At 40.6% G+C, this 104,187-nt stretch overlaps 2 protein-coding genes and 1 pseudogene across 2 annotated transcripts; 2 read left to right on the top strand and 1 right to left on the bottom strand.

The window, feature by feature from the left end:
- LOC102187258 (zinc finger protein 28) lies at positions 5,086-44,804 on the bottom strand. The gene is given in 8 exon segments (XM_018063215.1): positions 5,086-6,695; positions 12,633-12,759; positions 22,320-22,498; positions 22,782-22,977; positions 31,403-32,874; positions 39,018-39,144; positions 42,714-42,791; positions 44,748-44,804. Coding segments are annotated over 7 exon segments (3,726 nt in total). The 5' UTR covers positions 42,729-42,791; positions 44,748-44,804.
- Positions 54,658-98,385, top strand: LOC102186716 (zinc finger protein 160-like). The gene is given in 9 exon segments (XM_018063214.1): positions 54,658-54,779; positions 56,020-56,078; positions 58,068-59,488; positions 61,017-61,078; positions 64,189-64,784; positions 79,053-79,293; positions 79,455-79,781; positions 79,783-79,884; positions 97,345-98,385. Coding segments are annotated over 9 exon segments (3,825 nt in total). The 5' UTR covers positions 54,658-54,705; the 3' UTR covers positions 98,288-98,385.
- On the top strand, positions 64,267-64,851 carry LOC102185303 (annotated as a pseudogene).

Below are 104,187 nucleotides of genomic sequence, written 5' to 3'. Positions count from 1 at the left end.
AGGTTTGTCATAGCTTTTCTTCCAAGGAGCTAGAGCCATTTAATTTCATGACAGCAGTCACCATCTGCAGTGATTTTGGAGCCCAAGAAAATAAAGACAGGGTTACATGAAGCAAATAAAAGCTTTGAAAGCTTCCATTTAAACTTGAAACATGCCTCTCCACTCATACCAAATTGCCCAGGAACTCAAGAAAAACAAGCTTGCATGAAATGGGAAAAAAAAGTGCAAATCCTTTCAAGTGAAAGGGAGGGTTGCCTTAGTCTAGTGACCAAACTTGGTATCAAAGGGCAGACATATATGATCTTACAGGTTGATAAATGGCTGTACATAATATTACTATATATGAATAACTGCAGCATCTATCAGAAGTGACTTTTCCCTTCATTTACACTAAATAAAATTACTGATATTAGATAAAATAGGGACTATCACTACAGACCATGCAGACATGAATAGAAAGGAACTCTTACAAAAACTCTACAAGATTATAAGATGAAATGTACTAATTCCATGAAACCCATAACCTACAACAAATCACCAATATTAAACATTATTTGAATAACTGCCTTGAACTGCAATGCAAATTTATAATTTCAAAATGCCCACCACCTAAGAAAGAAACTCAAAAGCAGAGATAGTGACTGTGAGAGCTTAATTAAACTTGTCCATCATGCTCTGCACAGACCCTGCCTGGACTTTCTACATGTTCCCTCCAGATGTACCTTGTAGCTCCTCAAGAGTCTGTGTAATAAACGTCTCCACTTCACTCTCCCTTGCAGTGTTTGGCAGGACTGTTGCTTAACATTCAACATTCAGGGGCTCTATAAAAGGTAATTTAACAAAGTTGCAACAATGGTGTTTTACAATTCTATCAAATTTAAAAAGAATGGTTGTGATTTATTTTCAAGAAACAGAGGAAACACCTGTCAACCCAATTTATGAGGCCAGAATTACTAGGAAACAAAACTAGACAAATAGAAAAAGAGAAAGTAAATAAATTAAATCCCCCATGAAGATTCAAATCCCCCATGAAGATTCAAAAGTCCATCATAAAATATTAGCAATAGAAATGTAACATAAAGATTTCATATTAAAGATAACATAAATCAAGGAATTCCCTGGTGGTCCAGGGTTAGCACTCATTGCTTTTGCTTGTGGGGTCCAGGTTCAATCCCTGGTCAAGAAGCTAAGATCCTGCAAGCTATGCAGCTCACCAAAAATGATAACATAAATAAAAATCAAGATTACTTAGCAAAGATAAATACATTATTCTTGGTTGTGAACAAATTCTATGTGGAGGATATTCGGTGTCCCACAAAAAAGATTTCCTGTCACCCTTTTGCCATCTCAGTTCTTTCACTGAATTAAAGCTCCAAACTAATTGTTTTTATGTTTATACTGCATCTACTTTGTACCCGTCATTGCCTTTTGAGCATCGTTGCATCCTGAGTCCCAAAACAACCCAGTAACCCCCTGCTATAAAACAGAACACACACATCTGTCAGGAAAAAAATTCTGCTAAAGAAATGATTGAAAGTATTTTTTATTACAGCATAAAAGTAAACAACAAAACATGTCAGGTAATAGCCTAATTTGAAACTGAAATTTAACAGCATTTGGAAAATCGAGTAAATTGTTTCATTATATTATCTAGTTAACATTTCCAAAAAATTAATTAAAACTAGAGTAAAAATGGCACCCCACCCCAGTACTCTTGCCTGGGAAATCCCATGGACGGAGGAGCCTGGTAGGCTACAGTCCATGGGGTCGCAAAGAGTCGGACACGACTGAGTGACTTCACTTTCCTGCATTGGAGAAGGAAATGGCAACCTACTCCAGTGTTCTTGCCTGGAGAATCCCAGAGACGGCGGAGCCTGGTGGGCTGCAGTCTAGGGGGTCGCACAGAGTCGGACACGACTGACGCGACTTAGCAGCAGCAGCAGCAGAGTAAAAATATCCCCAGTTTATTTAAATAGTATCTTACAAGTATTTTCCAGAATCATATTGAACGTGTGCTGTGGAAAACAAATGTAATAAATTATTAGCAAGACAAAAAGTGTAATTTTCCAAGCCAATTAAGTCAGGAGGTTCAGGAGTAAGCAAATCGGTGTTTTGCTTCCCCTCCCCCGGCCCCCACCCCCCCACGCAAAGTAGAGAAGTTTAGCTTTATTGCTTTGCCAAGCAAAGGGGCCACAGTGGGCTAATGCCTTCAATGCTGTGTCTTTCAAATAAGAGGAAGTAGGGAGGAGTTTTATAGCAATGGCTCAAAATGGGTGTGGTCAGCTAGCGCACACTTCTTTGATTGGCTGGGGCTGAGGTAAGCGGGAGTCAGCATTATTAACCTTCTGGCTTCAACTGCTCTGGGTTCTACACGCTGGTTGGGCAGCAGGCTTAGTGTCTCCCACCTGGTGGGGGGTTCAGTGGCTGGAGCCTGGACTTACTGAGGCTCAGGTTCTTTGTGTCTCAGCGCAGAAGGAACTGAGCAAAGTGACAGGCAAGGAAGGAATAGACTAATATAGGATACTTGTGAGGCACACTAGTTGGCAGTTGAGAGGGGTCTGCTCCAGTGAAGTTTTATGAAGTCTAATCCCATTAAAAAATTTTTTTTCGGCTTATGGCCTCTTAGTTTCCTAACCATGGATTGAACCTGTCAGCTTGGCAGTGCGAGAAGAGTCCTAACCACTGGACTGCCAGGGAATTTCCCTTGATTTCATTTTTGATGTTTGCCTATTGACACTTTTTAATGTTCAGGAAGAACTTTTTCAGCCTTTCGGAACAAACTAATTAAAGGGAAAAAAAAGCCTGAGTGCTCCTTTGAGACCAACTGGAAGTTCAAACTGTAAGCTTGCCCTCCATGAAGGCTCATCCCAGTAATTAAATTTTCCTCTCATCCTAACTGCTTTCCCTACAATTCCCAAGATTAAGACTCGTGTCTCATTAAACACAGAGGCAGGGACTTCCCTGGCAGTCCAGGGGTTAAGACTCTGTGCTTCCACTGTAGTGGGCACAGGTTTGATCCTTGGTTAACTAAGATCACATATGACACATGGTACAGCAAAAAAAAAACATCACACAGATGTAAACACCACCTATTCCCGTGCAATGGAGAAAGTAACCAACATTTTCTGGGCACTGTTCCTACCACTTAATCCGTCCCTAGTAACCTGTCCCTCTCCTCTCATGAATAGTCCAATCCCGTAATGTCCTTACTGCTCTGCTCACAGTCACCTAGCAGAGGATTATGTTCTGTAACTCACTGTGATCTATCCATGGATTCTGAACATAACAAGCACAATGGGCAACAGCAATTTTACACTATTCTCTGCCCCTCCCTGACGCTGATTAATACACTACTGAATTTGGTTAATTCAGTGTCCTTGTTTTACCAGGGAATGTGGATGTGAATCAACCAAATCTAATGAAGTCAGCTCCTTCATTGACTCCTGACTGACTCCTTCCCAGAGACCATCATCAAAGACCTGTAGCAAAGATTAAGGTCAACAGACTTCAAACTTCAGGTTGAATGGCATAAATTGTAATGTGGCCTCTTCAAGAAAATACAATTAATAGAACATTTACAGAGTGAAGACAATTGCCAATTTATACATGTTTTCATGTCATATACAAATCATTCCAAAAGTTTTAACTTATTGTGACTTGTAATGATTCTGAAGAACATAATGATCTCCCATTAATCTTAAGAGAACTGCAGACTTACTTATTCCTTTTATGGATTGGCTGACACACAGGCTAATTTAAGAATTGTGCAGAAACTTTACCTACTTCGTTACATTTGTAAGGATCATCCCCAATATGAGGCGTTTTGTGATGAAACCTCAGGAAGCACTGTTTCATCAAATCCTTTCCACATTTAGTAAATCTCTTTAGTTTCTGACCTGTATGAATTGAACCATTACACCAAGGTTGGAGATACCTGATGAAAACTTTTATAACATTATATGTGAAACACTGTTCTCCAGATTAAATCTATTTCAGTGATTTTATCTTCAGGTACAAGCCTTAGCACACGGACTAGTTTGTGTGGTTTCTTTCAAAGGTATGTATTGAGAAGTCTGGTGAATTGTGCAGCCTGGATAAAACCTCCGCTAGTAACTCAGTAGGGTTTCTCTTAAATGGACTCTCCCCTGTTGCCTCATACTTGAACTCAAGGTAAAGATTTTGCCACACTTGTTACATTTGTAAGGGATAATTCCAGTAACTCTCCCATCTTATGATCTTTGGGTAAAATCCTTGCCACACATATTATATTTGTGTGGTTTCTCCCCAGGATATATATTCCAATATTGAGTGATGAGTGAGCATTAATTTGGAACCTGGCCCCATTCATTACATATGTAATGTTCTGTCCAGCACAGATTATTTGATGACTGGTAGAATGTGAGGCCCAAGTAAAGGTTTTGCCCATTCCTAGCATTTGTGAGGTAATATCTCCAGAAAGAAATCTTTGGTGAATGAATTCTTTGTCTAAAGGGCTGGTCAGACTAAACATACCTGATTTCTCTCCAGAATATTTTCAATGAAGCCTAAGATGGCAACACTTGCTAAAAACACTTCCTTAAAGTTTGTCATCAATGTGGGTTATCTGACAGTAAGGTAGGCTTAACAATACACTGACAAATTTATCAGTCATTGTATTTGTCAGGTTTCTCTCCAACATGACACATCGGTTTACCTTAAGGTTTGAATTTTGTCTCAAAATTCATTGAGCCTCTAGCTCAATACATGCCTAGAGCTTCTGTCCAGTTCGAGTAGGTGAAATCACCCCTGAATATTCATTGGAAGGACTGATGTTGAAGCTGAAGCTCCAGTACTCTGGCTACCTGATGCGAAGAGCTGACTGATTAGAAAAGCCGTGATGCTGGGAAAGACTGAAGGTAAAAGCAGAAGAGGGAAACAGAGGATGAGATAGTTAGACAGCATCCCTGACTCAATGGACATGAGCTTGTGCAAACCCCAGAAGACAGTGAAGGACAGGGAAGCCTGGTGTGCTGCAGCCCATGGATTTGCAAGGAGTCAGACATGACTTAGCAACTGAACAACAACAAATGTAGTGACAGCTGAGATTTAAGTAAAGGCTTTTCAACAGTCTTTACTTTTGTAAGGTTTCCCTTTCGTATGAACACTCTGATGCTTTGCCAGGTACACCTTTCGACTAAAGCAGCTGCCACACTCATTACATTTGTAAGGTTTCTCTCCAGTATGAATTCTCTGATGAATTGCAAGATTTGAATTCCGATTGAAGACCTTGCCACACTCGTTACATTTGAAAGGTTTCTCTCCAGTATGAGTTCTCCGGTGAATTTCAAGGTATGAATTAAAACTGAAGACTCTACCACATATATCACATTTACATAATTTCTGTCCTGTATGGATTATCTGATGTCTCTTGAGGTTTGAGCTGTGATTAAAGATTTTGCCACAGTCTTTACATTTGTAAGGTTTTTCCCCAGTATGAATTCTCCGATGAACTGCAAGGTATGAATTTTGACCAAACACTTTCCCACAGATGTCACATTTATATGGCTTATCTCCTGAATGGATGATTTGATGTTGTATAAGGTGTGAGCCAAAATAAAAAGTTTTGCCACACTCATTACATTTGTAATGTTTCTCTCCAGTATGAATGATCTGATGACTGACAAGGGTTGATCTAATACTGAACATCTTACCACATTCGTTACATTTATAAGGTTTCTCTCCGGTATGAATTCTCTGATGACTTGCAAGGTTTCCTTTTTGACTGAAAGCTTTGCCACACTCATTACATTTATAAGGTTTCTCTCCAGTATGAATTCTGCGATGTTTTGCAAGGTATGAATTCTGACTAAACACCTTGCCACATTCATTACATTTGTATGGTTTCTCTCCAGTATGTATTCTCTGATGAACTGTAAGGTATGAACTTTGAGTAAACACTTTTTCACATATATCACATTTATATAAGTTCTCTTTTGTATGGATTATCTGATGTCCGGTGAGGTATAATCCATAGTTAAGGGTTTTGTCACACTCATTCTCTGAAGTATGAATTGTTCTATGAATAACAAGGTCTGAATGTTGACTAAAGACTTTGCAACATATATCACAATTAAATATTTTCTCTTCTGTATGGATCAACTGATGTTGAGTGAGGTTTAAGCACTGATGAAAGGTTTGACCACTCTGATTACAATTGTAAGGGCTGTCCTTGTGTGCCCTCGGGTCTTGTGTCAGTACTGAAGGATGCATAAAATCATTCACACATGGATTACCAAGGTTAGACTGGATAGTAGAAGAAATTCCTTGAAGTGGTAAAAATGAGGCATTAATGTTGATACTCCTGTGAGCTTCATCAAATTCATCAATTTTCTCTTCACTTTTATAAAGCTTCAGTTCATTCCCAAAGCTTAATGGAAGTCTGTTTTCAATAGGGTGAATTCCTGTAATGCTTCTACCATGTCGCTGTCTCTTACAGGGGAGATTTTTGCCATGGGATACAGGCTTTCCTTTGTAATTTATTTCCTCATCTCTTGGCTGAAACTCAAAGTTACATACATTTTCCTGGATTTTCCTGAGGTAAAAATCTTCAATTTTATTCCTTTTGTGTCTTCCCAGTATAACTATTTGGAATCCTTCTCCTCCATAAATGTTTGCATTTAGTTGTAATTTCTTGATCACATGCATATGAGAGATATCTATAAGATATAAAGAACCATAAGTAATCCTATTCATTATAATTCATAAGTAAATACTTCATGTTAAATACATATTACACCAAACTAGTACTGACATGAAAAGGAGTTATGAAAATTCCCAGTCATGATATTAAAACCTTTGCAAACACAAAATGAATGATTCTTTAGTAAAGTGATCTGAGGTAATTCCACTTAATTTTACGGCATGCAATTTTCAAACAACCTACATAAAAACACTCATTGTAAAAACTTCTGTTGACTATCAAAAGTGTATATTTCAACCATGACACCAAAGCGCATACCAATTAGCAGTAAATATACTTACTGGTGCCTCATAACTGAGGAGAAAATAATATTATTATACTATACATATATTATACATACTTGGTAAATAGAAATGAATGCTAAAAAATCTGACAAAATATATTACAACAATAAATAATCCAAAATGAACTTATTTAATGAATAATCGCAATGAGTGGCAGTTTCAAATTCGGAAACAAATATAACAGAGAAAAAATAGCAAATATGATAAAAGTTTTTTAAAAAACAAAATGTTCTTTGAAATACCTCCTGTAGAACTATGTACCCATGAAGCAGCATAAAAATTCTAAAAGACCACCTTCTATAAATAAAATTTAAATATTAATAAATGAAATAGTCTCCATTTACATCAACAGCTATTACACAGAGCAACTCCCTACCTGTGCAGTGCCCTAAAATATCCAGGTCATTGCCTCCAAAATACATATTGCGAATTTATTTATTTAACTATGGTCATAGACAATATGGTTGAGAACAAATTGCAAGAAAAAGGAATACAATATATAATAAACAAAATGGATATAATAAACATACCTGAATATTATCTTTTTATCCAAAAGCTACTTTTGATTTGTTAGTATAAAAATGCACTATTTCTGGAGTAGGAAACAGCAACCCACTCCAGTATTCTTGCCTGGAAAATTTCATGAGCAGAGGAGACTGGTGGGCTACAGTCCAAGGGGTCACAAAAGAGTTGGACATGACTTAATGACTGAGCCTGCACACACACAATGTATAATATATAATTTTTACTGTTGTAAAAATGTACTGCTGTAAAAATTTTAAAGCAAATAAAGATCTTTCTCAAAAGAAAAAAAAGCACTATTTCTGAGAATTCCCTGGCAGTTCAGTGGTTAAAACTCAGCACTTTCACTGCCCTGGGTCCAGGTTCCATTCCTGGTTGGGAAACTTAAGATCCCATAGGCAGCATGGTGTGCCAAAAAACAAAGGACATTTCATGCCATCTAACATTACCAATTTCTTTTGAAAGTCTTGAGGAAAATAATCACAATTTTTCAAGTAAGGAAAGTGGAATCACAGATTTATGTACATGACCCCAACTGACCCAGAACATAAAGTGAGAACCACAATATGAATTTTGATCTACAGTCTGAGACAACATATACTTAAACATGACTGCCCACCCAAGCAGTCTAGATTACAAAATACTATGACAAATATCAGGAGTTAAGAAAGAAAACGTCAAGGAAAACACAAGAAGTGAGCAGTGTAACTACCAAGGGGATTCAGCCACCCCTTTTGAAACTGGTTTCTGAGTTATCATAGCTGCACACAGTGATTTAGGTTGTGTCAGGAGAAAGCTGTTCAATACACAGAGGTGTTGTTTTTACAGTGTAAGTAAAGTGGAAGGTGGAGGGATGGTGAAAGAGTGCTGCGGAAATTAAGTTTAGGATAATAATTTAAATATACTAGAAAAATAAGAATCTTTCATCCACATCATGGTATCATGTAAAGAAAGATCAGAACTGAGAAATGGCTTGGGTGGAGCATAGAATACCTATACCTACATAGCTTTCGACTGTGAATACCACTGTACAAGGGCAACTAAAATACTGACCTTAAAAGAAGAATTGGTTTAGCAATACAATAGTTCTATACCATTTTTAACTAGGGGAATTATACTATGAGTATGGGAAAGAACCAAATGAGATTTAAACACTGTAGAAAGAAATTAACTCTCAATCTATTACACTATTTGCTATGCAATGTATCCAACTGAGTAATTTAGTGACTGTATTTCCACATATATGCTCAATATAAACATACACAGTAATCCAGGAGACTGTGCAATAATGTACTCAGCAAAAAGCAGAAGAGAAAACCAGGAGAAGACCATCACAAGGAGTCTAATCTGTATACACAAATGCAGAGCAAATAATAGGATCAACAGTATTGTAAAGGAGGGAGATCATGATTTCAGAATGAAGGTCTCCTAGTTGGGTAAGCAGAGTTTATATGAGGAAACAAACAGAAAGTGCTTGACAAAGCCTGAAGAGATATTCAGGATATAATATATTCCAGGATATAATCAAAACAGTTAAGTAAGTTATAAACAAAAAAAGTAACTAAAATATTAATTACCTAATATTCTCTTGCATACAAAATTTTTATGCTAGCTCTCATTATTAAACATAACTGTTTTTTTAGCTGGCCTCTCTAAAAACTGGAAATCATATTGAATTCTTAACACAAACTCTCAAAGAAAAAATCATGAGTTATGTCAGCAGGCCAGTAAACCACAGGCATTCATTACCCATGAGGGAACCAAGTTAAAACAAAGCAGGAGAAAAAAAAAAAAAGGCAGAAAACAATTTGGGAAAATTCACCCAACTGGTAAAGAGGCAGCAGCACTCAAACAGATGCCTGTCCAGAAAACACTAAACCGAAAAATGTAGGAAAGTTCATGACAATTTCCTGGCCTTTGACTCCCCTCCTCCTCCTTACACTGCATTGAGAATGAACTGGCACAAGCCTCCCCATTCCCAGAGGTTCCCTCAGGTGAAAATGCTAAAAATATGACAGAAACATTCAGTAAAAGAGAAATAGAAAAAATGACCTCAACACAACAAAGGACATGTATTAATAGCCCATAGTTAACATCATATTCAATGTGTAATGACTTAAAACTTTTCCCCTAACATCAGGAACTAGACAAGGATACTTGCACTATTGCTAAAAAAAGAAATTACTAGAACTTCTAGCAAGAACACAAACATAGCAAAAACACATAAAACAATCCCAATAGAAAAAACAAGAAAAACATCTCTGTTGACAAATGAAATATAAGAAACCCTGGAGAATTCCCTGGCAGTCCAGATATGGTTAGGACTCCAGGCTTCCACTGCCAGGATCGATCCCTGGTGGGGAATCTAGAATCCCACATGGTGCATGTTGTGGCAAAAATAAAATAAATAAAAAGCTCTGAAGGTTCTGGAAAAAAAAAACTGATAAAAATAATGAACTCAGAAAATGACAATATACAAAAATCAATACTATTTCCCTACATTAACAATAAAAAAAATCAAGAATTAAATTCAGAAAATTCCATTTACGATACCATCAAAAAAATAAAGTGTTCAGCAAAACCATACAGAAGAACGGAAAGATATATGCACTATGAACTGAAAACACAGCTGAAAAACATCTGAAAAGTCAAATTAATGCAGACATCCCAAGTTCAATGGATTAGAAGTAAATATGATCACGGTGTAAATACTACCCTGAAGTGATCAAGAGTCAACCCAATCCCCAATAAAATCCCAACGGTGTGTCTTGAAGAAACAGATACATCCTAAGAGTCAAATGCAATCTCAAAAAACACTCAATAGCAAAACCAAGATTGAAAAGAAGAAAGTTGGAAGTTTCACAATTATTTCAAAATTCTTAGAAACCTAAACTAATCCAAGCAGTGTGGTATGAGCATAAAGAGAGAGAGACCAGTAGTACATAACACAGAGACATGAGAAATAAACTCTAGTGTATGTGGTCCAATGACGTTCCACAGGCGGTGAGGACCACTCAATGGGGACCAGACAGTCTATTAAACAAAAAACAAATTACAGTTCAGATCGAAAGTATCACTCCACTTTATAAGTTCTCTGATTTATATGTTTCAAAATTAGTTATTGATGTACAAAGAACAATGGCGCACAGGTGAATAACAGATGGTATTAACAACAGTTTACATAGTAGCCTCAAAATATAAGCATGTGAACTTGGACAATGTTGTCCTGATAAAAAATTCCTATACCATTTACTGAGAATGAAAGGGGATGGTCACAGCACATGTGAACATCACTGTCACAATGCCACTGAGACAGGCTTTTGTGACATTGCTCAAAACCAGAAAAACACCCAGAAAGATTTCAGTCAGGTTCTGGTGATATTTCCTATTTTGTATCATAGAATATGCAGACCACTTTACTACAGGGTGGTGAATTTCTATATAGCACAAAAATATTACAATGCACGAGGGATAGTATTTTCCATCAAATTTATCTGTTACCCAGTAACAGAGAGTCCACCAGAAAGTATTGATTAACTGTGGGTGGATTATCACAGCAGAATCTGAATATAATTTCACAGCGTAGGACTATGTATTTCACAAACAAATTTCAGAGGCAAAATCACACACAAAGTTACAAGAGTATGATATGAGGAAGAGAATACATTCCCAGACTACATAGAACACTACAGGAGTGAAAAATATATGAGACATGTGTGTCATACATCACAGGATCTTCAGACGGAACAATATGCTCCTGCCACCAACACCAAACTAAGAGCCCAAAAGATACACAAACGCTCATTAGGACTGGGGATCAAAGAGAGCATGACTGTGTCTACTGTCTTTAGTTTTCCTGCAAAATAATTACAGGAAACAGAATGTATCACCCTGTTACACAAGCCTGAAGAGTGTGGCCAAGGCAGAAGAGAAGGAATAGAAGAGGGATCCAAACAAGCAGACAGGATGAGAGACAGCTGCATGCAGATTCTGGGGTGCCAAATGCAATCAGAGAGCAGCCAGTGCTTTCCCCCTTCTGATGAAGTCTTCTAAAAACATCAAATGGAGATGGAATGAGCAAGGGTTCAGGGACTGTTGTCTGCAGGTATCAGCTCTTATCTCTATGGACTGGCACTGGACTCCCAATGGAGTGAAGTTGAGGAGAGATGAGGGACTAAGATGTCCCTTTAAAAGTCCACCTCATGCTCCTCTAAGGCAAGCAACAGGAGTTCACAGGAGTCAGATGGCAGAGCACTGCAGATCATGACAGAAGCTCTGCCTTTGTCCCTGGTGGGGATGTGGCACCACTAGAGGTAAAAGAATACATTTTACATGTGGAAAGACAAGAGGGATAGGTTACAGAAAAGAAAAATTTCCTCTGAGCTCACATAGTAAGTAAATGTTTGTACTTCCTATAGAATTCTCTGACAAGGGGAAAGTCTGTAAACACTATTAATAGTGAGGCTCCCCTGGACCCTTCTGAGATCTGAACTGTGTTCACCCTTTGATACACTGCCAAAGGCATTCACCTCACTCTCCATTGACCAGGGCTCTTTGTCTTGTTACAAAATGGGTAAAATATTCAGGTAAGAAACAGAAATACCTCCACCTAAGAGGAAAGACACATGACTTGCTGTGGCTTTGCCAGAATCCTAGTCCCTTGCTCAACTGAGGATTGATGGGAATACAGAGAGGAATAGAAAAATATTTTCAAAATTCACCTGCTGTTTACCTCCTTCTGAATATAGAGGTAACAGAATAATGTGAAGAAACATAGCTCTTTTCCTAAAACTCCTGAATCAAAAGCACATGGGTAGGAAACAGGAAAATGGGTATGTTAAAAGTCTTCCATTGAGCTTTACAACTACAAAAGCTCTGGAACAACTCCTGATGTATCATGAAGTGGGCAGATCGTCAGAGGAAAAGGTAGATTTAAACTCCTGAGGCTGCGTCCTAAAGCTCTTCATGTCTGAATCAACAGGGATTTCAGATCAGTCAAGTAAAACCGGGGCTCCCAAGAGGCACACAGTGGGAAATGCAGAGATACCCCAGGGCAGATCCCAACTTCAAAGGGAAGTGATCCTCACCCAAGGAGACTAGGTTCCTGAGGGTCTCCACCATCACGTCCCTGTACAAGGCCCTCTGAGCAGGGTCCAGGCATTCCCACTCCTCCTGAGTGAACTCTATGGCCACATCCTTGAAGGTCAACTGTGCCTGAAATGAAAACACATTTCACCAAGGGGCCATGAGGAGAATTCTTATTTTCACACAATAGGAGAAGAGAAGGGAAAGGATCAAGTTTAAGTATGTTTTCTGACAGATCCATGGAAAGCTATTTGAAGGAAATTATGGGTCTCTTAATTTTAATTCCTTTTGCTTTTACACAGAGATTATGATAACCTGTAATCAACATGGATTTTTCATTTTTGTGGACAATACATGAAATACATGTAAGGAAGATTCAACAATGTGTTGTTCGTCCAGAAGTGTTAGACTATGTTTTACGCACTGACTGCTATTCAAATCTAGATGAGCTACACTATGAGTGGTGGCATCAGAAATGACAAAGTCAACAGTACCATAAAAAAAGGTCAAAATCTTAAATTATGATCATAAGAACAACAGCAATGACCAAAAGTGTTCAAATCCTTTAAAGATGCTATCCAATATTCTAAATGCTTTACAGCTATGAAATTTTTTAATCAACATCATAGTGCAGTAGAGAAAGACACATGCTGTTCTACAGAGACAAGTATCAGAGACATTTGGAGAAACTCAATTTAGTTTAAGAAGCTAAGAAATGATACAGCAAGAACCTTAATTAAAGAGAATGCAGTCTTAAAGAAGCAAAAACTGAAGTAATGGAAGAGCTGCTACTGCTAATTCACTTTAGTCGTGTCCGACTCTGTGCGACCCCATAGACGGCAGCCCACCAGGCTCCCCAGTCCCTGGGATTCTCCAGGCAAGAACACTGGAGTGGGTTGCCATTTCCTTCTCCAATGAATTAAAGTGAAAAGTGAAAGTGAAGTCACTCAGTTGTGTGCAACCCTCAGCGACTCCATGGACTGCAGCCTTCCAGGCTCCTCCGTCCATGGGATTTTCCAGGCAAGAGTACTGGAGTGGGGTGCCATTGCCTTCTCCGAAGAGCATTAAGGCTAAAAAAAAACAACAGCATTAGAAGCACACTGACAGAGGGTTCCCTGAGACTACCTGAAATAAGTTCAAAGTGAACAACACAGAAGGCAATAAAGATCATTACAGATATGGGCACACAAACACATACACATAACATGTTAGTAATCTTACTACTATTTGAACCATGAACAAGAAAGTGTAGAAAAAATGCAGGGTCACGGAGTATATTTATACTTTCAACTATAATACAGTACACAGTTATAAAATCATGATGTTTTTTATGAAAACCATGGACTTCTAGATTTATGAACTCATGGACACACATGTAAATGTAGAAATAACTGAAATGACAGAAGGTGTCTCTGGACATATTAGTGCATGATTTTTTTCATCATTGTTTTCACTCATTTAAATTTCAGGATTTTTGGAAGAATGAAATAGCATCAATTGTACCAAATGGTAGTAACATGAAAAAAAAACAGGATCCCTTGACTGCAATCTCTATGGAACACCTATATATAAAGACAATGAAAACCCTAACATTGACAAAGATATGTATTAACAAATGCAGAGTTTATATCTGCATTCCACTCATAAAACACTGAGTCAAACTTAGAAAAGCTGTTACTATTATACATTAAGAGATGAAGAAAAAAATGATCACAAAGCAAAGTTAAAAACTACTTAAAGAATTAAATATCACAACTATAAAGAAAATGAAAAAAAATACATTGTAATTAAGAAAAAAGACTATTTCACCAAATCTCATGATCAAAAGGAAACTGAATGCATTCCCTCTGAAGTTACAGTGGACTGTACAGGGGATGACAGAGGATGAGATGGTTGGATGGCATCACCAACTGGATGGACATGAGTTTGAGCAAGCTCTGGGAGTTGGTGATGGACAGGGAAGCCTGGTGTGCTGCAGTCCATGGGGTCACAAAGAGTCCGACATGACTGAGCCACAGAACTGAACTGAACTGAAAGCATGAGAGACAGGAGAGGAAAAAAACTGCCCAAGGAAGTAAAAGATTTGCTCACTGAAAATTACTAAAGTTTACTAAGAGAAATCTGAGGACATAAGTAAATAAAAAGACACTCTGTACTCATGAATTGGAAGATTTAATATTCTTAAAATGACTTTATTACTGACAGTGTTAAATTCTAATGGAATCCCTGTCAAAATTTCAAAGGCAATTTTTGCCGTTAAAAAAAAAATTACAATTCACACGGAACCTCAAGGGACCCCCAAACAGCCAAAATATTCTTGAAACAGAAGATGGAGGGTGTCATTTTCAAAATTTAAAACATATTACAAAGTAATCAAGATGATGTTGTAATGGCATAAGCCCAGATACATAACCCACTGGAACAGATTCAGTTCAGTTCAGTTACTCAGTAGTGTCCGACTCTTTGCGACCCATGAATCGTAGCACATCAGGCCTCCCTGTCCATCACCAACTCCCGGAGTCCACCCAAACTCATGTCCATCGAGTCGGTGATGCCATCCAGCCATCTCATCCTCTGTCGTCCCCTTCTCCTCCTGCCCCCAATCCCTCCCAGCATCAGGGTCTTTTTCAATGAGTCAACTCTTCACATGAGGTGACCAAAGTACTAGAGTTTCAGCTTCAGCATCAGTCCTTCCAATGAACACCCAGGACTGATCTCCTTTAGGATAGACTGGTTGGATCTCCTTGCAGCCCAAGGGACTATCAAGAGTTTTCTCTAACACCACAGTTCAAAAGCATCAATTCTTCGGCACTCAGCGTTCTTCATAGTCCAACTCTCACATCCATATATGACCACTGGAAAAACCATAGACTTTATTAGCTTTTTGTGTAAAGCAAAGAATACAGCCTCCTCTCCTCTATTTTTTTCACTACATTATTCTTCTCTAATCTCTCTTTAAATCTCTAATTAATCTCTCTTTAATCACTGACTCTGTCCCCACTTCAAATTCCCTGGATCCACCGGGGCTGGACCCCAGGACCACAGTTCAAAAGCATCAATTCTTCAGCACTCAGCTTTCTTCACAGTCCAACTCTCACACCCATACATGACCACTGGAATAACCATAGCCTTGACTAGATGGACCTTTGTTGGCAAAGTAATGTCTCTGCTTTTCAATATGCTATCTAGGTTGGTCATAACTCTTCTTCCAAGGAGTAAGCATCTTTTAATTTCATGGCTGCAGTCACCATCTGCAGTGATTATGGAGCCCAGAAAAATAAAGTCTGACACTGTTTCCACTGTTTCCCATCTATTTCCCATGAAGTGATAGGACCAGATGCCATGATCTTCATTTTCTGAATGTTAAGCTTTAAGCCAACTTTTTCACTCTCCACTTTCACTTTCATCAAGAGGCTTTTTAGTTCCTCTTCACTTTCTGCCATAAGGGTGGTGTCATCTGCATATCTGAGGTTATTGATAGTTCTTCCGGCAATCTTGATTCCAGCTTGTGCTTCTTTCAGCCCCGCGTTTCTCATGATGTACTCTGCATATAAGTTAAATAAGCAAGGTGACAATATACAGCCTTGACATACTCCTTTTCCTATTTGGAACCAGTCTGTTGTTCCATGTCCAGTGGAACAGATTAGAGTACCAGAAATAATTCAGTGAATATGATATACAATGTACAGACAAAGGTGCAAAGACTGCACAAAGGCAAAGGACAGTCTTGATAATAAATGATACAGAGCAACTATATACAACCCAGCAAAAGAATGAAGATGGAACCTTACTTGTAACAAAGGTAAAATCTTCTATATCACAAGATACAATCCACCAAGTGCAGAGACAACCTCTGAGGAATAGAGGTGACAAAGTGATTTAAAGAATGTCCAGTTGTCAGAGATTTTGATTGATTTCATAGGTCAAATTCAAAAATGGAATAAAATATTCCCTGGCAGTCCAGTGGTTATGACTTGTGCTTTCACTGTCATGGATTTAGGTTCAAACCCTGGTTGGGGAACTAAGATAGTACAAGCCAACATGTGGCACAGTCAAAAAAAAAAAAAAGGAATCAATCTCTTTATATCACTGATGTCTTTCTCTGAACTTTCCCTTCCATTTGCAACTATTAAGATTTGAAGTCAATAGAGAACAAACATATGGTTCCCAAGGGGGAAGAATGGGGAAGGGATAGTCAGGGAGTTTGGGATGGACATGCACACACTGCTGTATTTAAAATAAATAAACAACAAGGTCCTCATATAGCACATGGAACTCTGCCCAGTATTATATGAGTCTGGATGGGAGGGGAGTTTGGGGGAGAATGGATACATGTGTATATATGGTTGAGTCCCTTTTCCTTCCACCTAAAACTATCAAAACCCTGTTAATCAGCTCTACTCCAATATAAAATGGCTAAAAAAAAAAAAGACGACTTGAAGTCAATGACTCATTCATTTAGCTTCAAATGTCTTAGAAAAAGAATGAATTACCCCTCATTGGTCAGTTTTCCAGATTTTATCAGATACCATGCATACTAATGTTCAACTTCTTTATCCTGGTTGACAGAGATCAGATAGTACATCCAGATGGGCCCTAAGCAATCCCTGCTGCCCAAGAGCACTGAGACCCCATCTCCAACCCGTGGGTGAGAAATCCTGCCCAGGATGATGCCCAGGGGAGCTTCCTCACAAGGACCAGATCACCGGGTCATGGGGAGACGGGATCTAAGTGGAGATGACAGGCCCTGAGGGAAGGTCCTGGGTGAGTGTGCGTATATAGGAGTCAGACAGGATACTCCAGAGTCTCACACGATTAGTGAGTCCAGAGAAGAGCATTTCCGGGAGGACAGACTGAGAATCCACCAAGGATATGACTTTACCTGAGAAAGAGCCATGGCTGACTTCAGTTCTTTCCTCTTCCTCTTCTATGCTCTTCCTTGGGCAAAGTAAGTCTTTTGAAGTCAACCTTGAAAGTTGCAAAACTGCTGTTAGAATCCATATCTTCTCTCTCTGTGCCCCAACCACACACATACACAAAGATCTCATCAGGTGGAAAAGTGTCTTTGGCTGCCCATTGTCACAGGAGAGACCAGAGACCAACATGGGACTTTCCCACACTTGCCCTCGGATCACACTCCCCTCCTGGTGAGGCCTCATGTACACAGCAGCAGGGGTACCTCCGCTGACCCCACGATCCCCTTCAGGTCACAGAGCAGGCCCTGGTCCAGCCCCACTCAGAACAGAGCCCCTCCTCTGAGCCCAGATCTCAGCCCTCAGGACTGGGAGGATCGAGAGTCCTGATGCTCAATGCTAGATGCACCAGGGCCCCTTAAACACTACTGAGGTTGGACCCCACACTGACAATATAAAAAGGAATATCTGGTCAGGGGGTACAAAACATGCATACCCAGAAGTCTTCATTGATCTAAGGCAAGCCTGAGTTGACCGGCACCCAGAGGAGGCAAGTCCGGCCCACCCCTCACATTCTATTTTCCAGCTTGACTGAGATTAACAGATGAAGAACAAGTATGTACATATAAGGCACCCAGTGTGATTATCTGATGAAGTAATTTACACTTCTGTCAACTCACAACTAGCATTTTCCTTCTGTGTGGCGAGAATATTGAAGTGTTACTCTCTCAGCAAATACCAAGTATATAGAAACACAGTATGATTAACCACAGTCAACATTAGATGCACACGCTGCAAATATTGACCTAAATATAGTGATTTAATTTCCTCTGGATAGCTAGACAGGGGAATCTCTAAGTCATTTTCTGTAATAGCCATACCATTTACATTTCCACTAAGAGTACACGGAGTTCCCTATTCTGTGTGTGTGTGTATGTGTGTGTGCATGCATGTTTTGGGACAGGGTGGGAGAGGACAGGAGAGAAACTAGCAATGGCTTGGCAGCAAGAAAGTAGCAGCTACACCTTATCAAGGATGTCCCCCTGTACTACCGTTCACTTGGTGTTGCCAGTCCTCTTGATTCCTGGAACAATCTCTCCCTACATGGAAGAACTTAATGGCCGCTCTCAAGTTCTGTCCACAGAAGCATGCCTAGCAAAACCTCTCTAATGAAAACTTTCTGCCATTTGAAGCTTAGTACTCATTATTTCCTTCCCTTTTCAACTCAGATGAACTTATAAACTCTCATGGGGTCCAACACAGTCTCTATAAAACCCATAATGATCCACTTATTCTGCCATAAAAAACCACACACACACACACAAACTCCCAAACTCTAATAAATCATGCCAGAGAGAAAAGTACTTATGAAGACACCCAAGGATCCACTGGATGCAAAACACCATGTTTTCATTCACTGTAACCTCAGCCCAAAGATTGTCATCTTTGAAAACTACATATAAAAGATGTTTTCAGCAATGCACAAGCCCCAGCGAGACCCAAACATCTCCCAAAGAAACACCCCCAATCCCCCTGTTGTAGCTTTCACAGTGCAACTGAAAATTTGTGACACAAAATACTGAAGAGTACTAAAGGTAAACAACAAAATGACCTCTGAAACTTTTCTTATATTACTCTAAAAACTGTAGAAAGATTCCTTTCTCTCTCTCTCTTTTCCCCTGGAGCAGGAAGGATTTACTACTTGCAAGAAGTAATGGAGATCTTTCTCAAAGCAGTGTCCATACACAATGATTCTTGACACCTCCCCAAAGACCCAACACAAGTCACTTGTAGAGCACAAAGCACCCATCCTCCTGCACCCAAGGATCCCTGTGTGCTCAGCTCAGGCTGTACTTCTAACATTGGAGGAAAATAATTTTCTGTGCCTGAAACCACTGCCTTCATGGAAGCCAAACCATGGGAGCAACCCAAATCTCCATTAACAGAGGAATGGATAAAGAAAATGCAGTACTTTTATATATAATGAAATACTACTCAGCCATTAAACAAAATGAAAAAAAAAAAAAAAAGCCATTTGCAGCAACACGGATGGATCCAGAAATCGCCATATGAAGTGAAGTTAAGTAAGATAAGGAGAAATATCTTATGACATCCCTTAGATGTGGAGCCTAAAAAGAAATTATACAAATGAACTTACAAAACAGAAAGAGACTCACAGACTTAGAGAACGATTGTGGTAGGGGGTGGGAGGCAAGGGATAAATAGGGAGTTTGGGATGGACATGTATACACTGCTGTATTTTAAATGGATAACCAACAAGGACCTACTGTATAGCACATGGAACTCAATGTTATGCGGTAGCCTGGATGGGAGGGGAGTTTAGGAGAGAATGGATACAGGTATATGGATGCCTGAGTCCCCTCACAGGTCACCTGAAACTATCACAGCATTGTCAATCAGCTAGACCCCTATACAAAACTAAAAGTTAAAACAAAGAAATCCACAAATTTACATTTAATGCTGAGAAATATTTCTACTATGGTCACTTCTCCTCAGAGCCTGTGTTCCTGTCTCCAAGCCAGCATTTTTGTTTTTCATTCTGGGAAGACAGGGACCCATATACAATTCTACAAAAACTAGATACTCTCTCCAAAAAGAACTGCCACGCAGAGAAACACCCAGTTTGGCCAATAATCTCAGGGTCAGGGTTGCTCTGACTGAGTTTCTGGTCTAGTCTCTCATCTGCATGTTATAAGCAGGCTCCCTGAGGCCCAGAAGGGAGACATTTTTTGAAAAAGTCTTGGTGGAGTGAACAGAATAGCAGTGTTTCCCAAATGAGATCCCGCAAAGTCAGTGGGCAGTTTGTCCTTATCACCTGTTCCATTTAAAACACCATCTATCAGGTACCTGATCAAAGGAAACTTCTCTTTCAAGGTCTGATCACACAGACACCAAACAGGTAATTCTTCTTTTCCAGAAAAATCAAAGTAAAATAATTTAAACAGTCGCAGCAGCACAGCTGCTGGTGCAGAAAACATTGTAAGGGTTTAGCTTAGAAATAAGCTCTGAGCAAACTTCATCGTGAACAGAGGAATAAAAGAGGCAAAAAAAATAAGGGATTCAAATCCCTTATATAAACTGGCATAGTATTTGCATATAACCTACACACACCTTCCTATATGCTGTAAATCATCTCGAGGTTATTTATAATACCAAATAAAATGTGAATGCTATGTAAAAAAAAAAAAAAAAAAATTAGACTAAACCAGGTTAAACCAGGTTTTGACCATTAATATAAAAGACATTTCTACCAAGTACTCATCAAAAGAATCTAAATGTATTTACTAGTTATGAAAGAATTTTTCCAATATATTAAGATAAAGCAGGGAAAGCACTTTGGTGTTAAGAATATCTGAATCAATAAAAGGAAATAATCTTGCTGTCAATGCTTTTAAAAAATTAAGGATATATCATATTTAGAAAAGAACCACATGAGTAGAATACATATTACCCCAAACTTCACAAGTTAGTAATTATTTGCAGGGAATTATTCATTTAATGCAGTAGTATATATATAAAGTTAACAACAAAAGAAATGTAAAGGAAACAGAGAAAAAAGTAAATCTATTATGGAAAAAAGCACTTTTAATGTTTCTTTAAAGAGGTACTATGTGGTGACAGAACCAGTCCTTTCTTGTCCCACTAGTGCCCCCTCCATCCCATGCCAGGAAATGGAAAGGAGTGACCCACACCTGTCTTGAGTCAAGTTCCTTGGCTCAATAGGGACGTTATCTTGTCATCATACAATTACCAAATGTACAAACTTTCCAGCTTTGCAATATGAATCTTCATTTGTATAATTTAAGCAAACAAAATTTAAATTTATTAGATTTAAAAGCCAGAAAACAGTGCATCATAACTTGGTCCAAATTCAATTAACTTACCTCTCCCATCTGGACCGTTTCCCCTCTACCTGCACAATTTTTTTTTTTACCTGCACTATTATGCGTTTCCATTTAATTGTCTATCTCCATTTCCTCCCTGCCCGCCCCACCCCACCCCCCACGACCCCGTTTCTATCTCCTTTTTAATATTTTCTATTCTGCTGCTGCCTCTGCTGGTCTATTTCTCTCTGCTCTCCCGCCACACTTTGCAACTCGTTTCTCCTCTTGTTGCCCTTTCCCCTTCATATCTTTACATTTCTGCCTCTTTCTTCCCCCAGCTCAACTCCCTCTGCCCTCCGGTTACAAACCTTCTCTGCCTCTTACAGTCCCTTCCTCCCCACTCTCAGGCACCCCAAGTGGCTAGGCTTCCTTTCTGCTCTGCTAGTCACACGCTGTCATCTGTTCCTCTCCCAGGACCACGATGTTCTGCAGTCCACGGCTCCACCTTTTATCCTCTCGCAGAATCTCTGTGAAGTGCCTCACCGCTGCTGCTCCCCTTACTACCAGTGATCGAGGCCCCCCTCTCCCCATGTTGCTGCCCAATTCCTGGAAATCCGGCTTTATAAATTTCTCAATTTTATTCACCTGCCATTTTCAAGGCTAAATCTATTTCATCTTACGATCTCTTTACAAGCCCCTCAGCCATCCTCTGTCTCCATCCGTTTTCCGTTATTCTTTGCACCTCATCAGTTTTCCTCTCAGGTTTCTTTTATCTGCGGCTGCCGATCCCATCGCCCACTTATTTATGGCAAAGGAGACGCAGTAAGAGGGCCGCCTACGGGAAGAGACCGTTTTCCAACAGAGGGAAGAATTGGGGGCTGAAGAACGTTGGCCGGGGTCACCAGCCCCTACACGGGGTGAGGGGACGGACTGACAGGGAGGGAAGGCCCGCGGGGCGGAAGAGCGGCCTGAGGAGACGCGAGGCCAGGGGGGCCGGGGTCTCAGGAGCGGGGCGGGCTCTCCCGAATCCCGGGACCGGGGAAAGGACGCGGCCTCCGGGGGCCGAGAAGGCGAGGCTGAGGGGCGCGAATCCACCTCGCGAAACGAGGGCTTTACATGAAGCGAGGGGCAGAGGTAGGAAAGGGTTTTAAGCAGGAAAATGTGCAAAAGGCGGTGTCTACTGAGGCCAAAGGCAGGGACCGACCGGCCTCTGAGATTTCAACCCAGAGAAAAATATACCCAGTCCGTAACAGCTACGACTGGATTGACTGGGGGCGGAGAGGCGGGTGCTGGGATTTTATGCCCGTGCCAACCCCCACGTCGTGAGGATGGAGTTGGAAGGGGGACCCCCGCCGCCACCGCCGCAGAGTTACACTACCGACAAGCAACTTACTCTCAGCCGGGTGACCGTCTCTCCTCGGACTCCGCTTCCGGTTCCGTAAAGAACGGCGCCTGAGGGGCCAGAGAGGGGCTTCCGGGGGCGGGGCCTTGGCGGAGCGCGAGGTGCCTGGAGAGACCCCCGGAGCCCGCAGGGAGTGCTGGGAGGCAGGGCAGGCGCAGAGCGGGGGGCGGGGAGTGGGAGGCTGATCCTATTCATTTGAAATTGCTTTTTTGACATGTATTGTCCCACTTTGGGGGGGGGGGGTGCGGTGCTGGGTGCTCCTTGCTGCCTGGGCACTTCTCTAACTGCAGTAAGCAGAGGACTACTCTAGTCGTGTGTGGGCTTCTCATTGCCGTGGCGTCTCTTGCCAAGAGCACATGCTCTGGGGCACACAGGCTTCAGTAGTTGCAGCTCCTTGGCTCCAGAGCACGGGCAGTAGTTGTGGCCCACGGACTTCGTTGTCCCAAGGCACGTGGGATCTTCCCCGACCAGGGATGAACCCATGTCTCCCGCAGTGGCCGGCGGATTCTTTACCACTGAGCCACCAGGGAAGGCCCACTGTCACAGTTTCAAGGTTAAAGCTGGGCCAGTTGCCTGGGCCAGTTATACTGAAACTAAGATGTATCCTAACACGTTGAAAACGGTTACAGTAAAAAGTTGTTTTTTCCAGCAGTTTGCTTACATGTCCAATTAACTGTGTATGAGATAAAAGGTTCCAGGTAAACTTTTTTTTTTTTTCCAGGTAAACTTTTTAAATATCTTTCCCCAACTCGTTGTCAACAGGAAACCTTACATGTTTGACAAATTATATGTAGTTTATAAATATCTAGATCATTCCCAAATAAGATAAACGGCTAAAATACTACTAAAAATAGTATTTTGCCTTACAACTCCATAACTATTTGTTTTTGTCTTTGAAATTTTTGGGACTCGGGACAGTAAACTACACAGAGAACAACACAGCATTTTCCCACACTTTCCATCAGATCTTACTCCCTTCCTGGTGAGGCCCTCACATACACAGCAGCAGTGGGCACCTCAGAAAATGCAACAATCCCCTTCAGGTCACAGACCAGGCCCTGGTCCATCTCTACTTAGAGCAGAACGCTCCCACTCAGCCCAGATCTCAGCCCTCAGGAATAGGAGGACTCAGAGTCCTGAAGTTCAAGGAAGGATTCAGATTGGAATCACCTGGGGAACCTTAAATATAATTAACCTTGGGTCTCACCCCATTTATTTGAAAAGGACTGGTCAGGGCACAAACATGTATTTACAAAGTGCTTCTTTGATCTAATGTGAAGACCGGGTTGAGCATCAAGGATGAATGAATGGATAGTGAAAATGTGGTGTGTGTATAGAATGGACTATCACTCAGGCATAAAGTCTTTTTTTTTTTTTTTTTGGCTGCACTGTGCAGCCTGGGGCATCTTAGTTCCCTGACCAGGGATTGAACCCAGGCCCTGGCAGTGCAAGCACTGAGTATCAGCCACTGGACTGCCACGGAATTCCCTAAAATAAAGAAATATTTCCATTTGCAACAACATGGAAGGTACTAAGCTAAGTGAAAAAAGAGTCAAAGACAAATACCACATGGTTTTACTTCTCTATAGAATCTAAAAGAGAAAAAATTGCAAAATACAGTGAAAACAGACACAGAAAAATATGTGATTTCCAGAGTGAGGTAGAGGAGTGAATTATGTGAAGGAGTTTAAAACGGGCACATTGACAGTTACACAGTAAGTCAGTCAGGAGCATGTATAATATACAGCATGAATAATAGGGTCAATAATATGGTAAGAATTTTGTTTGGGCACAGATGGCTACTAGACTTACTGTGGTAGGTCATTTCATAATGTTTGCAAAAATTAAACATTAAACATTACACCTGAAACAAAAATTGTACAGCAATATGTTTCAACTAAAATTAAAAAGATGTTCCACTGGAGAGACACCATACTAAACTAATTAATACAGGTGGCAAGGCCCATAACCAGGGCAGTCACCTCACTTGATATCAGAAGAAAGACTTTTGAGGAAAACCACACAAATGCATGAGAAAGCTGATCCAAATTTTAAGCCTGGTAGAACATAACACACTTCTTTCTAGGGAGAAACTTGACAAATGTACTGAATGTGATCAACTTTATAAAAATATATATGCCTTTGTGGTCTTGAAAGAATTAATATAATATAGAAACCATACAAGAATGTTAAGACTTTGCAGCAATTACTCAGGATACTTCACAAGGAATTCACACTAGACAGAAACATGACAAATGTAATGGGGAGATAAATCTTCAAACAATCCTCTCAATGGACTTAAAAATAAGAAAACTTACAGTGGGAGGAAACTCAGTCTATTAGGTTTGAAATAACCAATCTCAGATGTTAAATTCTACAGAGAATTAAAAGTTAAAATTTCTTAAAATTCATGAGTTGATACCTGTCAAAGGATCAGACATCTGTGGAAAGATTTAATTATCTGCAGATGGTACATTGTTTATTCAATTATCTGAGGTCTCCTGAAAAGGGTCCATTAATGACCTACAACCTGAAGTTTGGAATCTGTTGATGTTATTGTTCCATTATCTGCCTTTCATTTGTCACCATGATAGTCTCAGGGAAAAGATGGGTAAGATGAAACCCTACCTATTGCATTAGGTGGGGTTTATTCATATCCATGAGACCAGGAAAAACTAGGACACTGATTTTAAGAAGCTGCTGCTCCTGCTGCTGCTAAGTCGCTTCAGTCGTGTCCGATTCTGTGCGACCCCACAGAACGGCAGCCTGCCAGGCTCTCCTGTCCCTGGGATTCTCCAGGCAAGAATACTGGAGTGAGTTGCCATTTCCTTCTCCAATGCATGAAAGTGAAAAGTGAAAGTGAAGTCGCTCAGTCATGTCCGACTCTTAACGACCCCATGGACTGCAGCCCACCAGGGTCCTCCATCCATGGGATTTTCCAGGCAAGAGTACTGGAGCGGGGTGCCATGGCCTTCTCCGGATTTTAAGAAGCAAGATGGTATTAATTTGAGAGCATGGGGACAGCCAGAGTAGAGATGTAAAAATATTATCTAAAATATGCTTTGGGAAAAAATAAATAAATAAATAAAATATGCTTTGGGGACCTCCCTGGTGTGCTTCCCTGGCTCAAATGGTAAAGAATCTGCCTGTAATGTGGGAGACCTGGGTTTGATCCCTGGGTTGGGAAGATCCTCTGGAGAAGGGAATGGCAATCCACTCCAGTATTCTTGCCTGGAGAATCCCATGGACAGAGAAGCCTGGTGGGCTGCAATCCATGGGGTTGCAAAGATTCAGATACAACTGAACGACTAACACACAACACACACACCTGGTGGTACAGTGGCTAAGACTCCACTCTTAGTGTAGGAGGCCAGAGATCAATCCCTGGTCAGGGCACTAGATCCTAAATGCCAAAACGAAAAGATCCCATGTGCTGCAACTAAGACCCGCTGTGGACAAATTAATTTAAAAATAAAATATCATGTTTTGGGTGGCCATGACACCTTCTCTAGATATGTTGTTATGAATGAGGGCCATCATTGATGATTATATGAAAGATTATTCTAGCAGATGGTCAAGAAATAGAGTAGAACTTGACACTGTGAAAGTCAGGTTTTCATATGTGTTTCATGATGGGCTACATGTGGGAGGAAAAAAAAAAAGCAGGGGAACATGGGTTTTTTTTGTTGTTTGTCTGGTTTTTAGCTGCACCTCATGGCATGTGGGATCTTAATTCCCTGACCAGGAATTGAGCCTGTACCACTGGCATTCGAAGGCACAGTCTGAACCACTGGCCCACAGGGGAAGATCCTCTCTCCTTTTTAAAAGGGAATAGCTGTTATCTACCATGGTGGTGGTGATGGTGGTTTAGTCATTAAGTCATGTCCTACTCCTGTGACCCCACAGACTGAGGCCCACCAGGCTCCTTTGTCCTTGGGATTTCTCAGGCAAGAACTAGAGTGAGTTGCCATTTTCTTCTCCAGGGAATCCTTCCGACTCAGGGATTGAACTCGCATCTCGTGCACTGGCAGGTGGAGTCTTTACCACTGAGCCACCAAGGAAGCCCTTTGTTGTTACCATAGATTATGGAAAATTCGTTCTATGTCAGAACGCTGCAGACAGAGCATTACTGAAGTTAATTCAACAAAAAGAACGAGAGTAGAGAGTGCTTGACAGGGATTCAAATAGGCACACTGTTTTTACATTTTCATACTATTTTGTTTAGAATGTATCACCTTCCATATCTAAATGAATGAATGAATGAAACTTCCCTGGTGGTCCAGTGGCTAAAACACTACATTCTCAATGCAGGTGGCACAGATTCAGTCCCTGTTCAGGGAACTAGGCCCCACAAACCACAACTAAGACCCACCAGAGCCAAATAAATAAATAAAAATAAATATTAAAATAATTAATACCTGCCTGCAATGCATTAGACCCAGTTCTCCTGTGTTTCCTGCATTGGCAGGCAAATCCTTTGCCACTGAGACACCTGGGAAGCCCCATAGCAGTTACATTACTATATAATTAATATGAGTCTAATCTTAAAATATATTTGGAAGTGATGTTAGAATATTTCCCAATTACAAGCCTCCTGTATATTTCTCACATTCAGGTAGAATGACACGGTTAAAAAGCATTTCAAAAAAACAAACAAACAAAAAAAAAGCATTTCAAAATGGATTCTTTGATTCCTTGCCCTGATACTGGAATCAGAATAACTATATCAAAATTGGTAGTCCAGTGGTTAGGAATTGGCACTTTAACTGCTGAGAGTGCAGGTTCAATCCCAGGTCAGGGAACTAGGATCCTGCAAGCCACATAGAATAGCAACCCCCCCGCCCCGCCCCCGCCAAAAAGATGGTGAATTATTTAAGTGTAGTTAGTATCAGATAGAGCAGAAAGGAAATAAATCTATGACTCATAAAACATAAGGGCTCTAAAAAGTTTTGCTTGGCATTTCAAACATGAGGCAAAGTTACCGTATGTTATGTGGAATATTATACTCTCGGTATAAAGAACAAAGTCTTTTGATATAATCTCTCTCTAACACTTTTTCCCCCTTTGTTTTTCTTTGTTCAAGAGAAAAATATTAAATTAGAAATTTCACATCTATTATTAAAATTATGGTGCCCATTTAATGCAAATGGCTAATAATATCAGCAAATAATGACTAGGATTATCGTTTCATGAAAATTAGACCAAATCTATAATCGAAAAGTGTTCTGCCTCTCAACCTTCACTCTTCTTGGTCATTCAGCAGCCATCTTGCTGTGAGGACACTGAAGACTAAGTGCTCATGGAGGCTGAAGGGGCAGAGCACTCATCACATCCCACAGAGCATCTTCTGGAGCTTCCTGTTTGGTGAGAATGATAAGCCTAATTCTTTCAGTTACTATTTGCCAAGTGGCCTCTCACCCACGAATAAAAACTATCCTACCCGAGAAACAGAATTACTATTTTGTCATGGGTGTAGAATGGAGCATTACTGAAAGAATCCTAAATTGAAAATGTGCATTATAGCAGGGGAAGGAGAGAGTGGAATGAATTGAGAGAGTAGCATTGAAACATATACATTAACATGTGTAAAACAGACAGTTAATGGGAAGTTGCTGTATAACACAGGGAGCTCAAACCCAGTGCTCTGTGACAACCTAGAGGGGTGGATGGGGTGGGGGGTAGGAGGGACGTTCAAGAAGGAGGGGGCACATGTAGACTTATGGCCGATTCACGTTGTTGTATGGGAGAAACCAACACACCACTGTAACGCAATTATCCTCCAAATAAAAATAAATTTAAAAAAAAAGAAAATGTTGTAGATTAAAAAAACTTCATGAAGACATTTCTTATGAGTTAGATCTGTTTAGCACATGTTGGAGAAAATTCACAATGTGTGAATAAATCACACTGTGAGAATTTATGAGAAACATTCAAAATGTTTGGGTGTAATAGAGTAAGGAATTTGGTGCCACAAATACAATATGATTACATGTTTAATATTAGACTATTTGACTTACTGCTCTATGAGCCTACCTATTACAGAACCCTTTGCACTGATAAAGTGCATTCACACACCTGTCAGTTGAAAATGGTTTCAATCACTGGATATCAAGCAGGAAATAAAATCAATACCCTGCCTTCAAGGAGCATATTCTATAGGGGAAAGTCACCAATAATTAAATCATATATGATGGTGTTAAGTACTATTAAGGTGTACATGTACAAAGATGAAGGGACAGGGTGCCCTAAATTAAACAATGTGTTCAGAAAATGCTCATGTAACAAGAAGACATCTGAATAAAATCATTCATTAATTCAAAGTGTGCGCCATCCAGATACAAATGGGGACACATGAAACAAAGGATCTAAGTGGCTTCTGGATCCTGGAACATAAGGCTTTGGCTCCTTTTCCAGTTCTGACCTCCAGAACCATAAGAGAATAAACTTGTGTTCCTTCAAGTCTCTCAGTTTGTGATAACTTGTTAAAAGTAGAAACAGGAAATTTAAGGAAATAACGCACGTAGAGAATCAAAAGAATCTATACAAATTTCTAGAAAAAAGTATAATTTGCAAGGTGTCAGGACATAACGTGCAAAAATCTATTGTAATTTTATATGCATGCAATTTACAAATGGAAACTGAAATTAAATATAGAATACGATGTTTGCTCAAAAAGAAGAAAAATGTGTAAATCTAACAAAATAAAGACTTTTATGCTTAAAACCTACAATGGGAAAGAATGAAATCAAAGACGATCTATTTAGGTCATCTGAGAGAAACATGATATTCACTGAACTATTAATAATACATACATATGTTGACTGAAAGATACAACATAAGAAGTGATATTAAAATATCCCAAATTGACATACAAGTTTAATGCATTTTCCATCAAGATTTTTGTACATTCAAATAAGATTATTCTAAAAATAACAGAGAGAGGCGAAAAAACTAGAAGAGCTAAAATACCTGAAAAATACTGCAGTGGTTGGAATCGCCCCACATGATCTCAAGACTTCTAATACAGTGACAGGAATCAAGACTGTGTGGGATTTGTGGAATAACAGACGCAAAGACCGATGGAACAGAATGAGGAAACAAGAAATAGCCCTCCATCACTACAGTTTTTCCCAGATGGCACAGGGGTAAAGAATCCACCCGCCAATGCAGGAGATGCAAGAGACGCAGTTTCAATCCCTGGGTGGGGAAGATGCCCTGGAGGAGGAAACGGCAACCCACTGCAGTATTCTTGCCTGGGAAACCCCATGGACAGAGGAGCCTGGTGGGCTACAGTCCATGGGGTCACGAAGAGTTAGACATGACTGAGAACACCGCACAGGACATTAACTCTGAACAGCACAGGTTTCAGCTGTGTGGATTCGATTATATGGGCATTTTTTCCTAATAAACACTACTACAGTACTACAGGATATGAGGTCAGTTGAATCTGAGGATGCAGAACCACGGATATAGCAAGATAGCATTAAATTATACATGGATTTAGAACTGCTCAGGAGACTAAACCCTAACTCCCTGCCTTGTTCAAGGGTCAAGTGTACTTCCCATTACTTTTTCACAAAGGTACCCAGGCAACTCAATGAAGGAAGGCTGGTCCCACACATGTCAATGAAATATTCATAGTACAAAAGAAAATTTCTCCATTTAAACTTTACATCTGTCAAACATCAGCAAAAAGTTAATCAATGCTCTAAAACAAATTATGGAACTTTACACTATAAGAGATTTAAGAAAAATGCTATAGAACAAAAACTTCAGAATCTGGAACTTGATGCAGAGTCCTTAGACATGTCACAAGAGCATGACCCAGGGAGAATATACAAAAACCTGAGAGTGAAAAGCGTTTTTGCCCTCAACCTTCAGCCTTCTCAGTCATAGAGCAGTCATGTTACTATCAGGTGAAGATTAAGTACTCATGGAGGTTACAGAGGCAGAGGACCCCATCACAACCCACACGGCAGCCTCCAGACTTCCTGTTAGATGAGAATGATAAACCTCCTACTACTTTCAGTCCCTGTTCTCCAGGTGGTCTGTCACTCACAAATAAAAACTGTCCTACCTGAGCAGTAAGATTACTATTTCACATCCATGGCCATTTGTGAGATAATCTTGAGAATGAGTTAATTAATAAATTACTCCTCTTAAGGCCTGACCACAATAAAATACATTTATCTGGTTTCTATGCAGAATGAATTTTCCAATGAAGCCTAAGATGTGGATACCTGCTAAAAGCCTTGTCGTATCACTGTATTATTAAAGTCTCTCATCAGAATGGGTCACCTGATGGTAACTCGGGCTTGACACTGAAGGATTTGCCACACTCATTTTATTTGAAAGGTTTCTCTCCAGTATAAATTATCTGGCAGATCTCAAGGTATGAACTTGGGCTGAAGACTTTGAGATACTTAGTACATTTATAAAGTTTCTCTCCACTATAGATTATCTGATAGAAAATGAGGCTTGCAGGCACAAAATCTTTGGCATATTCATGACATTTGCTTAGCTTCTCCCTACTATGAAATCTCCAGTGTAAATTTTGAATGAAGACTTCCCACATATGTCACACTTACTTAGTTTCTTTCATGTATAAATTATCTGATACTTAGTGAGGGTTGAGAACTCAGTAAAGGCATTTCAAGTTCATTACAGCTGAAAGCCTTCTCTACGTTATGTATTCTCTGATGAACTGCAAAAAGTGAATTTCGACTGAAGACCTCCCCACACTCATGACATTTGTAAGGTTTCTCTCCCGCGTGAATTCTCTGATGCTTTCCAAGGTTTGGCTTTTGAGAAAACAACCTGCCACACTCATTACATTTGAAAGGTTTCTCTCCAGTATGAATTCTTTGATGACTTTCAAGATTTGAATTTCGACTGAAGACCTTCCCACACTCATTACATTTGTAAGACTTTTCTTCAAAATGAACTCTCTGATGCTTTGTAAGGTATGCTCTTTGATTAAAAAATTTGCCACACTTATTACATTTGTAAGGTTTTTCACCAGAATGAATTCTCTGATGACTTACAAGATTTGAATTTTGACTGAAGACCTTGCCACACACATTACAGTTATAAGGTTTCTCTCCAGTATGAATTCTTTGATGACTTGCAAGATTTGAATACTGATTAAAGACCTTGCCACAATCATCACATTTGTAAGGTTTCTCCCCAGTATGAATTCTCTGATGTCTTCCAAGATGTGAATTTTGACGGAAGACCTTACCACACTCATTACATTTGTAAGGTTTCTCTCCGTTGTGAATTCTCCGATGAATTCTAAGGCATGAATTTTGACTAAAGACTTTGCCACATACATCACACTTACATAATTTCATGCCTGTATGGATTACCTCATGTGTGGAGAGTTGAGAGCCACGAATAAAGGTTTTGCCACACTCATTGCATCGGTAAGGTCTCTCTCCGGTATGAATTCTTTGATGACGTTTAAGGGAGGAATTTTGACTACAGACTTTGCTACATACATCACATTTATACACTTTCTCTCCTGTATGCCTTATCTGATGTCTACGGAGGGATGAGCTGTGATTAAAGGTTTTACCACACTCGTCACATTTGTAAGTTTTCGCACGAGTGTGAGTTGTCCAATGACTTACAAGGTGTGACTTTAGACGAAAAACATTGCCACATATACCACACTTATATAATTTCTCTCCTGTATGGATTAGAAGGTGTCTACTGAGGGAGGAGCCATAATTAAAGGATTTACCACACTCGTGACATTTGTAAATATTTTTCTTAAATATATGCAGTTCATCCTGAAAGCTTAACACAAATCTATTTTTAATTGGCTTCTTTCCTGCATTCCACCTACCTTGTCGATCTCTTCTGTGAGTTACATTTTCCTTATATATTACAGGCATTCCTTTGTAATTTCTTTCATCATTCTTCCACTGACACCCAAAGTCATCTTCCTGGATTTCCGTGAAGCAAAAATATTTCATTTCAGGGCTTTCTTGTCTTTCCAATGTCATTGTTTGGAATGCATCTCCTCTATCACTACGTGCTATTGGTTGTAATTTCTTGACCACATGTATATGAGAGATATCTACAAGATACAAAGAACCATAAAGTGTATTACTCAGTACAACTCATGAATAAAAGTGTAATGTTGAATATATGACATTAAACCAAAGGTAGGGAACTGCCTGGCAGTCCAATGGTTAGGGCTCTGTGCTCCCACTGCAAGGGTGATGGGTTCGATCCCCAGTCAGGGATCGAAGATGTTGCACAGCCTGGTCAAAATAAAATAAAACAAACCAAAAGTACTACTTATGCCCAATAAGGTTATGAAACTTCCGAATCATGACCTTAAAAATTTTAGGAACACTAAAGGAATAGACTCTTTACTAAAGAAAGAGTGATTATATGTCAGGTGAGTATGACATGGCTGGATACCATCACTGATTCAATGGACATGACCTTGGGCAAACTCCAAGAGATAGTGAGGGACAGGAAGGCCTGGCATGCTGCAGTCCATAGGGTTGCAAAGAGTCAGAGCACAACTTAGAGACAGAACAATAACAACGACAGCTGAGTTCTAACACCCTGTGACAAAAACATTCACACTAGACAAATGTAGGTTAACTCTCAAAGAAAGAATATTTTGTCACTATGACACTAAAGTATATACCAATTAACAATACATATACTGTGGTCTCGCTATTAAGGAGACAAAAAATATACTGTACATATATTCTGTATTCTATGTCATACAAATAAATGCTAAAGACCACACAATCCACTGTAATGTACATGCTGCTGCTGCTGCTAAGTCACTTCAGTCGTGTCTGACTCTGTGCGACCCCACAGACGGCAGCCCATCCCAGGCTCTGCCATCCCTGGGATTCTCCAGGTAAGAACACTGGAGTGGGTTGCCATTTCCTTCTCCAATGCATGAAAGTGAAAAGTGAAAGTGAAATTGCTCAGTCGCGTCTGACCCTCAGCAACCCCGTGGACTGCAGTCTTCCAGGCGCCTCCGTCCATGGGATTTTCCAGGCAAGAGTACTGGAGTGGGGTGCCATGTACGTAACCCAAAACACACTTATCTAATGAACAACTAACAGGTACTATGGAATTACAAAATTACAGCATATAAAAATGGAAGAATTTGTTAACACAATTTTTCACAAAAAAATTTTCTGAATATCTGCTATAGAGCTATGTACCCATAAAGAATATGCATTTTACAACATTAACAAATGGTACATGTCAGTTGTACTCTATAATAAAAGCTGAAAAACCATCATATATTAATCACAATTAAGAGTTAACCAATAAAATATTCTAGAGTTATGTAACCTAACAGCAAATAAACAAAGTCATTCCCAGCCTTCACAGAACACTTAAAATTCTCCAGTTCATTGGCTCTAAAAAGATATGTAATAAAGAGCAAATATCAACTAGGGTCAGACACAATGTTGATTAGCACAAACTGGAGATGAAAAGCATACAAGATGTGATGCAAAATAGTATAATAATAAACATGACAGAATATTAATATAACTATTTATAAAAAGTAACTTTTCAGGCTTCCGTGGTGGCTCAGTGGTGAACAATCCACCTGCCAATGCAGGAGATGTGGGTTTCACCCCTGATCCAGGAAGACTCCACATTCCTCAGAGCAACTAGTCCGTGTGCCACAGCTATTGAACCTGTGCTCTAGAGCCTGGAAGCTGCAACTACCAAAGCTTGCACACCCTAGAGCCCTGCTCCACAACAAGAGAAGCCACAACATGAGAAGGCCACACACAGCAGCTAGAGTGGCCCCTGCCCTCCACAACTAGAGAACAAGCACAGGAGGCAATGAACAGTCAGCACAGCCAAAAATACATACATAATTTTTTTTAAAGCAACTTTTCAATCATGATTATAAAACATGCAAGAGTCTAAGCCATCAAAGAACACTAATTTTTTCAAAAGGCTTGTTTTTAAAGGTTTAAAAAGCGTGAGGTAAATCAACACAAGTTTTCAAATCACAGGTCTGACTCACAGATTTCTATGCATGACCACAATTGATACAGAAAGTACTGAGAGACACAGGATTTGAACCGGAACTTCCAAATAACAACATATTCTAAAGGATGACTGCTCACCCCAGCAGTATAGATTACAAAATATTAAAACAAATACCAGGAGTTTAAAAAGAGTATTCCAAGGGAGACACAAAAGAAGTCAGCCATGTAACTAATAATGTTATTCAGCCACCCTTCCTGAAAATGGTTTTTCTAAGTCTTCACAGCTGCACATAGTGATTTTGGTCATCTCATGAGAAAGTCGTACAACAGAAAAAGAGGGACCATTTTTACACTGAGTGATGCGGAAGGTGGAGCGATGAGTGAAGGAGTGCTGGAGAAACTGGGATGAAAATAATGATTTAAATATGCAAGCAAATGACAGTCTTCCCATCCACATAAAAGTACCATGTGAAGAAAGGTCCAGAATGAGAAATGGCATGAGTGGAGCACAAGGCATATGCATATGTGGGAGCACAGCTAGTGACTGTATATCTAGATGAATATAACTGTACCAGAGAGCAGCCAAGATGGCGGAGCAGACGTGTCCTATGCTCACTTCCTCTCATGAGCACAATCATCTCACTTTCTTTCCCGAGCACCAAAATCACAATAATCTGCATTATGACCATCACTGACAAAGACTAAAATCTACCAGAAAATACCTGCTACAACTAAAGCCATAAAGAAAGAACCCCAACAACACAGGAGGGACGGGGCGGACCCATGATACAATCTAATCTCATACTTCGTGTGGATGACAGACAAACTGGAGAATGATTACATACGCAGTTTCTCCCTCAGAAGCCCCGCATCAGACCCGCCAAACCAGGGGTCCGACATCAGGAAGAGGAGAATGTGAGTAAAGTTTTCCTGGAATAAACTCCTACATCATTTCCTCTGGCTCAGAGAGGATGGTCAGTAGTATCTGGAAACAAGATTGACACCATGTCCTTGAGATGGGCTTTCATGACAGTCCTCAAAGCCAAGAAAAGAAAAAAAAAAAAAAAACAGTGGGGAAAGACTCATCAGTGAGGCTCTCATGGTACTTTCTATCTCGTATCCTACAACATGCTGACCAATCTACTAAGTAGCTTCAAGTGGTGACTTAGTACATAGCAGGAAAATATTTAAAAATTTAAGGAAAAACATTCTCCATCAAAACCTTTCTGTTAGTAAATTCAACCCACAGAGAGTCCATCTGGAGCTGTCTACTACAAGTGGATTATCATAGTAACGAAACTGGATAAAATTATAGACTCTAGGAATATCTATTTCAAAAGCAAGTTTCACACTCAAGATTATAAACTTTTCTACTTGAAGGCAAGAATGTGCTAGTTATTTTTATATTTCTCCCAGAGCCTAATGAAAGCCAATAAAATAATTAATCTATTTATTTATTGTTTATTTAATCACCCATACACACAAAATCCCTCAAGTTTCAAAAGGTAAAATTCACGCAAAGGTAGAAGAATATGGAATCAGGAAAGTATACTGATTAGGTACAGCCACAGAAGAGCCATGAAAGAGTGGAAAAATACAAAATTTGGTGACGAGATGAAACCATGCACTCAACTCAAGATGCCAAACCAATAGCTTGAAATATACACATATTTCCCCCATGAGGAACTATCTCTTTGTCCACTGTCTTTGTAGTTTTGCCATGTCAAAATTAAGCGAGACCCAACCTACCTCCCTGTTTCACACATCCCTGAAGTGTGTGGCAAAAATCAGAACAAAAGAAATGGCTGCGAATCTAAACAGGGGAGGGGGCTTGAGACAACAGCTCCCTGAAGGTGCCACTTGGAATCAAAAAGCATGTGCTTTTGATTTTGATCAAATGCCTTCCCATCTTCTGATTAGATCTTTTGAAGAACACAAATCGGGATGAAGGGGAGAAAAGCCCAGGGAGTGAGTCTGGAAGCATCAACTCTTATTTATATAGACTGAGAACTGAGCATCCAATGAAATTGAGTCCAGAGAGAAGTCAAAGGGGGTAAAAGACCCTTTTAAAGCAACCCTCTTACATAGGCAAAACACTCTCCGACATAAATCACAGCAGGATCCTCTATGATCCACCTCCCAGAATTCTGGAAATAAAAGCAAAAATAAACGAATGGGATCTAATTAAAATTAAAAGCTTCTGCACAACAAAGGAAAATATAAGCAAGGTGAAAAGACAGCCTTCTGAATGGGAGAAAATAATAGCAAATGAAGCAACTGACAAACAACTAATCTCAAAAATATACAAGCAACTTATGCAGCTCAATTCCAGAAAAATAAACGACCCAATCAAAAAATGGGCCAAAGAACTAAATAGACATTTCTCCAAAGAAGACATACGGATGGCTAACAAACACACGAAAAGATGCTCAACATCACTCATTATTAGAGAAATGCAAATCAAAACCACAATGAGGTACCACTTCACACCAGTCAGAATGTCTGTGATCCAAAAATCTGCAAGCAATAAATGCTGGAGAGGGTGTGGAGAAAAGGGAGCCCTCCTACACTGTTGGTGGGAATGCAAACTAGTACAGCCACTATGGAGAACAGTGTGGAGATTCCTTTAAAAATTGCAAATAGAACTGCCTTATGACCCACCAATCCCACTGCTGGGCATACACACAGAGGAAACCAGAATTGAAACAGACACATGTACCCCAATGTTCATCGCAGCACTGTTTATAATAGCCAGGACATGGAAACAACCTAGATGTCCATCAGCAGATGAATGGATAAGAAAGCTGTGGTACATATATACAATAGAGTATTACTCAGCCATTAAAAAGAATACATTTGAATCAGTTCTGATGAGACGGATGAAACTGGAGCCGATTATACAGAGTGAAGTAAGCCAGAAAGAAAAACACCAATACAGTATACTAACACATATATATGGAATTTAGAAAGATGGCAATGATGACCCTGTATGCAAGACAGCAAAAAAGACACAGATGTGTATAGCGGACTTTTGGACTCAGAGGGAGAGGGAGAGGGTGGGATGATTTGGGAGAATGGCATTGAAACATGTATACTATCATGTAAGAATCGAATCGCCAGTCTATGTCCGATGCAGGATACAGCATGCTTGGGGCTGGTGCATGGGGATGACCCAGAGAGATGTTCTGGGGAGGGAGGTGGGAAGGTGGTTCATGTTTGGGAACGCATGTACACCTGTGGTGGATTCATGTCAATGTATGGCAAAACCAATACAGTATTGTAAAGTAAAATAAAAATAAAAATTTAATTTTAAAAGTAAATAAATATATAAATAAAGCAACCCTCTTCATGGTGCTCAAAGTCAACCAACAACTAGTTCACAGGGACCAGATGGCAGGGTGTAGATCATGATGAAGACTTTGCTTTTGTTTCTGGTGGGGCTCCTCCAGAGGGTGAAAGAATACATTCTACATGTTGAAGAACAAAATGATAACCCAGGAGTAAGAAAAATGTGCTCTCAGCATTCACAATAAATAAACTCCTGTTTTCTGAAAAGAAATCTCCCACGTGGGTAGAGTTACCCAAAGACCTGTAATACTGCCACTTCCTCTCTGCCCTTCTGAGATCTAAGCTATGTTCAGACTTTTGATACATTTCTATCATCGGTGGTTTGCTCTTTTCATGTCACTCTTCACAGGCTAGGGCTGTTCCTCTTGTTCCAAGATGGAAATAATATTTTGATCAGAAATAGAAATTTCTGCTTCTCAAAAGAATGAAATGTGAAGGGCTGGGGCTTTTCTAGCTCTTTGTTCAGGTGAGGAGTGAGGACATTGAATGTGGGTCTGAAAAACTCTATCATAGGTTGGTCCATCACCTGCCTCCTACTGAATACAGAGGAAACAGTATAATATTCAGATAATGAGCTCTCTTCCAAGAAGTAGTGGAGCAAAAGCACAGGGGCAGAAAAAAAAAGAGAATTTGATATTTTAAAAGTTTGCCCTCAGCCTTATAAATACTTTAGCGTGGAACAATGCCTGATGTATCACGAAATGGATTAATCATTTGCAGAAAAGCTAAGCTTAAACTCATGATACCACATCATGAAATTTTTCATGTCTGAATCAACAGGGATTTCAGATCAATCAAGCAAAACAGGGGCTCCCAAGGGGCACAGAAGGGAAATGCAATGATACCCAAGGACAGATTCCAATTTCTGAAGCGAAGTGATCCTCACCCACAGAGATCAGGTTCCTGAGGGTCTCCACCATCACATCCATGTAAAAGGCCCTCTGAGCAGGGTCCAGGCATTCCCACTCCTCCTGAGAGAATTCTACAGCAACATCCTTGAAGGTCAACTGTTCCTGAAACAAAAACATCTCATCAAAGGGCCATGAAGAGAGTTATTTTTGAACAAAATGAGAAGACGAGAGAGGAGTAAGGATCCGTTTAATCGAAGTATGTATTCTGACAGATCCAGGTAAAGGTCTCTGCAGCAAATTATGCATCCATAATTTTAATTTCTTATCCCTTTTCATAGACATTATGATATCCTCCATACAACGTAGGTTTTTCACTTTTTCTGGACAACACACAAACAACCTAGAAATAAAATTCAGTAACAGGTGGTCTATGCAGAAATGTTACCTATTATGTTTTATACACCATGTGATATTCAATCTCTAGATGAGCTACAACACCAGTGGGATCTTCAGAGATGACAAAGTCCACAGTGGCTTTACAGAAAGGTCAAAATCTGCAATTATGACGATTACAAGAGCAATGACTCAGAGTGTTTGAACACTTCCTATATACCAAATTTCATTCTTAATATATTTCTTACATGTATGAAATTGCTATAAACATAACAGCTCATTAGAGATGATCTCTTTCCATCTTACAGAGGAGAATACTGTGCCAGACACACTTGGAGACACTTGACTCGGGTCATGAAACTAAACAGCAATATCAGAACTCAGAGGGTTGGCCTCTGGAATTGAAGCTAAAGAATCAAACAGTTGAATAAGAGAAAAAACAGTATTAAAGGCACACTGCCAGAGGATTCACTGAGAAAATCTGAAAGAAGTTCATGGTGAACAACATGGAAGAGCATAAAAGATCATCATATAAGTGGACTCACACACAGACACAGAAGATGTTAGTAATCTTATTGCTATTTAAACCATTAACATGATGCTCCAAAAATATTTTTTGAGGTCAAGGACTATATTTAAGATATAATTTCAAGTGTAAAGATAGATTTGAAATATGATGTTTTTATCAAAACCATGGACTTGTACTTCCATGTACTCACACACACACATGTAAACACACAATTACTTGAAAAGACAGGAGCTCCCTGATGGCCCAGTGGTTAGGATTCAGTGATTTCACTGCCGTGGCCCTGGGTTCAATCTTTTGTCGGGAAACTAAAATCCCACAAGTGGCTTGGCTTGGTCAAAAATTTAAAAAAAAAAAAAAAAAGAAAGATATAAACATTCAACTAGAAGGCTTTACTTCTCAGATCAGGAAGAAGGCAAGGATACATACTTCTACACTACTGTCCACCGAAGTACAGAAAGCCCTTATCAGACAAATTAGACAAGAAAAAAAAATCAAACTTATCCAAACAGCAAAAAGTAAAATGATCTTTTTTTGTAGATGACAACCTTTATGTGTAAAAATAGTACAGATTTCACAAGGATATTGCTACATCAAAAAATAACTCTAGAAAAGTTTCAGGATACAAAAGTCCATGTGCAAAAATCAGGTAAATTTCTATACATAATGGTAGTGCTGGTTTAGATTTCTGTGTGCTCAGCCCCTCAGTTGTGTCTGAGTCTTGTGAGCCCATGGACTATAGCCCACCAGGTTTCTCTGTCCATGAGATTTCCCAGGCTAGAATACTGGAGTCAGTTGCCATTTCCTTCTCCAGGGGATCTTCCCAATCCAAGGATAAAATCCAAGTCTTCCACATTGCAGCAAGATTCTTTACCGACTGCAGTACCAGGGAAGCATATACACAGTGAACAATGTCAAAAGAAAATTTTAAAAGAATCCTATTTCTAAAGCACCATAAGGATACAACACTTCATAAGAAATCCAACAAAGAGGTGAAAAACTTGTATACTGAAAACTATTAAACATTGCTGTAAGTTATACAAGGAGATACAAATAAACTGACATCCTATACTCTTGGATTGAAAGACTAAATATTCTTAAAATGAACTTATTACCCCAAGTGTTTTATAGATTCAGTCTAATCCCTATCAAAAGTCAAATGGCAATTTTGGTAGAAAATGTAAGTTATGACACTAAAATTCACAGGGAATCTCCAAGAATCCCTAATTGCCAAAGAAGAAAGTAAGGAACCCTTACAGATTTCAAAACATATTACAAAGTAATCAAGATGGTGCGGTACTGGCATAAACACAGATACATAAAGCAGTGCAAGAGAACAGAATGCTCAGAATTGCAATATATCTGACACACAGCATCTCTTAATGTTGTAAAATGCTTTCTCTCAGTGGGTACATGTGGATATATAATCTGTATTAAGATAAATATTTTGTTTTCTTATAAGTTGTTTTATTTTCTCAGTTCTACAATGGTTTTGCAATTCTAAACTACAAGCTATTTAGATTATTTATTAGATAAGCTTGTTTTGGATTATTTAGCATTACAATAGGAGAAGGCAATGGCAACCCACTCCAGTACTCTTGCCTGGAAAATCCCATGGACAGAGGAGCCTGGTAGGTGCAGTTCATGGGGTCGCTGTGATTTCACTTTCACTTTTCAGTTTCATGCATTGGAGAAGGAAACGGCAACCCACTCCAGTATTCTTGCCTGGAGAATCCCAGGGACAGAGGAACCTAGCGTGCTGCCGTCTGTGGGGTCGCACAGAGTCAGACACGACTGAAGCGACTTAGCAGCAAAATGCATTTTCAGTGGTGCCAGGACCACAGAATAGAAGGAAGACAGTCTCAGTAATAAATGGTGCTGGGAAGCTGGATATCTACCAATAAAAGTGTAAAGCTGGAACCTCACCTGTATCAAAATGAGAAACTTCTATGTGTCAAAGGAGGCAATCAGCACAGTGAAAAGGTAACCTCCAAGGAATGGAGATGATGAAAATGGATTAAGAATCTCCAAGTTTCAGAGATTGATTTCATAGTTTAAAATCAAAGGAATGAAACACTCTGTATCACTGATATCTCTGAACTTTTCATTCCATTCCCAATCATTATTATTTTTAAATCATCAATATAGCCATTTAGCTTCTGCCCAGTCACTTCAGTTGTGTCTGACTCTTTGCAATCCTATGGACTGTAGCATGCCAGGCTCCTCTGTCCATGGGATTCTCCAGCCAAGAATACTGGAGTGGGTTGCCATTTCCTTCTTCAGGGGATCTTCCTAACCCAGAGATCAAACTTGCGTCTGCCTGCATCTGCTGCATTGCAGGCAGATTCTTTACCCACTGAGCCACCTGCATTAGCTTCTAATGCAGTATAAAAAGCCAGAACATATTTGCCATAATTAGTCTGTTTTCAAAAATGCACCAGGCGAAAATGCATATTAACACCTGACTTCCATGTGCAGCTTCTTTACCCTGGTTAACAGAGAGCAAACAGCACATCCAGATGGGCCCTAAGCAATCCTTGCTGCCCAACAGCACTGAGACCCAGTCTCCAACCCGTGGGTGAGAAGCCCTGCCCAGGATGGTGCCCAGGGGAGCCTCCTCACAAGGGGCAAGTCACCGGGTCATAGGGAGACGGGATCTAAGTGGAGAGGACAGGCCCTGAGGGAAGGCCCCGGGTGAGTGTGCATGTACAGGAGACAGACAGGACACTTCAGAGTCGGACACGATTAACAAGTCCAGAGAAGGGCATTTCAGGAAGGACAGATTGAGAATCCACTGAGAATATGACCTTACCTGAGAAATGGCCATTCCTGACTCTTCTTTGCTCTTCCAGGCTTCTTCCTCAGTCTAATTGAGTCTTTAGAAGTCAATCTTGAAAGGTGAAAATAGGCAGTTTAATGCTTAAAATCAACACACCCCCTTCCTATGCCCCAAACATACACATACACACACACACACACACACACACAAAGACCCCATCATGTGGAACAGCCAGCCTTCTGCTGCACACTGTCTCAGGAGGGACTCAGAACAGTCAGCTCCTACAGAGAGATCAACAAGTCAGTTCCTATACTTTTTTTCAGTGCTTGATAGATCTTTGAAGATCAAATAGTGTAGGGTATCCTTTTTTTTCACTAAATATATATTTTTTCAGATTATTTTCCACTAGAGGTTATTATAAGATATTGAATATAGTTTCCTGCACTATACAGTAGGTCTTAATTATTCTATATATAGTAGTGTGTATCTGTTCATCCCAAACTTCTAATTTATCCCTCCTCCTCCTTCCATGTTTGGGAACCACAAGTTTGTTTTCAGTGTCTGTGAATCTAGTTCTGCTTTGTAAATAAATTCATTTGTACCATTTTTTTTTTTAGATTTCACATAGGAATGAACTCCGGGCATTGGTGATGGTCAGGGAGGCCTGGCGTGCTGTGATTCATGGGGTAGCAAAGAGTCAGACACAACTGAGCGACTGAACTGAACTGATAAGTAATATCATGTGTGTCTGTCTGATTTCCTTCACTTAGTGTAACAATCGTGTCTACCTACACCATGTGTTTCCACATATTATTACCCTGTCTCCCTATTTCTATATCTTTTTCTGTTCCCCTCTACTTTCCTGCTGTTCCTACCCCCTATTTTCTCACACCTGTCTCACTCCACTCTGCAAATCATTCCCTCTCTTGATGCTCCTTGTCTGTAACCTTTCTGACTGCCCTACATCTCTATGTATTTCTGCCTCTTTCTTCCCCGTTCTCTGCTTCCTTTGTGCCCTTCAGTTACACCCCTTCTCTGTTACACTCCCTTCCTCCCCACTATCGGGCACCCAAGGTGGTGATGCTTCCTTCCTGCCCTCCCCCTTCGCTCTTGCAGTCAATAATTTTCCTCTCCTCTCCCAATCACCATGATGCTCTAAAGGCTGTGGTTTCACCTTTTATCCTCTCCCGAACTCTGTGCGAAGGGCCTCATCATTGTTGCCACCCTCCTACCAGTAGATCCAGAGCCCCTCTCCCTCTGTTGCTATCCAATTCCTGGAGATCTGGCTGGCATTTTTAACTTAGTTCTCTATTTTATTCACTTTCTACCTTCAAGCCGTAATCACTTTCACTTTACTATTTACAAGTCCCTGTCTGTTCCCGTTGGTTCTCCTTCATTCTTTATCCTTCTCAATTTTTCTGTCTCAGTCGCTCTCTCTGTCTGCTTCTCCTGATCCTCCTCGCCCCTGTATTTACGAGGATGGCGACTAAGACACCCGCGGACTGAAAAAGACCGTTTGGAACTCTGGACCGAAGAACACTGGGCGTCACAGAGATGGCCCATGTCACCACCTCTACTCTGGGTTAGGGCTGACCAAGAGGGGGCCTTGACGAGCAGAAGGACGGGTCTGACGAGACGTGAGGACTGAGGGGCTGCGAGCAAGGGGGTCTTAGGAACGGGGCTGACTCTCCAGAATCCCGGGAGCGGGGTGGCCGGCGCGGTCTCCAGGGGCCGAGAGGGAGAGGCTAGAGGGGCCGCGAATCCACCTCGCGGACGAAAACTTTACAGGAGGCGGAAGGCAGAGATAGTAAAGGGTTTTAAGCAGGAAAATGTGGCGAAAGGCGGTGTTTACAAGACCGAAGGCAGAAAAGCCAAGGGCTTCGGTACTGGCCCCAGAGAAATTGAAAACGCAAAGGGAAACGGTCTGCGAACTCTTAACACACGTCTCGGTTTACATGGCGAGTAGGGGCGTGAGAGGGAATTTAAAGACCGCAGTGACTCCAAGACCCTGAAGATGGAGTCAAGGAACCGCAAAGCACAGATTTAAGCTAGAGAAGAGAAACTTACGCTCTGCAGAGTGACCTTCGTCCCCAGCATTCCGTTTCCGGGTCTGCAGAGAACTGCGCGTGCGCGAGGCGAGAAGGCGGGGCCTCCTGGGCGGGGCCTGGGCGGAGCCCTAGCGACGGGTCGGTGGGCGGGGAGTCCAGGTCTGGACCACCCGAGGGCGGGAAAGGGGGTGGGTCTCAAGGTCCCTCCCTGTCCTTGACCGGCTTATTTGAAGTTGCAGAGAGTAACAACTTTGAGGTAAAGTTTGCATTTCTGTGGGCCAGTTATGTCCAAAAGTAACATAAGTTTCAACAAGTTGAAAACGGTTTAAATAAAAGGCATTGTTTTTGCCAGCAAGCTGCTCTCCTGCTCTGCCAGTGAGGCCTAAAGACAATTCAGGATTCTGGAAATGTGGGTCTCCCGGAGAAGGCAATGGCAAGCCACTCCAGTACTCCTGTCTAGAAAATCCCATGGACAGAGGAGCCTGGTAGGCTGCAGTCCATGGGATCGCTACGAGTCGGACACGACTGGGCGACTTCGCTTTCACTTTTCACTTTCATGCATTGGAGGAGGAAATGGCAACCCACTCCAGTGTTCTTGCTTGGAGAATCCCAGGGACGGGGGAGCCTGGTGGGCTGCCGTCTATGGGGTCGCACACGACTGAAGCGACTTAGAAGCAGCAGAGTAGTTGACATAGGACAGTAGCTGGATGCGGGAGCATTTTGCGCAATTAGAATTTAAGCAGTTTAAGGAAACAAGAACTGAATTTGTCTCTATTACACAGTAGAATGAGAAATACAAAACTTTCCCTACCTTGTATGGTCTATTTCATAATGCAGAACAGCTTCTCTACTCCTCTCTCTTTCACTGCAGAAGCCAAACTAAACATTGTTCAGTTCCAGAGACAAGGACAAGATCTGGGATCTGATACTGGAGTACTAAGGGAAGTGATAATTTAGATTATTAACCATGGCTTTAAAAAGAGCAATATTCTTTTAAAATTGTTTTAAATTTTATTGTTTCTCTTTTTTGCTAATGTGTTTTAATTATTTCCCTCTTTAAAACCAACTCTACAGTGACATACAAGAGCTACATAAACAGCTCTTCATGAAATCACATGTATGACTATAAGTTTAAGGTATACAGCAAAATAGTCTGATTTCCCTATATTGTGAAATGATTACCACAATATGTTTAACTAGCATCCATCATTTAATCTGGATAAGATAAACAGAGAAATGGAAATAAGGGAAATCTTTTTTCTTTTGATGAGAAGCGCTTTATTTGGTAAAATAATTATTCTGTTCCACACTCAAATGCTTTTGAGAAAAGCTTGTTTACATCATAATATAATTAAGTCAATCATAAGTAAATATAATGCAATATCAAGTTCATTATATGTTCACTCTGAGAGTAATTAATATTTACCTTTTTTTCTTAAGCCATAATGTATTTTACATCTTGGTGTTCTATTGCTCAGAGTTCTATCAAATCTGGTTAACAGAGCCTGTAAAATATACAGTATTCAGAAGACATTGGGATTTATTTTCATCTAAAGAATATTAACTTTGCTATATTTATGAGGGCATTTATTGGGGAAGTATATTCTGTTTAATATAAACCCTAAAGAAAGCAAAACTAGATTATCAACCATCTGATAACTTCATATCTACCCTCAATATTTTGATGGCAACATGTCATTAAACATCTACTTACAAAGTAGATTTTCCCACATCCCTACAGGTGGAAGATTTCATCCATAGAGAAAATGGCAATCAATTGACATGATTTTTACATAGAGATATTAGCATATGGGGGCTTCCCAGGTGGCACTAGTGGTAAAGAATATGCCTAATAATACAGTGGGTGTAAGAGACTTGGGTTTGAACCCTGGGTGGGAAAAATCCCCTGGAAAAAGAAATGACAACCCAATCCAGTATTCTTGCCTCAGCACTCCCATGGACAGAGGAGCCTGGGGGGCTACAGTCCATGGGGTTGCAAAGAGCTGGACGCAAATTAGCAACTAAACAACAACAAAATTTCAATGCATTTTGTATATTGTTTTTGTGTTCTGACATCTTGAAAATCATACCTTCCCTTGAATATTTTGTATCAAAATCCTTTTGATTTTCTACATACACCATTTCATTAAATCTCCTATTGGTATTGTAACAAATTACCTCAAACTGACTGCTTGAAAACAAAATGGATTTATTCTCTTGAATTCTGGAGTCCAGAATTATAAAATGATTTAAAGCATTACCCAGGTAAGAATTGTTCTGTTTTGTTTTGTTTACTTTTGTGGGTTTCAGAGGCCATGCCATCCTTTGGCTTATGACTCTTCGAGTTAATTAACGATTTTGTTCAAATATCTCCTTATCATATCAGCATTTCGTAAACAAATTTTTTAAATTGCAACACACTCTCGCTCCGTCATTGTACCCATACACTTTCATGGTACAAATCACCATCTTTGCTTTTTCTAAGACAATTTTTAATGTTTATTTTTGACCCCTCTGAGGCATGTGGCAATCTTAGTTCCCCAACAAAGAATGGAAGCTATGTCTCCTGCATTGGAAGTGCAGAGTCTTAACCACTGAACCACCACAGGGAAGTCCCACCATCTTATCGCATTTAATTATTGTGACCTACCAATATAAAATATGAGCTACATAAAGGCAGTGCATTGATTTTGCTTCCTGATAGATCGTCCATGGTTGAAGTCATTCTAGAGTGACAATAAATGAGGACACTCTATCAGTGCAAAGAAGGTTCTCATAAGTCAGTATATCAAATCCTCAAGTAAACCTATAATATCTGGGACTTCTGAGACAGTCCAGTAGATAAGAATCCACACTTTCAATGCAGAGGGTGTAGGTAAGTTCTGGCTCTGAAAGGCTCTATTTCTCCATTATACTATCAAAAAATAAAACCAGGGCTTCCCAGGTGGCTTAGCTGGTGAAGAATCCGCCTGCAATGCAGGAGGCCTGGGTTGAGAAGGTCCTCTGGAGAAGGGAAAGGCTACCCACTCCGGTATTAATTTTTTAGGGACTTCCCTGGTGACTCAGACAGTAAAGAGTCTGCCTGAAGTGCGGGAGACTTGGGTTTGATCCTTGGGTCAGGAAGATCCCCTGGAGAAGGAAATGGCAACCCACTCCAGTATTCTTGCCTGGAAAATCCCATAGATGGAGGAGCCTGGCAGGCTATAGTCCATGGGGTCACAAAGAGTCGGACACACTGAGTGACTTCACTAAATGAAGTAGGAGGTTTATCATTCTCACTTAAAAAGAAGTCCAGAATGTGCTGGGTGGTGGGGGGATGGATCCTCTGTCCTTTCTACCTCTGTGAGCATGAGCACTTAGTCTTCACGTTTCTTGCAGTAACATGACTTTTGTATGACTAAGAAGGGTGAATGCTAAGAGGCAAAACCCTTCTAATTTTCAGATTTTGTCTAATTTTTATGGAAACAAAAATCTCACGTTTTTTCCAAATATAAGCTAGTTGTCTTAAACAACCACCATAATATTAATAAGAAATGAGAATTTCTGAATTTCATATTTCTACCTCAAGAACAGAAAAAGGTAACGGGAAAAAGATGTTAGGAACAGATTTGTCAACTTTCTCTGATGGTTTATCTTGAGAGTATAATATTCCATGTGCCCCGTGGCCACTCTGCCCAGTTATGCAAATGAGAAGCTAAAATTAGTACCTCAGGGCTTTTCAGCTTATAGCTTTGTTTCCTTTCTGCTCTGTCTGTGATAAGAAGTCCATGGAATTCTCCAGACCAGAATACTGGAGTGGAATTCCACTCCTCTCACATGCTAGCAAAGTAATGCTCAAAAGTCTCCAAGCCAGGCTTCAATAGGATGTGAACCGTGAACTTCCAGATGTTCAGCTGGATTTAGAAAATGCAGAAGAACGAGAGATCAAATTGCTGACATCTGTTGAATCACTGAAAAAGCTAAAGAGTTCCAGAAAAACATCTGCTTTATTGACTATGCCAAAGCCTTTGTGTGGATCACAACAAACTGCAGAAAAATCTTAAAGAGATGGGAATACCAGACCACCTGACCTGCTTCCTGAGACATCTGTATGCAGGTCAAGAGCAACAGTTAGAACTGGATGTGGAACAACAGACTGGTTCCAAACGGGAATAGGAGTACATCAAGCCTGTATATTGTCACCCTGCTTATTTAACTTATATGTAGAGTACATCATGGGAAATGCTGGACTGGATGAAGCACAAGCTGGAATCAAGAAATATCAATAATCTCAGATATGCAGATGACACCACCCTTATGGCAGAAAGTGAAGAATTAAAGAGCCTCTTGATGAAAGTGAAAGAGGAGAGTGAAAAATTTGGCTTAAAACTCAACATTCAGAAAACTAAAATCATGGCATCCGGTCCCATCACTTCTTGGGAAATAGATGGGGAAACAGTGGAAACAGTGACAGACTTTATTTATGAGGGCTCCAAAATCACTGCAGATGGTGACTGCTGTCATGAAATTAAGACGCTTGCTCCTTGGAAGAAAAGCTATGACCAACCTAGACAGCATATTAAAAAGCATAGACATGACTTTGCCAACAAAAGTCCATCTAGTCAAAGCTATGGTTTTTCCAGTGGTCATGTATGGATGTGAGAGTTGGACTACAAAGAAAGCTGAATGCTGAAGAATAGATGCTTTTGAGCTGTGGTGTTGGAGAAGACTCTTGAGAGTCCCTTGGACTGCAAGGAGATCCAACCCGTCCATTCTGAAGGAAATCAGTCCTGAATATTCATTGAAAAGTCTGATGCTGAAGCTGAAACTCAATACTTTTGGCCACCTGATGAGAAGAACTGACTCATTTGAAAAGACCCTGATGCAGGGAAAGATTGAAGGTGGGAGGAGAAGGGGACAACAGGGGATGAGATGACTGGATGGCCACCAACTCAATGGACGTGAGTTTTGAGTAAATTCCGGGAGTTGGTGATGGGCCTGGCGTCCTGCAGTCCATGGAGTCGCAAAGAGTCGGAAACAACTGAGTGACTTAAGTGAACATGCAGCTGTATACTGCTGCTGCTGCTAAGTCACTTCAGTCGTGTCTGACTCTGCGACCCCATAGACGGCAGCCCACCAAGCTCCCCCATCCCTGGGATTCTCCAGGCAAGAACACTGGAGTGGGTTGCCATTTCCTTCTCCAATGCATGAAAGTGAAAAGTGAAAGTGAAGTTGCTCAGTCGTGTCCAACTCTTCGCAACCCCATGGACTGCAGCCTACCAGGCTCCTCTGCCCATGGGATTTTCCAGGCAAGAGTACTGGAGCAGGGTGCCATTGCCTTCTCCAATGCACCTGTATGTCCTCCCCTAATTTCTCAGTCTCTGCATCAAGGCTAGACCATGAGACCAATTTTGCTAAATATCTTTGTATGGAAGTAGTTCTTTACTCATCTGAATAGCAAAATCCACAATTCTTACCCATCACTGTGTCACACCTAGCATTTCCACTTTTACAAATACCCCGAAGACATTTGAAGCAATTTACCCACATGAACATCTTGTAAGAAATTTTTGATAGAAGTATTTTTTATAATAGCCAAAATGTGGAAAGAACCCAAAACTCCATCAAATGATGACAAGGTAAACAAAACTGTGGAACGTTGCTACTTCTCAATAGAAACGTATGAGGCAATGATAAAAGTTCCAACATGGATGGCACTATGAAAACATTATGTTAAGCAAAAGAAGGGAGAAATAAGGCTTTCTTTTTTCTTTTTTTTTTTTGGCCACACAGTGCAGCATTTTGGGATCTTAGTTCCCAGACCGAGGGTGGAACCCATTCCCCAGTCAGTGGAAGCCAGAATCTTAACTACTAGACAGCCAGGGAAGTCCAAGGCCACATATTATATGACTTAATTTATATGAAATGTCCAGAATAGCCATATCTATAGAGACAGAAAGTAATGTTTGCTTGTGGCTACAGATAGAATGCAGAATAACTGCTGACAGGCAAAGGGGTTTTGTTTTTGTTTTTAGGGGGTGGCCTGGCATGCTGCGGTTCATGGGGTCACAAAGAGTCTGACATGACTGAGAAACTGAACTGAACTGATGTATGATGACATTATTGTGGTTGGACAATATTGGAAACATACTAAATCCTACTGTATGGTACTCTTAATAGAACTGCATTTTATTGTATGCAAATTATGCAAGTAAAAAGTCTCAGCTGATATCTCCATAATCTCCCCTCTCTTTCCCCCAAACAAAGGCAGTTTCCTGCGTTTATTCTCAGCTCCAACAGCTCCAAAGAGTGCATTGTCAAGACACAGCCTTTTGACACAGAAAACTGGGTGCCGTCGTGTCCCGCACCTACTTCCCCAATCACACACCCAGGAGTGCCAGGGTAGCCCCCGATCGCAACTGCAGAGCATACTCCACCCACACTGTGGTACACAGGCCACTGGGCTCTTGATGTCACACCAGCTCATTGACATGAGTTGCCTGACATGAACTGTCAGACAAAATTTGCTGTAACCAATATGCATGTTCTTTACTTTTCTTAAAATGAGATCCCTACTTCCACAGAGGCATTTCTCCATATGCCACAAGAGTTGTTTGCTATTGCACCGGATGCCTCCTTGCTAAGCTGGAAAGGGCCATGTGGTGACACTAAAAGTTCTTTGACCAATGAGGTAAACGATCATTGTGAAGCTGAAATTTCTTTGAAACGAGGAAAGATTCCTAATCACTTGTTTTCTAGCTCTGCCTCCATGGGCATAAAACTATGCCTACAAAGGCAAAATCAGAATGATGTATGTCTCCTCTGAGTTCTTGTAAGGAAGGCAAAGCATCAGTGAAACAGACTGATGACAGTTCTTTTTGATTATTTAAAGCAAATAGGATAGTGAATACAGCAGTAGCACTCTTGTCTACATATTTTCCAGCTGTCAAGGCAATGAAGCTTTCCTCGTACCTCAGATGTTAAAGAATCTGCCTATAATGCAGGAGACCAGGGTTAGATCCCTGAGTGGAGGAGATCCTCTCAAGAAGGGAATGGCAATCCACTCCAGTATTCTTGCCTGGAGTATCCCACGGACAGAGGAGCCTTGTGAACTATAGTTCATGGGGTCGCAGAGTCCGACAAGACCCAGTGACTAACACACACACATCAAGTCAATGAATTGTCCAGGCATAGAAGTCATTTCCAAAACTTACACACATAGAAGTGGAACCTGTAAGCCCCTCACATAAGTGACAGCACTATGGATTCATTCAGTTGCACAGAGAACCTTTTTGGCACCAGAGACCTGTTTCTTGGAAGACAATTTTTCCATGGTGGCGGGGATGGGGAAAGTAGTGGTGATGGCGGTGAAGTCGCTTAGTCGTGTCCAACTCTTCACGACTCCATGGACTGTGTAGCCCACCAAGCCCCTCCGTCCATGGGATTTTCCAGGCAAGAGTACTGGAGTGGCTTGCCATTTCCAGCTGTTGTTGCACCTTAAAACTGCTACAGGCAGTAACTTCTACTAAGCACTGTCAGTTTACTGAAAAGCACCTTGCGGACCGCCCCCTGCCCCGCCCTCTTCCCTGCGAACGCAGACCCGAGCGCTCTCCTCGCTCCGCCCCGTCCCGCTCCTTGCCCGCCCCGCCCCTCGCCGGAAGCGCTCCGCCCTGCCCCCGACCCCGGAAGTCCTGCTTCTGACCCCGCGCCGGCGTTTTTTGAAAGGACCTGGAAGTGGAGGGCGAGGAGTGAAGATCGTACAAGGAAGGGTGAATTTTTCCTTTCTGGTGAAATACCGCCCTGCGAGGCCTGTCTTACTTCCTCCTTAGGGTCTTGTGAGTGACTGCGCATCTAAACTCCCCACTGCCGTCCCAGCCCCGTTAAGTTCAGACCTAGAGGGACTGGTTGCTGATTCTTTCTCTCTTTCTTTTGATCATTTCTCTTCGGTTTGTGAATTTCTCTGAGGCCATTCGCTGTGACACTGTTCGATCCCATTTCTGGGCTCTGAATTTCCTCCCAATCTGTGGGTTGTCTTTTTGTTTTGTTTATTGTTTCCTATGCCGTCAGCACCATTCATTATTGAGACAGACCATCCTTCTTTGTGTGGCATCCATGTCAATACATTTTTCATATTTATCAAGAATTATTTCTGATATTCTGTTTTTTCTTTTTTCTGCTGCAACTCTTAGCTTGTGAGATCTTTGTTCGTTGACCAGGGACCGAATCCGGGCCCTCAGCACTAACAGGGAGTTCTAACCACTGGGCCGCCATAATATTTCCTGTTTCTGGTACTCTAATCTGCTTCATTGGCTGATGTATCTTTGTTTATGCCAATACCACATCATCTTGATTACTTTGTAATATGTCTTGAAATCTCACAACGATGACCTCCATCTTCTTTTTCAAGAGTATTTTGGCCCTTTGGGGTCCCTTGAGATTCCCTGGTGGCTCAGATGGTAAAGTGTCTGCCTACAGTGTGGGAGACCTGGGTTCGATCCCTGGGTCAGGAAGATCCTCTGGAGAAGGAAATGGCAACCCTCCCTAGTACTCATGCCTGGAAAATCCCATGGACAGAGGAGCATAGTAGGCTACAGTCCATGGGGTCGCAAAGAGTCAGACAGGACTGAGCGACTTCACTTCACTTCACTTGAGATTCCCTATGAACTTTAGTATGATTTTTGTTTTCTATTACTGCAAAAATTGCCATTGAAATTTTGATATCGATTCCATTGAATCTCTAGAACACTGGTAATGTGGTCATTTTAAGAATATTACATCTTCAAATCCATGAGTATGGCTGTCTTTTTGTTTATTTCTATCTCCGTGGACTTCTTTAAGAACATTTACTAGTTTTCAGTGTACAAGTCTTTCACCTCCTTGATTCATTTGTTCCAAAGTATTCTACCCCTTTTGATGCTATAGTAAATAGGAAGTTAAAGTGAAGTGAAAGTTGCTTAGTTGTGTCTGACTCTTTGCGACCCCATGGACTATACAGTCCATGGAATTCTCCAGGCCAGAATACTGGAGTGGGTAGCCTTTCCCTTCTCCAGGGGATCTTCCTAACCCCGGGATCGAATCCAGGTCTCCCTCATTGCAGGCAGATTCTTTACCAGCTGACCCACAAGGGAAGCCCAAGAACACTGGAGTGGGTAGCCTGTCCCTTCTCCAGCAGATCTTCCAGACCCAGGAATCAAACCAGGGTCTTCTGCAATGCAGGCAGATTCTTTACCAATTGAGCTATCAGGGAAGCCCATAGTAAATAGGATTGTTCTCTAATTTTCTGTTGGTATTGTTCATTGTGTATAGAAATGCAATTGATTTTTTGTGTGCTTTTTTTTTTTTTTTTTTTTGGCTGTGACTTTTGTAAAGTTGTTTTTTAAGGTAGTAGTTTTATTTTGGAATCTTTTTGGTTTCTACATGGAAACTCTTGTCACCTACAAAAACAGGTGATTTTACTCTTGACTTTGTACAGGGATAACTTTGAATTTTTTCTTGTCTAATGTCTCTGGCAGAGATGTTCATTAGTGTTTTGAACAGTAGTGTCAAGCTGCCCCTTTCTACTACTTGTTGTAAGCTTTTAGCAATGTGAACTTCCCCTTTAGTACAGCTCTGAGTGCATATCATAAATTTTGGTATGTTGTGTTTTTATTTTCATTCAGATGCTACTTCAGCCTAGACCACCCATGGCTGGCTTTTATTTGTGTGTATTTCATGTGTTGTCTACAAGTATGAAAAATCCGCATTGATTGGAGGACATTATAATTATGTGAAAAAGTATGAGGAATTAAAATTAGAGATACACAATTTGCTCCAAATCCCTTCGCATAGATCTGTCAGAATACATGCTGCAACTGAATTGATCCTTATCCCTCTCTCCTCTTCTTATTTTCCATGAGAATAAGAACTCTCCTCAGAGCCCTTTGGTGAAATATATTTTCATTTCAGGGATCGTTGACATCCGCTCATGTGAACATAGAGTTCTCTCAGGAGGAGTGGGAATGCCTGGACTCTGCTCAGAGGACTTTGTACAGGGACGTGATGCTGGAGACCTACAGGAACCTACTCTCTGTGGGTGAGGATCACTTCTCTTTGAAGTGGGGATCTGCTCTAGGGTATCTCTGCATTTCCCCTCTTTGCCTCCTGGGAACCCCTGCCTTGCTTGACTGACTCAAAGCCCTGTTGGCTCAGACATGAAAAGCTTCAGGATGTGGCATCAGGAACTTCAACCTAACTTCCTCAGAAAATCTACCCACTTCGTGATACAGTTATTTCAGAACTCACTCTATATTTAAAGCTCAATGACAAACTTTAACAGTCCCACTGTCCTGTTTTCTACTCATGTGCGTTTTGAGTTAGCCATTCTAGAAAGTGAGCTACGTTTCTGCATTGTATACTGTTCCCTGTGTATTCTGAAGGAGGCCAGCAGAAGGTAAATTTCTGAAATGTTTTCCTTGACCCCTCCATTGTGTCCTCAGTCTTTAGCAAGATAAAGAACAATGATTCTGGAAAAGCCACAGTAAATCACATTTCTTTCTTATGTGTAGAAATTTCTGTTGATCGTATTGTAGCAAGAGGCAGAGCATGGGGCTGTGGGGACTGACATGAAATCATAGATAAATTTACCATCAGATTAAATGCTACATAGATAAATCCACAACCACCATCAGTGAGCATACATGAAATTATAGTAGTAGTTGTCAGGGGTTATTGTGGTGTTCAGGACCTGTAGCTTCCCTGCACAGTCTCTGTCGTTTTCAGAATCATTCCTCCTCGTCTTTGCCAGTGGGTTGGTCTTGATCCAGGAGACATGCATGTTTGAGATGTGAGCATTTACTCGTTTTTCCTCTTATAGACTCTCTTGCTTCAGCAAAGTACTTATCTGATGCCGTCCTGCTACTGGAACTGTTGGCTGGGAGGGAGATAGCCTGTCTCTGAGATACGTTTTGTGATTTTGATATACCATCTCCTGGAAATGTAATATCAGTTCAACTCTAGTGCATTGGCGGTGCACACTTGGTGCGCTGAGAATGGTTTTGAAAAACTTTGTTCCCAGTTGCCACTTTCCACAATTACAAGTTCATAATGATCATCTCCAGTGGGTAGTGGAGACTCTTAGTTTTCTATGAACTCTGAAGGTAGTAGGGGGTGTACATGGAAGAAACAGAAAATGTGAAGGTCCCATACTTGCTGGTTAGTGATGTTGAAAATATTTTCTTTTTCCTACTTTTACTCTATATTCCAGCTTTAGTGAAAAGTCTTTCTCATTTTGCCCATTTTCTAATTTTTTTTTTTTTTTGCCATTGTGTTTCTAGCATTCTTTATGCACCCAAAGCCATGGGTTTCCCTAATTTCTCAGTCTCCTTCCATCAAGGTAAGGCCTTAATGAACATGAATTTAGCCAAAGAAGGTGTGAGTGGAATTAATGAATTTCTCATCTGAATGACCACATCCCTGTTTCTTATAAATGACAATATCACACCCAGCAGTGTTGCTTTTACAGGTATACCCAAGAGATTTGAAAACATTTATCCGTATAAACATCTTGTAAAAAATGTTCAGTAGAAGATTTTTCATAATAGCCAAAACTTTTAAATTGGAGCTATTATTTGTACACATGTAAAGTTCAGATAGAGATCCTTTCATTTTCCCACTGTGAATATTCTTTGGATAGGCACCAGTTTTTCAAAATCTGTTCTTCACTGAATTGTTTTGATACCTTAGTCTGGTGGACTACTCGAATGGGGAGTCATACTAATAATATGTTGTCTTGGGAATTCCCTGGCAGTCCAGTGGTAAGAATTCTGCAATTTGCCTGCTGATGTCCCTGGTTCAATCCCTGATCAGGGAACTAAGATCCTGGAAGTCGTGTGGTACAGCCTAAAAAAAAAAAAGAATATTTTGTCTGTCTGTAGGTTCAGATTCACATCTTTCTCTTAACTATTTGTCAACTGAGGTCATGTATGTAAAGCCCTGAATCTACTTACCTTACTTGAAGAATTGTGATTATCTTCTGCATGCTTTTAACAATGAATAAGTAGAATTAGATGGCAGAGAATAGTGTGTTTCTAAAGACTGGATATGAGTAAACTCCGGGAATTGGTGATGGACAGGGAGGCCTGGCGTGCTGAGATAAATGGGGTCGCAAAGAGTCGGACACGACTGAGCAACTGAACTGAAGTGAAGTGAACTGAAAGACTCAAAAGTTACTTTTATATGAAAAAAAAATAAGTATCCTGTTACATTTATTATAGTACCACTTTGTCTGCATTATGTCTTGTATCTCTTTCTTTTGCCCTTTGTTTTTAGCAATATTGTGCATGCATGTTCAGTCGCTCAATCATGTCCCTGTATTTGTGACTCCCTGGACTATATCCCACCAGGCTTCTGTGTCCATGGGATTCTCCAGCCAAGGATACTGGAGTGGGTTGCCATTTCCTCCTCCAGGAGATCTTCCCAACCCAGCAATCAAACCCATATCTCCTGTTTCTCCTGCATTGGCAGGCGAATTCTTTACCACTGAGCCATCTGGGAAACTTTTTAACAATATTATGTCTGAACCTAATTAAATAAATTTACATGTTGCTCACTCTTAATTACATATAATTTGGAGCCAATAAACTATATATTTAAAGTTCCTGCATATGTGTGGAATTGCTCTATTTACTGGCTCTTCATATAACTAAAGAATGTTTCATTTGTTGATATTTAATGCATTTAATTTTGATTTACAGATGATGGTTTTCAGAATGTTTTATGCTACTTCATGGGTATACAGATATAGGCAAGGTACTTAGAAAAATATTTAGCCTTTTCAAAAACTATTTTATCAAATTCTTCATTTTCACAGTGCTGTATTTCTTTCTCAATTCTGAACCACCACTCATTTAGGGTATTCATTAGATAATCTAGTTTTGGATTATTTAGTTATAGAATATATTTTATGTTCTTTTTCATTTATTCATGTGTAATAATTAGGCAGAATATATATATATGGTTTAATATTCTTTTCGCTTCACTTAAAGAAGACCATAATATTTACGTATAATTGGTATGCACTTTGGTGTTAATGGTTGAAAAGTACACTTTCTTTAATAGATAACGGAAGTTTTTCCAATGTACCTGTTTTTGTGATAGGTTATTTGAAACTAGGGTGCCCTAAAATTATTAGAATTACCTTTGATCGCTTTCATTGTAGTAAAGAATCATTACTTTCTTATTGCTACAAATTCTATGATCATGGTTGGGGAGCTTCATGACTGCTTGACATAAGTATTACTTTTGGTATATTACAGTGCGTTTAACAAACATTTATTTACAAATTTAAATGAATTGAATGTATACAGTTCGTTATATCTTGTAGATATCTCTTACACACCTGTGGTCAAGAAATTACAACTGAAGACAAACTCTGATAGAGGAGAGGTATTCCAGTCATGGATACTGGGAAGACCTGAAAGGAATGAAATGGACCGTTTTTATCTTAGGGTCATTCAGGAAAATATATACAACTTCCAGTCTAAGCAGAAAGATGAGGAAGAAAATTACAAAGGAATACTTATAACCCATAATGAAAATCTCACTGGTAATAAAGATCAACATGATAAAAGTGTTGCCAGAATCAAGCCTATTGAAAATTGGCTTGCCTTAAGCTTTCAGGATGAACTGTATATTTTTAAAAGTGAAGACAAAACTGATGAATTCATTCAAGCTCACAAGATTCTCAATAGTTGCGCCCCATTTTCACTGGTTCAGAGAACTTCTTCTAGTGTAGAAATGAACATTTCTGATACATATGGGAGTAATTACATGACTCCTTTAATAATGACACAAAACCAGGAAGCACAGAGGGAAAGACTTTACAAATGTGGTGAGGATGGCAAAATCTTTCTTTAGAGATCAAACCTCAGTAGACATCAGGTCATCCATACAGAGGAGAAATTACATAAATGTGATGTATGTGAAAAAGTCTTTAGTTGAAATTCATACCTTGCAAATCATCAGAGAATTCATACTGGAGAAAAACCTCACAGATGTAATGAGTGTGGCAAGCTCTTTGGTCAAAAAACAGACCTTACAAATCACTTGAAAATTCACACTAGAGAGAAACCTTACAAATGCAATGAGTGTGGCCAGGTCTTTAGTCAAAAAGCAACCCTTACATGTCATCAGAGAATTCATTCTGGAGAGAAACCCTACAGGTGTAATGAGTGTGGCCCGGTCTTTAGGGAAAAGGCAATCCTTGTGTTTCATCAGAGAAATCATACTGAAGAGAAATCTTATAAATGTAATGAGTGTGGAAAGTCCTTCCATTACAGCACAAAATTTCGTAGACATCAGTTAATCCACACGGAAGGGAAATTATATAAATGTGATCTGTGTGACAAAATGTTCCATCATGATTCCAGCATTCCAAGACATAAGAGAATTCATACTGGAGAGAAACCTTACAAATGTGATGAATGTGGCAAGGCCTTCAATCAAAAATCAAACCTTGAAATTCATCAGAGAATTCATACTGGAGAGAAACCTTACAAATGTAACAAGTGTGACAAAAGCTTTAATCAGAACTCAGCCCTCACTCAGCATAAATTAGTCCATAGGGAAAAGAAATCATATAAGTGTGATGTATGTCACAGAGTCTTTTGTTGTCATTCAAACTGTGCAAGACATCAGAGAGTCCATACTGGAGAGAAACCTTACAAATGTAATGATTGTGGCAAGGTCTTTAGTCAGAAAGTACACCTTAGACATCATCAGAAAATTCATACAGGAGAGCAGTCTTAGAAATGTAGTTAAGTGTGGCAAAATTTTTCATCACAGGTCAACCCTTACTCAGCACCTGAGAAATGAGCCTGGAGAAGAATTATAGTATTGTGAGGAATGTGATGAAGTCAGTAGTCAAAATTCAGACCTTTCAGTTCATCAGAGAATTCATAATGGAGAGAAACCTTTCAAAGGCAGTAAGTAATGAAAAGCCTTTACTCAGACCTCAAACCTTACTACACATCAGGGAATCAATACGATAGTAAACCAAGTTAATGGATATATGTGGGAAGATCTTCATTTAATACTGACATTTTAAAGTCATGGGAAATTCATGGTGGGGAGAAACTTGTGTACATTCATGAGTGGCACAGCTTCATTTATTATAAAAAAATCTGTACTGGATAGAAATTGTAGAAATTTTATAACTGTCTCTAAAACTTAAGTCAAAATTTGTACTTTAAAGTTGACCGAAGAATCATAGTGGAGAGAAACTTTATTAATAAAATGAGTGTGACAAATCCTTTGGTGTACTCTCAAGTCTAACTTCCTGTTAGGTAATCTGTGAGGAAATTTAAGAAATGGTTTTAGCAGGTGTCCACCTCTTCTTTTGAAAGGTCCTTTTGGAGGGAAATGTGATAAATGTGTTTTAGACAAGGAATTCAATCACCAAAGAATTCATTCTCAAAATTACCTCACAGTTGGGGTGAACACTAGAAAAAACTCTTACTTGGGTCTCACTTTTCACCAATAATCAAGTAATCTGCACTGTACAGAACATTACAAGTGTATTGAATTTTGCAAAGCTTTTAAAATACAATGACTGTGGCAAAGTTTCACATTATTACTCCTTTGTCACTAGATATCAGCGTATTAATCCTGGAGAGAAGATACAGAAATGTAATGTGTGTGGCAAGGATTTTACCCAAAGGTCAGAAAATGGGACACGGGGCTTCCCTAGTGGCTCAGTGGTAATGAATATGCCTGTCAGTGCAGTAGACATGGGTTCGATCCCTGATCAGGAAGATCCCACATGCCTCAGAACAACTAAGCCCATGCGCTACAACTGTTGAGCCTGTGCACCGCAACTACCAAAGCCCGCACACCCTAGAGCCTGTGCTCCCAACATGAGAGGCCTGCATACTGCAACTCAAGGGTAGCCCCCATTGGCTGCAACTAAAGAAAAGCCCGTGCAGCAACAAAGATTCAGCACAGCCAAAAATAAAAAGTTTAATTTTTTTTAATTAAAAAAAAAGACATAGTGGAGTGACACCTTATAAATGCAATGAGCTTGACAAAACCTTTGTGTTGAATTCAAGAATTAGGCAACATCAGACAGTCCATTGAGTGCCACGGTCCAGCCCCGGTGGATCCAGGGAATTCGAAGGGGGTACGGAGTCGGCGTCTTAGAAAGGACTATTTAATTAGAAAAGAGATTAGAAGAGAATAGTGTAGTAGGAAAATTAGTGGAGAAAGAGGCTGATATTCCTTGGTTTACATAGAAAGCCAATAAAACTCCGAGACAAGAAGTTTGCCCCGTTCATAGAGGCCGCAGTTGCCCTCCTGGTCTCCCGAGGGGGTGAAGACGCAGACCGTCTTCCCGTTCAGGTCTTAGAAACCTGGGCAGTTAAGTGAACACAGGGAGCCTCTATGCTCCAAGGGATCAGCCTGAAAAAGAGTGAGAGGGAGAGAGAGAGAATGATTGATACGGGGAGACCAAGCTGTTTCGGTGAGTGAGGCCCCATAGCTTTATTTTCAAAAGGGCTTTTACACCTTTCCCACAGATGATGTGTACATTATCTTCTGGCCTTGGAGGCCCATGAACATTTTAAGACCCTCTTTTAATAAAGGCTGCTCAACCAGAAAACTTATGTTCCCTTGAAATGTTTTTTCTTTATATTTCTAATCTATGTTAGCCTCAGAAAGTATCAGAGTTATATTTTCACGAAGCAAAGGTGCAGCGAGTTACAACAAAGAACCAATTAGCTCAAAAGTCTGATGTAGTTAGTTTCAAGGCTACGCTTGTTTTTCTTACTTTCTAACTATGTTAACAAATGTATTCCCAGATGCACAGTGGATAAGGGATATGGGAACTTGGCAGCAAGCATTGGCTCAACAGTGAAATCTCACACCAGCACTATTCTAACAGCTTTTAACTCTTTGAAAGGCTCTATGTTTTAGGCTTCCCGTGCCTCTCACAGTTGGGGGCTGTAAACAATCACATGCATAGTTGTAAAAGTCCGGGTAAGGCAAGTTAGAGAGCCAGCAAAGGGGTAGTTTGAGCTGAAACACTCCTTTTATATGCAGGAGACTGTTAATTGGAGCTCTAAGTTAACCTTTTCCAGAGAAAGGTGGTCGGGGATAGCTCCCTTGTTAATGTCAAAAACGTTGGTGAAAGTCATAAAATAAGACAGACAGATTCTGGTTTGGGGGTAGATGCTCAAGAAGGCCCAGGGGGGTTTCCTCGAGGCCTGATCTCACCTTTGCCTATCAGGCCTCTTCCTCATGACCTTTGCCACGGGTGGGATTCCCCATGCTGACTCCCGGCAATTGAGGAGAAACACTTCAAATCCATGAGGAGAGGCTCTATGCAGGTCTCGCAATGCACTAGACATCTCAATATACATCTTTCATAGAAACCACACAAAGCAATACCCGTGCTAAGGCTTGTACCAGAAGATAGACAGTCTACTCTGAAACACAGGACTTACTCTGGAGAGGAACTTTTCAAATGTAATGAGTACTGTACAAATTTTCATCCAGTATCCACACCTTTTGTAATAAGTGCACCTATACAGTGCAGAAACTAGAAATTTACCAACTATGGAAACTAGTGCATCCTCAGCATTCACTGAAGAACTTATATTGCAGAGAATCCTTTCAAGTGTGATGATGATGGTAAGTTTTTTGAGTAATTCTCTCAGCAGAGTACATATTGGAAAATTTAATACTAGGAGTAAATAAGTTATTTCTCCTAGATTGTGGTGGTAGTGGTTTAATCACTGAGTTGTGTCTTGACTCTTGTGACCCCTTGTAGTGTAGCCCTCCAGGCTCCTCTTTCCATGGGATTTCCCAGGCAAGAATACTGGAGTGGGTTACCATTTTCTCCTCCAGGGTGTTTTCCTGACCCCGGTATTGCACCTACATCTCTTGCGTTGCAGGCAGATTCTCTGCTACTGAGCTATGAGGAAGAGCTCATTTCTCCGAGATAAGTCTGAGATTATTACAGTGCAGAATCATTGCAAGTGACAATATGTCAAAAGTAATGACATATTTGCTATGTGAGAGAAAGAAGGACATGTGGAGATGGCCCATTATCTATAAATATGTAATTACCAGAGGCTTTTTGAACTGTTTATACCTTTCTACCTGAAGTTTGAAGACTGTTGATCTTATGCATTCATTACAGCTTTTTTATGATGGTCTGAGAAGAAATCGATAAAATGAGGGGGCTAACTTCATTCAGTGTGGATGATGCATATCCTTATTTCCTAAAAAAGGAAGGATTTTAAATTATCCAATTGAATATTGTGTGAATTAGCATCAGAGAGGGAGAAGAAGTAATATAAAAATATGACATGATTAGCCATGCTTATTATTCAAGGGTGCCCTTTGGAGATAGGTCACAATGAATCATCAGACAGAAGCATCTGCCAATCACTATGAAAAGATCAGCAGGACCTTAATGGACTGGACTTTACATGGGAAGAAAGTGAAAAGCTAATAGTGATTATATGGTAGCAACAATACACATGGAAAGTTGGTAACATTCTCCATTGCTTAGGAATAGCTGTTCTATACATGTGATTAATGAAAAATTACTCTTGCTCTTTGAAATTAAAAAGAGGGCAGTTTCTGTGAAAGAAAAATGTAATCCAAAGTGCCAGAATCCTATATGTATGTGTTCAGTCGCTCAGTCATGTCTGACTTTGCAACCCCATGAACTGCAGCACGCCAGGCCTCCCTGTCCATCACCAACTCCCGGAGTCCACCCAAACTCGTCCATTGAGTCATTGATGTCATTCAACCATCTTATCCTCTGTCGTCCCCTTCTCCTCCTGCCCCCGACCTTTCCCAGCATCAGGGTCTTTTCCAATGAGTCAGCTCTTCCCATCACGTGGCCAAAGTATTGGAATTTCAGGTTCAACATCAGTCCTTCCAATGAATACCCAGGACTGATCTCCTTTAGGATGGACTGGTTGGATCTCCTTGCAGTCCAAGGAACTCTCAAGAGTCTTCTCCAACACCATAGTTCAAAAGCATCACTTCTTCCGCACTCAGCTTTCTTTATAGTCCAACTCTCACATGCATACATGACTACTGGAAAAACCATAGCCTTGACTAGACGGACCTTTGTTGGCAAAATAATGTCTCTGCTTCGTAATATGCTGTCTAGGTTGGCCATAACTTTCCTGCCAAGGAGTAAACGTCTTAATTTCATGGCTGCAGTCACCATCTGCAGTGATATATGTGTATGATTGACATTTAATGGCTGCCATTACCTTTTGCTATCTTTTTTATTCCTGTTTTAATTAAAATTTATTCTTCATAAACTTGAATGAATCATGTTCATTTCATCAACACACGTTTATTCCACCTGGGTACTTTTATTACAGAAGCAGAGTGCACCATTAAATTCTTAGGATGGTGTACAGAAATAGTTTTAATGTGAAAACTTGGCCTGTGTGCACCGGTGCTAAATGGAATTTTTAAAACAGAGTATTTGGTGATAGAAAGGCCTTCCCTGGTGGCTCAGTTGGTAAGGAATCCACCTGCAGCTCTTTCTTTGCCGCATCTACTGTGAGAATGAAGACCATTCTCAGCAATCAGACTGTCGACATCCCAGAAAATGTTGACATTAACTTGAAGGGATGGACAGTTATTGTGAAGGGCCCCAGAGGCACCCTGCGGAGGGACGTCAGTCACATCAACGTAGAACTCAGTCTCCTTGGAAAGAAAAAGAAGAGGCTCCATGTTGACAAATGGTGGGGAAACAGAAAGGAACTGGCTACTGTTCACACAATCTGTAGTGATGTACAGAACATGATCAAGGGTGTTACACTGGGCTTCCTTTACAAGATGAGGTCGGTGTATGCCCACTTCCCCATCAACGTTGTTATTCAGGAGAATGGTTCTCTTGTGGAAATCCGAAATTTTGGGGGTGAAAAATACATATGCAGGGTTGCCTGTTCAGTGTGTCAAGCCCAGAAAGATGAGTTGATTCTTGAAGGAAATGACATTGAACTTGTGTCAAATTCAGCTGCTTTGATTCAGCAAGCCACCACAGTTAAGGATATCAGAAAATTTTTGGATGGTATCTATGTTTCTGAAAAAGGAACAATTCAGCAGGCTGATGAATAAGATCTCAGTGATCCTGCTGCAGAAACAAGATAGCAGATGGTTCTATTGACTCAGTTGTGATCTTTTAAAGAGACAATAAAAACTCTTGATTTGAAAAAAAAAAAGAATCCACCTGCAATGTGGGAGACCTGGGTTTGATCCTTGGGTTGGGAAGATCCCCTGGAGGAGGGCATGGCAACCCTCCAGCATTCTTTCTTGGAGAATCCCCATGGACAGAGGAGCCTGGCAGGCTGTAGTCCATGGGGTCTCAAACAGTGGGACACGACTGAATGACTAAGCACAGCACGTTAATAGAAAAGAACAGTTTTATTGCTTTTATTAAAATTGTTTTCAGCTTGTTAGGAGGAAATATCAGTTTTAGGTGTAAGTGGCCCACGCAAATACAAGCTTTTATCTTAAAGCTGTTTCAGACAAGAACTTAAACAGCACTTTCAAGGTACTGGAAAGCACTGTTCCCTGTTCCACATATGGGGCATCATCTTTTGGGATTTGAAATAGCTCAGCTGTAATTCAATTACTTCAGATTGTCATGAGGCCAGCAAATTGTCATGAACTTTTCCTACACTTGTAGGCTCAATGTTTTCTGGACAGGTAGTGAGGCTTTACTCATTTGTAGAGTTTTCCCAAAGGCTTTTTTGTTTGTTTATTGTATATTGAGTTCCTCATGGGTTAATGAGTGCCTGTTTAGTTTTCTGCTATCCGTCTGACATCATTCTTCATTGGTTTAATTTTTTTCTTTGCAGCCAAATAATGTAATACGATTTTAGTAGGTAGATGTGCATGGAATGTTAGCATGACTTTTGATATACCAAAACTTTTGATATTCTGGACCACCAGGGTAAGACCCTGTGTTGACATTCTTAGCTAATGTAATCATATCCTTAAAATGCCAAGACTTTGGCTGTTACTTGGAGAACATTTCATTTATTATTTTATTTATTAATACTTAATTTTGATGTATAGATGATGTAACACTTCATTATGCTTCTTCATGACTGCATAATTTTACAGGAGATATTTAGAAAAAATATTTTCATTATGTCATAGACATTTCATAGCAATTACTCTATTACCATGAAAGTAATCTCAAACTTCTTTTGTGTTTGGCAAATAAGATTTAAAATTATATATAAATTTAGTATCATATTACATGGGATATATTGAGTTTGCCAGAAAGTTCATTTGGATTATTTTATATTAGCTTTTAGAAAACCCAAATGAACTTTTTTGCCACTCCAAAAGATAAAAATATCTACAAACACCATCAGTGAGCATTATTTTAAATTATAGTACTACCAGACATGAATTATTGTGGTCTTCAGGAACTAGGTTTTTGCCTCAAACTTCATTCAATTTTCAGAATTATTTTTCCTTCCCCTCTCTCTTTGCCACTGGCTTCGTCTGGACCCTAGATAAATGTGTGTTTGAGATGTGAACTCCTTTTTCCCCTTACAGACTCCTTGGTGTCAGCAAAGTACTTAGCTAATGTTTTCCTGCTGCCAGAACTGTGGACTCAGTGTTGCCTGGGAGGTAGACAGCCAGTCTCTGAGATGTGTTTTGTGATTTTGATATACCATCTCCTGGAAATATAATAGTTCAAATATAGTGCAATGACTGTGCACACTTGATAAGCTTAGGTGGTTTCTGAAAAACTTTGTTGCCACTTACCAATTCCCACAAACAATGACAAGTTCCTAAAGTATATCATCCAAGTGGAGTAGAAACTCTCCCTTTTTATGAGCCCGGAAGGCCTCCAGGGATGCCCATGGAAGAAACAAAAAGCACAGAGGTCTCAGGCTTGCTGGTTAGTGATGTTAAATATATTTTCTTTTTCCTACTTTTACTCTGTGTATTGATTTTCATGAAATATCTCTTCTTCTTTTTCCCCATTATCTAACTTCACAGCACTCTTCCTTCAAGGCAAGATAGGAGACCAGCTTTGGCAAATAAGTTGTGAGTCATACTAATGAATTTCTCATCTGAATGACCGAGTCTGTATTTCTTATAAACCACAATGTCAAATCGAAGAATTCAGGTTTACAGATAATACTAAGGATGTTTGTGAACATTTATGTAAACATTTATTATTAATTTATACACATTAACATGCTGTAATTGTCAGTGTGTATGTGCTTAAACTAAGAACATGGCATCTGGTCCCATCACTTTATGGGAAATAGATGGGGAAACAGTGTCAGACTTTATTTTGGGGGGCTTCAAAATCATGCAGATGGTGATTGCAGCCATGAAATTAAAAGACGCTTACTCCTTGGAAGGAAAGTTATGACCAACCTAGATAGCACATTGAAAAGCAAAGACACTACTTTGCCAACAAAGGTCCGTCTAGTCAAGGCTATGGTTTTTCCTGTGGTCATGTATGGATGTGAGAGTTGGACTGTGAAGAAAGTTGAGTGCTGAAGAATTGATGCTTTTGAACTGTGGTTTTGAAGAAGACTCTTGAGAGTCCCTTAGACTGCAAGGAGATCCAACCAGTCCGTCCTAAAGGAGACCAGTTCTGGGTGTTCATTGGAAGGACTGATGCTGAGGCTGAAACTCCAGTACTTTGGCCATCTGGTGCGAAGTGTTGACTCATTGGAAAAGACCCTGATGCTGGGAGGGATTGGGGGCAGGAGGAGAAGGGGACGACAGAGGATGAGATGGCTAGATGGCATCACTGACTCGATGCACATGAGTTTGGGTGAACTCCAGGAGTTGGTGATGGACAGGGAGGCCTGGCGTGCTGCGATTCATGGAGTCGCAAAGAGTCAGACACGACTGAGCGACTGAACTGAACTGATGTGCTTAATCACTCAGTCAAGTCCAACTCTTTGTGACCCTTTGCACAGGCTCCTATGTCCATGGGATTTTTTAGGCAAGAATACTGGAAGAGTTGCCATTTCCTCATCCAGGGAATCTTCTGACTCAGGAATGGAACCCATGTCTCCTCAGTCTCTTGCATGACAGGTGGATTCTTTACCCATTGAGCCATCAGCGAATCCCCAGAATTTGTGAATAGGAGCTTTAATTCCTAACAGCCAGAAGTTTTAACTTCAAATTGTTCATTTTCCCAGTGCTTTATTTGTCTCCCAGTTCTAAAGTGGCACTCATTTAAATTATTCATTAGATAAACTGGTTTTGTTTTTTCTTTTACTATTACATCTTAGGTTCTTTACCATTCATTCACGTAAAATAAGTATGCAGTATATATAGTTTACTATCCTTTGCTCATCCTTTAATTGTAGCCATTATGTTTCCTGACAATTGGTACATGCTTTGCCATCATTGTAAAACTCACGCTTTCTTTGATAGCTAACAGTTTTTCCATTGTGCATATGTTCGTCATATAAGCAGCAGCAGCAGGTTATTTTAAAGGGTGCTTTACAATTAGAATTTCCTCTGTTGACTTTGGCTTTAGTAAAGAATCATTTGTTTTGTTTTCCTATAAATTGTAAGATCAAGGTTAGTGACATTCATAACTTTTCTTGATAAATGTATTATGTTTCATGTAATACAGTTTATTTAACATGAAACATTTATTCATGAGTTGTAATGAATGGAATACTTACAGTTCGTTATATATTGTAGATGGCTCTTATACACATATGATCAAGAAATGGCAACTGAAAGCAAGCACTGATATAGGAGAAGTATTTCAAACAGTGAAGTTGGAAAGACATGAAAGGAATGAAATGAAACAGAGTCGAAATGAGTGAGGGACTGAAAAATGAATAACAACAATGTGTACTGTGGGTTCACCAAATATTTCCTACTTATAAATGCAGTGAATATATCTTAAGTTTCTTCTGATTGCTCACTGATCACTAGATATCAGAATATTTATAGTGAGAAGAAAACTCACACGACTGAGAGTTAAATCAACTCAGTTTTCTTGATATGTATTCATAAATAGTAGTAGCAATACAAACTTAGGTGCCTCCTGGGGTAGAGTACGTAATATTATGCATATGAATACACCGTGAGATCAAATCTCCCCAGCAGTTTTGACAATGTTTACTGTCCTTCCATTAACATCACAGATAATGCACATACATGCCCTCTTTATAGTTGTAAGGATGCCAGAATGAAAGATGTTCAGACATTACGCACTCTGTTCAACATGATTTTGGATCCGGTACTGATGGCTAAACCTTCTAGGGAATTTCAGTTGTGTAAAAAAGCAGAATGGACATCAAAACCAAAACACAATAAGGATTATAAAGGGTTGTCTTTTCAGTCATGAAAGATAAAAAGGTCCTTACTACCAGAAACTCCAAATTTTAATTCTCTCCAATAAAAACTTCATATAACATCTCACAAAACAACACAACTGTGGTGTCAATTTCTTTGCAACCTGGCAGTTTTCTACTAGTTCTTCCACCCATTTCAGTTCAGTTCAGTTCAGTTCAGTTCATTCCAGTCGCTCAGTCGTGTCCAGCTCTTTGTGACCCCATGAATCGCAGCACGCCAGGCCTTCCTGTCCATCACCAACTCCCGGAGTTCACTCAGACTCACGTCCATCGAGTCAGTGATGCCATCCAGCCATCTCATCCTCTGTCGTCCCCTTCTCCTCCTGCCCCCAATCCCTCCCAGCATCAGGGTCTTTTCCAATGAGTCAACTCTTTGCATGAGGTGGCCAAAGTACTGGAGTTTCAGCTTTAGCATCATTCCTTCCAAAGAAATCCCAGGGCTGATCTTCAGAATGGACTGGTTGGACCTCCTTTCAGTCCAAGGGACTCTCAAGAGTCTTCTCCAACACCACAGTTCCAAAGCGTCAATTCTTTCATGCTCAGCTTTCTGTATAGTCCAACTCTCAAATCCATACAGAGCTACTGGAAAAACCATAGCTTTGACTAGATAGACCTTTGTTGGCAAAGTAATGTCTTTGCTTTTTCATATGCTGTCTAGGTTGGTCATAGATTTTTTTCCAAGAAGCATCTTTTAATTTCATGTCTGCAGTCACCATCTGCAGTGATTTTGGAGCTCCCCAAAATAGTCTCTGTTTCCACTGTTTCTCCATCTATTTGCCATGAAGTGTTGGGACTGGATGCCATGATCTTAGTTTTCTGAATTTTGAGCTTTAAGCCAACTTTTCCATATATTCTAAGGGTTATTTCTGTGCTTTCTGATTTGCTCCACTGGCTTCTGTATATTTGTTTATGCCTGTACCACATCCCAGATGATTTCAGCATTTTTCACATCTCAAAGTGTTGGCCTCCAATTCCTTTTGGAAGACTGTTTTGGCCATTTAGGGGTCTCTTGAGATTCTATAGGAATTCTCACATGATTTTTTTCTGTTACTATAAACATTGCTATTCAAATTTTAATAGGGATTTCACTGGGTTTGTAGAAAACTTTAGGGCTTCCCAGGTAGTGCTAGTGGTAAAGAACCTACCTGGCAGTGCAGGCAGGGACACAAGATATGTGGGTTTGATCTCTGGATTGGGAAGATCCCTGGAAGAGGGCATGGCAACCCACTCCAGTATTCTTGCCTGGAGAATCCCATGGACAGAGGAGCCTGGCAGGCTATGGTCAATAGGTTCGCAAAGAGTAGAACATTACTGAAGCGACTGAGCACACACACACACAGAAAATTTTGAGTATTGTGGTCATTTTAAGAATCCTGTCAGTTCCTGAATACAGGGTTTCTTTTATGTGTGTTTCCATGGACTTCTTTTAGCAGTGTTTGGCAGTATTCAGTGTATAAGTCTTTTACCTTTTTTGCTAATATTTTTGCCAATATTTCATAAGTATTCTACCTCTTGATGTTATAATGAATAGGATTGTTCTCTAATTTCCGGTTGACATTGTTAATTGTGTATACATTTGCACCTGATTTTTCAGTGTTGATTTCTTTTCTTATGCTACAGCTTTTCTAAAGTTTCTCTCTCTCTCTTTTTTTTAAAGTATTTATTTATGCATTTGGCTGTGCCGCTTAGTTGCAAGATCCATCTTCATAATGGCCTCTGGGTTCTTTTAATTGACATGTGGAATGTAGTTCCCTCACCAGGGATGGGACCTGGGCTCCCTGCATTGGGAACTCAGAGTCTTAGCCACTGGACCTGCAGGGACGTCCCTGAAATTGTTTTTTGGAGTAGTAGTTTTCTTATGGAATCATTTTTCTCTGTACATGGTGACAAAAAACCAAAACATAGAATGGAAGTAATATAATAGTAAATTCAATAAAGACTTTAAAAATGGTCCACATTCAAAAAATGTTACATATGAAGCATTTAGAGTAATGCTTAATATCTAGAAGGTATTTGGACACCTTAAGTCATTGCTGTTCTTATCATCTTTGCCACTTAATATTTACACTTTGTGAAAATTCTACTGTGGACCTTGTCATCTCTCTCTTTTTAAATGTTTGGCCATGCCATGTAGCATATGGCATCTTAGTTCCCCAAAGGAGTATTGAACCTGTGTCCCCTACAATGAAATGTGGAGTCTTAACCACCTGACCACCAGGGATATCTCAATTTTGTCCTCTCTTAAGATGCCAATTATACTGTAAGTCATGTAGATAAAGAATATCACTTATTATGTAAAACATAATAGATAACACTTCTGCATAGATAAACGTTTGTTGAATTTTTTTCTGTGTATTTCATATATTGCCCACAAATATGAAAAATCTGCTTTAACTGGATGATATCATAATTTTATGAAAAAGCATGAGGAATGAAAATTAGGTACCCATAATTTGCTCCAGATACATATAAGTGTATCTGTCAGAGTATGTACTTCAACTGAAATGATTCTCACCCCTCTCTCCTCCTCAGTTTTTGTGAAAATAAGAACTCTTCTCATGGTCCCTTTCTGAAATGCATTTCCTTATTGGAACGGTTGACATTCAAGGATGTGGCCATTGAATTCACTCAGGAGGAATGGGAATGCCTGGACCCTGCTCAGGGGGCCCTGTACAGGGATATGATGTGGTAGATCTATAGGAACCTGGTCTCTGTGGGTGAGGATCACTTATTATAATTATATATCAGAGTGTTGATAAGGATATTCACCATACTGTAATTTGATTCCTATAACTCCTTCCAGTTGCAACTAGAAATATATTCTTTTGACTAATATCTCCTCATTCTACAAACTGTGATACCTACTTTGTTTCTGTTTGACTCTTTTTTTTTTCTTTTTAATACTGTGTTTTACTGAGGTCTTTATTTAAGTGAGGGTCTTTATTTCTGAATAATGTACTGAGCAAATATTTGCAGTATCCAACTATGTTGGTATAGTTGCTAGATTTCGTCCTTTTTCAGATTTTATCTGTCTGTTGGACACTTAGATTGTTTTCATGTCTTGGCTATTGTAAGTAGTTCAGTAATGAACATGGGAGTGCAGGTATCTTTCTAAGACAATGATTTCATAATGGAAATGATGCATTATATGATATATATATTTAGCTATGCTATACAGCGTGCCAGATCTTAGTTTCTGACCAGGAATTGAACCCATACCGCATGCATTGGGAGCTCAAGTCTTAACCACTTGACCACCAGAGAAGTTTGTAAAAATATATTTTCAGGAACCTTAAACTATTTCTCAAAGTTCTCACCAGTTCGCATGCTTCAGTATAATTATTAGAGTTCCATTTCCTCCACATTCACGATAACACTTGTCATCTCTTGTCTTTGTGTGTGTGTGTGTGTGTGTGCGTATGCATGGGTGCACACACCTTAGAAGGTTGATTCTGGGAATCTCTGGATTTTTTGATTGGAGAATGATGGCTTTACAGTGTTGAATTGGTTTCTGCCATAAAACAGTGTGATTCAGCCATCAGTATACATATATCCCCTCCAGCTGTTCCAGGAGGACTGAGGTAGTATCTCAGTGTGATTTTGTTTTGCATTTCTTTTGGAGGGTACATATGGGAATTGGGAGTCTTCTATTCCTCAGTCTCAATGAGCTGGAGCGTCAAAGGCCAGGAAATTGTCATAAACTCCTACACTCTTCATTTCGGTATTTTCAGGATAGGCAATGTCTTAGGTCTGTGGCAATTTCGCACTGGATAATTCTCACAAACACACAGGAATATGAGAGACAATGCAGGGAGAGCTCACAGAAGAGCAACTTTGAGAAAATGCTAAGTGCATATTTATTGATAATTTAGCTTACTATCTTTTAACTACGAGCAGTAAAGCCAGACAGAGACCAGAACTCTGGGATTAAGGAAGCTTCCTTGTGGAGGTCTGGAGGTAATCACAGGAGAGTTTGTAAAGAAAGGTCTTTGAAGATAAGGTGGTTTGTTTTGCATGCAGAACTGCACCTAGCTAATGCTGACGTGTCCGCCAGAACGTCTAATTGAAGGACTGGAGTAGGGGAGCAGGCAAGGAAGAGGGAATGAGTAAGATTAAATTCCTGGAGATATTTCTGAGAAAGCAGTAAAATATGGTTCCCACATAGGTCCTCCAGCTTCTCTACTGGTTTGTAGAGTTTTCCCAGCGTCCTACTTCCTCCTCCCCCACAAAGTCTTTCTTGTTCATTGTTTTTAACTTGTTTCCCTCTTGTGTCAACGAGTACTTGTTTTATAGTTCTATCATCTTCCTTATTATGTTTTTATTTTATTTTTTAACCAGGCTGGGTCTTTGTTGCTGCTTGCAGGCTTTATCTGGTTGCGGTGTGTGGGCTCCTCATTACAGCAGATTCTTTCATTATGGAGTGAGGGCTCACTAGTTGTGGTACCCCGGGGCTTAAAGTACTCAGACTCTGGCAAACACCTGCCAGCCTCGCTTCCCTATGATGATTCTGCTCATCCAGCCAGGAACTTCATTAGGAAATCCTGGTCTCCCTACTTTATGGTACTGTGGATTCTTTAGGTGCACACTGTGTTTGCGCAGAATTAACTCACCTCCATTGCTTGAACTGTTTTTGTTTCTTCATTCTAGTTTCTGCTAAGGAAATGCTTGCCCAGTCACCTCAAATATTGTGTATGTTTTTATCGAACATATGCATGGAAATGGAGCTTACGGAATATGCAGTATGATACATGACATAGTGAATAGTGTAATAGATGTAAACTTCTCTTCCTTTAATATCACAGTCTCTTCTTTTTAAAATCTTTTATTTCAATCACTGAGATAATAAATTTTCTAGACTTCCGGCAGTAATACTAGATGCCAAAATACATGGCACTGTATCAACGTTTTAGTCTTTGGGACTAGTTTGTAGTCTATGGGAATTGCATAATTTTTATCCTACTGTTGTGTGAAAATTGTATAAATCTTAATTATGATGAATTGCTTTCTCATGCTCTTCATGTCTACTGTGTCCTACTACTATGTCTGTTCATTCTGTTAATTTTTGAGAGCTTGATATTGTAACTCCAACTAAAATCTTAAGTTATCTACTTGAAAAACAATTATAATATATAGTGGCATTCTATGTAACCTTGTTCTGTATTTTCCAGGTCTTCTATAAATGTGTTATCATACTTTCATAATTTAAAAAAGAGAAAAAAGTTTTTTAATTCTTTCATTTCAGGGCCTTCCCTCGTTGTCCAGTGATTAAGAATCTACCTTGCAGTGTAGGGGGTCACAGGTTTGATCCATGGTGAGGGATCAAATTATTTTAAAAGATTGTTAGCCAGGTTAAAATAGTTCCTGTCTTATGTTAAAGGCCAAAAAGTTACTTTTATATAAAAAGACACATTAATATTCTGTAATACTTATTATGACATCCTTTGCATTATATTTTGAGTGCTCTCCTATCACACTTTATTCTCAACAATGTGGTTTCTGACCCTTTTAATAAAGTTACATACTGCTCTCTCTTTATTTCATGTGACTTGGAGCCAGTAAACTGGATATTTAATGGCACTGCATAGGTAGTAAATTGTACTATTTATTCATTTTTATATGCAGGTCAGCAAGCAACAGTTAGAACTGGACATGGAACAACAGACTGGTTCCAAATAGGAAGAGGAGTGTGTCAAGGCTGTATATTGTCACCCTGCTTGTTTAACTTGTATGCAGAGTACATCATGAGAAACGCTGGGCTGGAAGGAGCACACGCTGGAACCAAGATTGCCGGGAGAAATATCAATAACCTCAGATATGCAGATGACACCATCCTTATGGCAGAAAGTGAAGAGGAACTAAAAGCCTCTTGATGAAGGTGAAAGGAGAGTGAAAAAGTTGGCTTAAAACTCAATATTCAGAAAACGAAGATCATGGGATCCGGTCCCATCACTTCATGGGAAATAGATGGGGAAACAGTGGAAACAGTGTCAGACTTTATTTTTGGGGGCTCCAAAATCACTGCAGATGGTGATTGCAGCCATGAAATTAAAAGACGCTTACTCCTTGGAAGGAAAGTTATGACCAACCTGGATAGCATATTCAAAAGCAGAGTCATTACTTTGCCAACAAAGGTCTGTCTAGTCAAGGCTATGGTTTTTCTAGTAGTCATGTATGGATGTGAGAGTTGGACTATGGAGAAAGCTGAGCGCTGAAGAATTGATGCTTTTGAACTGTTGTAAGGCTCGGAGGGCCGCGCTCTGAAAAGGACATTCAGGGACAGCCTCTAGTGGACTGACAAATTATATTATCCAGCTTTTTGCAGATATATGGTCTCAGGGAGCAGAGCATAAAGCAGACTTGCATGTAGCCTTTCTCGATAAAACATCAAAGCATTCAAGCATAAATTACAGTTCCCACCACCCAAGCCATAACATAGCTTTGGCGAAACTCTAAAGGGAGTCTTATGAAACAACAGTCTTTGCTCCCAGAAACAGGTGGTCAGAAGGAAGCCTTCGAACACCTCAAGGCCGGGCGTATAACCCTTCGTTATCCAGCCTTGGGCACTCGGTGAACGCTCATAACCCTTTGTTATGCTCATCCCAGCTTCCAACCTTCGTCATGAGTGGAGCAAATACATTCTCAGTATTTGCTTAAAGCCTTCCAGCTCCTCCACAAACCGTGGTGCTGGAGAAGACTCTTGAGAGTCCCTTGGACTGCAAGGAGATCCAACCAGTCCATTCTGAAGGAGATCGGCCCCAGGATTTCTTTGGAAGGAATGATGCTAAAGCTGAAACTCCAGTACTTTGGCCACCTCATGCGAAGAGTTGACTCATTGGAAAAGACTCTGATGCTGGGAGAGATTGGGGGCAGGAGGAGAAGGGGACGACAGAGGATGAGATGGCTGGATGGCATTGCTGACTCAATGGACGTGAGTCTGAGTGACCTCCGGGAGTTGGTGATGGACAGGGAGGCCTGGCGTGCTGCGATTCATGGGGTCGCAAAGAGTCGGACACGACTGAGGGACTGAACTGAACTGAACTGAACTGATAGAATATTTCATTTATATACATTTAAGTTTGATTTTTTATTACTGAATTCACTTTCTATTTTTTCTTAATATATATGTTTTATTGAAGTATAATTGACTTATAGTGTTTCAGGCACATAACAAGGTGACTCAGTTATATATATATATTATTTTTCAGATAGATTATTTTCCACTATATTGACTGTAGGTCCTGTGCTATACAGGAAATCTTTGTTGCTTGTTGTATATCTACTTTTTAATTAGGAGTCTGTCATTCTATTCATACTAAATCAACAAGTGAAATGTCATAAATTTTTCAGTTAACCAAAAATTCATGTTTTCTAAAATATATATATTATACATACTATTTGTATATATGTATACAAAAACTTTTGTATATACGCTTGATAAAGGCTTGAGAAAGAACATTTAAAAAAGGATGGAGAAATTGGAAAACACAAGCTAAATGAAATGGGAGTACTGAATATGAAATACAAAAAATGTAACAAACTAGCTAAAAGTAAAAGATCATCATGTACTCCAGGTGTTTATGGCTACTCATTGGAAACATATCTGGAGCTTTGTAGGAAGAAAGCAATACCTGGGCATTTGTATTTTTCAAAAAATTCCAAGATAATTCTGATATGCATCTTGATTTTAAAACGTGATTAAAACTTTTTCTATTAAGTGGTAGTTTTGGTGATACAGAATTCTACTGTTTTTCTGTTGACCAGTAATGGTATAGTTACATAGTCACAACAGTTACATATGTGTAATATGTAATATTACACAGTCACAATAGTTACATAGTCACAATAGTAAAGATGTTTATCAGTTTTCATGATTAATATCCAGACAAAAAATTAGAGATCATTACAATTGAAAGCCATAATGGGAATGTGATTAAGCTAACAATATAAAATAATTGCATTCAATTTGTGGGTTCAAGCAGGGTATTGTGGTAATTGGAATTGCATGCATTCACATGTTTTCATTTGCCCAGTCAGTCTATGCCTTTTGGTTGGTGCATTTAATCCATTTATATATAAGGTGATTATACATGTATGTGCTCCAGTTACCATTTTCTTAATTGTTGTGGACTTATTTTCCGTAGGTCTTCTCCTTCTCTTGTGTTTTCCTGCCTAGAGAACTTCCTTGAGCATTAGTTGTAAAACTGGCTTGGTGGTGCTGAATTCTCTTAAGTTTTGCTTGTCTGGACAGCTTTTGAATTATTTGTGAAATGTGAGTGAGGGTCTTGCTGGGTAGAGTATTCTTGGTTGTAGGTTCTTCCCTTTCATCACTTTAAATATATGGTGTCATTCCTTTCTGGCTTGTTGAGTTTCTGTTGAGAAATCAGCAGATAACCTAATGGGAGTTCCTTTTTATGTTGTGTGATTTTTTTTTCCCCTTGTTGCTTTTAATATTTAATCTTGTCTTTAATTTTTGTCAGTTTGATTACCATGTGGCTTGGTGTGCTTTTCCTTGGGTTTGTCCTGCCAGGAACTCCCTGTACTTCCTGGACTTGGTTGAGTATTTCCTTTCCCATGTTAGGGAAGTTTTTGGCTATTATCTCTTCAAACATTTTCTCAGGTTCTTTCTTACTTCTCCTTTCCTCTGGGTCTAGGTGTGTGCAAGATCTTGTTTGTGGCCTCCAAGAATGGAGTCTCTTCCCAAGTCTTGTGGAAGTCCTGTGGAAGTCCTGTAATAAAATACCTTTGGACTTCAAGGTCAGATTCACTGGGGATTCTCAGTGCCTTTATCAGATTCCCAGGTTGGGAAGCCTGATGTGGAGTTCAGAACCTTCACGACAGTAGGATAGCTTCTTTGGTATTGCTTGTTGTCCTCCAGTTTGTGGGTCACTCACCAGCGGGTAGGGGATTTGATTTTATTGTGATTGCATGCCTCCTACTGTCTTGCCTGAGTGTCTGCTTTGTCTTTGGACATGGGGCATCTTTTTTCCGTGGGTTCAGTTGTCCTCCTGTCGATGGTGGTTCAGCAGCTAGCTGTGATTTTGGTGCACTCAGAGGAGGAGAGACGCATACGTCCTTCTACTCTGCCATCTTGAGCCAGAAGGAAATTCTTCACTTTCTTTAGACTATTTTTGTCTAATTGGTAACTTCCACTTATATAGGTTATTAATTAGATAAGCTAATTTTGATTTAGTTAGTTTTACAATATATTATGTATTCTTTATCATGTTTATCATTCCTTATTGCTTATTTATAGTGTGAATGCTGAATATGGGACCTCTCAGGTTGCACCAGGCGTAAAGAATCTGCCTGCCAGTGTAAAAGATTCAGGATATGCAGGTTCAATCCCTGGATCAGAACAATCTCCTGGAGTAGGAATTGGCAACCCACTCCAGTGTTCTTTTCTGGAAGATTCCCTGAGGAGGCTGGCGGGCCACAGACCATGGGATCACAAAGAGTTGGATATAACAGCACACAGGCACATGCAGAATATATGTAAATTATGATTTTTTTCTCCTTGGTATTGAGGCAGCAGTGTTTCATTACTTGATCCATAGATTGTGGGCATAGTGGAAACACACAATTTCTTTGATTCCCAAAAGGAGTTTGTTTAGGTTGAGTGTTTTTGTCACCACTTGTTTAAAACTGCAGTGCTCTTAAAAATATTAGAATTAGCTCTGATCAGTTTTTTTCTTAGACACTAATCCTATTCCCTTGTGTTCCTAAATTTTATAAGCTCATCGTAGGTGATTCTAGGTGTTTGCTTTGCTTTGTTTGGTATAAGTGGTTTTTTAGCATAGTAGCATATATTTAATGTGAGACATTTGTTTATGAATTGTAATATACAGGATAATTGTGGTTTTCTATGTTTTAGCTATGTCTCGTATACATGTGATCAAGAAATTACAACTAAAAGCAGACACTGATAAAAGACAAGTGGTCTTCAGTAAGAATTCACTACTGATAATTCCTAACAGAATCCACAGTGAAGAAAAACCTGACAAATTTATTAGAGTGTGGCAAGGACTTCCGTCAAAGAAGAACCCATGAATGTCCTCAGAGAATTCACACTGGAGAGAAACCTTGCAAATGTAATGAGTATGGCAAGGTCTTTACTCAAAAAGGAAACCTTACACGTCATCATCAAATAATTCATGTAGGAGAGAAACTTTACAAATGTAAGGAATATGGGAAGCTCTTCAGTAGAAAGATAAACTTCATAATAGAATTCATACTGGAGGGAAACTTTATAAATTTAATGAGTGTGGCAGAGTCTTTTGGCATAGGGCCACCTTTTCATTTCATCAGCATATTCATGCTGGAGAGAGACCTTACAAACCTGAGTGTGGCAAGGACTTTAGTCAAAAAGAAAGCCTTGCAGTTCATCATCAAAGAAGTCATTCTGGGGAGAAACCTTACAAATGTGGTGAGTGTGGCAAGGTCTTCAGTAGAAAGAATTTCCTTCTAGTTCATAATAGAATTCACACTGGAGAGAAATCTTACCAATGTAATGATTGTGGCAAGCTTTTTCGGCATAAGAACAGCCTTGCAAGCCATCTGAGTATTCATACTGGAGAGAAACCTTACAAATGTAATAAGTGTGGGAAGGCTTTTAGTAGAAAGTTAGCCCTCACAATTCACAATAGAAATCATACTAGAGAGACACCTTACAAATGTAATGAGTGTGGGAAGGTCTTGCAGCAACAGATACCTTACACTTCATAATACAATTCATACTGAGGAGAAACCTTACAAATGTAAAGAGTGTGGCAAGATGTTTCCGCAAACATCCACCCTTTCAGTTCATAAGCATATGGAGAAATGTTCTTCCAAGGAGCAAGTGTCTTTTAATTTTATGAGTGCAGTCACAGTCCATAGTGATTTTGGAGCCCAAGAAAATGAAATTTGACACAGTTTCTGCTTTTTCCCCATCTGTTTGCCATAAAGTGATGGGACCAGATGCCATAATCTTTTTTTTTTTTTTAATGAGTTTTAAGCTAGCTTTTTCACTCTCCTCTTGAACCTTCATCAAGAGGCTTTTTAGTACCTCTTCACTTTCTGCCATTAAAGTGGTATCCTCTGCATATCTGAGATTGTTGATATTTTTCCTGGCTGTTTTGATTCCCATACATATATACTGTCCATGTAAAACATTGTTGAGAAACATTGTGTCCTCAGATGTCACCAAAGAACTCTTCAAATGTCATGGATTTGGTGAATTTTGTGAGCAATCCTTAAAAGAGCCCACAGCAGGGAATAGATAACTGTGAACTAATGAATCTTTAGTTTTCTAAGGTAATAAAAGCTGTAGAGTCATTACAGGCCACACCATATTATGTTAAAACTTATAATATGGGGGCTTCAATGGTTGCTTCAGGTAAAGAATCCTTAGCAGATGCAGGAGACACGGGCTCCATCACTGGTCCAGGAAGATCCTACATGCCATGAAGCAATGAAAAACCCATGGTCCATAACTGTTGTCCTGTGTTCTAGAGCCTGGGAGCTGCAACTACTGAAGCCTAGAGCCAGTGCTATCCAACAAGAGAACCCACAGCAATGAAAAGTCCATACACTGCAAATTGAGAGTAGCCCTTGCTTATGTAGCTAGAGAAAAAGCCTGCACCATAATGAAGACCAGCACAGCAAAAATAAAAAATAAAACTTGTGGTGGGTTAATCTCCCAGTCGTCTCAGACTCTGTGATCCCACGGACTGTACCCCACCAGGTCCTCTGTCCATGGGATTTTCCAGGCAAGAATACTGGAGAGGGTAGCATTTCCTTCTCCAGGGGATCTTCCCAACCCAGGGATAGAACCTGTGTCTCCCAAATGTCCTGTTTGGCAGGCTGGTTCTAACCATTGAGACACGTGAGAAGCCCCAAAACTTATGACATTATATGAGAGGTTGAAGGAGGTATGTTGAAATGGCCAGTTATCTTCATTGTATGAATAGTCAGTGGTTTTGAGTACGTTACTTTTCATGTCTTTCAACATGAAGTCTGTTGATCTTACACTATTAGAGGCTTTTCACGATATTCCCTGGAAAAGAGTAAGATGAAGGACCAACTTCATTAGGTACCCTTTCTTCACTTCCAGCTGAAATTGTCAAATTGAATAGTGTGTGAATTAGGGTCAGGCAGAAACAAAATAATGTAAAACTAGACCATGGCTCATCATCAGGGTGCACTTCTGTAGATAGGCCACAAGGGGTATGGGGCAGAATCCTCCACCACCTGAAATCTTTGAAATCTTGATATCATGTGGAGTGATCCCAACCACTTCAGTGTTTTCAGATGTTTTAGCTCTCATTATTTTTCCCTTCCTTATTATTAGAATAGTTTTATTTGAATGTACAAATGTGTTGACTGGAAATGGATTAAAACGAATTATACATTGAGGTGAGGTGATATTTCTTGTTCTTCCCAATCAATGAATATGGTATATTTGCCTTGCAATTCAGCGACTATGGTTTGTTTCTCAAAAATGCCCTAAATAAAAGGTTATTTTTAACTTTTACTACCATATTATTTTTTAGCATAAAAGCCCATGTTTTGCTAGATTAAGTTTTTCTTTTACTTTTTGCATACAAATATGTATGTTTAAAATTTCAATTCCAGTTTGTAAATGGCAGCTATAAAAGAATTGCATTCAATTTTTTCATGTGGTTCCTATCTTTGCAAATTATACTTTTTCTAGATATTTTTATAGACTTGCTTGTCTACATACACCATACTAACTTTTCTGTGTTTCCTATTACAAGTTGCCACAAATTTGAGTACCTTAAACCATCACAGATTTATTCTCTTGTTTTTTGGACACCAGAAATGTCCAGTATATCCAACGAATGCACTGGGCTCCTGCTGGATTCTCCTGATTGCAGTTCATTTTCTTGCCTGTTCCCAGTTCTAAAGGACATGGTTAAATTACTTCCTTTGGCTAATGGTCCCCATGTGTATTTCTATAACACATTCTCGGTTAATTATTGGGTTTGTTCAAATATCTTCCCATCATCTAGGTATTGCCTGAATCTGTTTTTAAACCAGGACTTCCTGTCACTATCATTGTTCATATACAATTTCATTGTACTTACCTTCATCATGATCTTGGTGAAATTCCCTTATATAAGCTGCGTGAAGTCAGGGTATTCATTTTGCTTCTTGCTACATATTTAGAGATTGGAATCATTCCCCACTTAGACAGTGAATGAATGCCCTTTATGAATAGAGGTGATTGAAGTAAAAAATCGGCACCCTCAGTCACACAGTGAAATAAACGTGCTTATGAGCACAGATTTCTTTTTTCTCTTTGGTTAGAACATTTTATTTAAAAAAATTTTTTTTTAATTGAAGGATAATTGCTTTACCAAATTTTGTGGTTTTCTAACATACATCAACAAGAATACAGCCATGCCCCTCCCTTCTGAACTTCCCTCCCATCTCCCTCACCATCCCACCCTTCAGCCTGTCACAAAGCCCCTGTTTGAGTTCCCTGAATCATAGAAATTCCCACTGGCTCTCTACTTTATATATGATACTCTAAATTTTCATGCTACTCTTTGCATACAACTCACTTTCACCATCCTCCCTTCCCCCATGTCCATAGATCTGTTTCTACATTACTGCCCTGAAAATAAATTCATCAGTACCATCTTTTTAGATTCCCATATATATGCATCAGTGTACAGTATTTGTATTTCTCTTTCTGACTTACCTCACTCTGTATAATAGGCTTGAGGTTGAACTGACTCAAATGCATTCCTTTTTATGGCTGAATAGTATTCCATTGTATATATGTACCACAGCTTCTTTAGCCATCCGTCAAAGGACATCTAGGTTGCTTCCATGTTCTAGCTATTGTAAATAGTACTGCAATGAACATTGGGGTACATGTGTACCCCTTTAATTTTGGTTTCCTCAGGGTATATGCCTAGGAGTGGGATTGCTGGGTCATATGGTGGTTTTATTCCTAGTTTCTTAAGGAGTCTCCATACCATCTTCCATAATGGTTGTATCAGTTTACATTCCCACCAACAGTGCAAGAGTGTTCTCTTTTCTCCATACCCTCTCCAGGATTTATTGTTTATAGAACTTTTGATGATGGCTATTCTGACTGGTGTGAGGTGGTATCTCATTGTAGTTTTGATTTGCATTTCTCTAATAATGAGTGAAGCTGGTTTTAGAAAAGGCAGAGGAACCAGAGATCAAATTGCCAACATCTGCTGGATCATGGAAAAAGCAAGAGAGTTCCAGAAAAACATCTATTTTTGCTTTATTGACTATGCCAAAGCCTTTGACTGTGTGGATCACAAGAAAATGTGGGAAATTCTGAAAGAGATGGGAATACCAGACCACCTAACCTGCCTCTTGAGAAATCTGTATGCAGGTCAGGAAGCAACAGTTAGAACTGGACATGGAACAACAGACTGGTTCCAAATAGGAAAAGGAGTACGTCAAGGCTGTATATTGTCACCCTGCTATTTAACTTCTGTGCAGAGTACATCATGAGAAACGCTGGACTGGAAGAAACACAAGCTGGAATCAAGATTGCCGGGAGAAATATCAATAACCTCAGATATGCAGATGACACCACCCTTATGGCAGAAAGTGAAGAGGAGCTAAAAAGCCTCTTGATGAAAGTGAAAGAGGAGAGTGAAAAAGTTGGCTTAAAACTCAACATTCAGAAAACAAAGATCATGGCATCTGGTCCCATCACTTCATTGGAAATAGATGTGAAACAGTGGAAACAGTGTCAGACTTTATATTTTTGGGCTCTAAAATCACTGCAGATGGTGACTTCAGCCATGAAATTAAAAGACACTTACTCCTTGGAAGAAAAGTTATGACCAACCTAGACAATACATTCAAAAGCAGAGACATTACTTTGCCGACTAAGGTCCATCTAGTCAAGGCTATGGTTTTTCCAGTGGTCATGTATGGATGTGAGAGTTGGACTGTGAAGAAAGCTGAGCGCTGAGGAATGGATGCTTTTGAACTGTGGTGTTGGAGAAGACTCTTGAGAGTCCCTTGGACTGCAAGGAGATCCAACCAGTGCACTCTGAAGGAGATCAGCCCTGGGATTTCTTTGAAAGGAATGATGCTAAAGCTGAAACTCCAGTACTTTGGCCACCTCATGCAAAGAGTTGACTCATTGGAAAAGACTCTGATGCTGGGAGCGATTGATCAAATAGGTTCATCAGTACTGCTTTCCTAGATTCCATATATATATGTTAATGTACGACATTTGTTTCTCTGACTTAATTCTGTAACAGGCTCTAGGTTCATCACCTCACTACAGCTCATCCTTTGTTCCTTTTTATAATTAATAGTCCATTGTAGTTACACATTTTCTTTATCTATTCATTTGTTGATGGATGTCTAGTTTGCTTCCACGTCCTGACCATTGTGTAGCATCTCTGTACGGCCAGTTGTGCGTGCCTATTTACATACACAGGCAGAGCAAGCTACAGTTATTCTGATGCCCCCAGAGATATAGATTACTATGAGCAATACTGTTAATCCAGTTCTCCTAAGGCCAGTTCTTGAAACTGCCCTAGGCATACCCTTGGCACTGAATCAAGATGAAGCAATTTATGACATGGATGCAGTCGGCTCATCATGCAGTTAGCATTTTTCCCTCTGGTAGCAGTTACCATATCTGTAAAACTCAGAAATGTGGAACTTCCTTTGTGATCCAGTGGTTAGGAATTTGCCTTCCGATGCTGGGGACATGGGTTCTGTCCCTGGTTGGGAAAGTGAGATTCCACATGGCACAGAACGATTAAGCTGGTGTGAGAGACCCCACGTGCTAATAGTAACAACCAATGTAGTCAAATAAATATAAATATTTTAAAAAGAACTCAGAAATGTGCATCAGACAGTGAGTCTGGTTCTTGTGTCCTAACCTTTGGATGCTTGAGTCTTTCTCTTGTGTCAGGGAGGGTCTGGAAGACTTCAGCTTTTCTATCCGCAAGAGACAAAAGAGAAAGACAAATACATATGGTAACACTGTATCTGTGGAATCTAAACAAAGGGTAAAAATGAACTCTTCAAAACAGGAATAGAGGTACTGACCTACAAAATATGATTATCAGGGGGTAAGAAGTGGAGAGAGATGAGGATTAACATATACCTACTGCTATATATAAAGTAGGTAACTAATAAGGACCTAACATAAAGCACAGAATTCTACTGAATTCTACTCTGTAATGAGCTATAATGGGAAAAGAATCTAAAAAAGTGCATATATGTGTATGTATAACTGATTCAGTTTTCTGTATGCCTGAAACTAACACCATGTTGTGAATCAACTATACTCCAATAAAGTGTTAAAAGGAAAAAACAGTGAAGACATGGCAGGGGAAGAGGCGCTTTGTACTTGCGGGTGGCGTGGGGATGAGTGTCGAGTACTGCTGGGTTCCAAGAGGATTCAGGTCTTTTAAGGGGTCAGGATAAATGGCAGTGTTGAGGGACTCAGCCAGTTATATGTATATATCCATTCTCCCCTCAAACTTCTGTCCCATCCAGGCTGTCACATGATATTGAGCAGAGTTCCCTGTGCTATACAGTAGGATGTTTGTGTTTTATAAATGGGTTTGCTGGTATTTTTTTTTAGATTCCACATATAAGTGATATTTAATCTGTCTTTATCTGATTTATTCACCTAGTATGATAATCTCCAGGCCCATTCATTTTTATCTTTAATTTTATTTTCCCAACAGGGTTCAGTATTTCTTGGATAAATCACTTCAGTTTGTGTTCAAACTGCACTAGTTCAGATGTGCTAAATCCTCCACAGATCTACTCTTGGAATTTCCTTAAGACTTTCCCCCAGGTGTCTGGGCCAAACAGTATTAACTTAATACCTAGTTGATCCACATCTGTGTACACTGACTCCATGCCCAACATGAAGGACAGTTCACATAGAGCTTGCTTTCTCAGATCACAGAAAGCAACTGACACTTTTTTCACTTTATTAATCAAGAAAGCCATATTCTCACCAGATTATTTCTTCAGCAGGGCTCAGCTGGTAAAAGAGGAGATAAGTGGATAATTTAGTTACATCAGTATGATATTTCACTGCTGTCTATAATCATGAACATAAAATCCACGATGCTGTGCAAAAATTTTTTTTCATGATCACCAGAGAAATGGCAAAATGGAAAATATTTTCTTAGCATTGATGTCGCAACCCATTTCCTATAGGCAAGACTAGCCTGCATGACCTTTTGTGAGTTCCAAAGGGCAGACCAGTTGCTTATCAAAGAAGGGTGCTTATGCCGGGTCAATCCTGTCTACTTTTGTCCGGCTCTGTGAGATTCCATGGACTGTAGCCCACCAGCCCCCTCTGTCCATGGGGTTCCCAGACAAGAATACTGAAGTGGGTTGCCATTTCCTACTCCAGGCAATCTTCCCAGCCAGGGATTCAACCCAAGTCTCCTGCACTGGTGGGTGGATTCTTTACCACTGCGCTGATTAGGACACCAAATCACTTAAGACCCTGCAGACACCCTAATCTTGTCAGCAAACCCATCCTTTTGCAATTTTATAATATCTTGAGTAAAGAAGAATGCAATACTGTGACTGCCTTGATCCTTAGCAGACAATATAATCTCTCCCTACTCACCAGGGAGGGGGCCTAATGTGTTTCCTCCTAGCCTGGCAAATATATAAAGCCACTCTTTCTCCTCCATAACTCTTTGTATTTCAAGTTATTTGGTTTGGCATTGCAGAGAGTCAAGATTTTGCCATTAATATAACCTCTGGGATCTTGTTCAATTTAACATCAACCCAGACCTCTGACTTCAAGATTCAGAGGAACATCTTTTAACACCTAATGGTGTTTTTACGATGTAACAGGACCAGACACAATACATCCCCAAAGAAACACGCAAGGGCCTTCACTGACATTCTAAGGTACATACACCGAGGTTCTTGGGTGTTTGTTTTTTTTTATTATTATTGCTTTAATATTCCTAATGTTCCATTTTTCAACTATAACATGTATTCATCATTTTTTTTTATTTTTCTTGGTGTTAAGGTTTATGATGACAGAGTTAAGCTTACTTCAGACCCTGTATTGTGTAAAGTAGCAATGATTAAAGAATTCTCCCACTGAACTTCTAGAAAGCGCCACTTGAGTTTCTGTCTTTCTAGTTGGACCTTCGCCTCGCAGGCTCTTTTCTGTGTATCCGGGGTCTGAGATTCGCTACTGACTCTAAAGACTATATCCCCACGCCCACCCCACCACCCCAGCAAACTGAGAGTCGTCTCTGTAGCGACGAAGAGACTCCTCAGTTTTGAAGTCGCTCTGAAGCCGGTTCCTGCTTTTGGTCCACTGAGACGTTGCGTTTGGCACCTCTTTCCTGCTTAAAACCACTAACTGACCTCACTGAACCCTTTGCTCTTCCTGCACCTCATAAAACTGTTCCGCGAGCTGGTTTATTCGCTCTGCAGCTTCGGCCTGCCGCCCCGCTCCGAGAGGCCGTCCTCTCCCCGACCGTGGGATTCCGGAGAGCCCGCGCCGCCCCTGCGACCCGCTCCCTCCCAGCCCCTCTGTCCTCAGGCCGATCCTTGTGTCCCCCAAACCTTCCATTCATAGTGACCCTGTGTGGGGGCAGGTGACCTGAGCCAGCCACGTGTCACCCATGGTTCTTGGGTCCCAAATTCCACCCGTTGGAATTTGGCTCTTGAGGGAGGGGGCCTTCTTATTTAGTCACCATCCCTGTAAATAGTGGGCGAAGGGGCTCATGAAAAGCAGAGACAGCGACTCCGAGAGAAATAGAAAATGGAGAAAAGCCTGAGGGAGAAGCGATGGCAATGAAGAGGATTGGTGGGGAACTTGGAAGAGACACCTTCATGAAAGAGAATAAGCATTCGGTAGCGGGTGGGGAAAGGAGAGAAGTTTAGAGAAAAGCAGGATCTCCCGAGTAAAGGTGAGCAGAATAAGTAGGTGTTCTTAAGTCTGAGTCTTTGCGAACCCTGTATCTCCCAGAGTTTGAAGTTCATGACCGTTGAGTCTAGGGATGCTATCTAACCATCTCATCCTCTGCCGCCCTCTTCTATAGCCTTCAAGGGAGAGGGACTGTGAATCAGGGGTCCCAAAGGGGGCGACAGTGGAGAGGCGGTTCACACAGAGAGCCCGCAAAGGAGATTACAAGAGTTGGGGCCTTGGCTTACAGAGCAATATCCTGCTGGGAGAGAAAGGGGACTGTTCGCTATTGGAGAAGCTGAGAAAGGAAACTGAGAGGAAGCGTAGCCACTTGGGGTGCCAGAGAGTTGGGTGGAAGGGAGGGCAGAGATGGAGAAAGAAAGGCTGAAATATGAAGATTGAGGATCACCAGAGAGGTTGGAGAGAAAGCATCTTGACGGGGAACGGATGGCAGAGAGAAGCCGGATGGGAGTCGAGGAAGAAGTAGAGGAGGACAAGCACAGCAGGAGAGCAGAGGGGAAGAGGAAGAGAGACGGAGAAATGAGTAGGGAAACAGATAAACCAGATGAAGTGGAAACAACCAGTGTGCAGGTGGGGGAGGGGACTGGATCCAGACGAGCGCTGAATTGGTTGGATAAGGATTATGAACACAGTACATTGGTTTTTGGCGTTAGAATCTAATAAATTTTAAACTTGTTTGTACAAATGCGAATGAGAGTTGCAAAACTTCCTTCTGTAGGGCTTCTGCATTTTCTAATTATTTGTATGAAAAGATAGCATCCTTGTGCAGAGCCTGTAGCGGCGGGGGCTGCAGCAGTGACCTGACTCCCAAAGGTGGATCAGCCCCTTCCCTTTTCCTGGTGTGGAGTAAAAGTTATGGAGAGAAGAGGGGCAGGAAGTGACTGACTCTTAGTACACAGTGCCTTTTGAAGAAACACTAAGCATGTTCTTTGTGATAGTTTTCCTTTTTTCCTTACATTTCTTTCTCTTTTTTTTTGGTAGCTTGGGATAAAGATTGGTTCATTCAACAGCAGCTTTCTTGTAAACAGTCATTCACTTCTGAAATAGGAATTGATGGCCTCCTGTAATTAATTCGTGTCATTCTTTTCTAAATGTGCTGTATTCTCAACTTTTTTTTTTGTACTTTGCATCATTATCATTCAATGAAAAAAATTTAACAAGCTGATTCACTTAAGGTTTCTTTCACATTTAGTTGAGGCCCATTTGCTGTTTCCTTTTAACATTATATCTTCACAACATTATGATGAATACTTAATAAGGATGTCAGTGATCTTTTATATTAACAGTCAAGACCTAATTTAAGCAGTTGGTGTGATATTCCATTTTCCTCTCTTATGTGATCTGATAGCTAGTGAGCTATGAGCTGATCTGATGATGCTTCCCTCAGGTCCAGAAACTGAGCAACATTGATCCCTGAAATGATTGGCCAAATTGGTTGTGTGACTCTGTGTGGCATTTCTTGGAGGGAGTGCCCAGTTAGAGTTTGAAATGAATCCCAGTTTTGCAAAATGAAAAAGAAGAACAGTATTGGAGGCAGGAACATAGGCTGAGAGTCTGAGAGGCAATCATGAGCCGTATTCTGTGAATAAAGGTCAATGCTTAAAGTGAGATACATTATGAGCAGATGTCTTCTATGAATAAGGGTCAATCTGCAGGGAGGCCTCCCACCTCCACTGGCTTCCCCGTGTCCTCAGGGCAGCATCCTGACTCCTCAGGTGGCTCTGCAGCCCTTTGTCACCCTCAGGTCGCTGCCAGTGTCTCCAGCCTCACCCTGGGAGCTGACCCCGTTCTCATGGTCACTCTGTCCTGGTCACGTTCACTTAGTCCTTGTTCATAAACATCGAAACCTTCTCTGTCTCCGATCTTAGTTTCTACGTCTGCCTTTGGTCATTAATCACTGTGGCCCTTGCTCTTTCTCTTCCTTCAGGTCTAGGCCAGCGAGGTGTCCCCATCTCCTTCCCATATTCTCTGTCACATTAATCAGGTTTACTGCCTCTATATTAATCAGCCTCATCAGAAATGCCCTTGTCCTTTGATTATTTGGAGTCTTTCCTCTTTTCCCTTCATTGAATGATGCTTCAGTGACTCAAGTTCCTCTTCCTTGCAGTGAGATGGGTATCTCACTTGAGGTGAAGACTAGGACTGTGGGTTGGGCTGAAGAATTCTCAGGGGAGACAGAGGGGACAGGGTAGGTGATGATGGTTCCCATATCTGTTCTGGACACTTCAACTCTAATTGATCCTTACCCCATGTGGACACTTCATTACTCAAAAGCAAAAAGATGCGGGGAGTCCTAATAAGCCCGATAGATCTAGTGTCTTGAGGTGTCCCCATGTTTTAGTCCACTGTGTCACTGCTCACTGTAGCCCGCAGGTCTTCTAAGCTCTGTCCACCCAGGGACCAGCTGCCATCTTGGACAGCAGCTCTGCCTTCCAGCAGTTTATCTGCTCAGAGCAGGGGATGCTGAGTTTACTGTGGTTAGAGCAGCCAGAAGGTTTGGAATCCAAGGGGATATGAAGGAGTCTCCCTCCGTAAAGATCTGGGGTATCTTCCAGTTAGCTCTCAGTGGAGAGAACAGGGTTCACTGAGATTGGGGTCTCTCTATCTTTGTGACCTCTTTACTGAGCTCAATCCAACCAAATCTCAAAGACCTTTAAAATTTTGTAATGCCCCCAGTCTCTGACAGGTTTACCCAGGAGGGCCAGCTTCTTGGTCTCTGTACTGAGTGCTGAGTGTCCTTGGATTTGCAGCTTGTGGCAACTCTATTGCAATGCCCATACCCATGGTCACTGCTCTTTAGCCTCTTATTCATCTATGCCTGGAGAAGAGGTAGGAAATGGGAGGAAGTGAAGGGGAGCTTGTTGGGGTCTCTAGGAGGGTTGTGGGAGCAAGAGTGGGTCTCTGGATGAACACAGTGAATGGTGTATGTGTGTATGAGAAACAGACATGCTTGTGTGATCATGGGGTGTGTGAAACTGTTGACAAGGGCAGTCTCAGTTCTGGCTGGAGGACCTCCATGTGGGCTTATGTTAATTGTCAGCTTGTGGAATGGTGGGTGTGCCAGTGTCTTAGCTCAGTTTCCCTGGACACAGATGCTGTGACTGAGGTTTGCGTGCCTGGGTTAATCAGGAAATGTGATCACACCTGTGGAGGAAGGAAGGACATGGGATTGGGAAGAATGTTATCCTGCAGTGTGTTAGAAGCAAGGACTGAGCTCAGCCCACAGGGAGGTCTAGGTGCAGGAGGATGGGCACAGTGGTCGCAGAGAAGAGGGGCGGGATCCAGGAGGTGCCCACAGCACTCCCTCCACACAGTAGATATTTGTGGTCTTTAGGGAGGGCGAGAATCAGTCTGCAACCCACAGAATAACTGTTGGTAAAATGCTGGAGATAAGTTCATGGGTTACCTTTAGTCTTTCTGTTATGTTCAGTTGCTACTGAAGAAGGTTTCAGATGGAAGGTTAAAAAAAGAGAACTTGGAGTGTTCCTTGGAAGATGTTGAAGTTGCACTGGGGAATGCTCACCAGCCTACACATCTGTCTTGTATTATTAGAGTTTGGAGATAACAGTTTGGGGGCTGCTGGGGTCACTGTGACTGATAAGAAGATGTCTTGAATCTGGTTGGTGTTGGGGCGTCTTCATGTGTATTATTCCATCATTAACGCAGGAGCTGTTAAGGCTTTGAACCTTCTGGGGATTGCATAGCAGGGTGGGTGGATTATTTCTGGGTTTCTGGGGAGTGTGTTGGCCCAGATGCAGGTTTGGAAGTTTCTTTCAGCCTTGAAGGGAAATAATTGGCCCTCAGCTTTGATGGCAGAAGAATTTCGTCAGGGAGGGCCCTTAAAATCACATGATGTCGGGAAGGATTGTTCCTAGAATCCAAGAGTTGTCAGCTCCACAGCGGCCTGTAGTTCAGAGGCTTCTTCTGGACTTGATGCAGCTGCTACTTGTTGCTGCCAGTGCAGTGCCTTCCTCTACTGTTCTCTCTTTGTTTTTACAGATCACATACGTGTGCCACGTATGGGTATGATACAGATAACAGTTTAATGGTTGATAGGAATATAAATGTTACCTGGAAAATTGTACGGAGTTTCCCCAACATGCACAGGGTCTCGCAATCTCACTCAGAAATTTTAAAAAAGTTTCTATATATTTGGCTTCACCTGAGTCCTGCAGGATCTTTGGTTTTGGTGCACAGACTCCCTGGTTGTGGTGCTCGGGCTTAGTTGCTCTGCTGCATGTTGGATCTCGGTTTCCCCACCAGGGACTGAATGCACATCCCCCGCAGGGCTCGGCAAGTTCTTAACCACTGGACCACCAGGGAAGTCCTGTGCAAAACCAGTGTTATGAAGGAGTTACCTGCACTGTTGTAACCAATACTGCTTGATTCACAACAGCCATTTGTTGTAGAAACAACCTGAATGTCTGTTATCGGCTGAGTGGGTAATGAAACCATGAGTATATGAGACAGGCTGGGTACTGGGACCTTTTACTGCAGTTCTTGCACCTGGATGAATGTCTCCTGGGACAACAGACCACAAAGAAAATGTAAGAGACAAAGAAAGTATAACCACATTCATGTGCAGTCAGAAGTTCTGAACAATAGAGAAAAAAGGGCCACAAACCAGCTATTAGTTCTGAGGCTCTGGAAGCAAGGCAGGTCACGGCCCTGATCCTTGCTCACAGCACCACTGGGGGTGCTGAGGAGGGCAGATCACCTCAGGTTCCTTCCAGCCTTAACCATCAATCCACGCTGACCTGCACCCCCAGTTAAGGGACCACATCACCCCCTTTCTTGGCAAGAGCAAGGGCACCGATTCTTATTCTCGCTTACCTTTAATGCAGCAGGCATCCCAATAAAGCCTTCCTTGAATTTCTTCTCTGCTTTCATGAACTATTTCTGTTGATTAAAGAACCCAAGGATCCAGGTTGGTAACAAGGAAGTATAAATGTTAGTCACTCATTCATGTCAGACTCTTTGCGACCCCAGGAACTATGCCCTGTCAGGCTCCTCTATCCATGGAATTCCCCAGGCAAGAATACTGGAGTGGGTTTCCATTTCCATCTCCAGGGGATCTATCCAACCAAGGGATCAAACCTGGGTCTCCTGCATTGCCGGCAGATTCTTTACCCTCTGAGCCCCCAGGGAAGTCCTGGTTGGTAACATACACCAAGGCAAACCCACACACATATATGTAATGACATATTATGTACCCATAAAGATGGAGATTTTTGTCACTTGGGACAACTTGGATGAATGTAGAGAATATTATGCTAAGTGAATTAAAACAGACAGGGAAAGATGTGGTTCCATTATGTAGAATGTAAAAAAGTGAAACTCACTAGTACCAGACAGTGGTATGGTGGTTATCTGGGGCTGGGAGGTGGGGAGATGTTGGTTGGAAGGGTACAGACCTTGAGTTGTAAAATGACTGCATCCTGGGGAGGTGTGTGCAGCACACTGACTGTAGTTAATCCTATTCTGTTACTGCATGCTGGGAATTTGTCAGGAGAGTACGTCATCAGTGTTGTCACCACACACAGAACATGGGAATTTGGAGGTGATGGATGTGTTGGTTCGTGGATTGTGATAAATATTTCACAGGGTACACGTGTCACATGGTCACGTTTTATGATATGTATACACACAACCCTTTCAGTAGTCGGTTCTCCCTCATCAGACACACGCCTCAGGTTCTCATGTGGGGCCTCACCCCAGGAAGTGCAGATGGTTCTGATCTGGATCCTGCATTGAGCACCAGGGCTCTTAGCCTCCACTTCTGAGACTGAGATCAGGCCCTGGGGGAGGGGAGGGCGCTCTGCTCTGAGTGGGGCTAGACCAGGGCCTGCTGTGGGACCTGAAGGGGATCATGCTGAGCAGAGGTGCCCCTTGCTGTGTACATGAGGCCTCACCAGGAGGGGAGTGTGATCTGAGGGAAAGTGTGGGAAAGTCCTGTGTTGGTCTCTCCGCAGGAGTTGACCGACCTGAGGCCCTCCCAAGACAGTGGCCACAGAAGACTGTCTGTTCCTCATGGTGAGGGCTTCCCTGCGTGTGGTTGTGGCTCAGGAAAGGGGTGTGTTGACTCTAAGCATTAAACAACATGTTTTCCACTTTCATGATAGAACTGTGAAGACTCATGGACGAAGAAGCCCAAAAGAGGAAAGAACAGGAGTCAGGCATGGCTCTTTCTCACGTAAGGTCATATTCTTAGTGGATTCTCAGTCTGTCCTTCCTGAAATGCCCTTCTCTGGACTCGCTAATCATGTCTGACTCTGGAGTGTCCTGTCTGACTCCTGTACATGTACAGTCACCTGGGGCCTTCCCTCAGGGCCTGGCGTCTCCACTTAAATCCCATCTCCCCATGACCTGGTGACCTGGCCCTTGTGAGGAGGCTCCCCTGGGCACTGTCCTGGGCAGGGTTTCTCACCCACGGGTTGGAGACGGGGTCTCATGCTGTTGGGCAACAGAGATTGCTTAGGGCCCATCTGTATGCGCTGTCTGCTGTCTGTCAACCAGGGTAAAGAAGCTGCACCTGGAGTCAGGTATTAACATGTATAGTATGTGGTAAAGTCTGCAAAAGAGGCCAATTAGGGAAAATGAGTTCTGACTTTTTATACTACATTTAAAACTAAATGAGGACCTTCTTGAAAACTTAAGTATTTGGAGATGTGATGGAAAGTTCAGAAAGAGTACTAGGCAGTGTTTCATTACACCATCTAAAGTATGAAATCAGGTTTACTAATTTATTTTTTTCTTTCTCTTTTGGCTGCACAATACAGCTTGCAGGGTCTTAGTTTCCTGAGTAGAGACTGAACCTGAAACCCTGCAGTGGAAGTGTAGAATCTTAACCATTGAACCATGAGGGAATTTACCAACTTTACTAATCTTGGTTCAGTATTTTCTTAATGGAATAAAATAATAAATTTTGGAGTTTGTTAATAAGTACATACCTAAAATTAAGGATTAAAATAACAGTATTATTTATAAAATGTATTTATTTCCTGTACTCTGACTTCATTGCTTCAGTGTCTTGTCCCTAGTTCTGGCAAGTGGTGGCCACTCTCTAGTTGCTGCGCGCCTGCTTCTCATTGCGTTGGCTTCTCTTGTCTTGCAGCCCAGGCTCTAGAGCGCGCCGGCTTCAGTAGTTTCACCTCCTGGGCTCTACAGCTCTGGCTCACAGGCTTAGCTGCCCCTCAGCGTGTGGCATCTCAAACCAGGCAACAACCCGTGTCTTGCATTGCCCAGTGAATTCTTTACGAGTTACTAGTAGGGAGGCCCTCATATTATTTTTAAATACAGGTGTTTTATAGAGATTGGAAGAAATCTTCTGTATATTATTTCCTACTTGCATTACTTTTTATTTTTTTTGAACTAGAATAAGATAATATTGAGGACTTCCCTGGTGGTACAGTGGTTAAGAATGCGCTTGCCAGTGTAGGGTGCATGGGTTCTACCCCAGGTCCAGGAAAATGCCTCAGAGCAACTAAGCCCATGGGCCACAACTACTGAGCCTGTGCTCTACAGTCTGGGAGCCATTACTATGGAAGCCCGCACTCTCTAGAGCCTGTGCTCCAAAACCAGAGAAGCCACTGCGAGGAGAAGCCTGTGTACTGCAGCTGCAACTAGAGAAAGCCCACTCACAGCAATGAAGAACCAACATAAGCAAAATAAATAAGCTTTGAAAAAGAAATAGAATGTTGACAAAGTTACTGAATGAAGAAGTAAAATGAAAGAAGAGAATGGGAACCCACTCCATATTATTGCCTGGAGAATTCCATGGATAGAGGAGCTGGTGGGCTGCAGGCCATGGGGTTGCAAAGAGTCAGACATAACTGAATGACTAACACAAAGTTACTGAAGTACAGTTAATTCATTTTTAATGTCCCAAAGATCCCGAAATACACATGAATAAAAGGAAAATGTGAGTATCATTCCGGAATGAGTCAAAGGGCAACTCTTTAGAGAAGGAAATGGCCACCCAGTCCAGTGTTCTTGCCTGAAGTATTCCATGGGCAGTGGAGCTGGTGGGCTGCCATCAGTGGGGTTGCAAAGAGTGTGGCATGAGTAAGCAGGTAAACAACAACTTCCACACACAGCAGATTGAGCTCTGAAAAAGAAATCTAGCGTCTAACTTTCCTCCTGCAGATTCTTCAGTGACTTCCAGTAGCTTTTGGAATAAAGTCCTAAATCCAAAGACCTTGTAGAAAGTAGCATCTACCTGGCATCAGCCCCCTTTGTTCTGTGTGTCCCAGTCACACTGACTGGCTTTCTGTTTAGTAAATATCTTCCTGCCTCAGAGCCGGCCCTCAGGCTGTTCTTTGTCCTTGCAACACTCTTCCACTTCCCACCTTGCCAATCCTAAGTGTTTCTTCCTCACAGAGACCTTGTCTGATTTATCTATGTAGGTCAAGACTTCTGTTGAATCTTCCCTTAGCACCAGGCCTGTTTCAGAGCACATATGACAATACCAATGCTAAAATTATGGATGAAATTGGCCGGCTGGCTGCTTGAATGGAAGCTCCATCACGTTCACTGCTGTATGCTCAATTTGAGGCACAGAGTTGACGCTGAGTAAATTTTGATTGAATGAGAGAAAAACATAAAGGGAACTCTTGTTTGTTTACACATGCATGCATGAGTGCATGGATATGTAACTCCATGGTTTTATTAGAAGACATTATCTCATAAATATGTTTTATGCTTTGTAGCAGTTGCAACTGTATCTTTAGTGTATTCCATGGCCTTAAGCTTTTTCTGCCTCATCATAAGAATGATATTTACATTGTGTGGGTTGGCGGGGAGAGGGTGTGACCCTGCATAGTGACCATTTATGCTGTTCCATTGTATTTCAGATTCCTTGAATTTGTTCCACATATTCTCAGGGAACTCTGTGGATGGTCGTTATGCTCTGTTACTTAACTCTTTGATTCCTTAGGTTCAGTTGTCACTCCCAACCACCTGAGCTCAGAAGCTGTTGCCTCATTGCTTAAGCATTTGACCAGAGCAATTTCTTAAAGTGAAAAAGTTTTCTCCCCAGTAAGATGGACACAGATCTTTCTCTAACGTGTTATTATGCTGGTGACAAGTTCATCCGTGTGAAGTCTTTAGAGTAATGCTTAGTGTGATAGGAAACACCCATCATTAGTGTGATGGTGTCGTCATCACAATGTGTGTCCTTTTAAAGCCACTGTGGACTTTGTAGTCTCTGAAGATACCAGTCTTGCTGTAATTCATCTACATAGTGAATGTCACTCAGTGTAGAGTGTAACACTTCTGCATAGACAACCCATTGATTGAATTTTTTTTGTATGTTCTTCATGGAGAATTCATACTGGACAGAAACCTTACATATGTAATGAGTGTGGGAAAGCTTTTAGTGCATATTCAGACTTAACTAGACATCAAGCAGTTCATACAGGAGAGAAACTGTATAAATGTGACGTATGTGGAAAAGCCTTTAGTCAAAACGCAACACTTACAGTTCATCAGAGAATTCATACTGGAGAGAAACCATATAAATGTGATATATGTGGCCGGTGCTTTATTCAAAATGCACACTTTGGGATTCATCAGAGAATTCATACTGGAGAGAAACCGTATAAATGTGCTGAGTGTGGAAAAGCTTTTAGTGCACATTCAGACTTAAGTAAACATCAAGCACTTCATACAGGAGGGAAACCATATAAATGTAATTTATGTGGCAAAGCCTTCAATCTCAGGTCTTATTTTACACTCCATTGGAGAATTCATGCTGGAGAGAAACCGTATCAGTGTGATGTATGTGGCCAGTGCTTTAGTCGAAATTCATACCTTAGGAATCATCGGAGAATTCATACTGGAGAGAAACCTTACAAATGTAAAGAGTGTGGCAAAGCCTTCAGTCAGAGTTCAGGCCTTAAAGCTCATCAGAGAATTCATACTTTAGAGAAACCGTATAAATGTGATGAGTGTGGCAAAACTTTTAGTGCACATCCAGACTTAACTAAACATCAAGCAGTTCACACAGGAGAGAATCCATATACATGTAATTTATGTGGCAAAGCGTTCAGGTACAGGGCTTCCTTTGCAGTTCATCACAGAACTCATGCTGGAGAGAAACCATACAAATGTGATGAGTGTGGCAAAGCTTATAGTGCACGTTCAACCTTTATTCACCATCAAGCAGTACATATGGGAGAGAAACCATATAAACGTAATTTGTGTGGCACAGCCTTCAGATACAGGACCGACTTTTCAGTTCATCAATTAATTCATAATGGAGAGTAACCTTACAAATGTCCTGAGTGTGGCAAAGTCTTTAGTAAGAGTCTAGTCCTTACAGTCAATCAGAGAGTTCATACAAAAGAGAAACCATGTAAATATGATATGTGTGGTCGGTGCCTTACTCAAATTGCACACCTTGGAATTAATTGGAGAATTCATACTGGAGAAAAATCTCACAAATGTAATGAGTGGCAAAGCCTTTAGTGCATGTTCAGCCTTAACTGACCATTAGGCAGTTCATACAGGAGAGAAACCATAGACATGTAATTTATGTGCAAAGCTTTCAGTCACAGGAGTCACTTTTCAGATCTTCTGAGAATCCATACTACAGTGAAAACTTACAAATGTGATGAATGCAGTAAAGCATATCATCTGTTTGACCCTTAGAAAAGTCAACTGGAGGAAAACCACACAAATATATGTGGCAAAGCTTTGATTCTATGTTCAGACTTAAGTAACCATCAGGTAATTGATTCTGAATTGAGATCTTACCCATATCGTGAATGCGGCAGGTGTTTGTTTTGGAAGGCATTCATTTCCTACAAAGCAAGAGAAAATTCATGCTGGAGAGAAGCCATACATTTAGAGTGCAGTCAATCTTAAGTGACCATAAGGTAACTCTTATGGAGGGAACCATATACATGTAATGTGTGGCCGGGTCTTCAGTAACAGGTCTCATCATTCACATCATCAGAGAATTCATAATGCAGAGACACCTTACAAACGTAAGGTGGGGGACATACTGGAACAGTATTTTACAAATGCAGTGGGGGTGGAAAAAGTTTCACCTTAAGTTGGATGCATTTGACGACAAGAGTCAATACTGAAGAGGAGTCATGGAAATGTGTGGGCAAGGGCTTTCTCCAGGCTCCGAGTGCACTAGACCTCAAATTACACGTCTTTCAGAGAAACTACAAAGATATAATGTGCACACTAAAACTTTAATCCAAAGTTCAAATCTGTGAAACATGAAAGGATTTATATTGGAGAGCAAGCTTGTACAGGTAATGAATGTTGTATAGTTTTTTTCATCAGATATTCACACCTTGGGCATAATGAGGTAATTTTGCAGATCAGAAACTGAACAGATATACTGAATATGAAAACACTTCTAAGAAAGCCAGTACGTCTTCAAGATTCACTAAGAAATTCATATTGGGGAGAATCCTTACAGATGTAATGAATTTGCCAAGTTTTTAGACCAGTTCTTACAGCAGGCCACACATCAGACAAATCATATTAGGAAAAATAAATCTTTAGTTTTCCAACATTAACCTGCAATACTATTGCAGAATAATTATATTAAATATGTTGAAACTCATGGCATGAGGTGTATATTAAATATGTTGAAACTGAAGGACATGTAGGAGGATAGCCCAGTATCTTCAGTGTGTAAAGTGTTTAATTAGTGGAGTTTTCTTGAGAAGGCCATATTACTATTGAGAGAGTAACAGGCAGGAAGGCCAGGGGTCTCCTAATGGAGGAAATAGGCTGCAAGTGTCAGACATTTCTCTCTCTCTTAAGCGGCAGGAGGAAACAAGTGATATTTTTTTCCTTCTCTAAACAAATTTAAAAGGAGGTTTCTCTTAAAATACTGTGTTGCCATAATGGCACCTGGTTTCACCTGAAGTTAACTATTCTCAAACCTTGAGATAACCAATGCATTTTTCTTATGGAAATATTTGTCTTAAGCTATGTTAATGTACTATGCATTTACCCCAGACTCTGTCTTCAAACCAGTATGTTATACTCAGACATTGTTCCCCTAATCTATGTAAATGAAACTATTTGTATGGTAATCTGCCCTTCTGCAAGATTCAAGTCAATCGTTTTATGGCCTAGGATGACTTGTCTGGTGCCAAGATTATCCTAAAATATATTTTATGGATGAGGGGCCTTGTGTCATTCTGAGTTTTAAGACATTTCCTTTCTTTTGTTAACAGACTGCTAGTGACTATATAACATCTGCGGGGGACTGCCCGTGAAGGGTTAAGTCTTGGGAGCTGCTCGGCAGGTTATGCAGAGCCTTAGGCATGTTCCTAAGCTCCCTGTCCCGCCCCCCTGAAGAATTTTTATAGCCCTTAAGGCTCTGGGATGTCTAGTTCTTGCAACACTTCATAGAAGATAGATTATCTTATTATATTCTGTACACAATGGTAAGGGTCTGGTGATTGTATCCTGAGATTAAAAACAATCTTGTAAATGTCATAAGTCACGTACATTATCCTATATATACTGAAGCCTAATAAAGAAAGGCATCAGCCATTTTGGTCTGATCCTCTCAACCCCATCTTTTGTCTCTCTCTTATTTTTCTTAGCGGGGACGCTCCGTTCTCTCCCTGTGCAGGTGCGACTCTTGCTTGTGCTGGCCGCGGCAGGTGGCGCCCAACGTGGGGCCGTTCGACAGTTTTCCTCGCCACTACTCTTATTAGCTGAAAAGAGTGAGTATATAAGGATACAAGTGATTTAAATTAAGGAGGAGTAGTAAGGTATATAGTTGAGAGTATAAATATGGGACAGACGCATAGTCGTCAATTGTTTGTACACATGTTATCTGTAATGTTAAAACATCGGGGAATTACTGTTTCCAAACCTAAATTAATCAATTTTCTTTCATTTATTGAGGAAGTTTGCCCTTGGTTCCCCAGAGAAGGCACAGTAAATTTAGAGACATGGAAGAAGGTAGGGGAACAAATTCAGACTCATTATACTCTACATGGCCCTGAAAAAGTCCCTGTTGAAACTTTATCCTTTTGGACACTAATTCGTGATTGCCTGGACTTTGATAATGATGAATTAAAACGTTTAGGAAATTTATTAAAACAGGAAGAAAATCCTCTCCATGTTCCTGATTCGGAGCCCAGGTATGCTGTTCCCGAGGGAGTTGAAGGCGACCCTCCGTTTTCTAAATTATCGTGTCCTTCGGATAATGATGATTCACTTTCATCCACAGATGAGGCGGAATTAGACAAAGAAGCTGCTAAATACCATCAAGAAGATTGGGGTTTTTTGGCACAAGAAAAGGGGGCGTCAACATCTAAAGATGATTTAGTTGAATGTTTAAAAAACCTCACTGTTGCTTTACAGAACTCAGGAATTAAGCTTCCTAATAACAACTCTAAATCTCCTTCTGCTCCGCCTCCTCCCCCTGCCTATGCTCCTTCCGTTGTAGCTGGTCTCGATCCCCCGCCGGGGCCTCCTCCTCCATCTGAGATTGTGTCTCCGCTGCAGAAGGCATTGAGACAAGCACAACGACTTGGTGAGGTTGTCTCCGATTTTTCTCTTGCTTTTCCTGTCTTTGAAAATAACAACCAGCGTTTTTATGAAGCGCTGCCTTTCAAACAATTAAAAGAGTTAAAGATTGCTTGCTCACAATACGGTCCTACCGCTCCATTCACTGTTGCTATGATAGAAAATTTGGGTACTCAAAATCTACCCCCAAATGATTGGAAACAAATAGCTAGGGCCTGTCTTTCGGGGGGAGATTATTTACTATGGAAATCTGAATATGCTGAACAGTGTGCTCGTATAGCCGATGTTAATCGGCAGCAAGGTATACAGACCTCCTACGAAATGTTGACTGGTGAAGGCGCTTTCCAGGCTACTAATACTCAACTTAACTTCTTACCTGGTGCATATGCACAAATATCAAATGCGGCTCGGCAGGCATGGAAAAAACTTCCTAGCTCCAGTACTAAGACAGAAGATCTTTCAAAAGTCCGACAGGGACCTGATGAGCCTTATCAGGACTTCGTGGCACGGCTCTTAGATACTATAGGTAAGATAATGTCAGATGAAAAGGCTGGGATGGTGTTAGCAAAACAATTGGCTTTTGAAAACGCTAACTCTGCCTGTCAAGCTGCTTTACGACCTTATCGAAAAAAGGGAGATCTGTCTGATTTTATTCGCATTTGTGCTGACATTGGACCCTCCTACATGCAAGGCATTGCTATGGCAGCGGCATTACAAGGAAAAAGCATTAAAGAGGCACTTTTTCAGCAACAGGCCAAGAACAAGAAAGGATATCAAAAGTCAGGTAATTCGGGTTGCTTTGTTTGTGGTCAGCCTGGCCATCGGGCTGCAATGTGCCCCCCAAAACAACAAATCCCTGTTAACACTCCTAATTTATGCCCACGATGTAAAAAGGGGAAGCATTGGGCCTGGGATTGTCGTTCTAAAACGGATGTTCAAGGTAATCCTTTACCCCCGGTTTCGGGAAACTGGGTGAGGGGCCAGCCCCTGGCCCCGAAACAATGCTATGGGGCAACACTGCAGGTTCCAAAAGAACCATTGCAGACCTCTATCGAGCCACAAGAGGCAGCGCAGGATTGGACCTCTGTGCCACCTCCTACACAGTATTAACCCCCGAGATGGGGGTTCAAACCCTTGCCACAGGAGTGTTTGGGCCTTTACCCCCAGGAACTGCTGGACTGCTTTTGGGGTGCAGCAGTGCGTCTTTAAAAGGAATCCTTATTCATCCTGGTGTGATTGACTCTGACTATACAGGAGAGATAAAAATATTAGCCTCCGCTCCTAACAAAATTATTGTAATCAATGCAGGACAACGTATAGCTCAACTCCTTTTAGTTCCATTAGTTATACAAGGAAGAACAATTAACCGAGACCGTCAAGAAAAAGGTTTCGGGTCCTCTGACACCTATTGGGTGCAAAATGTTACCGAGGCACGACCAGAACTTGAGCTACGCATTAATGGTAAGCTTTTCCGCGGAGTGCTTGATACAGGGGCCGATATTAGCGTTATTTCTGAAAAATACTGGCCTACTACATGGCCTAAACAAATAGCTATTTCCACTCTTCAAGGTATTGGCCAAACTACCAATCCAGAACAAAGTTCATCCCTTCTTACTTGGAGGGATAAAGATGGCCATACAGGCCAATTTAAACCTTATATTCTGCCCCATCTTCCAGTTAATCTATGGGGGCGTGATATATTAAGCAAAATGGGTGTTTATTTATATAGTCCTTCACCCACCGTAACAGATTTGATGTTGGATCAGGGCTTACTCCCAAACCAAGGTTTAGGTAAACAACATCAAGGCATTATTTTACCCCTTGATTTAAAATCTAATCAAAGTCTAAAGGGCCTGGGGTGTTTTCCCTAGGGACCTCTGATTCTCCTGTGACACATGCCGATCCTATTGATTGGAAATCTGAGGAACCGGTATGGGTCGATCAGTGGCCCCTAACACAAGAGAAACTTTCTGCTGCACAACAGCTGGTGCAGGAACAGCTGAGACTTGGGCATATTGAACCCTCTACCTCTGCGTGGAATTCCCCAATTTTTGTTATTAAAAAGAAGTCGGGAAAATGGAGATTGCTACAAGACCTTCGCAAGGTAAATGAAACGATGATGCATATGGGAGCCCTACAACCTGGGTTACCCACTCCTTCCGCTATACCTGACAAATCCTATATCATTATTATAGATTTAAAAGATTGTTTTTACACTATTCCTCTTGCACCCCAAGATTGTAAAAGATTTGCCTTTAGTTTGCCCTCTGTTAATTTTAAAGAGCCTATGCAACGCTATCAATGGAGAGTCCTCCCACAAGGAATGACTAATAGCCCTACGTTGTGTCAAAAATTTGTTGCCACAGCATTAGCTCCCGTTCGTCAACTTTTTCCTCAGTTATATTTAGTTCATTATATGGATGATATATTACTAGCTCATGCTGACGAACATCTATTGTATCAAGCCTTTTCTATTCTAAAAAAACACTTGAGTCTTAATGGTCTTGTCATAGCTGATGAAAAAATTCAAACTCACTTTCCCTATAATTATTTGGGTTTCTCCTTATATCCTCGTGTTTATAATACCCAATTAGTAAAATTACAGACTGATCATTTAAAAACTCTAAATGACTTTCAAAAACTTCTAGGAG

The sequence above is a fragment of the Capra hircus genome, chromosome 18, assembly GCF_001704415.2.
Source record: "Capra hircus breed San Clemente chromosome 18, ASM170441v1, whole genome shotgun sequence".
Taxonomy (NCBI): domain Eukaryota; kingdom Metazoa; phylum Chordata; class Mammalia; order Artiodactyla; family Bovidae; genus Capra; species Capra hircus.
This window is presented reverse-complemented; position numbering and strand designations above follow the sequence as displayed.